At 36.9% G+C, this 144,179-nt stretch overlaps 6 protein-coding genes across 10 annotated transcripts; 4 read left to right on the top strand and 2 right to left on the bottom strand.

Moving 5' to 3' along the window:
• The first annotated feature begins 417 nt into the window (after positions 1-417).
• mgat1a (alpha-1,3-mannosyl-glycoprotein 2-beta-N-acetylglucosaminyltransferase a) lies at positions 418-5,315 on the top strand. Of its 3 annotated transcripts, none has more exons than XM_081370233.1 (3): positions 418-664; positions 1,996-2,936; positions 3,999-5,315. In XM_081370233.1, exons 2-3 carry the CDS (start codon positions 2,283-2,285, stop codon positions 4,695-4,697), a joined length of 1,353 nt encoding a protein of 450 aa, XP_081226359.1. In that variant the 5' UTR covers positions 418-664; positions 1,996-2,282; the 3' UTR covers positions 4,698-5,315. The 3 variants fall into 3 exon arrangements, with proteins under 3 accessions (XP_081226359.1, XP_081226361.1, XP_081226360.1); XM_081370235.1 differs by having other exon boundaries at positions 464-868; XM_081370234.1 differs by having other exon boundaries at positions 465-791.
• A 144-nt stretch (positions 5,316-5,459) lies between these two features.
• On the top strand, positions 5,460-14,910 carry sh3bp5la (SH3-binding domain protein 5-like, a). Its single transcript, XM_081371264.1, has 6 exons — positions 5,460-6,056; positions 6,628-6,690; positions 10,851-10,979; positions 11,110-11,268; positions 11,604-11,777; positions 13,360-14,910. Exons 1-6 carry the CDS (start codon positions 5,841-5,843, stop codon positions 13,918-13,920), a joined length of 1,302 nt encoding a protein of 433 aa, XP_081227390.1. The 5' UTR covers positions 5,460-5,840; the 3' UTR covers positions 13,921-14,910.
• A 12,310-nt stretch (positions 14,911-27,220) lies between these two features.
• On the top strand, positions 27,221-99,357 carry gabbr1a (gamma-aminobutyric acid (GABA) B receptor, 1a). Of its 2 annotated transcripts, XM_081369749.1 has the most exons (21): positions 27,221-27,344; positions 27,474-27,491; positions 35,845-36,005; positions 44,882-45,016; positions 47,580-47,750; positions 49,227-49,328; positions 50,252-50,317; positions 50,509-50,700; positions 50,803-51,048; positions 51,384-51,447; positions 53,898-53,975; positions 69,927-70,077; positions 71,922-72,054; positions 72,211-72,327; positions 75,011-75,118; positions 75,336-75,429; positions 77,315-77,442; positions 80,524-80,652; positions 81,896-82,039; positions 83,730-84,021; positions 97,883-99,357. In XM_081369749.1, exons 3-20 carry the CDS (start codon positions 35,880-35,882, stop codon positions 83,988-83,990), a joined length of 2,445 nt encoding a protein of 814 aa, XP_081225875.1. In that variant the 5' UTR covers positions 27,221-27,344; positions 27,474-27,491; positions 35,845-35,879; the 3' UTR covers positions 83,991-84,021; positions 97,883-99,357. The 2 variants fall into 2 exon arrangements, with proteins under 2 accessions (XP_081225875.1, XP_081225874.1); XM_081369748.1 differs by lacking the exons at positions 27,221-27,344; positions 27,474-27,491; positions 49,227-49,328 and having other exon boundaries at positions 34,818-36,005.
• Positions 92,191-94,516, bottom strand: tnfb (tumor necrosis factor b (TNF superfamily, member 2)). Its single transcript, XM_081370750.1, has 4 exons — positions 94,184-94,516; positions 94,008-94,068; positions 93,602-93,661; positions 92,191-93,103 (listed from the first exon to the last, which is right to left on the bottom strand). Exons 1-4 carry the CDS (start codon positions 94,424-94,426, stop codon positions 92,676-92,678), a joined length of 792 nt encoding a protein of 263 aa, XP_081226876.1. The 5' UTR covers positions 94,427-94,516; the 3' UTR covers positions 92,191-92,675.
• Positions 99,358-100,643: 1,286 nt separating the features above from the next.
• Positions 100,644-105,842, bottom strand: lta (lymphotoxin alpha (TNF superfamily, member 1)). Its single transcript, XM_081369747.1, has 6 exons — positions 105,749-105,842; positions 104,585-104,697; positions 103,974-104,016; positions 103,846-103,875; positions 103,582-103,629; positions 100,644-101,536 (listed from the first exon to the last, which is right to left on the bottom strand). Exons 2-6 carry the CDS (start codon positions 104,687-104,689, stop codon positions 101,169-101,171), a joined length of 594 nt encoding a protein of 197 aa, XP_081225873.1. The 5' UTR covers positions 104,690-104,697; positions 105,749-105,842; the 3' UTR covers positions 100,644-101,168.
• A 9,863-nt stretch (positions 105,843-115,705) lies between these two features.
• bag6 (BCL2 associated athanogene 6) lies at positions 115,706-138,955 on the top strand. 2 transcript variants are annotated; one of them, XM_081369866.1, is made up of 25 exons: positions 115,706-115,938; positions 116,462-116,550; positions 116,730-116,847; positions 116,953-117,197; positions 118,197-118,268; positions 120,513-120,635; positions 120,763-120,944; positions 124,402-124,531; positions 125,598-125,801; positions 126,018-126,231; positions 126,319-126,378; positions 128,102-128,421; positions 129,633-129,717; positions 130,111-130,421; positions 131,287-131,542; positions 132,519-132,688; positions 134,037-134,090; positions 134,781-134,883; positions 134,984-135,108; positions 135,691-135,825; positions 136,381-136,434; positions 136,576-136,740; positions 137,021-137,128; positions 137,251-137,397; positions 138,242-138,955. In XM_081369866.1, exons 1-25 carry the CDS (start codon positions 115,896-115,898, stop codon positions 138,335-138,337), a joined length of 3,609 nt encoding a protein of 1,202 aa, XP_081225992.1. In that variant the 5' UTR covers positions 115,706-115,895; the 3' UTR covers positions 138,338-138,955. The 2 variants fall into 2 exon arrangements, with proteins under 2 accessions (XP_081225992.1, XP_081225991.1); XM_081369865.1 differs by having other exon boundaries at positions 131,263-131,542.
• Positions 138,956-144,179: the final 5,224 nt, after the last annotated feature.

Below are 144,179 nucleotides of genomic sequence, written 5' to 3'. Positions count from 1 at the left end.
CCTTCAACAATGCTATTTTTTGTGTTCAAATACTATACTCTAGACAAAATGAATGTGGCTCAACAGAGGAGTTGCTTCTATTATGTTCTTGACTTTACAGGTCAACTCAATATCAGGTTTACAGTGACTGTGGGACGATTCCATGATTTACAAAAATTCACAAGTACCGATTTATGGCGGACACATATGCTTTTCTAATTGAGGAGGCCACCTGGTTGCTCTTGTAATAAGATCCTCAGTCACCAGAGACACTGCTAATAAATTTCGCAGGATCAGCATTAAAACCATGACGCCTTATACAGCCACGTATCTAGAGGTCGAAACCTTTTCTCTAACCTTTCACCTTTCATGCACACAAAGAAAATGCGTTTTATGTACACGTATCTCTTCATTAAGGTAAACACAGTAGAGGGAGGGACTTCCTAAAAATGACGCCACCCGGAAGTCAAGTCAAGAACTCTATTACATTCTTGAGCGAAGCTTGAAGGGTAAACGCGAAGGAAGTTTGCTGCGCTTCAAATGAAGGATTATTCAACGTCTAATCCACACCGGAGTCAAATAAATGACTTGGATTAGTTGAAATTGGACATAATCTTTGAAGCGACGGAAATATGAGCGTATGCAGACGGGAAACATGACAGAGTATGAGTGCGCGTTGACTCGTGTAAGTCAGATATGTTGGCGTTTTTACGCAACATTGTGTTGCTTAACTCATCTCTCATGGGTGATAAACAGGTTGGTTTAGTTACTGTTAGGCGGTTGTGGTTGAGGGAGTTCTGGGTGAGCTACAGGTGAGATTATTGATCGACGGACGAGCCTGCTTGATAATGTTGCGTTACCATATTTGCACATACTATACAATGAAAAGGTACATTTCGACATACATTTTCAACCAATAACAGTGACTAATTAAACAACAACAACTTTAATGCATTTTGAAACTGATCTTAGTATAACTAAAAGGTGCACTGTATAATAATCATGATAAACTCTCATAATGTAGTTTACAAATACATTAGGTTTAATTTAGCCTATATATGCTCTAACAAGTCACAGTTTATTTTCCATCATTTTCAATCACAACTTAACTATTTAAATATTTATTAAGTAGAAGTCAAATTAGTTGCAGTTAAATAACAGATTTTGAAGTACAAATATGTGATGTAGTCTCTCAATTAATATGAAATCATAGAACATAGTGTATAATAATTATACAAAATGTTTAAAATAGGATTACACTGCAGGACAACACTGTCACGGCTTCATATTAAATACTCTAATGCATGGATTATCAGAACAACACTGATCATTTTTAACACTGAATTTTTTTCTCATTTTCATTTAATTTAACTCGATGTAGTAAAAGAACCCAAAACCAAAGTAAAAACTACATAGACATCTTAAAACTCACTAAAACACTAATCACGAAAACTATGCGAAAATATATGAAAATAATACAAATTCAAAATATTATCTTAGTGATACTAAAATAACGTGTATCCCTTGTACAGGATATTGTTTCTGAGTGGAAGTAATTGCTGTATAAGGAAATTTGTAGAATATTCAAAATAAAAATTAAGTAAAAAAAAAAAAAAAAAAAAACGTGTACCACACGTCATTTGAGATTTCAGTGAATAGGCTAATGTGTGGAAGGTGAAAATGTACCACGCTGTAAATAAAAACTATGCTACACATAACTATAAAAAAAAGATAGACCACCTTGACTAAATTAAGTGTTTTGCATTAAATTAAACGTTTTTATGTACACAGAACAAATCCACTCAAACTGTGCACCAGTGAAATGCAAAAAAAGGGGACTTCTTTCCATTGTAATCTGTTGTTTGTAACATTCACACCTGTATGCAAAAGTGATTCAAATGAGAAAAATACTGAAGCTTTCTCAGCTGTTTGGTTGTAAAACTTGAATTTAATATACTGATTCTGAACAGTTGGATAAACATGACCTTTTCTCTGTTTATCTTGCTTATTTTACAGGCTCTGCTGAAAGTCACTGTGCCACTTTGGACCGTAATACCTATATCACAATCCTGAAACCTGGAATATGTCTTATTTTCACCTTCTGATAGTTTAATGTTACAAATTTCTTTTAATTTTGTGACAACTGACTGAAAAATATCATGCGAAGCATGTGAAAAAAATCCAAAGATCTACAAGACTCTTCTTGGCCATCCATCCATCAAACCTTCCTGTTCTACATGTCCGCTTTATATCTCCATCCATTTCTTCCTTCCTGAATCCTCTGTCCCATCACGCATCAGGCCATGCTCCCCAAGAGAAGTTCTCTTATCATTTTTGGTGCTTTTATATTTGTAGCTTGGAATGTCATTCTTATTTTTGTCTTCATGAGACGCCCTTCCAGTCAAGGGTCTCTGGACAGCCATGGGGAACCTGGTAACACTGGGGACGGAGCCGGAGGAGGCAAGTTCGCAAATATAATGAATGAGGTGATGCGCGTAGCTGACGCATTTGAAGCTGAACTTGAATCGCAGAGGAAGATCCTATTGCAAATCCAGAACCAGTGGTCAGTTTGGGAGGACAAAGGCGGTGTGACAGCTGCTAATCAAAATGTAGAACATTCATCTCCGGTGGTCATCCCTATTTTAGTCATTGCCTGTAATCGTGTGACAGTGAAACGCTGTCTCGACAAACTCATTGAGCACCGACCGTCGGCCGAGCTCTACCCAATCATAGTGAGCCAGGACTGCGGACACGCAGAAACATCTGATGTGATCGCCTCGTATGGCAGTCAGCTGACCCATATCAAACAGCCTGATCTTTCAGATATCTCAGTACCCGCACAGCATAAGAAGTTCCAGGGTTACTACAAAATCTCACGGCATTACCGTTGGGCGCTCAACCAGGTTTTCAACACCTTTTCGTACTCAACGGTTGTCCTTGTGGAGGATGATCTGGAGGTAACTTCCTTTTAATGCATGTTGTTTGTATAAAGTCTGTCATTAAAGGAACAGTTCATCCAAAATTCAAAGATGATACACAAGGGGATTTTTTTTTTAAGGCTAATACTTTTTTTTTTTTTAACCATGCAATTACAGCGAAAGGAGACTGAATTTTTCAAGCTTCAATAAAACTGTAAAAGCATAAAAAAGTATCTTGAGTAAATGATTGCTAAGACTCATGCGCTATATGTAAAATCTTGTGAAGTCATGTGTGTGCACAATTTATTTATGTAAGTTTATATATACCTCTAAGTCATATTCACACACACATATATGTATACATACTGTATATATACAGTAGTCAACATTTGAAGTGGCTCACCCGTTGACAAGAACGGGTATTGTTCAAAATTCATGTATAACTGAATGGTTTTGATTGGTTCTGAATGGTTTTCGTATAAATATGTGTGTGTGTATATATATGTTTTGAATATATATATATATATATATATATATATGTTTTGATTATATATATATATATATATGTGTATATATAATCAAAACATATATATATATATATATATATATATATATATATATAAAATCAAAACATATATATATATAATCAAAACATATATATATATATATATATATATATATATATATATATATATATATATATATATATATATATATATATATATATCAAAACATATATATACACACACACACACACACACACACATATTTATACGTATTCACTGAAAATGTTAATAGCTGTCCTATTAGTATCAGGAGGAGAAGTATCTAATAGTTTAATAGATTACTATCTAATAGAATCAGTTCACTGGAGGAGAAAATTTTCAGTGAATAATTAGCTAAATTTCCTCTTGATTCTGACACAAAGCCATTGGTTAACTACAGAAGACTTGGCATATACTTTTATAGATGCTTTTTGCATCCTTTTTTGAAGCTTGAAAGCTTCAGCACAATGTTCAGAGTGTCTCCTTTTGTGTATCATTTTGGGGGTGAATTCACATTTTATTTTGTTGATGGTTTGTTCGATCTTTTTTTCACCAGGTGGCCTCTGATTTTTTTGAGTACTTCAGATCGCTTCATCCAATTTTAAAATCAGACCCAACTCTGTGGTGCGTGTCTGCCTGGAACGACAATGGCAGGGAAGGATTTGTGGATCCTGGAAAAGCGAGCCTGTTGTACAGGACAGATTTTTTCCCAGGCTTGGGCTGGATGCTCACAAAGGACCTCTGGGCGGAGCTTGAGCCAAAATGGCCGGCCTCGTTTTGGGATGACTGGATGCGGCACCCCGATCAACGCAGAGACAGGTCCTGCATCAGGCCAGAAATTTCCAGAACTTTAACATTTGGCAGGAAGGGTGTGAGTTTGGGGCAGTTTTACGACAAGTACCTCCGCTTTATCAAGCTCAATACCGAATTTGTGCCTTTTACAAAAATGGACCTGTCTTATTTAGAAAAGAATAAATATGACGAGAGCTTTGAGAAGGAGGTTTACGGTGCTCCGGTTGTCACCGTGGAAGATTTGCTGAGTGGGAAACTGTCTGGGTCTGGTCCATTTCGGGTGCAGTATTCAAGTCCTGATCGTTTTAAAACATTGGCTCGCAGTCTTGGCATAATGGACGACCTGAAGTCAGGAGTCCCACGAGCTGGGTATAGAGGTGCAGTTAGTTTCCTTTTTCGTGGAAAGAGAGTCTATTTAGCTCCACCTGCTGGTTGGAGTCAATATGATCCAAGCTGGAGTTGAGGTGGGCTGTGCCTACATCACAATATTTCTTTTTTTTTAAGGTACGAAATACATGAAAATAATATAGCATGTTATCTGTTACCATCATTCCCTTCACAGCATTCATGAGAGTAATTGTCTTAAAATTCCATTGTGCTGCTTCATGATGGAAAAACTTCCAGAGGGGTTTCAGGACGAAGATAAGATGATACCAAAGACAATAACACGATTAATTGATCACTCAGACGGTTTCCTCAGGTTTCATTATTTGTGTATATAATGTCAACTAGGATTTACGTGAGAACTTTTAGTCGCTTCATTAAACTGACAGATTAGACTTAAATCTTATCCTGACCAGTTATACATTTATCACACAAAGTATATTTGTTTAGGAACTGAAAATGAGAGTAAAATATGATTAAAAAAGTAACACTTATTTTTTTAAAACTGTGAATACTGTTCTAAGTGCCTTTAAATATTGTATGTTTCGATTCACTTCTGTGTACTGTCTTTATTATTAAATCATGTGTATGGTTTATAGCATTGTGATTGGAAAATGTTGAGAAAAAACACATTATGTTTTGTGTTTTACTTATATACTGGGATTTTTGAGAGGACAATAAATGTTTTGTTAAAGTTAATCTAATGCCTCATTTTTTATAATAAATAAATAAATAAAAATGATTATTATTAGCCACACAAAAGACTCATTACATACGTAAATGCGCACCCACGCTATTACGTTACTCGCAGTTACATAACGTTGACTACAGTAGCCCATAAAGTCCTAAAAGGTTTGGTTTCGCGTTTTCTATTTACCTGACTTGAGTAGGCTATCTCTCATTTCGAATTATTGAATGGTGGAAGCAGTTCGGTGTTAGCCATGGGGTAAATTTGTGATAAATTAATGGACTTTAGGCGATTTTTGGTCATGTAATCTCCATATTACCTTTCATGGAACTTTTAAACTCGTCAATCCGGTTTATTTATTTCCTGATAGTCATTTGCATTAGCGAGAAAGCTAAACTACCATAGAAATGAAGAAAGGCAAAGACATTTAAAATATAGACAAGGCAAGTTACCTCTCTTTTTCGCTTTCGATCTGATAGTTTGCGCCTTGTTAATCGGCAACATTTGATCTCGGATATCTGAAGAGGCCTGTAAATGGATCCAGCGGCTTTGCGTGAAAGTCCTGCGGGTTCAGGAGCAACTTCAGTGGAGGAGAGAGGAGGAAATGAGGCGGAGGAGGAGGTGACTGAGGACGGCAGAGAAGCTGATGGGGAATCCGAGGAAACAGAGATGGAGAGGAAAGACTGCGAGAAATCAACATGTCCAGATGAAAACTCGCTCACCGAGGAGGAACTGGATCCCAGAATACAGGTAAACTGACATGTTAAAGTTCTGAAACAACACTGTTCATTGATGTTATTTAGCCTATTAATATTTTTTAAAACGCTTTGATCCAAAACCAAGCCGTCCACGAGCAAGCTATTAAATATCTTGTATCTCTTTAGCAAATTCTTAATTAATTAACAAATATATGTGCAACAGATTTGAAGTTCGTGTACGTTAAGTTATGAATGTATGTAAATAAAAAAATTCTTGACATTTCTGGTTCAATGTGCACTACAATCAAACAGTTAGACAAACATGTTTGTTCTTTATTATTACTATTTTCATTATTATGTCATAAAATCACCTGTTATATTATATATTCTTTATATTCCCTTTGCTTCCTAGATTCACCATCCCCACTTTGGGCATTATATAATAATAATAATAATGTTAGTTATTATAAAGTTTTACTAAATGTATTTTAATGAAGTTATTATAATCTCAAAAAATCTTTGGTTTCTGGGTCACCCTTATTTTGTATTGAACCACAAACCTTTAAGTCAACACTGAAGATTAACCGTTGTGCGTCTGTCATCTGCTGTGTTTGTGTGTCTAGGAGGAACTAGAGCGCCTGAATGAGGCCAGCGAGGAGATCAACAAGATGGAACTGGAACTCCAAGTATGTGGAAGTTCAGAATGCTTTTGGGGGAAAATGGTTCTTCTTACTTCAGAGACATTTGGAACGGTTTTGTGCTTTGAAAGGCATAGTTCACCCTGAAAAAAAAAAAAAAAGCTCATCATTTTGGCTACTCACCCTGATGTTGTTGTAATGCAGTATATTGTTGTTTTTCGGACAACAAAAGGAGAAAATTTACCGCTCGTTAGGGCTGCACGATTTGGGGAAAATGTCATATTGCGATAATAGAGGTCAATATTGCGATTGCGATATAATAAACAAATGGTTTCATGAGTCAACTTGCTTGGTTCTCAAGGAAAGTAAATGCACACACAGATTAGTGATAATCTGGCTAAAGAAAAAAGTTCTTTAGTCAAGAGCAGTGAGTGTTTTTCTTTGTTCCCTTTGTTCTTTGATTAACTTTAGCGACAGATATAATTAGTGGCTACTGTGTACTGTCCCTTTAAGACCAGCCGCTGCTGTCAGAGACGCGGATGATCTCACACGCGCCTCATTCTCTCACGAGTCACAACTCTTCACGTTCATCAGACTACTCTTATGTTATGAAGATACTCGACAAAAAGACATTTTGGCATAATTGTGTGTGTTATTGTTCGTTCAAGCTCGAAAGAGAACTGTATTCTGGCATGCTGTTTTGTGCGCACGCACGATATTAGCACGAGTCTTTCTGTGTGTCACAGTCAGGACATTCACAGGCAGCGCGTTCGTTTTTGGCATACATGTGTGTTGTTCGTTCTACCGCGAAAGAGAACTTGATACTGGCGGTCTGTGATCTATGGGTCGTGTGTGTGTGTGTGTGTGTGTGTGTGTGTGTGTGTGTGTGTGTGTGTCAGGAGGACATTCACTGACAGCGCGTTCTTTTTTATCTTATCGCGCATGAATGGTTTAAAAGCATTTGCATGAATAAGAGTGGGATCATAACACTAGCCAAAGGATGCCAAACATTAACAGATGCTGCGTTAATTGCGTTAACAGCGCTAATTTGTTTATTTAATATAAAATCGCAGCATTTTGCGTCATATAATCGCGTAGGCTTGACATCGCGATAGCGATACGATTAATCGTGCAGCACTACCGCTCGTGCTCATCCATATATCGACCAGGATTAAAGGAGAACTCCGGTCAATTTTAACATTGAGCTAATTTTTTTTGTACATTTGGAGTGCTGTCAATACAGAGAGCAACGACACAAATCGGTGTTGCCTACACCGTGTTATCCTAAAATTTGCACCCTGTTGACTTCAATGGGGCAAGTTTTAAACCTGCTTTTAGCCTCTTAACATCCTTGATGTGTCATTACAAGTGCACAGGTCATGTGAGTGATTCCTTCAGAGTGAACACGAGTGAATCTGACTGCAGTAGATGTGAAAGATATGTATAAAAATGATGTTATTTAAGCCAGCGGAAATACCTGTGTTTACATCCTGTTTTCGGTTGAAGTCCAAAGTAGTCGATTGCCGAGTTCACGCGTATAGGTTTAGTTACCTATGATCACGCGCGTCGTCAATCGACTACTTTGGACTTCAACCGATGTATCTTTCACATCTTTCACATCTACTGCAGTCAGATCCACTCGTGTTCACTCTGAAGGAATCACTCACATTTTCTGTGCACTTGTAATGACACATCAAGGATGTTAAAGCTCCAATATGTAGGAATTTTGTAATAAAATTTCCAAAAATAACTTGCACAGTGTGATATATTTCCTCCAGTTGTGTACTTACAATATCTGAAAAGTCTCCAAAGATTTTTTATTTCAGAGAAATTCCGATTTTAAATAACTGGCCGTCCCGGAAAAGAAATGTCGCGCCTCAGTGACGCAATATCCCTTTTTTCCGGTGTGGACCATGGGATATTCTACCACACCGGATTTTTTTTTTTTTTTTTTTTTTTTTTTTTAACAACAACTTTATTGAGTTTTTTTTTCTTATCACAATAAACAATAAAGACGTCTGACAAAGAATAAAAAAATAATAAAATAAAAAATATGACCCACCACACCGGAATATCGCAATAATCGCATGGTCAAATGCGGAAGTGGTGGTTAAAGCGTTATAGCCATAGACTGTATGGTTATAGCTGTTATGGATCACGAACTCTTTGGCGAGTATTGAAGTGCCAACAAAACGAAAGCGTCCATACTCGGATACACTCAGACTGTGTGACAAACGGAGGAATAAAACCCAGATAAATATCGGCAGGCGTTTTCGAGATGGAGAGAGAGCTGCGCGTCAATCTTGGACTTGACCGAGACTCTGGTCTCGCGAGTGTATTGATAGACAGGTAAGACATGCAACTGTCAATAATAGCACTTATAAACAAAGTTATATTGCTCTTTGTACTTTGGTAAGGTTTTTATCACGTGTGGTGACCGAGCTTATGGCAGTACAAATACAATCGGATATGATGTTAAAAAAATATATTTAGTCATTACTTGCAAATGTTCGTTCAAATTTACTTTTAGATATTGGTTTGAACACGTTACACAACACGGCATTAACCATAAAAACGTAAAACTGCACAACATTAACCAAACAAATCATTTGACAAATAGCTGTAAGTTGTAACGGGATAATATAGCATAACATTTCACGTTCCTTGCAGTTCATTAATTATGATGAAATAAAATAATACGATCAGACATACAGGTAATACAAAAACGAATAAATTACCTCATCCGTGATCATGATTCATTAATTCCATGTAGATATATCGCTAGATACATCTCCCATCGTCACCTCCTTCATAGCGTCATCAAGCTTCGCCTTTGTTATTGTTGAAACTGCGCCCTCTTGTGGTCAAATACCAAAGTCGCATACTGGAGCTTTAAGAGGCTAAAAGCAGGTTTAGTACTTGCCCCATTGAAGTCAACAGGGTGCAAATTTTAAAAATAGAATAACTCTGTGTAGGCAACACCAATTTGTGTCGTTGTTCTCTGTATTGACAGCACTCCAAATGTACAAAAAAATTTGCTCAATGTTAAAATTGACCGGAGTTCTCCTTTAAGGTTTAAAAAAACAAGCAAAAGTTTCACAGAATGGTCCCAGGCAGCAATGCAGTATATTCCTAGTGTTCTGGGGGTATACAATAGGGTTTGGCAAAAAACAAACCAAAATTGGAAGTATTATTGTTATTATTAATACATTATTATTAATTAATGAAAAATTATTAATGAAAATCCTGACTTTGGATGGTCTTCTGTGCACGGCTGCAAGTTCATGGGACTCTATTACTCGACCAAAAAAACAATCTGTGTACTTTCTTCAATGAGTTGATCATCTCCAGACCCAACTCTATTAGTCCAATGACAGAATGTGAACGTGAAGATGTGAACGCGATAACTTCTTGTTACGAAGAACAAAATGGATGTGGGTTGTTTTTCATGTCGTGTTTTTATTTATCTTGATTTCTCACAAATATGCTTTCTGGCCAAGTCAGAGTGAACTGCGGCACTAAAAGCTTGACACTTTTAATCAAGAATGAATACACTCAGTGTACATGATTATAATCTCAGGTTTTAGATAGACTTTACTCGGGATGCACTCGGCAACCTTTCTGCTACTAGCCTAGCTTGATTATTAAACATTAAGCAACACATAGTGTTATTTTAGTATCATTGAGATGCTATCATAGTTTTTATTAATATTCTGAGTTAGGTTTTATTTTTATATTTAGGTTTTATTTTTATATTTTGTTTTCATTTTAATGTTAAAGTTTTAATAATTTTAATGTGCCCCTTTAATTTGTTTATTTATATATATATATATATATATATATATATATATATTTATATATGTCTATGTAGTTTTTATTAATTTTATATCAGTTTTAGTACATCAAGATAAACTAAATGAAAATGGGAAATGTTGCCTTTGCAACTAGCTGAAATAAAGTTTTTAATTTTATTTTTATTTCAGTTAACATTTATTTTATTTCAAGTAATAAAAAAATAAATATTTTATGGTTTAATCTTAATTAGCCTACCTATAATAATAACCACCCTATATAAAGCAGATACGATTATGATTTTCCCTCTCTTGGATGCCAAACAAGATTAACTGTAACGATTGATCTTGCTTGATACACACGCTTTATTTATTATTAACTTGTTGTGAATGGTATGCGTCTATTTTTGTTGTCAGGAGTTTCGGTCCAGCCACAGGAGGATAATGAACGAATCTGTGCTTAAACTCAAGGCCAAAAGTTCAGAACTGGGGTCCTGCATCGAGAAGGCCAGGCCTTACTATGAGGCACGCAGGAAAGCAAAGGAGGTACCCAGGCACACACTCTCTGTTTAGCCTTCCGGAAAAGGCCTGTGTTCCAAGGGCTGTCCTCACAACCTTCACCTGATAAAATCCTATTGTCTCTTCAATACAATATGGTTGGTTTCACTCTTCTTAGGCCCAGCAGGAGACCCAGAAAGCCGCGCTCAGCTTTGAGAGAGCGGTGTCCATGCACTCGGCTGCTCGAGAGATGGTCCATGTGGCTGAACAGGGTCTCACTGCGGTCAAGACGCTGGATCCAACCTGGCAAGAGATGTTGAATCATGCTACCTCAAAGGTATGCCACTTTCCCTCAGCTTCTCTTATCAAGTGGTATCAAGCAGTTAAGTCTCTAACCTTGAACTTTGAGCATGTTTTCTTACTGAGTCGACTTGACAGAATCATGTATCATAACAGCATTCTGCATAATTTTGCAAGTACATACATACTATACATATGTATATGTATATATATATGTGTGTGTGTGGGTATATTTCATTGCACAAACAAAAGCCTGTTTATGTACATAACAACATGTAACAAATGCACAATTAACCCCCCATATGACCCATAGAATCTGCAAGTACAAAGAGAACAAGGTCCAGTTCAAAAAACTTTTTCTGGGGTGTCCAGGTGAACGAGGCGGAGGAGGAGCGCATGAAGAGTGAACGCGAGCACATGCGTGTCACCCAGCTGTGTCAGGAGGCCGAAGCCCGCGTGCAGGAGCTGCAGAAGTCGCTGAAGAGATCCATCATGAAGTCCAAGTCTTACTTCGAGCTTAAGGCTCAGTTCAATGACATTCTAGAGGTGTGTTGCGATCTCATTACAGTTGCACAGTGGGCTCCAGAAATATTGGCAGCCTTGGTAAATATGAGCAAAACTGACAGTGAAAACTTCTCCTCTTAGTTTTTCATTCAAGATATTCACAATAAATCTAAGCTTTAATTAAAGTCGAACAATTGTAAGAAAGAAATTCTTTTCCCCTGAAATATATGTACAATTAGCGGCACCCGATCATGCAATACTTTGTGCGACCTCTCTTTGCCCAGATGACAGCTATGGATCTTCATATTGAATCTTCATATTATTCAGGCTGATAAACATATGCAAGAGATCTGAGAGCATTCCTCCATACAGAATCTCTCCAGATCCTTCAGATTCAGAGGTCCATGCTCGTGGACTCTTTTCTTCAGCTCATCCAACAGGTTTTTTATGGGGTTTGAGTCAGGGGACTGCTATGTTCTACGATTTGTCCAGCTCAACAACCTTTTGTCACACATCATTACTGGTCTTTCCCACAGTGATGGATGACTATAGGAATTGTCCCTTCATATTTAGAGCCCAATGAAACAGGAAGTCATCATGACTTAACACTTATGTATTCCTGATCACTAAGTTGAACTTAAAAGTATTCCATATGAATGGGAATATAGTGGTAATTGTGGTATAAATATTTTGGAGAAAAAACATTTAATTTATCCCTCATTTATATTTTGTTTATATTAACTATAATTAAAGGTTAGATTTTTGTGAATAATTAGAATGAAAGATATAAGAGGAAAAATGGAAAAAACAAACACTCATATTTTGTCAGTTTTGCTCATATTTACCAAGGATGCCAATATTTGTGTTGCCCACTGTATAGTGTTGGTGTTGAAAAATATGGCCATGCCTACTAAAATTGAATGAATAGATTAACCAAAAATGAAAATCTGGTCATCATTTACTCGCCTTCATGTCCTTCCAAACCCATATTACTTCTTTTTTTTTTTATATATAATTTATTTATTTTTTTAATACATAAAAGCAGTCCATAAATGACTTTTTGCGCAATATTCCAAGACTCCTGAATCACTAAAATAGCTTTTTATTTAATTTTTCATTCTATTTTATTGTAATGTTATTCATATTTTTTGTCATTTCCCCCCCCCCCATTTTTAGTCATTTCGTTATGTGCTTTTGTCATTAAAAATATTGCTGTTTGGGTTTCAGTTATTTTAATTTCAGTTTTATTTATTATTTATTTCCAGTTAATAATTTTCAACTAAGCTTCAACTCAAACTTATTTCAGTTTATTGCCAAGGCAACTCTAACTCTTTTCATTTAGTTTCAGTTTTTAAGCTAATATTTATATTTAATTTTTATTTCAGCTTTATTTCAAATAACAATAGTTTTAGTTAATGATTATAACCCTCAAACAAGCAAACTATTTTTTTTACATTTTACATTTTTTTAACTCCTATTGTTGCCATAGCTCAACATGAAGGTGAGTAAATGATGACAATTTTTATTTAGATTAATATGGTCTATGGATGATTGATTAAGATGTACTATTCACCATTCACAGTTAAAGTGTGTGAACTGAACATAGTCAAAAATGTTTTTGTAGGAGCACAAGTCAAAAATTTTAGAGTTAGAGAATCATATTTCCAAAGCCAAGTTGAACTACTCCAACACCTTGCGCCACCTGGAGCAAATCAGCGAGGAGATTCATGCCCAGAGGGAGCAGGAGCGACCAAAGGACGGACCAATCAAATCGTGCGGTGGGCGGAGCCCTCCTGTAGGAGCAGAGGCAATCAGCAGCACGGGTACCGAAGGCGGAGCTTGTGGAGGCTACCCGAGACCAAGCGATTGGGTGGATGGGAAAGAAGGCGTGACTAATACCAGAGAGTGGGTGGAGATGCATCAAAACTCCAGGTGGGTGGACATGGGAAGAGCTGAGGTGACCAGATCTGGTTCAGACTCTCTTTCCATCGTCAGTTACCAAACCATCATCTCCGATCTTGGAAAGTATGACTCAGTCGAACACCTCGGGCATCTCAGCAGTAACGTCAGTCTCTCAGGGGAGGAGGGGGAGAGAGACGGGATGGAGAACGCTAAAAAATGTCCAAAAAATTTAGACATTTCAGAAGAGTTTCTCAAACAACACATGAGAAGTGTCAGTTTATGAGTGCATCCATGAATGATGTGTTCCTTACACGAGGAGCTTGTTTCTTGACTGACAGAGCAACTCTTAATTATTATTTATTGTTGAGCCTTTTTTATCAGTACTTGAGAAAGACAAAAGAGAATGATGATGATAATAATTATTATTATTTTAAATTATTTTTTTACCCAACCGTCACATGAGAAGTTTGTCCTCCTGTTTGAGTATCTCAAATAAAGTGGTAAATGACTGACAATATTTGCAAGGCTAGTAACCCTGCTAATCAACTTAAATATATTTTTTCATCCTATTAAGCACCTAATATTTTTCTATGCAAATGTATAAAACCTTATTATTATAGTCTCTATAGCTGACATAATGATAAAATGAGGCTTATCGGATTTTACTGACCGCTGATGAACTTTAGTTCACTTGCTGACATAATCACTCTTTAAAGGTAAAATGACATTAATCATAATGTTAGGCTCTAAAATGTCACTGATTATTTCTTTTTATTTGAATATATTAATCCCATGCTGACTTAGAAATAGTGGTTTACAAAAAGCGCTTTGTGCCCCAGCGACACACTGTACACTTTCCAATCAAATCCTATAGTTCTTAATGCACACATGAGGTTTGCTTTGTTCGTCTCATTTGCATTAGTGCACTCCGGCCTTTTTATCAGAAGAAACATTGATAATGACAGAAGTGCAGATTTTGTGAAGTTGGAGAAATGAAGTGATTTTTATTCTCAGTGCAGGGTTTGTAAAACACCCGCTGCTGATCATTTTGATGTTTTGCTGTTTAAGACAATCACTTTTCTACATTTCAGAATTTATTTTCAGTTAATGAATTTCAAGTGTCTTTAAATGCGTCTTTGTTCATTCAGTGTGCTTTATACATCTTGGCTATTTTGATATTATTATGTTTATATTATTGTATTTAACATGTTCTGTGTGAAGATGTGCACAGTGGTGATGTCTGATGGAACAATAAATGTATACGTATGAATTTATATTATTTTGGAGATTTTTTTTAGTTAGGTTTTAGTGTCTACTTTTTTTAAATGCAAGATGGAAATTGAGAAATTAAGATCATGTTGGTAGAATATATATACATACAGTACCTCTCAAAAGTCCGGAAACATTACAATTATCTAAACAATAAGAAAAAAACAACAAAAATTATCATATGTTCACTATGGCTGCATTTTTTTAATGAAAAATTCAGTAAAAACTGTAGTATTGCAAAATATTACAAATTACATTTTTTTTGAGTATACTGTATTTTGAAATGTAATTTATTTCTGTGATGTCAAAGCTGTATTTTCAGTATCATTAGTCCAGTCTTCAGTGTCACATGATCCTTCAGAAATCATTCTAATATGATGATTTGATGCTCAAGAAACATTTATTATTAATATCAATGTTGAAAACAGTAAGTGTGCTGCTTAATGTGTTTTGTGGAAATGGTGATACTTTGGTATCTTTGATGAATAGAAAGTTCAATGAGCAGCATTTATTTTTTAATAAATTTATTTATTAAAGCCTTTATTAAATAGAAAACTTGTTACATTATTTATATCTTTACTGTCACTTTTGATCAATTTAATGCATCCTTAAATGGATAAAAATAAATAAAAGTATCAATTTCTCTCCTTTTTTTAAAATCTTAACACAAATGTTTGAATGGTATCACAATTTCCACAAAAATATTAAGCAGCACAACTATTTTCAATAGTTTCTTGAGCATCAAATCATATTAGAATGATTTCTGAAGGATCATGTGACACTGAAGACTGGATTAATGATGCTGAAAATTCAGTTTTTATCACAGGAATAAATTACATTCAAATTAAAAAGTTATTTTAATTTGTAATATTTTACAGTACTACTGTATTTTCGATTAAATAAATGCAGCCTTGGTTAGCATAAGAGACATCTTTCAAAAACATTAAACTTTTTTTTATTGGTTTCAAACTTTTGACAGGTACTGTACAGTCTGGAGGGTTTAGGTTCAATTAAACAATCAAAATATGAGGAGTACATTATATTGGAATGAAGAATACACTAAACTTGGTCAAAATTATTTGGCAAGAAAGGCAAACTCCAGCATATAATTAAATATCAGTTTTATTGTATTATGCAAAAAAAAAAAAAGGAAAACAAAAAGCTCACAGGAAATAAAGCATACATTGACTACAGTGTAATCAGTTATTAATATTTAGTTGGTTCTCCCTTGTTTTTGATTACAGCAGTCATTGACTCCCTAAACTTAGCGCATGTGTCGTGATTAACTTCTCTACAATCCTCAAAGTTTTTCCCAATGTAAAGATTCTCTGATGGACCTGCATGACTCATCACAATTCAGGTTTATAATTTCACAAAAGGTTTAAGATCAGGGGACTGAGGAGGCCACTTAAAAACTTGATCACTTTCATTGCGAGCAACTTTTAGCCATTTCAATAATATCCTCCTTGGTTGCAGAGGACAGCTTCTTCCATCTAGCCATTTTCACAAAAAATATACAATTGAAATGTGAAACGTGTACATTAGTTTTACACATCTCAAAATGCATACAACATATTTTATATTTAATAAGTTACATTTTAAAAGTGTCTATATATATATATATATATACACACGCACACACACAGCACATTCTTGTTATCCAGGTGTTGTAAATTCAATTCAGGGTTCATCTGCCAGCAATGTCGTTCCTGATTTTAATAAACTGACACCATCAAAAGTGAAAGGGCAGAGAAGGTGCACAGTCCTCTCTGATATGAAAGTGAAGCACCAGCACCAGCAGATGACTGAAATAAGACTTTGACTGTAATTTATTCTCTCTGAAGTCATCCTTGCGCTCTTTCTCTGGCAACTTGTACCATCCTGTCAGTTCTTACACCGCATCTGCTTATATACCTTCCTGACTCCTGAGCTGTTTAGATGCTGATAAAGAAAGAGACGAAAATATTTCACAAGGTTCTGTTTCAAAATCCTTTTCCTTGCACTGGGCAATCTGATTATGACTCTTACCTTTTTACCTTTTCCTGCCTTTTTTAGAATTATAACATTTTATATATTTTCATAATTTATGTTTTGTTTACTGACATCTTAAAGTCTTTCTTTCTTAAGAGTGTACTTGGAACAAGAACATTTTTTTTACTTAAAAAAAAGTAAGTTCTTGTTCTGCCTTAATTTTTAAGTTTACTCAACTCAAAAAGTTGTCACTTAGTACAATTACACATTTCAAGTTGACTGAATTAAAAATTTTAAGGCAGCACGAATACCTATACTTTTTAAGTTGAAATGTTTATATTTTTTTACAGTGTAACAACTAACTGATTATTTTAATATGAGGAACAAGCTCATTCTGACATCACAACAGAATCAACAAAAACTGTCAAAATGGCAAACAGTTGCTTGTTGGTTTATAAAAAAAAAAAAAAAAAAAGTGTATCATAGCAGAAAATCTTCACTGAGAAGGTTATTTATTGGCATCTATGGTTCCATGTAGAACTTTTAACATTCATGGAACCTTTCTAGTGGAAATACGTTCTTCAAATTGTTCTTCATGAGGAAAAAATAACTGTTCACTAAGAGGTATTTTGGGGAACCAAAAATGTTTCTTCAATGGTAGCAACTACACTGAACAAAATTATAAACGCAACACTTGTTTCCCCCCCTTTTTTCATGAGCTGATCTAAAAAATCTAAGACTTTTTCTATGTACACAAAAGACCTATTTCTCTCAAATATTGTTCACAAATCTGTGTTAGTGAGCACTTTTCCTTTGCCGAGATAATCCATCCACCTCACAGGTGTGGCAAGATATCAAGATGCACATTTTAGAGTGGCCTTTTATTGTGGCCAGCCTAAGGCACACCTGTGCAATAATCATGCTGTCTAATCAGTATCTTGATATGCCACACCTGTGAGGTGGATGGATTATCTCGGCAAAGGAGAAGTGCTCACTAACACAGATTTAGACAGATTTGTGAACAATATTTGAGAGAAATAGGCCTTTTGTATACATAAGAAAAGTCTTAGATTTTTTAGATCAGCTCATGAAAAATGGGGGGGGGGGGGAACAAGTGTTGCGTTTATATTTTTGTTCAGTGTATGTGCAAACTCTCTCTTGGAACGTTTATTTTTCAGAGTGTATTAAGGTCTGTGTGCGTGGTGCTATTTATGTTTTATTGATGTGTTATATTATTATGCATTTTGTTCCAGGACATTTATCATAGAACACATGAGATTATATTAAACAATTTAAAACTTAAGAGAACAATTTGCATAGAACTAAAGTTAAACATTGTCTTATAGTTACTTGGTCATCTAAATAGGTCAATGAAGGCAGAGTTGACATTTTTAAGGTTAGTGGACATTTTTAGTTCATTCATTCATTTAACCTCATTCTGCTAACACCTCATTTTTTACAGTGAAGATCGTCTTGAAAATAGACTCTTTGGAAGGATTCATCTCTTCTCAATTATTAAAGAGCAAAGTATAAATAGACGTCTGTGCCCATAATGAATAGCTTAGAGGAACAGAAGACAATTCTGGAGGAAGGGAAAACTAATATAAAATGTATATCTAACTGTATGTCCATATGTGTTTGCACATATATATTCACTCTGCAAAGATTAGTAAACAAAGGGTTTAAATAAATATTGATGTTGTTTATTTAAATAGAGGCCAAATGTGACTTTAAGAATAAAATTGGGTGCTCTACAGAACAAAATAATGTTTTAATGTGTTTTTTAAACTTGGTCTTAAAGGGATAGTTCACCCAAAAATGAAAATTCTGTCATCATTTACTCAAGTTGTTCCAAACCTGTATGAATTTATTTCTTCTGCTGAATACAAAACAAGATATTGTTCTTTAACCAATCAGCTTATGGGTATTTTTTCTTCTTCCATATACTAAGGAAGTCAATGGGGTCAACTGTTTGGTAACCCATATTCTTCAAAAGATCTTCTTTTGTGTTTAGCAGAAGAATGAAACATACAGGTTTGAAACAACTTGAGGGTGAGTAAATGACAGAATTTTCATTTTTGGGTGAACTATCCCTTTAAGAACTATTTTATCTGTGTATATAAATATATGTAAATCAATCATTGGTGAAACTATTGTAATTAATTAATTGACACATAATAATTCAAATAATACGAAAGAGACAGACAATACAAAACGGTAAATAATTAATTTAAATGTATTTTAATTATCCACATAGCCTAATAACATTATAAAACGCAAAATAAAAAAACTAAAATATGTAAATATAAAATAAAGTATATAAAGAGAGACCGAGAGAGGAAAAGTAATACAAAATAGGGTATAAAAGTAGTTCTCAATTATATACACTGAGCACAGAAGATGCCTCGTGATGCAAGGATGAAATGACGTACGCTGCGTTCCCCCGTTACGTCACAAGTAAGTGAGATTGAGGAGGGAGTGGGAAAAAAAAAAGAAGGAAGGAGGAAGGATGAGCGCTGGGAAGATAATGTTACTCTATGTAGCCTGTGATTTACACCTGCGATGATCTAATGAAAAGCAATACAGACCCTTCTCTAAAAGCCATAAAGCAATCCGCAAATGTGATGCACAGATTCGCAAGATCAAAGCGACATCGCGCTTAGTGTGGATATTACATTTAAACTCTCACTGAACGGAAATTGCGTTTCTTTTCTTCGGGTCGGTCCTGCTGGAGCTGCACCGGGCCTTTACTGTGAGTAAAACACTTTAACATGATGTCTGCGCTTGTTTGAGTTTCGTTTGTGTTTCGCTTGTGTTTTATTTGAAGAAGTGGCTCGCGGCTGTTTGATATATTTTGTTTAACGAACCGAACTCTTAGTATGCTTTGCACGGGACACAAAACTTCACAAACGGTGCGCTTAAAGGTGTAGTAGACTAACTACAGTACGCTGACGACATTCGCAGCCATGTTAGTATGGAAACTTCAGGGAAGCATCATCACCTCACGACAACATATATTTTTAAACCAGAAAACGTCATATTATACAACACAACATTAGAATAATAAAGCAGCAGTGGTGAATCTTCATGGGGACCAGCTGAAAGGACTTGTCCTTGGTGCTGAAAATATCTCTCCTAACCTCTTAACAAACCCTTAACCGAGCCAATATCACATTCATGACACTGTCTCTCAGTCTTGTGGAGATGCATTTTTAATGTTTGATATCTGAAATATATCAGCAAAGGCTATTAGTGCAGTAGTAAAAATTATTATCCAATGTATAGACTAAAAGTCACAAAGAAGTAAAAGGGAGATTTATGTCAAAATAATTAAATAAATATAATATAGCAGAAAGATGATTAAATAGAAGAAGAGTAAATGACTTGAGCATGTGGGGTCAATCATATAAAAAACATTTGAGCATATTTTTTTAGGTTTTGTCAGAAAAAGAAAGAACATTCTTTATGTCAATACCAACAGCTGTTTCAAAACAAGAAATAATGTCTTGCTTTATATAATGTTTGGCAAGATTTGTTTATAATATTTAAAAATGAAAATAAGAAAAATGAAATGCTTTATTTATCAAATATAAATTCACCAGGAACATCTCACATTACCTGACATAACAGACGCTCGAACATTGAACAAGACAAAATGATAACTTATAATAATATAAACGATAATAAATAATGAATTTATGAACCAATGAAAAAGACTAAATGACTTAAATATAAAAAAACACCAACATTTGAGCGTATTTTGAAAGTTTTTGTCAAACAAAAAATAACGAATATTCATAATATAAATCTAAACAACTGTTTTAACATAAAAAACAAACCTCCATCCACATCCACTCCCTAGAAAACATCACATTCATGCAGCTGTCACAGTTTTATAAAGTCTTAATTCAATTTTAGCTGTTTAAGAGTATATTTAAAAGTGGTAGGTAAAACTACAGGTACAATTAATCAAAAAAGCCGAAAACCTATTTGTTCAACAGTGCAATGCAAACCAATCGTTGTTAGTGCGTCCTGTGCTTGTTTGGATTACTATAATCTCCGAACTCTGGATTTTCAAGTGTCGTGCTGCGCTGCCGTACAGAATTAATGAGGTGGAGTGCTGTAGAGACATGTTTAAAGTTTAACTGATCCCTCTGAACCTCACCTCCCTGAATCATCCCCTGTCTCTTTTCTATGAAGTCCCCAAAGCTCTCCATCCATCTCTATCCATCCATCTCTATCCATCCATCTCTATCCATCCATCTCTATCCATCCATCCATCCATCCATCCATCCATCCATCCATCCATCCATCCATCCATCCATAGTATCAATCTAGTTACATTGACCTCTGGGTTGAAGTGTATTCAATACAGAAGTCAATATTGATGAAAGCACTCTCTGTTCAATGCTTTGTCCTCTTGAAATGTCTTTATAAGTAGCTGTGTGTGTGTGTGTGTGTGTGTGTGTGTGTGTGTGTGTGTGTGTTTGTGTGTGTGTGTGTGTGTGTGTGTGTGTGTGTGTGTGTGTTAGACCTGTCTGCTTATGTTTGTGTTGCATGCTGTTGTTTGACCCACCCTGGATGTGCTTTTCCTCTCTAAGAGTGGTTGAGGGAAAGCTCATAAAATCTTTACAGTGTAGGGACGGCAAACTGCCTCCATGTTCCACGAATCCTCCTCCTCCTCCTCCTCCTCCTCCTCCTCCTCCTCCTCCATGACCGTGCGTGGTGTAATTAAATGAGACAGCAGGTTATTATTATGTTTAACACATCTTTATGCCAACAAGATCTTGTCATGCCACGAGCAGTTTTAATTTGGTTGAAATGAGTGTGAATTGTGACCTGCTGAAATCAAGCATATCATTAGTCATCTCTCTTTTTTTCTCTCTCTCTCATTCTTGTTCAGATGCAGTAATGGAGCAGCTATTATTTCTTGTAATTTTCTACTTGCTTCCTACTCTCATCTCGTCCATACATAATTCAACGACTGGAGGTAATGTGTGCGTGTGGACAATGTCTGGTCCGTGCATGTTGAATTTAACACCACAGAATGTCTAAAGTGACCCACCTCTGTTGCTTTGTGAGATTAGAGGGCGTTCTGTTTAGATTCTGGAAACTGCGTTTCATGGATTTCAAACAGCAATCTGCCCTCAGTCCTCGTGGGATCATGTTCTGCCGGAACTATAGATGGAAAAAATGGATTGCAATGTCAGGTCTCCTTTTCATTGCGAAAGCAATATGTAGCCTACACAATCTTGGTGAATCAAAGCAATTCAGTGTCATGTACAGTTCATCTCATAGGTTTACATCATGCCCCTTGCAAGGCCTATATATATATAGATTAGAATGTTAGATGGCTGTGATCTCATGTGAGTGACAGGTTGTCCCGCCTTCACGTCGAAAAACACATCATCAGAGAAGAGAAGAGATGTCACTGCAATGAGATGGGGAGTTATTTTGATTAAAGACTATGAGGACACATGAATATGAATAATAAAAAAAAATGTGCATGGATGAATCATTTGTAATAAATACTGCAATATTAAATATAATCAAATATTAAATATAACTAGCAAAATAATATAAAAGCAAAATACAAGTATTTTTGTTTTCTTAGTGACTTAAAGGAGAACTCTGGTCAATTTTAACGTGGAGCTCATTTTATTGTAAATTTGGAGTGCTGTCAGTACAGAGAACAACGACACGGTGTTGCCTACACCATGTTATCCTCTTTTTAAAATTTGCACCCTGTTGACTTCAATGGGGCAAGTTTTAAACCTGCTTTTAGCCTCTTAACATCCTTGATGTGTCATTACAAGTGCCCAGCCATGTGAGTGATTCCTTCAGAGTGAACACGGTGAATCTGACTGCAGTAGATGTGACTGACAGCACTCCAAATTTACAAAAAAAATTAGCTCAATGTTAAAATTGACCGGAGTTCTCCTTTAAAATAATTTAAAGTTTTGCACATTCACCGGAAATACTTCTACGTTTAAATATAAAGAGGACATAAAAATCACTAAGTTTGTATCACTGAGTTTGTCTGTGTTTGCTCGTTCCAGACAGACTATGGCTACATTCAGACTGTCAGTCCAAATCTGATTTTTGTGCATATTCGATTGAAACCTGATCAGATATAGCTAGTGTGATCGGCCAGATATCACATGAAATGCGTATTATAAATCATTTTCGAGCTACATTCATATGTGGTACGTAAAACGTAAACGTCAGACGTCTTTATAGGAGACATGCTGAAAGTTGCTGCAGTAACAATATAGCAAATTTACGTCTGTTAAGATGTCTGCTAAAGATCTGTTAATCTGGAAAGCATCTGCTGTATAAATGTAATTTGAATGTAATTTCATACTTACGACTGATCATGCCCACTTGCCGAGTCGCGTTCAGTCGGTGTTCACAGTCGGTGTTTAAAATCTGCTGCAGTTGATGGCAACAGTCTGTAAGTGTGTTCAATCTTAGAATGTTTCAGCTAGTCGTTAAGTGTGTCTCTGGCATTAGAAAAAGCAGTTTTAGATACATTCTAAATCTTAAACATCTTCTAAATGTCTATATGACATCTAATAGGAAACGTATTGCAGATGAGCAAACACTCTTGCAGATGTAAATGCAGACATCAAATAGACGTCTCCTAGATGTACTTGTCCTATCAGCGGTGTTGTTGCAAAGTGCCGGACGAGCAGGAAATGACAATATAATGCAGACATGTTTCGAAACCGGAGGAGACGACAGAGCAAACTAAAGGCATGAATTCCAGCCTCCTATGTTTCTGCTGCTGCCTCAGAAGACGCAGGAGTCCAGTCTGCGGCTACACATTTCCATGTTGTAAAATGTTGGACATGAGACATCTCTATTGCGAACCCCTCCATGTTGTGTTTTTTGTTGTTGTTTTTGGCGTATGCCTACACAACGCCATTGCCATAGAAACCAATGCAGATATTCTGGATAATGAAAGAGCAGCATGGACACACAAATCGGATCTGAACAGTTGCGATACACAGTGTGGACATCAATAATTTCAAATCAGATTCCAATAGGATACACAAATAATCAGATTTGACTGACAGTCTGAACATAGTCTTTCAGTCTGTGCATTAGTGGTGCATTGGGGATTATCAGTGATTCTTTCTGCAGGCTACATAGCTGCGCCATCAAGTCTTTATAAATGAGTCAATAAATCATTGATTAAAACTTTTAGTTTAACAATACTGATTCATTCAGGAATGAATCAAGCGACTGATGTTATGAGTGAGTCATTGAACCATTCATTCAATTGATTAGTTTTTGTTCCACACCAATTCATTCAGTTCTGTCATGACAACTCTCAGAGAGATAGCCATGGTAATGATAATGGTTATGGCAATGTTAATGTATTTGGGCTTTTCGGAATGGATCTGCTACGCTAAGATGGGGATGATTAGGAGACCATGATGATGGACAGAGGCCACTGGGCAAATTTGGTCAGGATGCCGGGGTTACACCCCTGGTCTTTTTCGAAGGACATCCTGGGATTTTTTATGACCACAGAGAGTCAGGACCTCGGTTTAAAGGCACACTATGCAGTTTCCGTTTTTCTCAAACAGCGACCCCTAGAGTCACTGTGGAGTACTTGTATTTAATGTTACTGTCGTAAATACCCCTCAAGCAGAGCCGTCTCTGCACTCTTCCGACCGCGTTTTCTTCGTCGACTCTGCCATGATTCACGTCTGAAATGCGTGCTAGTGTCTTCCATAGAGGCTGCTTCACATGATGTTGATGTATGTGACGTCGTGCCGTAAAGCGAGTCGTGATTCTCGCGAGATTTGGTGCGGTGCCACCTTTTAAACCTGCATTGCTGGTTTTGCCATCGGCGTCCCCCCCTGCTTTGCTATCGGGATGATTCGCCCTACTACGAGTTTGTTTACCATCGAAATGATTTCGAAGCTGTTATATTAAGGTACAAATCAAACATCTAATCTGAAGGACGGTGCTTTTTGACAGTGTAGTGTCCCTATCACTATACTGGGGTGTTAGGACAACACAGACCACAGGGTGAGCGCCCCCTGCTGGCCTCACTAACACCTCTTCCAGCAACAACCTGGTTTTCCCAGGAGGTCTCCCACCCAGGAACTAACCAGGCTCAACCCTTCAGTGGGCAACCACAACCAGTTTTGGGTTACAGAGTGATATGGCTACTGGCACTTTTTTAAGTGCTAAACATCTTAAATATTATCCAAAGGGTATGAGTACTGTATTTTGATAGACACAGTACCATTAAAATCCTTATAAGCCAACAGTGCATTGCAGTCTTGCAAGGGGACACAAATCTAATATATCAGATTTAAATTCACCAGTAACATGTCATTCTCTCTGTTCGTTTCATCCTCCCCCATCTCTCTTACTCTCTTTCAGGATGTGCAATCATTCGTCCCCCCAGAGACGGAGGGATACGCTACAGAGGACTGACTCAGGAACAGGTAAAAGTCTATGGCAGCACATTAAACTGGCAGCCATAAACATCAATGTCAGTTCTGATGGGACTTTGAACCTTAGCAACATCTAATTCAATCTACAAAACGTCTCTCTTTCTTTCTCTCTGTAGATCCGCAGTGTGCATATCTTGCCAGTAGACTATGAGATAGAATATATCTGTAGAGGAAGCAGAATTATTGTGGGGCCCAAGGTCCGAAAGTGCCTCCCAGATGGCACCTGGACTGACATGAACCATCTCAGCAGATGCTGTAAGTGCCCTTGCTGTCCTATTCTATTGAATAATATCTATATTTATTACACAGCTCTCTGAAATACTGGATTCTGATCGGTCAATAATAGCATTCTGAGGTCAAAAGCTTTTGTATAATGAACTAAACTCTATAATGACCAATTTCTCTTGCATTATTTCTCATATTGCTCCACAGTCTCTTTCTTGTCACATAACAAAATCAGTATGTCCATTTGTTAATTTATTTAGTAAGTATACATGTAGGATACTAATGGTTTTCCAATTTAATATGTTTAAAATGTAATTTATTACTTTGAAAGAAAAAAATGAATTTTCACCAGCCATAATGATCCTTCAAAAATCATTCTAATGTGCTCATTTGATGCTAACATAGACAGTATAAGAAGTGGACAGAGCCATCTCATTGGATCTCAATTGAGACAAGTGAAGCCCATTTTTAGCGATTTCTTAGCACTTCCTTTCCTGACGCGCAGACTCAAACCGAGCAAAGCGTTACACGGACCACGTGAGCAACCCGTCTATCTTCTAGTAGCTGTGCCAAGAGAAATCTGAATCATTCCCTTACGAATCTTGCAGAGACGGAGAGTGTGAGTAGGAATTGTCCATGAGCATGGAGCAGGAGCAACTTTTGCTAGGTATTCTGATTAATTATATTGTCATTTTGCCTCCACGTCCCCCCGATTGCCCGCGAGCTTCTCCTCCCGTCCATACGTTAATCTCTCTAATGTGCGACAGAGAGTTGCGTGGTTATGACTCAATCGTTAGCCTACTTTTACAAAAACTGCTTCTACGGGGCCATAACATAAGCTACAAGGTAATGGAGCATTTTATACATTGTCGTGTTTCTTTAGAAATAAATAATGGACAAATGGAGTCTTCAAACGCCTCAGATGTAAAGTTATTCGCTATCAAAGTGACGCCAAAATGAATGGGAGTCAATGGGATGCTAACTGCAGGTGAAGTTCTGCTACAAGATGGTGGCACGCGGCTGGCTTCAACTTCCGGTCGACTTCCTTCCCGCCTGGATGCTAACTGTCTTCCTCTTTCAATGTTGAAAAAGATTTTACTGCTTAATATTTTTGTGGAAACCATGACACACTGCCATTCAAAAGTTTAAGGTAAGTAAGAAAAAAAAGAAACACTTTTATTCACATTAAATGTGACATTTAAAAGTGACAAAGGCATTTATAATGTTACGAAAGATTTCTATTTCAAATAAATGCTGTTTTTTAAATTTTCTATTCATACCAAGAATCCTGAAAAAAATGTACGATTTCCACAAAAATATTAAGCAGTCAAAGCTGCAAAGTACCATTATTAAAATGTAGAACCAATATCAATTGAGCACCAAATCAGTATATTAGAATAATTTCTATGATATGTTATTCACTTAAAACAACTATAAAACAAATAGTATTTTATTTAAATGTACCGGTAATTGTCAATGTGTTGTGGTGGTAGTGGCATAACACCTTCACAACACAACACAATTACAAATGTGCTGAAAGGATGTCAGCATGTGCTAAAAGTGTTGCTAAAATTCTCAGTATTGGTTTGCCCGCGTTCCTGGATGTCTCTGGAGAACGGGAGGGCGACGCTGCAGCCCTCTGGACAACCAGTAGAGGGCACAGTTCTTCATTACAGCTGCCATGCTGGCTTCCTATTGGACGGTTTCAATATCTCTCACTGTACCAAACTGGGCAAATGGGACTCACCTAAACCACTCTGTGTCTGTGAGTATAGATATGATTTGAGTTAACTGTCAATTACACAAACTCAACTGTATGTGTTTTATTAATATGAATGATCTGTTTAACTTTATGTGGCTCTTGTTTTCCCCCCATGTATTTGTGCATCATCAGATGACAGTAACTATACAGGTAAGACACAAGATTATATTATTTCATTTCTCATATGTGAGGTCACTTTTATTATACTTTTATATAAATCCAAATTGCAGACCTCAATTCTCATTGAGTGAAAATCTAAATTGTAATGCTTTATTCACCCACAAGAGGGCTGTATTTTACCATCAGTTGTGTGAAATCCACAATGCATCATTAGAATCTCCATTATTATAGTGCTATTTGTGTATATGTGTAAAAAACATGCTTTGCTTTATAAATGTATCTAGTTTTACCATCCAGAACATTTTTGTTTCTATATCATTGCTAAATTAAATATTGTATGAGAGAACTGTTGTTTCATGTGGATGTAAGCCACTTTATGATCCTATTTATTTATAATTTGATCAACAACAAGATTTTCAGATAAAAATCATATGAATATATGTAAATATGCCTCTGTATCTTCACTAGTTCTTTTCAATTGGTTATACAGTATAACAAAGAGAGTTTTAACCCTCTGGTGCTCTTTGGTCACGTTTGGCTGAAAATTGTACTTTTTTTTTTTTTTTTTTTTTACTTCTTCGGATTGACACTTCGTGCTATGTGAACACACGCACAATTGTGGACTTGATTCGAAAAGGTAAAATGGTCCTAAAAAGTAGTCACACACAGAGTCGCACTCAAAAATTACCGCCCTAGAAATGAATGGGGGGCGGCGGGGGCTTTTTTGGGGCACAATCTACCAATCAGCAGGAAAAAAGCACACAGCAATGAAGGGGTTAATAAAAAAAAGAAAAGAAAATCAAATTGTATGGATTAATTAATTAATTATATTGTATTGTAAAATTGGTCAAAAAGTAGAAAAGGGATCTGCACTTAGGGCAAAGGCTCAACAGAGGCTCAATATTATACTTCAACAGAGGCCACAAAAAGACGGGCAAAAAGGTGCTATAAAGTGCGAAGGGTAAAATGTTTTCGAGTTCTACGCTTCATCAGGCCATATAATTGCAGATGCACACCTGCGTTCATTTAAAGTGCACATTATTGTTTGTGTGGTAAATCGTGTGAGCTTATTTCGTCCATTTGATTGAAAGACCTGAAAAAACCCATACATTTACATAGACCCCTCCCTCGAAGAAAGTGGTTGAAAGTGGACAAAAGAGGTTGATTAAAACATCAGGTGTCAACGGGAATGTTTCTTCCTCATCTACTTCTGATCTGATTGACCAAAAGCCATCTTAATAGTGTAAAAAGGGCATTTGATTGGTCAAAAATCTGTGTAGTCCAGGATATCATGAATATTTTTTATCTTTTCCCAGGAGAGAAAAAGTGTACCTTATTAGATATATCTATATGTATATATCTAAACTTCATGTTTAGTACACTAACATATACAGTGGAAGATAACACACATGATCTAAAAGATACAAATTCATTTTTACAACATAGGGTCTTGAAAAAGACAAATATTCCATGCATAGATGACTAACATTCTATTTATATGAGGACATATAAGTTTCATGCATAATAATAATAAAGAATAAGCAAAATGCTGTTTAAAATAGTTTTAGATGAATATAGAATGTAGTAGTAGGACTTTGTCAACTACCAGACTATAGAATCTCATTATAATTCTTCAGGCTGCCAGAATCTCTCAGCATTAATACAAGTGCCCCTCCAAGCAAGACTGTAGCACCCTCTCATTCATCCATCCCTCCCTTTAATTGCCTTCCATTCCTCTCAATCCCTCTGTCCATTCTTTCATTTCCCCTCGTTTCTTTCAGCTCTGCTGAGTTAGACTATCAAGCCACGCAAATGCGCTCTCTCTCTCTCTCTCTGTAAACTCACAGCGAGAGATCACCGCCTACTTAGTGCACTCTCAGCAGGCTGAAGATTAACACTTGGTCAAGTGTGTAGATATGTGTGTATGTCTGCCCTGTGTCTATATGAATGTATATGAGGTTAGGTGTGTATCTCAGCAAAGTGTGTGTGCATAAATTCATGCCTGTGCATGTGTATGGGGTGGTGATTACATTGCTCTTACCGTGCTCGTTGAAGGATAATTCAGCATAAAGGTGACCTTTTGTTTGCCAGCCCTCTATAAACTCACATACCCATAGACTAAACACGTAATACGCATGTGCACGGCGTCAGCATTTTCATCTGCATTGTTTATCCTTTTGATCTTTCATTCAAAAAATTCACAAAAATCTAACCTTTCATTGAAGTTAAAAATTGAAAGTGGGGGGTAAATCACATTATGAAATCAATGTTTTTCTCCAAAACACGCTGGCCATAATTGTTGGCACCCTGTTATTAAATACTTTTTGCAACCTCCTTTTGCCAAGATAACAGTTCTGAGTTTTCTTCTATAATGCCTGATGAGTTTGGACAACACCTGACAAGAGATCAGAGACCATTCCTCCATGCAGAATCTCTCCAGATCCTTCAGATTCCCAGATCCATGTTGGTGCTTCTTCTCTTCAGTTCACTCCACTCATCAGGCCAGGGAACTGTGACGGTCATGGCCGAAGCTTCATTTTGTGCTCAGTTACCCATTTTTGTGTTGATTTTGATGTTTGTTTTGGACCGTTGGCGGATGGAAGATCCAACCACGGCCCATTATAAGATTTCTAGCAGAGGCCGTCAGGTTTTGATTTTTTATCTGTTGATATTTGATAGAATCCACAATACCATGTATCTGAACAAGATGTCCAGGACCTCCAGCAAATAAATAGGCCCACAACATATAAGATCCAGCAGTGTATTTAACCATAGGCATGGGGTACTCTTCATCCCTGTTTGCACCAAACACATCTGGTGGGTTTGCTGCCAAAAAGCTATTTTTTTTGTTTCATCTGACCACAGAACCCTGTGCCGTTTGAAGTTCCAGTCGTGTCTGACCACTGAATATGCTGGAGTTTATTTTTTGAGGAGTGAGGAGCATTTTTCTTGAAAACCTCCCAAACAACATGTGGGGATGGAGGGGTTGTTTGATCATTTTTTTTAGGCTTTCTGACCCCAGGACTCAACTAATCTCTGCAATTCTCCATCTGTGATCCTTGGAGAGTCTTTGGCCACTCAAACTTTCCTCCTCACCGTGCATTAAGACAATATAGACACACGTCCTCTTCCTGGCAGATCCGTAACATCTTTAGTTGATTATAACTTCTTAATTATTGCCCTGATGGCCAAAATGGGGATTTTCAATTCTTTAGATATTTTCTTACATTGTGAAGGATGATTCAGGGAATTTGGCCTTTGTGCTTCCTCATATTTAAACTCCTGTGAAACAAGAAAGCATAGCTAGACAATTTCATGTTCCTAGTCACCCTGGTGTGCTAAAAAAGGTAAATATTAAAGGGGTCATATAATGCCATTTTTGTACAAGCTAATATGATTCTTTAGGGTTTAAATTAAAAGTTTGTAATATACTTTAATTAAAAATTCTCATTAGTATTGTAAGAAAACACTCATTTTACCTGGTCAAAAACAGCTCTGTTTTCAGCACGCCGTTTCAGTGCATGTGTCTTTAAATGATAATGAGCTTTGCTCACCCTGCCCCTCTGTTCTGTGCATACACCGTTTGAAATAATAACACAATATCCATAACACCTGGTTCATTATAAACGTGGGATTATGAATTATATTGAGAACGTCGTACATAGAAAACATGCTGTAATGTACCCTGAGTGTAAACCTTAGATGCATTCATCGTGAAGCCTGCAGCAAGGTTTGCAAATTTGCAAAGATTAATATAAATATTAATATAAAGGTTAATAAAACATTACACTCACTTCTGGAGGTTCAGCAGGAACACGTTGGTACCGATCCGTTTTTTCTCGTTTGTAAAGCTGTCTGATGTGAAATGATTCGCGCAAACATGAAAGCATGGACGATCGTGGGGAATCCCCGTGAGGGAATCCCCGCGTCAATCCTTTGGGCATATCCCTTCAAAAACAAAACTCGGCCACTGCATCTTCAACGGTTCGGATTTAGGAACATCAAAATGACTGCTGTGTTCCTTATTACACCGAAGAACAATCGCAGACGCCATTCTGCTCATAGACAGCGCTCCAGTGAGGGTATCATCAATGACGCGCGGACTATGATGACAGACAACTCGCTCACGAGCGAGGGCGGGTCTGTGTTGAAACTCTGCTGTCACTCACCAATCGTGGGAGGGGCGTCGATTTTGTGACGTCACAAAATCGAACGGCTTGATTTCAGAGAGGGTCAAACATGGATTTTTATCATTTTATGATGGTTGTGTACAGGCACTGCCAACACACATTTCAGTACAATCAACTTGTAAAAGTGCATGTACCATTATATGACCCCTTTAATGGGAATATACTTCAGAGATATTTTTCTCATAATAAATTCTAGGGGTGCCAACAAGTATGGCCAGCGTGTTTTGGAGAAAAACATTTATTTCATAATGTGATTTACCCCCCAATTTCAATTTTTTACTTCAATGAAAGGTTAGATTTTTGCGAATTTTTTTTAAGGAAAGATCAAAAGGATAAACAATGCAGATTTATTTTTTACAGCCATTTTTTATCATATTTATCAGGGGTGCCATCAATTTTGACCACCACTGTATCTATCTATCTATCTATCTATCTATATATATATATATATATATATATATATATATATATATATATATATATATATATATATATAAGAAATTTCCTTCAAGGTTTGCACCTAAGTTAATTACTAATGGTCTTTGCAACGGAAGTGAATCGATCAAAACTAACTTCAACTGGACAATAACTTTATTCTAAACTTTAATTTCTTATTATCACTGTAAAGCTGCTTTGAAACAGTCCATATTGTTAAAGGGTTAGTTCACCCAAAAATTCTGTCAGTAATTACGCGTAAGACTTTCGTTCATCTTCGGAACACAAATTAAGATATTTCTGATGAAATCTGAGTGCTGTCTCACTCCTCCACAGGCTTATGGACACTATAACTTGCTGGCCCAGAAAATGTATTAAAGACATTGTTAGTAATGACTACTTAACGCTTAAACACTACGTAAAAAGACTCGACGCCCAGAGAGAAGGAAATGAAAAGTGGAATAAAGTCGTTATTTTTGTTTGTTTTTGCGCACAAAAAGTATTCTCGTCGCTTTATAAACTTAAGGTTGAGCCACTGGAGTCTCTTGGACTATATTAACAATGTCTTTAATACATTTTCTGGGCCAGCAAGTTAAGGTGTCCATAAGCCTGTGGAGGAGTGATCCAGCTCTCAGATTTCATCAAAAATATCTTAATTTGTGTTCCGAAGATGAACGAAAGTCTTACGGGGTTGGAACAACATGAGGGTGAGGAACTACTGACAGAATTTTCATTTTTGGGTGAACTAACCCTTTAAAAGCGCTATATAAATGAAGGTGACTATAAACCCCTCTATAGGACGTGGTTACTTTATGAACAAGAACACAAAATATCATTCTGTTTTGTGTATAATTATTTTGTATAAATACATGTATGTATTTAAGAAATAGTTGCATGTATATACTGTTTACATATTTATACATAATTTTGTATTAAATATATACATGCATGTGTGTTTATATATACAAAATAATTGTACACACACACATGTAAACACAAACTTGTATTTATTTTTTATTATATAGATCATGATTAATCATTGCACAGCACTAATATTTAGTTATCACATAAACTAAAGGGTAATTATATATCCTCACAGGTGGCTCCTCCGGCCTTTCTTTTATTAAATAACAACTAAAGATCAGGGATGAATAATTAATGACTGACATATGGAGAGAGCAGATTCAAAGGGAGCTCCAAATGTCACTGGATATATCAGGTCCTGAAGTTCACAGTGGTTCATGTCATCAATTTCAGCTCTACTCTGTTGTTTTTAGAGTATTTAAAGTGAATAGAGGAATGCAGAGGACTGTGGCAACAAAAGTGACATACGTGCTATATAAGCAAATAATATAATATGCAAAAGCACAGATAAGATCAGATGGATGGATGGATGGATGATAGATAGATTACAAAAAGCTATTCAGTCAAGAGCAGTGAGTGATTTCCTTGTCTTTTGTTGTTTGATTAACATTAATAACACAACAGGGATATTAGGCTGATGTCACTTTAAGATATAACACATTGATTCGTTGAATACAATTATTTTGTGGTGAATTAAATACTACAGAAAAAACAAATATAAATTCTATCTTAAAAAAAGAAGTAAATTCTATACAAGTACCCAATTTAAGCTTGTATAAATTAAAGCGTAAATATCAACGTTAAAATACTAAGTAAAACCTACTCTCAACTTTCTGATACTGGTGTTTCCATCATGCACTGGGGTATGAATAATTAATAAGGTTGCATTTTCACTGTTTTCCAGGGCTGAATCCGGATCGCGCTCTATACCCTCAAATAGGGCATTATTTGAGGGGACAGCCATTTGTAGTAGTGTCTGAAACCATGGTGGACGTTATTGAGTGCACTCATTCTGTCCCACATTGCACTGCAATAACGAGTGTACAGCCGATGTACGCTCAACGGCTGTCTGAATTCGCTTACTGGTTTTCATTCACCTCTTCAAGTGAACCGTATTGGTGGACTAACGTAGGGAATAGTGATTGTTTAGGGGTTTAGGAGGCGATTTCAGATTCAGCCCAGCTTTATTTACACTGTTGTTATTAGGTTTAGTAAATTGCTGTTTTGTGACATCTGGAGTACAATTTCTACTCAAAAAGACACGTTCATACTGTGAATGATCCAATGAATGTTATCGTTGTTGTGTAGGCCTATTGTGTACTGTGTATCAAGTATTGAGGTCTCTGTGTTTTTCGGTGATACCATATTACTTATGTTGTCTACACATAGGCCTATCTATTATTCACTTATGTTTGCACTTTAAAAGCATGGCTTAATTCAGTGTTATGGTGTTTGAGTAAAATGTACTTGAAACAGAGTATTGCAAAGTGAACTTCAACTAAGTAGAATTTACCTGGCCAAGTTAGTTACTTATTTTCTTGGTTAATTTTACTCAACTTAGTTGAGTACATTTTACTTAATTCCATATGTGAAATTTACTTAAAAATATGCGTGCAAAAACTTGCAGTTTAGAAAGAGTGATCGTTTTGATAGATAGATAGATAGATAGATAGATAGATAGATAGATAGATAGATAGATAGATAGATAGATAGATAGATAGATAGATAGATAGATAGATAGATAGATAGATAGATAGATAGATAGATAGATCAACTGTATGACTTTTGATTCTGATTCAGAAGAGAGCGTTTACTTTAACCCCGCCCCCTCTGCTATACACCACTACAGTTCGTCTGTCAGTGGTTCAGTAACAGTTCTCTGCTGTCAGCTCTGAGTGCGGATCTCTGTGCGTTTGGTGGTCAATCTTTCCCCCTCTCCTGTCGGCGGATTAAAGGATTATGCCGCAGCACAGTTGCTATTTTTTTCTATATTTTGATCAGATGCCGGGATAATATGCTCGACAGCTTAAAACTTAATCAAGTGTTGTGAGAGGCGCGGTAAATAAAGCAACGCTAGAGGATTTGGGGAGCGCGTAATGTCGCTCAACGCCACCTGTTTTTCTCTCCTGTCGTGAACCATGAGCATTGCTGTACTACAAACACACCGTCTGTGACTGTGCAAGGGAAAGAGACAATAACTGCCCGATGGCGCATTTGTTTGTGCCCAACAATGAAAGCGTGATTTCTGTAGTTCGTGCTTTTACATGTTTGGAGAGTTGGTTTATGTTGGAGCGCTTTCTGTGACAGGACATCAGTGATTTGGTTTCGGAGTCTAAACTACGGAGAAGATTCTTAAAGATTAAAAACAAAAAGTCTCGGAAGACTTTAAAATATTCTGAAGGGTCTGGGGATTCTAAAAGATTCTGAATATTAAACAAGTGGTCTGAAGATTCCAAAGAGTCAAAAGATTCTGAAAGATTTTAAACGTGCGCAAGACTAAACTCAGAGAACGCGTTTCAAGAGGCGTTCAATAAATGACTGACACCAACGATGAAAATATATTACTAATGTAAACATATCAACCCCAACTAGTATATCCAGCAATTTCATGTTTTGACAAGGATTAACACATGCGTGTCTAAATATTACTTTGCGCTTAAAGCTGTTTTTGCGCTTTCCACACGCGGATCTGTTACTTTAAATTGGACACATCGCACGTGCTGACACTTTCGGCTTCGGATCCGAAGGCACAATTTAAGTTCAAAACGTATAAATATCGAATTGGATATTGATGGCATCCACGGAGGGGATCAGGACCTTGGGGAGAGTTTGGAGAAGCTTGGCTCTCCTTTACGCACTGCTAATCTTTCTCCCCTGGCCGTGTGCGGTTGCAGGCAAGAAGAAACTGTACATCGGAGCTCTGTTTCCCATGAGTGGAGGATGGCCCGGTGGTCAAGCGTGTCTCCCCGCAGCGCAGATGGCGTTAGACCTCGTGAACAACCGGAGCGACATTCTGCCGGACTACGAGCTGGAGCTCATTCATTACGACAGCATGGTAAGAACTGGTCAAAACTTTACGTTTACAATGTCCATATAACATATAAGTTTTCCTGATATTTACATATATTTAAATATTAAGTAGCCTATATGTTGTTCCATACTTTTGCTCATATAATCATATAATTGCATTCAAATTATATGATTACAAATATAATTTTAATCATATAATTGCATTCAAAATTGCAGTTGACATAGTTTGAAATAATCAGCATATATATATATATATATATATATATATATATATATATATATATAATTTATTTATATAAGTAATTATTATATCATTTTAAAAGAATGTTTTTTTTTTTTTTTTTTTTTTTTTGCAAATGGGTTTTGCTTTTAGATATAATTAATTTAAATGTACCTGTCCCAGCATATGTATTGGTAGATTTTTTGTTTTTGCATGACAATGAAATTGGCTTTACCACCATACACTTGCGAACATATTATACAATAGCATACAAGTAAGTTACTGAATACTTTCAGAAATATTCTAATATATTTCATGTCAAAATTAGATACAGTACTTATACTTCCAATCTCCTAATTTCCCAGTGTCATTTTAGCTAGTTTAATTGCATTTGATTAGAAATAGTGTTTTTCAACCATGTACAATGAATGAATATTTTTTCAAGGGTTTTTGCCGAGTACTTTAGGAACTAGAAACATCATTGCCCTGAGTGTGTTAATGTATTCAAATATTTCATGTTCAAGGACTGAAACATAGATAAGTACCAGATGTTAATTTAAGATGGCATGAAATTATCAGTGTTTAGCAGGTGCTTCGTTAATATTGTGGCACTGATTGTATCTTGAGATTCAGGAGTTGGTATCGAATTGACATTGCAGTTGTTGGTACATTAATATTTCACAACTCGCTGCACTTGGCTGTTATCAACAGCCTGCAAGGCTTCAGCTGCATCAAGTAATTTGGCTTCCTAAAAATACTCCTAAATTCATGCACCAAGAATGCTTATGTATGCCTTTAGCATTGCAGAGTTTTCAAAAAGAACACCCCCAAAATTGTATTCCTTAGTGCATTTTGTTTATTTTTTGTGCAATATGCATTAAAAGAAAATTTTTCTGACTTTTGTCAAAAGTTGGTTTCAGTTCTGTCAGCATCTGAAAGTGCATTTAAATATGTCATCAGTGCTGGTTTGATAGCTAAAATGACTGATAGTAAATATGTGCAAGAGTCTGCAATTGTGATGTATCTCTTATCACTGCCAATGAATACGTAGCACTTTCAGAAGTTCAAAGTGGGTTTTTAGTTTAGTTTTCTCAGAGTGGTTCTGAACACCCCATAGGTGAGGAAACGGTTAAAGAGTGTTCTAACTGGACAGAGATGTGTTGTACCATGGTTGTGATTGGTGAACCACACTCTGCATTGCAATCGCACTCAATATAGAGGAAAAATCAGGGAGAGGAGGGTTGGCATGGCAACAGCCACCAGTGAAACCACAGTTCAAACAAACTTGCATCCCTGTAGATCTCGTAAGGATAAGGAGGTTCTTCTACAGAGTCTTGTGTATCTGCAGCACCTGTCTGACCGCTCACAAATGAGAGGTTCTTACAGATGAATCATAACATTCTGTAAGGTTTCAAAATAGTCATCGTCTTCCCAGTTAGTTCACTAAACCTCCTACTGGCTTAAGAATCCGCATCCACCTGTGAATTCGTCGAATTTGACCCACATTGAAAAGCATTCAAAAGTCTTAGGAATTAATGATTTGGATACAGTGGGTGTATTAAAGATTTTTTTTCTGAATCCAAAATATATTATAAAAAATAAAAAATATATTCATTTAGTTACACATTTTGTGTGGAAAAGAGATAATTGCATTTGAAGGGCCATTTACACAACACCTTTTTGAACTAAAAAAACGAACTCTGTTTTGGCAATGTTTTATTTACACAATGAATTTTGGAGGCCTGTAAAACTTTTGAAAACAGGTTCTAAAGTGCAAAGTTTTGAAAACAATGCTCTCAAAACGTGAATTTGTGAAAACTGACGTTGCGCGTATTGTTCATTGCATAGTGTTTCTTTACAAAGTGACATCGCCACATACAGCGTTTTTAGTCATTTTCGCAGATCCATTTCAATGGGGATTCAACGTTTTGATAACGTTGTTGTCTCTATGCGAAAAAGGATTTTTTTTTCATTTTTTGGAACATATTTGTTGTGTAAATGTACACTTAAAGGTGCAGTAAGGCCCTGTGTCCTCCAAAGCGTTTTTTTCACATTCTGCTTGTTCAACGTCAACAAATGACAACAAGAAGCATAATAACGGAACAAAATTATTTAAAACAAGAGCCAGAGTAAATACGTTGTATCGATATTCCATATCATAGCAAGCAAAGCGTCTCAACTAAAAAAAGAAAAAAAAAACGCTGCTCTGCCAAACCGCTCTCAAGTGCCCACAGCTAGGCGTTTTCAGCTGGCTGATTTCTGACAAACGCTTCTGAGAAAGTGGATCGGACCAAGCAGCACAACACGCTTAGTCAATCAGCACTAGGGGGCGTGTCTACTCATGATGGTGAGGAGAGAAAGTGAGCCAATCAGCAGTAGGAAGCGTGTCCACTCATGATGGGGTAGGAGAGAGAGTGAGCCAATCAACAGTAGGGGGTGTGTCCACTCATGATGGGGTAGGAGAGTGAGCCAATCAGCAGTAGGGGACGTGTCCACTCATGATGGGGTAGGAGAGAGAGTGAGCCAATCAGCAGTAGGGGGCGTGTCCACTCATGATGGGGTAGGAGAGAGTGTGAGCCAATCACCAGTAGGGGCCGTGTCCACTCATGATGGGGGAGGAGAGAGAGTGAGCCAATCAGCAGTAGGGGGCGTGTCCACTCATGATGGGGGAGGAGAGAGAGTGAGCCAATCAGTAGTAGGGGGCGTGTCCACTCATGATGGGAGAGGAGAGAGAGAGTGAGCCAATCAGCAGTAGGGGGGCGTGTCCACTCATGATGGTGAGGAGAGAGAGAGTGAGCCAATCAGCAGTAGGAGCCGTGTCCACTCATGATGGTGAGGAGAGAGAGTGAGCCAATCACCAGTAGGAGCCGTGTCCACTCATGATGGGGGAGGAGAGAGTGTGAGCCAATCACCAGTAGGGGGCGTGTCCACTCATGATGGGGGAGGAGAGAGAGTGAGCAAGAGGGAAATTTGAAGAAAGACTGTAGAAAGAGAGATGGCTGAGAGACATTACAAAAGAGAAAAGGTCAGACGAATATCCCTGGAAAAAGAAGGGTTATGATCAGGCCAGAGCTTTAGGACCCGCGTTAATATTAGAAAAGCTTTCCAGCGCTGGAGCGACCGAAGCAGGAAGGCCTGAAAATGGATGCAGAGGTTGAGTTGTTTCTGATCTATACTTGTGTAGCATTGCCATGTTTCACAGAGTTTCAAGATATGCTGTTGTTGTAAGTAATGTTAGCTATAGGGACAGGATATTTTTGAGTGTCATTGTTTGTCTGGAGCTGCTGTGCTGCTGGTGACTAAAAACAAACTGTTGCTTATATATACTCTTGTGTACACTGCATGTTAATTTTCTGATCCTCCTTGTTGTTCGTTCGTCATCTTCGCTTTATTTTACATAAAGCATTATTTTGCTTTGCTTCAGCTATGACAAAGAGACATCCTCTCTTGCATGGTATGTTTGTACATTTGGGGGGCGGAGCAATGAATGGAGGTGTGTGTTTCTTTGGGTTGATTTCAAATATCAGCAGTGTTTAACAGTGATTCTCACAAATCGCTTACTGCACCTTTAAGGGCCTTTGTAAATATAACATATTTTTGGGTCAAATTTAAAAGGTCATAATTTTTTCTTTAAATATGGGTTCATATATAAAGAAAAAGATGGAGCCCTTTTTAAAAGAAATAAATAAAATAATTTTGTAAAAACGGTCACAAAACCTTTTATTTTTTATCTTTAAATGACATGTAATGATTGTATTAAAAAAAGGTGTTTTTTACCAACACAAAAAAAGACCGGAACAATAGAAAGACAATAGAAAGGTTAAATTGTTTTTCCATTTCTCATTCTTCAAAATAGCTGTAGTCGTCATATTACATAGGCCTATAATCCTTTAGCTAATACTTTTATCCAAAGTGACTTTCAAATGAGAAAAATCGCAACCAATTTATCATATGGAGCTAGCTATATTAGAAGTACTGCAATAATCATGATTTAATTCACCTTAATTCATGATTTAATGAAAATGATGTCTATAATTCCTGATATTATTAACGGCTTTCCAGAAATGTCACCATATTTGGCCCATGATGTATGAAGTCTCTGTTTTAATTTAGCATGCAGGTGAAAAAGTAGAAAAATGCAATATTCGGAATGGCAGAGTGTGACTTGGTATAAATGTCATGTGTTGGTATGCCGTGGAGATGGAAGAGCAGGTGTGAAGTGCTCAGACTTGTTGACATTTAAACCGGCAGATATTTTGAGCATTTCCTCTTGATTGGTGAGCACTTCATACCTGGATGAGATACTAATCAAAATTGCTTTTGGGTGTCAGAAATGTAATTACAAAGGGAGAAAATCAAATTTGATGTGGGTTTTGCATTTAATTATTGTTCAAAGAATCTCAGGCATGTTTAGGGCATTCGTTTAATCTCTCTCAAATAGCCAATTATCACGCAGAGCAATGTTTGCATAGAAACATGAAAGTCACCTCAAAATTCCAATTTCATTTGACATTTGATAAATATTTATTTCATAAATTAGTGTTATTGTAACCCCTGCCATGCTCTGGCTGCAGAACACAGATAATTTTTTTCTAATCCATTTTATTCCCCTTCCTTTTTTAAAATGGCACTTTTAGGAAATTATCCACAGGAGATTTGCGTTTTAATTAATTGAGACCAACTAGATTTGAACTTCTTATGAAGAAAATGTGAGTCATGCAAAACTTGCTGACATGATGCTACGGTGTTGTGGGTGGTTATTTGGTGGTCGCTAGGGTGCTGGGATTGGTTGCTAGGTGGTTGCTTATTGGCACAAGTCAAAAGGACCCACCGCCAAGTTTCTATGATATTTTAGATATGGCGTGGGTCCTTTCTTCAATTATCTTAATATATATATAATTTTTTTTTTTTTACATTTTATCATCTGCCAGGAAAAAATTGTAAGTCTGATCACTTAATAAAATCAAGTAATATCAAACCTCTCCCTAATATTTTGAGGTATCATTTACTTTATATCCATAATACAAACAGCATGGAATTACACAACAAATGCAGTACTTAGTGTTAGGGGTTTGTTTAGTATGAACAATAGTTATGCTTACATTAGCATACACTACTAATAATTACTGTTGTCACTATAATTAGAATGATAGAAAATTGCAAATTTTATGATACAAATTTCAAAACTGCATTTGGCTTTTCATTCATTGCTATGATACTGGTCACAAAGAAAGAGCTTTTCACAGGCGCTGATGCTACAAGTTGTGGTCCATCGAGTGTGTGTGTATGAGATATTTAAGATATTTACAGGGACCCCCTTGCACAGATACACTCACCCTCTCCAGACGGTTGCCATGGTTATATCAAAGCTCAGCCTGCAAACTTTGATCAATTATTAACCGTGATAGAGCGAGACCGAGGTAGAGAGAGAGAGATAGAGAGAGAGAGACTGATGCTCTGATGAGACACTTGTGTTTTCCCTGTTTTAATTGGCATCTGTTGTATCCAGATTGTAACGAGAAGGATTTCCATATCCGAATGCATGCTTTATTCATTCTCATCAGGGTTCAGGGATGCAGAATCACAGTTTAGAAACAACAAATCAACACTTGCAAGTTAATATAAGGCAGAACAGCAGATAAAGACTCATTCACAGTCTGAGTCACGGGAGGACGTGTTTTGCTCCGTTGGAATGAGACATTTAGCATTTGAATCTGTATAGTAAACAAAGTCGAAGCTACCGATCTGGCTTGCGCTGTATGCCATGATCTCTTTATTTTTATGCACACTCTGCTTGCCTTCACCAAATATCATGACTCCATCAAAAGACTTGTAAGTTTTATTTTATTAGTCTGATAGTTTTTGCCATGAAGAGAGCCACAGGTGCTGACATGGCATTACATAAAACTATACTAGACTATACTATACTCATTAGTCACATACATAATGGAAATTATTAGCAAGAAAGAATGAATGGGATGTTAAATTTTAACTGGGGTAAGAAACAGGATGCAGAATTGCAATTCAAATTTAAATCTAAGGAAGTAGATTTAAAATAAACTGGAATTCAGGTGAATTCATATAACTGTATGTTTTACTAGAATAGCAACGTTTGTCAGGAATGAATGAATGAACCCTTTTTTGAAAGTTTTTAAAAATTAGATAGATAGATAGATAGATGGATAGATGGATGGATGGATGGATGGATGGATGGATGGATGGATGGATGGATGGATGGATGGATAGATGGATGGATAGATGGATGGATAGATAGAAATAGACAGATAGATAGATAGATAGATAGATAGATAGATAGACAGACAGAAAGACATAAATATAGATAGATAGATAGATAGATAGATAGATAGATAGACAGACAGAAAGACATAAATATAGATAGATAGACAGACAGACAGACAGAGATAGATAGATAGATATATAGACAGACAGATATAGATAGATAGATAGATAGATAGATAGATAGATAGATAGATAGATAGACAGACAGAAAGACATAGATAGATAGATAGATAGATAGATAGACAGACAGACAGACAGACAGACAGACAGACAGACAGACAGACAGACAGACAGACAGATAGATAGATAGATAGATAGATAGATTTTAAGGTGCAAACTAAGTATCGCAAATAAAAAATTATAAATAAATCTCTGCAAAAACTTTCATTTTTACAATACTCTTTTGGAGTTATGTCACATCGGGTGATCAAATGTTCAGCCCACACTTACACACTTACTTCAGCCCACAGGAAATAAATAATAATAGTAATAATAAATACAGGAAATATGTTATGTAATTAGACAATCATGTAATAATCAAATAATACACATGTATAGTGCAAAGACCTCGATTGTGGGTATTGGGACAATCATGAAAGTGTATTCTCTTTCAGTACTGGCCTTTTATTTCATTAATAAAATATTATCTGCAAGTACAGTTTTTGAAAAATAAAAATACTTCAAGTGCACACTCAATTAAGTGCACTTCATTTTCACAATGGTTCCAGTGAGGCGTGGCCAAATCAATTCAAATTCCAAATTGTCAACTGAAAGGGAGCCAATTCAATTCTGAATTTTGCACTACCCTGCACCGTTATATCAGACCCAACAAAAACAAAATCTGTCATTGTTTCCAACTGTCCTGAGACCTGCATAACCTTCAGCCCCAGGGACTTTGAGAACACAGATGCCTCCCTCACGTCAATCGGCTCTCGATGGCTGCTTCTCCGAGCCCGTGGACTGAATAAAAATGCCTCAGCTCCCTGGAGATGCCAAGATAGACTGGAGCAGAGAAACCACATGCGGCTCTTTCAGAATTGTACTAGAATGATCCAACGATATCTGACAAAAATATTATTATTAGCTATTGCTTGTAGCTACCCAATTCCCCGATACCTTCCACTTCAAGGAGGAAGACTCGACTGTTGCATTTTCATTACTGCCAGTGCTCGGCACCACAACTGTATCTTTATCGAAATCTGTATAAAATGTTTTACTAATATTTCTTCATATTATACTGTATCAGTGTATTAACATAACAATTGTTACCTGCACTTTAATACCTCAGGTATTCTTACCGCACAGCTGCAAAAAATCACCTGCCACTTTGATTCCATCACTTGTACAGTATTATTATTATTATTGTATTGTAGACTACAAGTACGGTTGAGCTCTGTGTACGTTCGATGATCACTGTTTATATGTGAATAAAAGCCTGAATTAAATCTGTTTATCATATAAAGCCATCATGTCTCACTCTCTTGATTAAGAAGACTTGGATTAAACCGCTCAATTAAAATTACAGAAATCCCTCTGATTTCATGCAAATATCTTTATTTGTGTTTTGAAGATGAATAAAAGTCCCTAAACTCAACAACTACTAAACTATTAATAAGCAGTAATTTGAGGAGTTTATTGAGGCAAAAGTCGTAGTTAATAGTGAGAATTGGACCATAAACTAAAGTGTGACTGAAAAAACAGAGAGAAAGAAAGGCTGTTGTCTTCTCTTTTGCCAAAATAGGTAGGAAAACACCCATAATGCACTGCGCATGATGCCGTCCAAGGCCGCTCCCACCAGTCTGCTATGGATACACTTGACCAGAGTCAAATACCGCCTTGATTTAGTAGGAAATACTTCTTAGCAAACTTTTATTCACAATGGTGTCGACTTGTACTGTTCCCGGGTGCAGGAATTCAAAGAGTAAACTTTAGTGGGAGCGAGTTACTTTCGGTTTGGAATGACAGTAAACTCTCTCTAATCTAATCCTCTCCTGGAACCAAAGTGGTTCCTTTCTGACTGCCATTGTTTTTGAGGCCAGCACCATGCCATTTATTTCTAACTTGAACCGTTCATGATGCTCCTAATGAAGTGTTTCTGCTGATTGTTACCAAGGGCATCATTTCAGTGTGACTGCATCTGCTGCGTTCAAGCAGTCACCCCCTCATTTGTGAATCACGTCCTGTTGTATTTGACACAGTGAACTGCAGCACGAGAGGTGTTTGGTTACAGCTTCACTGCAGTCCAAGATCATTTTTCTGGGCAATGAGAGACCGTGTTTCTGTGCTGATTCCATTGAGGCTTTAACGATTATGACACGCTCAAATGAAGCGAACTTTTTCAACGACAGTAGACTAATTATGACTTTTCCTCTTTCCTTCAGTGTGATCCAGGAGAGGCCACTAAACTGCTGTATGACTTGCTGTACACAGAGCCCATAAAGATCGTCTTGATGCCGGGCTGCAGCTCCGTTTCTACGCTTGTGGCTGAGGCGGCGCGCATGTGGAACCTTATAGTGGTGTGTTTGCTATGTGTCTAAACTCTTTATATCTGTATTGTTGATCATCGGTTTCCCCATACACCTGGATTTCACTGTCGAACATTACAGAGGTTCATATTGGAAAGCTGGTTTATTGTCATTCCTGGTTAAACTAAACGGTAAAATGATAAAACAGTCGTTTTACAGCTTTAACTACAACTCGATTCGAGATTTGGATGAGCAAATGTGCCACACAAAACAAGGAGTTCTGTTATTTCTGGGTCAATGAACAAAAAGAATTTGGACTTGTGATCTCATTGGCTTTCTGTAGTTTGTTGACTCTCTTGAAAAAGCTGACAAATTAAAACTGTCAAAAGAGGCTCTCAAGGAAGTCAGAGAACCGAATGAGAGCATGAAAGTGAAAAAAGAGAATGAAAATACTCTAGATAAGCTTAGTAATTAATTTTTCCAATTATTCTTTTTCAATCATCTGGCATCCGCCGAGGTTTGCAGGAATTTGCAAAGTAATGTTCTCTACTCTGACTTTGTTCTCAAGTTTAATTGTGTGAAAAAGTTGAGTTTGCAGCATGCAATTTAGAAAAAGTTGGAAAAGTGAGTTATGAGTTTACTTTGAACAAATCAACTCTCCAAGGAAACCTTCTGAAAGATGTCAGTCCTCAGTGGGTTTGTACTCAAGTAGATTACGAAAGAGATTCTCTTGAAAAATGAGTAACTGTGTTTATATGTGACAGTTTAGACAAATTAATCCTTGTGAAAAAGAAGTACACCTTAGCATGCTTTTAAAACGAGAACTTATTACAGAAATAGTATACTTTAAAAGAATATACTTAAGCGCAAACTAAATGTAATGTTTTCTGCCATTTTAATGGATTTTGATTACGAATAAATTAATTTTATTTTATTTAAATAATAATAAAATATTAAATGCAATTAGCTGAATTTAGAGTGCTAGTACAATTTAAGTGCATAATGCAGCATTTTTGGTAAACTAAAATAGAATTTAATGTAATTTCTTTTGAATTTTATATGTCATGTATTTAAATATAATTGAAACATTCATTTTTAATGATAAAATTTGAATTTAGTACATTTAACCCTCTGGTGCTCTCTTGGAAAAAAAATTCGATTTGGTTTTATAGCATTTTTACTTCATCGGAAACATTCAAGGTTTTGGCTATTGCTACACACACACACACACGTGATTCGAAAAGGTTAATAGTCGTGAAAAAATAGTCACACTTTTTCTCCTTGCTGTCAAAAATGAATGCATTCGAAATGAATGGGAAACAAATTTCATAAAAATTCCATCAAGATTTGCACCAGAAACAGCTAATTTTTTTTATTTCAGTTTTAGAGTAAAACATGGTTTGGAAATTGGAAATTTAAATAGTATTTTTGTGCATTTTCCATAAAAATAAACTTACATTTCTATAACTTTTTTTTAAGTTAACTTTTTTAAATGTTTTTTTTAGGAATAATCTGCCAAGTGTCTTCTTTAATAAGAGACCAAACTTAAGTCTGTACTATAAAGCTTTCAAGATTTAAGACATTTTAAGTTTGAAATTTCATTTTCAGGTCTATGCTCAAAAAGTGGTTAACGGGTAAAAAAAATTATAATAACAACCGCATAAATTTAATTTAATAGCACAAAATCCCCTAGAAATACAAAATATTAAACTAAAGACCCGTGGTTTGAAATCGCTGGTGTTTCTAACGCCACAAACTACCTTGTAACCAATCGCGCCAACCAGTGGATCTCTGTGCTGGTGTGAGTGAGTGGAGGCAGGGCTAATTTGCATATTCATAGAATCACGTATACTAAATGACGCAAGGGTGGTTACATTCAAGCAATTTTAAGCTTATTTTAAAATAAAAATAAAAAACATTATCAAACAAAAATATAGTATATTAATTTCATTGAACTAAAAAAGGAGCACAAGAGGGTTCAAATATATTAACTTTAAATTCAATATTGAATAACACACTATAGTTAAAATAATAATTATGTGCTTTAATATTGTTAAACACATCAAATAAAGTTTACTACTTTAAAGCATGACAAAGCATTTAATTTATTTTAATAATAATTTGACATTATACAATTAAGTGGCCTTTTATTTCTTTAATGTTATTTTATCTGCAAGTACTTTTAAGATTTGTAGTACACATTCAATACAATAAAGCACGCTTCTTTTTCACAAGGGAATTTTTTTCATCAAGCAACCTGGTTTATTGCTTGAAATACAAAGATTTAGTTCTAAAAGGCTGAAGCATAAACTGGATATCGTTCCTCAGCTGTGCGTTTCTAAGTATTGACGCGTCAGCACTGGATGAAGAAACAGATTGGCTTGTTTATTCAGGTTTGCTCAAAGCTTCTGGCTTCCCTGGGTTGACATTTACCCTTCTTACAGTGTGTGCAAAAATCTTACTCATATTTTTGCTCAGCTTTTTCTTTGTGTTTTGTTCTTTTCAGGGGCATCAAATAAGGTCAACCATATAGCTGAGTAAATCTTTTCAATGTGCTCTCTCTATCCTTCTACCTTTTTACCTACTGTCTCTTTCTCTTGCTGTCTCTCTGAAGTTTTCATACGGCTCTAGTTCTCCAGCTTTATCCAACCGCCAGCGCTTTCCCACTTTCTTCCGTACGCACCCGTCAGCAACTCTGCATAATCCCACACGTGTGCGGCTCTTCCAGAAGTGGGGATGGACAAAGATCGCCACCATCCAGCAGACCACTGAAGTCTTTACCTCGGTCAGTGCTTGCAGATATTTCTCTCGTTTATCTTACTTGGTACAGTCATACTGTGGTTTTCCTATTGTTACTAGGTCTCAAGACTTTTTGGTCTTTGTGTACTGGTGCTTGTAGTGAAACCACAAAAGCAATTTACTGTTTTACTTTATTTAAGAACTCAGAAACTTCCTCCCCTGATAAGAAAGACGCAAAAATCCACTTAAGGTAACATTGAATGCCTCTTTGGTGTTCTGTGACTTGACATGCCTGTAAGGAGGAAGTAGAATAGACATGCCAGTGTAAATACCAAAGAATATTAATTGGTGAACACATGAAGAACTAATAATGAGGGTAAAGGTATAGTCAAGTCAATCTTCTTGGCTGTTTGTAGCACCTACCACTTTGCATATCCACAAATTAGAAAAGACCATCACATTCTTTATGGCATATTTCACCTTTGATTGTTTTGTAAACCTGTCAAAATGTAATACAGGCTTTGCAAAGAGGCTGAAAAAAAAATGCAATGAAATGTCACTAAGAGGATGGAAATGGAGAATGGTTATGATTATTAAATTATGACTGTATAGGCGCAAAAAAACTTCGATGAACGCTGTAAGTGGACCTCAGGGGAAAATTAAATGTTAAAAATGATATGACCCCTTTAAAAGAAGTAATTTCCCAGAAAAGTAGTTTCCTTTTCCTCTTAAAACTGTTAGCAGCTTAGCTGCTGCCCCTTTACTCTAAGGTTAATGTCTCAGAGTTAATGGCAAAGACCGTGGTTGATTATTCTCTCCTTAAGTGATGAAGGTCTTAAAGTCGTTTTTCTTCATGTTGGCTGCTAGGAATATTGACCAAGTCATAAATCTCTCATGCATTGATTCAGTAGGCTATTGAGCTAGTGTAATTCCGCCAGGCTAATGATCCCCCCCTCCATCTCTTCACCAGCTCATCTCTTTTTCTCATTTACTTTCTTCCCAATCCTTCTCTCCTGTTCACATCCTCTTTCTTTTGCCATTTCCTCCATTCATTGATGTTGGATATCTCAAGAGCACTTTTCCAAAAAAAGCTGCCTCATTATTTACATAGGTAACAGGCTTCTACAGTATAAGCCAGTGATTTCTTCATTGTTTTAACTCAAATTTTTTATTCCAATGAACTCAAAATTTTAAGGCAACCAGGTAACTTACTTTTTTAAGTCAAACCAACAATATTTATTTACAGTATATATATATATATATATATATATATATAGCCTATTGAGTGTTTTTTTCTTTCTGACTTTTCCGGACTGTTTTATTTTTACATTTCCTTTACTTTGTCATTTTTAACTTTGGTCTACGCTTTGACCATTCACCTTTTGTTCTTCTCTTTCATTTGCTCCTTGATCTTTTCATGTGCTCTCTTCCTGTCTGTCCTCTCTCTCCACGAACATCACTCCTCTCCTGTCACTCCCGCCGTCTCACCGCACTCTCTCTCTCTTTCTCTCTCTCTCTCCAGACTTTGGATGATCTGGAGGAGCGTGTGAAGGAGGCCGGCATCGAGATAAGCGTTAGACAGAGCTTCCTCACCGATCCCGCAGTGGCTGTCAAAAACCTGAAGGTGCTTTGATGAAAAATTCACCAGCCGCTCACTTCCTCTCCTCAGCCCGTGTCGGGAGCTAGCTAGCAGGCAGAGCACAATAAATCAACACTCTGAAGAATCGGTTTCCTTCGTCAGATCAAGTGACGGTTCAGATACTGTCTCGGTCGCTACTGTGGCATCTGTTATTGAATAGTTAGACAGCATTATTTATTGTAAAATTATATTGCATAAAATCTCGTGAGAATAGGACTGTCTTGTTAAATGCTTGACTTGTTTTGGCATATGTCTAGCCTTTTTAAAACCGGTCATCATTTTTGCAGTTCAGTTTGGTGATGCTTATGGTGCAGAAATGACACACTTCACCTTTAAATCATGTCACAAACAGAGTAAGTTAAAGCAATAAGTAACAAAAAGGTGTTCTTACCCATGGCAATATCACTGTAAAACACATATTCAAGTGGCTTATTGCTTTAATATAGAATTAAAGCCAAATAGAGCCAAAATTTTATCATTAATAATTCAGAATAAAAGCAGAATAAAAATAAAATGATAGTATAGTATCTGTAGACTGTTTGCAACATAGCAGCCATGACTGCAGCTCATATACAGTATATGTACTGTATATAAATGTACAAATCATGGTAAAGTCATTATACTGTAAATAATCATTCTTGCAGTTCGTTATCAGTTGCTATTTCCATCCAATCTGTGAATTTTATTTTTGCATAAAATCTAAATATAGTGCAAAAAAATGCTTGCTAAAAGCCTCTCTTCCATCCCATGTGTTCAAGAGAACAAAATTGCTTTTCCATGGAAAATAGTGAAAAATAGAATGGCAATAAATGCTTAAATACATTTTACATAGTTTCCATCCAGTGTTTTTATGCACTAAAGTGACACTTTACTATATGTCACATTGTTTGATGCATCTTTGTCTACAGCGTCAAGATGCTAGAATCATAGTTGGCCTCTTTTACGAGACTGAAGCCAGAAAGGTGTTTTGTGAGGTAAGTAACAACTACGATTCTTTTTACAAATACATCTGAGCTGTCAATTTATTTTAAATCAATTCAGCACAATTCAGTTCGATGCTTCTACTCAGCTTGAGTTAACTTACTGTGGCTTAACCGAGATTAAAATATTGAATACGATTATTGCTTAAGCGCAGACATTCGAAACATGGTGTCATCTTTGGCAGGTCTTCAAAGAAAAACTCTATGGTAAGAAGCATGTATGGTTCCTCATCGGCTGGTACGCAGACAACTGGTTTAAGATCAAAGATCCAGCCATCAATTGCACAGTGGAGAACATGACTGAAGCCGTGGAAGGGCACGTCACCACAGAAATCGTCATGCTAAACCCGGAGACCGTCCGTGGAGCCTCCAACCTGGTGAGTGGATTTTAAGATTTTGACTATGATGATGCCTATGTAAAACCAAACTCTAAGAAAATTTCAGGATGGGATCATTAATCCTTCTCAAATCTTCCACAGACATCCCAAGAGTTCCTGGTGCAGCTGATGTCACGTCTCGGGGGCAAAAACCCAGAAGAAACTGGCGGGTTTCAGGAAGCTCCGTTGGCGTATGATGCCATGTGGGCTCTCGCACTGGCCCTCAATAAAACGGTGGCCCCGCTGAGGGCCAAAGGCTGGGCACTGGAGGACTTCAACTACAACAACAAGGAAATCACTGCTGAAATATACAGAGCCCTCAACACCAGCTCGTTTGAAGGAGTGTCTGTGAGTTGATGAAAAGCAAAGGAGAAATAGCTGTCTAATAACAATGACATTAATAACACTCCAGACATTAATTTCTCAGACCTGTCAGAACACCTTTTTAAATTTTAACTTCACATTGGCAATCATAAGTCTCAGATGATTCCGTTTTTATAATGCATAAAATGAATCTGAGTTCAAACTCATTATAGAATGATTCAGCCTTTATTTTTCCACAGATTTTATAGGTTTTTTTCATGATGAATCACAAATGGATTTCTTTTATGATGATTTTGTATTGACATGGCTTTATCATAATGTCTTTGAACTATTTATATTCTTGCATATGTGTCTCGTAGGGTCACGTCGTGTTTGACGCTCAGGGTTCACGTATGGCCTGGACTCTCATTGAGCAGCTGCAAGGTACAAACAAAACAGAAAAACCCTAAAACTAATGTAGATGATGACACTAATGCACTTAATTACATTTTAAAGGGTCACATCCTTCATTTTTGTAGTATTGTATATTTGTCTGTTTTGATGACTGTTCACTTATGATGTTAGTCAAATGTACTTGCTTCGACTAACCAGTAAAAATACACTATTTGAGTATTTATTTATTTATTTTTTGTGAAAAACGTGCCAGTTTTTTAAAGACTAAGGGCCCTATCTTGCACCCAGCGCAATTGACTTTGTACACCGACGCATGTATCATTCCTATTTTGCACCCGCGCAAAGCGCGCTTTTCCCTCCACAGAAGCACGTCGCTAAACTAGGGAATGAACTTGCGCTCCCCAGGGCGGTTCAGGGCAAAAAAGGAGGCGTGTTCCGGCGCAAACGTTCCTTCATGCTATTTTGCAGGTTTAGAAAACAATTGCGCCACTAACCAGGAAAAAATATTTTAAAGTCAGTGGCGCGTTGCGCATGTTATTCATATGCTATTTTAAGGGCGCATGCTTGGCCGTAATCAATGTAGCGTGTGCACAACGCGCATACACTTTGATTCTCTCATCTACACAGAAGCAGCAGTTTTCATTTTTGCAAATCATACATTATTACGATAGATAGATATATAGATAGACAGATAGATAGACAGATAGATAGATAGATAGATAGATATAGATAGATAGATAGATAGATAGATAGATAGATAGATAGATAGATAGATATAGATAGATAGATAGATAGATAGATAGATAGATAGATAGATAGATAGATAGATAGATAGATAGATAGATAGATAGAAAATTTATTATAAATGCATACATCTAGCTTACACATTTACCCAAATTATCATACGCCTTTTTAACCGAAGTTAATTTGGGTGTGTTTCTCCGTCCCCAACGAGAGCGTTGCTCTCCTCGGCTGTGAACCGCTCCTGGTGCGCGCCTGGCAAATCCGCCGTTACAATAGGAATCCGCTTTAGAAAAAGCGCGTCTGCTCTTAAAGGGAATGTGAGATGACGCTCTGATTGGGTTATTTCATTTTACGCCCAAACCACACCTATGAATAATGAAGCTACTTCAGACCAACCCATTTTAGATTTGCGCCTGGCGCAAGAGTAATTTATCCCGCCGGGAAAATAGCAACAGCGCCAAGACCCGCCCACAAAGTTACTTGCGCTTTGCGCTTTGACACTTGCGTTTCAGATCGTTAAAATAGGGCCCTATAACTGTCACACCACTAATTCCCAATCAAGCAGTAGGGCTGTGCAAAAATATTTATACAGCTAACTATCGCAATACTTTCTTTCACGATAGTGTATCGATAGTCCAACTTCTAGTATTGATACTTTTGTTAAAATCATGTTAAAAGTTGACACCATTGTGACTAAAAGTTTGCTAAGAAGTATTTCCTACTAAAGCAAGGTGGTATTTGACTCTGGCCAAGCGTATCCATAGCAGACTGGTGGGAGTGGCCATGGATGGCAACATACCCAGTGCATTATGGGTGTTGAATTTTTCCTTCCTGTTTGGCAACAGCCTTTTTTCTCTGCTTTCTCTAGTCAGGTAGCTGTAAAAGTTCACAGGGCAAAAACTTGCTGCAGTTAAAGAAAAGCCCATCTATCTTACTTCCTCCTCATTACTTCACTGTGTCTGTGGTCGTATTTTAGTTGTTTAGTTTCAATGAATGGTCTGGACTGGTAAGAGAGTCTAACTTTTATGTTCTGAAAGTTTGTCTACATAGTACATCAAAGTCTTTGATTTCCGAAGTGCAAGAAGGGTTTTTCTACAATATGTTTCCTTTCAGACTAACTTTGATCAATGCAGTTGGGCTTGTTTTTTATCTTCGACCTATTGATGCAGCTTTAAGTCGACTACTTTTGCAGATTTGTTGAGTCAGGCCTCTTTTGAAGCTTTTTATTGCAGTGCTCGGTGAAAGCAGGTTTTGTTAATATGACCTTTGGTTGACACACTGTTAATTAGATGCTATATTTACACAGGAAAACTTTTAATTCAAGCCTTTAAAAATAACATTACTTTTTTCATTACGTCTACCCAGCTAACAAAATTATGTTCTAAGAACATTTTGATAATGTTCCCATTAAGTTATGGAAACATTATTTCTGAATGTTCTTAAAAAGTTCAAAACGTCCAAGTGAAAACAGTTCATGAACAATGTATAAATATATTTGTGCTAACATTTTGAAAATGTTATTAAAAACCAGAAAACTATTAACTAACATTTTATTAACATTTGTTATTAACTTTGAGAGAACCTTGCCAGAATGTTCCTGTTAGCTGGGTTAGTCTGTCCATTTCTAATGATGAGGGTCTCTTTGTTTTGGGAAGATGTCGGCATGAGAAGTGGTTTTATATTCACTTTTCTTTCAGACATTTGTCATTTTCATTTCAATTCCTTTTTTTCCTCAGGTGGGAGCTACAAGAAGATTGGGTACTATGACAGCACAAAAGGCAACCTGTCCTGGTATGGAAACGACAAATGGATTGGTAAGAGAAAACAGCCTTTTTTCTGCACGTCGAGACAGCTCTGTCCATTCCACTCCCGTCACCTTTCACAGCCGCACTCGGCCCGTCGAGATTGAGGCTTACCGGTATTGATTTCTGTTTGCTCAACAAATCCCTGTTGCACTCTTTAATACATCGCTAACAATTAGCTGTCCTTTCTGCTAGAGGAGGCCATACAGGCCCAGGGGAGCGAAGCCACATGCCGTTCACGGCTCGCGCTGACCTTTGTGCGGCTCTGTGAAGTTTCTCGATTGACAAACTGATATTGATGAAACCGATGTAAGGCGCAGAGCAGATCAAATGAAAATGTGTGATGATGGTCGCAGATAAATGGTAAAATAAAGCTTGTAGTAAACAGTGTGAAATTGAAAAACTTAAAGCAACAACATGGAACTTTTCCTCTGCGGTCGCCCTACAGGTTGGAAGCGGAATTGTCCATTACCGCTGTCGTAAAATGATTTACGGTTACTGTATATGAAGCATGCAGGTTTTTTTTCATATGGGCAATGATAATATTATTAATCTTCCCCCTTTCATAATTTATACATGTTTAGTAGACTAAACATTTTAACTCAAACATTTGCGATTTGCATGTCGATTGCAATGCTCAAATCTGAACGAGAATGATAGCGATAGCATCCTAACCATCTAAAACTACCATGTTAGTGTTTACTAGCTACCAGATTGATAATTCGCTCATCTACTAGCTGATTCATGAAGATAAATAAATGGAGGACCAGATAGTTTCCGTAATGTAGCCAGGCAGACAACAGATTAGAAAAACTAAAGATAGTATGCAAGCAATTTACAGTTACTTACTAGTTCAACAGCATGACGGCCAAGTCAGCATCGGTCTGGTAACTCTCCTCCTCCATAAGCTAACGCCAGCGAGCAAACGCTCGACCCATATTGATCCTCGTCCTGCCTTTCAGTTTATCACTCTCCCTTTTCCTCTTTCGACTCTACTCCGACAAAACCTTGGACTTCTTACGTTTCGCTGCTGCTTCAGCCATGACGAAAACAGACGTACGAAAACAAACGCGCTGGTTGGCCACATTTGAGGAAGTGGTGGGCAAAGTGACGTATGCCGTAAAGCAGTCGAATTTTGTAGTTCTTTTTGAGCGCTGGTTACTACCCGCACCCCAAAGTTACATAGTGCCAGTAAAAGCGATACAGACCCCGTCAGGCTCTGGCAGACGTCTCATTCAACCTATTGTAAGTCGATGTACTATCACAAGGGTCTTGGAAATATATTATGAAGGTTGAAAAGTTACATGTTGTTGCTTTAATTTAATCTTCTTGTGGAAAGGTAAACCAAGGTTTTGTCCAGACAGGCATCAAAAATCCAATATTTTGACGTCTTCCATTTATTTGTTTGTAGTCTGGTACAAAGACTCAAGGTATGACTTATTAGCATGGTTCACTGTGGCTCTAAAAAGCATATTTTTCCATTCACAGTCATTCAAAATAGCTGTGTATTCTAGCAAAAGATATATTTTTTGCAAGCAACATGTTTATGTGATTATTTCTTTATGATTATGATATGATTTAAAAAAACAAACTTGCTGAGTTATGCTCAGCAAGGCATTCATTCATTTGATCAAAGAATAAAACAGTAATATTGTGAAATATTATTACAACTGGGGTTAGTTCACCCAAAAATGAAAGTTCTGTAATCAATTTCTCACCCTCATGTCGTTCCAAACCCGTAAGACTTTTGTTCATCTTCGAAATGAAGAGATTTCTGTCCCTCCGTTGACAGTCCACGCAACTACAACTTTGATGCTTCAAAAAGATCATAAAACTAAACCATATAAATCGAGCGGTTTAGTCCAAATTTTCAGAATAGACATGATCACTTTATACAATGAACAGATTTAATGAAGCTTTTATTCACATATAAACATTCATCAACTCACACATCATTTGTGGTAAACGGAAGCTCAAGCATGCTTGCTTGACATGTGAGAACCAATGAGGTTCCTTCTTGTGTTACGCAGCACGTTTGAGCTTCAGCAAGAACCAATGAGGTTCATTCTTAAAAGCATGGTTGTAATAAAAGCTGCGTTATTTACTAACCCGATGCAAACTATATATAAATATGTTCTTAAAACGGAAATGTTTCAGTCTGAATGATTAGATTAGATTAAGTACTTTTTTCATCATTCGGGATGCAAGGTGAGTGTAACGTCACACAATGTGCAATGTCTACGGCTGTGAATGGATCCACTCATTTACACTCATCGTTTGCACTTAGTGTACTGAATGAGCAAACGGATGAGTGGTTTCACACTAGGCATATGCATGAATGTGTCAATAATACAGAAAGGCTTTTGACGCTTTCTGTCTCATGCACCTCATAAATTCATTTCAGTTTTCCCATCCATTTTGCCAGTCAGTCCTAAATATGCAGTGTGAACAAAGCAAAATAAATGCTTTACTTTTAAAAGCATCCCATCATGTGTAATATCACCGCACTAGAATAGCTTTGATAGAAAACTCACAGTTGTTGCTCAACTTGCTCATTTTCCTGCATGGATGCTATTCTAGTAAATCATTTACAAAACACCAAACAGTGCCTTCCCTATTACCCTACAAATTGGTTTTCTGCCAAGAGGTGGGAATTGAATTGCCACCACCAAAATCCTGTATTTTCTCTCCCAAGAGATACAGAGGCGATTATTTGCTGGATTTGCCCGGTCCTCTTCTGTGAGTCATTCTTGATTTAGGCTCTAATCAATCCTTCATGCCGTGATCCCATTGAGTGGATTCCACCAGCGTGACTGTAACAAAGCAGCACTGCCCTACATTAGACGAGTAATGACCTCACACTTCACCAGCGCTTGTTTTTTGAATGGCTACAAGATGAATATCAATGCTACAGGCAGAAGTTTTACTGCAAAGTCTGGAAAAGTGAAAGATTAGTAAAGACGGTGATGTCAGTTCAGTGACACAACATTGGAATTTACTGTATTTGACAGGATGATTACAGTGTTTCTAAATTGTGTTTTATTGTGTAATTGATTACAGAATTTTAATTTTTGGGTGAACTATGAACCAAGTTGAAATACATTAAAGGAGAACTCCGGTCAAATTCCGCAATTTTTTTTGTAAATTTGGAGTGCTGTCAGTACAGAGAACAACGACAAAAATAGGTGTTGCCTACACCATGTTATCCTCTTTTTTTTTTTTTTCAGCATTGAAGCATTTCAACATTCAACAAAAAATGTTTCTTGAGCTCTAAATCAGCATATTAGAATGATTTCTGAAGGATCATGTGACACTGAAGACTGGAGTAATAATGTAGAAAATTCAGTTTTACCATCACAGAAATAAATTACATTACAGAATTTTAATTAAATTTCACAATATTACTGTTTTTACTATATTTTATCACACACATGCAGCCTTAGCGAGCATAAGAGACTTTAAAAAAAACGTACCTACCCCAATCTTTTGAACGGTGGTGTTTGTGTGTGTGTGTGTGTGTGCGTGTATCCATTTGAAAAAAGAGAAAAGCCCTCCCAATCTGGTATGTCTTGCCCCAACTTCCAGTTTAAAAATGTCAACATGTGAAAGAAAACTGCTTTGACCAAGCCATTTTTGGGGATCTTGAGAAGCATTTGACTTAGAGCATCAGTTGCGCACATGGTTTTTACACTTCAGAGTCAGAGTTTCAAGCCTGGCCTCTGTCATGTCCTGATCCCATTCCTGTCAACACTCTTCTCTCTGCTAAAGGGCATAAATCCCTCCAAAAAAGCCATTTGACATAGTTTAAAATATTTTTCTTCCCCCAGTCAAAAATTTACATCCTTTTAAGCCAATCACGGCTATTTTCAGAAAAACTGAGTTATGACCTATTTAGTCACTTCTTCCGCTCTCCCCACTGAAAAAAGCAGAGCGTAGAGCTGGTGACATGGCTTGCCATTTCTTTGCCCTTGATAATAGCTGAAGCAGCAGATGTTCTTCCCAAATAACACGTAACCTCCTCGGGAATCCATTAGTGGGGATTCTCAAGCATTCATATATAGCAGGGCTATTCAATTAGATTCATTCGAGGGCCGCATTATCAAATCGAAAAGTTGAGGTGGGCCGGTGGGTTGGTTTGGGGGTTTATCTTATTTATTGAAACATAACAGTTTCAATAAATAAGTTAAAGTAACCCTAAAGACGTGTGGTATTTACTTGGAAATGTGGTACCCAACAGTATGCAAATATATAAAACCATAATAAATAAAAACTTGATAATTTACAGCTGTGTACAACTATTTTCCTTGGAACAAATAAATTATTTATACAAACTTATAGCTGTTGGTGAGAAATAATAATTATTTTATTTATAATTGTTATGCTTAAATGAAAATATTCTGACAGTGAGACTTGTTAACCACAGGCTCCCACTGTATAAAAAATGCCTAAACACAAGTTAAAAACTATACGCACCTTTACAAAGAAACTGACATAATTTCATAACAAGCGCTAAATAGCCTATATATTCCTCTACCCACCTAATAAAACTAATACAATATAAATTTATAAAACACTATATTTACTATTATAGGCCTACTATATAATATTATAGTATATATTTACTATATTTATTTATTACTACATAGTATTCAATATAAATATTGCACATTTCTGCCCAACCATGGTAAATTACTACAGTAAATGTGGTAAATGTTTGTAAGGGTGATTAGGGGATTTAAAGTCTTCTAATTTCGTTCATGCCACAGTGTTTCTCCTGCTTTCCTCATCAGTCTTGTTGGGAATGTTGAGGCTGTTTCATCCGATTTAATACTAATTAAATCATCGAGTGATTTGTGGTTTGTAACAGAAATGTTTCTGTCGAACTGAAACGCTTCCACTGGTTGTCGCAACGCTGTTTAATATTAGTGTGTCCGGGACCGGGAGTAAACGCAAATCCGCGCTGGGCCGTGTTTAAACAACTAGTGAAACAACTGAAAGCATCGCTATTTGTTGTAACTGTAGCCTACTGACCGAGAAACCGCTTCAGATGATTCAGTGACGGAGCGGTCCGAATGAATCCGAATAGTTTTAGACCGTTATGCAAGCGCGTTTAGAAAGAATCGAACCAAAAGAATGATTCATTCACGAATGATTGGTAGCCTATCGCTGGTTCAGTCGACATAAATTCGGGACAAATATAATAACTGCTGAAATATTCACACGTAAAACGTTTCTCAGGTCAATCGGATCGAAAAGAGGAGGAGGGAGGTTGGTGCCGTCGGGCCGCATGGAGATGATTGGCGGGCCGCATGTGGCCCGCGGGCCGCCAATTGAATAGCCCTGATCTATAGGGTTCTTAATTTTTATTAGCATAAAATTGTGGCCTTTAAAACATATAATACATGTAACCTCCGGTCTGAACTCAGGACTTGAGTTCTTATGATTTTTTGAACCATATGGCAGTGCCCTTGCTTTTCAACCATCTCTTGGTAGCACTTGACAACCACTTTAGTAAGACTTTCTCTTCCAAATTGCTGTGGAAACTGTTGTTAAGCCAGGTCTCCATAGCAACACCCTGTCCTGATTCTTAGATCAAGGACGACGGAAGGTTTACTGTGAGTATGCATCAACTGACGGACAGAGCTTTCTAACACTCTCTCTCACACACACACACACACACACACACACACACACACACACACACACACACACACACACACATTTATCTCTCACAGTATTGCTGCCACATTGCAGTAGCAAATGTCACTCTTGACTCGTCAGTGTTCTGACATTCTGAAAAGTATCAACAAACATCGTGTCACTTTGACAAACCAAAGGACCAGCTGTCTTTCACTGACACGTTTCCCTCACGGTCAGCTTTCCGTCCCTGGTAATGGTTGCCTCTGACAGAAAAAAACTTCCATTTGAACTATTGCTCATCGCTAGATTCCTGTCAGGTTATCAAAAAGCTTTACACACACAAGACAGCCATCCTCACTGTAATTATTGTTCCCACAGGAATCCTGTTTTTGGTTGTAATTATAGTGACAGACTGAACAGCAAGAGGCGTAAATGTATAATTATAGTCAGTTCCAGTGAAGAGTGATAACATTAGTGTGAGGAGTGATAACAATGTGTTTAAAAAGGCATTCACTATGGTACTGTGAACTCTTTAGTTACTTTAGATTTATTTATTAGGGCCCAAGCCCTGAAAGGGCGAAGGCCCTATTGTTTCCGTAAGGATTATTAGGGCCCAAGCCCTGAAAGGGCGAAGGCCCTATTGTTTCCGTAAGGATTATTTTTTTTTTTTTTCTTCATTATTTTTTTTTTTGCCTTTTTGCCACTTTTGGGGCCCTTAACATGCTCAAAAACTCTTGAAATTTTGCACACACGTCAGAACCTGCGGCCATCAGGGCCGGGCTGAAGCTGGTACTGGGGCGTGGCAGGGGGGCTCGACAGCGCCCCCTGGAATGGGGTCCGAAAACTTGGTCCATAAATCAAACACGCTTGCATGTAATTATATGAAACTCAGTACACATATAGATCTCATCGGGCCGAACAACTTTCGTGCTCTAAGTTTTACAAAAGCCCAACAGGAAGTCGGTTATTATACGTTGTTTGGAAAACGCATACAATGGAATGTGAAATACTCCTCCTAGGGATTTCATCCGATCGCCACCAAACTCGGTGAGAATAAAGTCAAGACATTGAGGATGAATTCTTGCGAACGGATTTTTGATATCTCGAACGGTTTGGCCGTGGCGAGGAAACAAATTTATGGCGAATAATGGGACACAGGAAGTGTGTTATAACTTCTGCATACATTAACTGATCTTGATGAAACTTCAGCAGTGTGTTCGTTGTAAGAGGCCGATCACATGGATGTGACTATTGTGAGTCAAAGTTATAGCGCCACCAACTGGCAGCAGGAAGTGTGTCACTTTCAAAATGCTTTGAAGTCACCCTCTTAATTTTACCCGATTTGCTTCAAACTTTCTGTGTATAATGTAAACACAGGGCAGATGTAGACCTGTGAAAGGATTATTGATATCTTAGATACTGTTGCCGTGGCAACGCATCAAGTTTTAATATTCTTTTCGGATGCGTTTGAGACTCTTAACATGCTTGAAATTGGATGAAACTCGACAGACACATAACACTTATTAGCCAGTAGACATGTGAAAAGTTTCAGAAACGGGCGTGGCAGGGGGGCTCAACAGCGCCCTCTTGAACAGGGTCTGAAAACTTGGTCCATATATCAAATACGCTTGCATGAATTAATATGAAACTCGGTACACATATAGATCTCGTCGGGCCGAACAACTTTCCCTCTGTCAAGTTTCACGCCAGCCCAACAGGAAGTCAGCTATTATGGGTTGTTTGGAAAACGCTTGCTGTGGAATGTGATGTACTCCTCCTAGAGAATTCATTCAATCACCTCCAAACTCAGTCAGCATGAAGTAAAGACATTGAGGATGCTAAATTGCGGACGGATTTTTGATATCTTGAACGGTTTGGCCGTGGTGAGGAAACGAATTTATGGCGAGAAAAGAGAGACACGAAGTGTTATAACTTCTGCATACATCAACTGATCTTGATGAAACTTCAGCAGTGTGTTCGTGGTAAGAGGCCGATCAGATGGATGTGACTATTGTGAGTCAAAGTTATAGCGCCACCAACTGGCAGCAGGAAGTGTGTCACTTTCAACATACTTTTGACAAAAGTGGGGGGGTTAGTTTTAAATACAGTAAAAAAAAAATGTTTTTATATTGTTCTCATCAAGCCGGACAACTTTCTAATTTACATTCATTAGCTCAGAGCAAAAGGAAGTCAGATATTTTGGTCTGAATGTGGATTTTTTTGCAAAATCAGCCTATGAATTTTTAGCCACTCCTCTTAAACTATTTATTTTATTCCCACCAAACTTTTTCAACATGATGAAAATACATTAAATATGCTAAATTGTGAACGGATAATAAATATCTCAAACGGTTTTGCTATGGCGAGGGATTAAAGTAATGTCCAAAAAGGAAAAACTAAAAGCCTCAAATTTTCTAAAAATGTAATTATATACCATTTATTTCTATATAAAAGTATACAAACATCACAACTAAACATTTTATTATTTTTTTTTCAATTTAAGAATGAATTTTAAGTTTAAAAACTGCCAGAATGGTTGTTTAGTCTAAACAATACATAAATAAAGTCAAACATAGTGCTATACTGCCCTCTTGTGTTCAAAATCAGGTAGGCCTATTATATCTATATAAAAATATACTAGGTATGTGACGGTGAGAATATTTTACCACCGGTTAACTGACGTGTGACACCGCTGGGGGCTTTTTAATCGCTAACTTAAAAACGAAAGTAAAATATGTTCGTCCGCACTGACATTTATATTGGTTGAGCGAGCGTTTCAAATGAATTCCTATGGAAGTAGGAATTAACTGAAAAACGTTCACTCTGTTCTGCTCGTTCCTCGCCGTGGACGCGCACCATTATGAATGCCCGTGCAGCCATGAGCATTTTAGTTTCATTTTAAAATTAGCGCCTTTCGGGGGGTGGATTGCTTGAAATTATTTTACAAAAGCACCATTTTGTGTTTTATTGCAACTGTACACAAATATAAGTTAACACTTTGCAGTTTGAATGTCGTCCTGTATAATGACGGAGTATGTTTTTATGTGTCTACTGTTCAATCGCGCCCACGCCACACACACACACACACACACACACACACGGTTTACTATCTTTGTGGGTACTCTCCATGGACTTAATGGTTTTTATACTGAACAAACTGTATATTCTATCTCCTCACACTAACCCTACCCCTAAACCTACCTATCCCATAAAACTTTCTGCATTTTTACATTTCCAAAAAAACTCATTCTGTATGATTTATAATCTTGTTTACCCATGGGGACTTCTATTTAGGTCCCCACTGTGACACGAGTCCCCATGAGTCTGTGTGCATTCAGGTTAAAGTCCCCACCGGGATAGAAAAACATGAACACACACACACACACACACTCCAGCATTACAATCTTGACATCACAGCCTGTTCATTATAGCCTTAATAAAATATAATAATAAAATAGTCAACCTAACATATAAAAATTACACTGCTCTAAATAGTCAGTAGTACAATTCGTACATTCACAGTAAGCACCGCTCGCTCCACTGTGATGTTTCCAAGCAAATTTTTGCGCATGTGAAGAGGATGATTTTTTCCATCAATATTGGAACACGAGTGAAGAACAAAGCCTATAATAAAGAATAGTTTAGCATCCAAATACATCGCAAATGTTGAAACATTTTGATTCTGATGAGAGGGTTACGTGAGCCCAACACTTCTTACTTTCATTTTTACTTTTACATTAAATTTAAAGGATTTGTTGTGGAATATTTTGAGTGTATCATAAAATCTGAATAATAAAAAAAATAATAATAATAATAATAAAAAAAAAAAAAATGAATGAATGAATGAATAAATAAATATATATATGTATGTATATATATATATATATATATATATATATATATGTATGTATGTATGTATATATATATATATATATATATATATATATATATGTATGTATGTATGTATGTATGTATGTATGTATGTATGTATATATATATATATATATATATATATATATATATATATATATATATGTATATATATATATATATATATATATATATATATATATATATATATATATATATATATATATATATATAGCTGCGAGCAGCGATGAAGGGCCAAAGCCGGCGGCACCGCCACCCTAAAGGCACCGGGGTTGCGGTGCCACCGGCTTGGGCCCGTAATCGCTGCTCGCAGCTATATTTTTTTTTTTTTTCTTTTTTTTCTTCATTATTTTTTTTTTTGCCTTTTTGCCACTTTTGGGGCCCTTAACATGCTCAAAAACTCTTGAAATTTTGCACACACGTCAGAACCTGCGGCCATCAGGGCCGGGCTGAAGCTGGTACTGGGGCGTGGCAGGGGGGCTCGACAGCGCCCCCTGGAATGGGGTCCGAAAACTTGGTCCATAAATCAAACACGCTTGCATGTAATAATATGAAACTCAGTACACATATAGATCTCATCGGGCCGAACAACTTTCGTGCTCTAAGTTTTACAAAAGCCCAACAGGAAGTCGGTTATTATACGTTGTTTGGAAAACGCATACAATGGAATGTGAAATACTCCTCCTAGGGATTTCATCCGATCGCCACCAAACTCGGTGAGAATAAAGTCAAGACATTGAGGATGAATTCTTGCGAACGGATTTTTGATATCTCGAACGGTTTGGCCGTGGCGAGGAAACGAATTTATGGCGAATAATGGGACACAGGAAGTGTGTTATAACTTCTGCATACATTAACTGATCTTGATGAAACTTCAGCAGTGTGTTCGTTGTAAGAGGCCGATCACATGGATGTGACTATTGTGAGTCAAAGTTATAGCGCCACCAACTGGCAGCAGGAAGTGTGTCACTTTCAAAATGCTTTGAAGTCACCCTCTTAATTTTACCCGATTTGCTTCAAACTTTATGTGTATAATGTAAACACAGGGCAGATGTAGACCTGTGAAAGGATTATTGATACCTTAGATACTGTTGCCGTGGCAACGCATCAAGTTTTAATATTCTTTTCGGATGCGTTTGAGACTCTTAACATGCTTGAAATTGGATGAAACTCGACAGACACATAACACGTATTAGCCAGTAGACATGTGAAAAGTTTCAGAAACGGGCGTGGCAGGGGGGCTCAACAGCGCCCTCTTGAACAGGGTCTGAAAACTTGGTCCATATATCAAACACGCTTGCATGAAGTAATATGAAACTCGGTACACATATAGATTTCGTCGGGCCGAACAACTTTCCTTCTGACAAGTTTCACGCCAGCCCAACAGGAAGTCAGCTATTATGGGTTGTTTGGAAAACGCTTGCTGTGGAATGTGATGTACTCCTCCTAGAGAATTCATTCAATCACCTCCAAACTCAGTCAGCATGAAGTAAAGACATTGAGGATGCTAAATTGCGGACGGATTTTTGATATCTTGAACGGTTTGGCCGTGGTGAGGAAACGAATTTATGGCGAGAAAAGAGAGACACGAAGTGTTATAACTTCTGCATACATCAACTGATCTTGATGAAACTTCAGCAGTGTGTTCGTGGTAAGAGGCCGATCAGATGGATGTGACTATTGTGAGTCAAAGTTATAGCGCCACCAACTGGCAGCAGGAAGTGTGTCACTTTCAACATGCTTTTGACAAAAGTGGGGGGGTTAGTTTTAAATACAGTAAAAAAAAAAAAAATTTATATTGTTCTCATCAAGCCGGACAACTTTCTAATTTACATTCATTAGCTCAGAGCAAAAGGAAGTCAGATATTTTGGTCTGAATGTGGATTTTTTTGCAAAATCAGCCTATGAATTTTTAGCCACTCCTCTTAAACTATTTATTTTATTCCCACCAAACTTTTTCAACATGATGAAAATACATTAAATATGCTAAATTGTGAACGGATTATAAATATCTCAAACGGTTTTGCTATGGCGAGGGATTAAAGTAATGTCCAAAAAGGAAAAACTAAAAGCCTCAAATTTTCTAAAAATGTAATTATATACCATTTATTTCTATATAAAAGTATACAAACATCACAACTAAACATTTTATTCTTTTTTTTTTCAATTTAAGAATGAATTTTAAGTTTAAAAACTGCCAGAATGGTTGTTTAGTCTAAACAATACATAAATAAAGTCAAACATAGTGCTATACTGCCCTCTTGTGTTCAAAATCAGGTAGGCCTATTATATCTATATATAAATATACTAGGTATGTGACGGTGAGAATATTTTACCACCGGTTAACTGACGTGTGACACCGCTGGGGGCTTTTTAATCGCTAACTTAAAAACTAAAGTAAAATATGTTCTTCCGCACTGACATTTATATTGGTTGAGCGAGCGTTTCAAATGAATTCCTATGGAAGTAGGAATTAACTGAAAAACGTTCACTCTGTTCTGCTCGTTCCTCGCCGTGGACGTGCACCGTTATGAATGCCCGTGCAGCCATGAGCATTTTAGTTTCATTTTAAAATTAGCGCCTTTCGGGGGGTGGATTGCTTGAAATTATTTTACAAAAGCACAATTTTGTGTTTTATTGCAACTGTACACAAATATAAGTTAACACTTTGCAGTTTGAATGTCGTCCTGTATAATGATGGAGTATGTTTTTATGTGTCTACTGTTCAATCGCGCCCACGCCACACACACACACACACACACACACACGGTTTACTATCTTTGTGGGTACTCTCCATGGACTTAATGGTTTTTATACTGTACAAACTGTATATTCTATCTCCTCACACTAACCCTACCCCTAAACCTACCTATCCCATAAAACTTTCTGCATTTTTACATTTCCAAAAAAACTCATTCTGTATGATTTATAATCTTGTTTACCCATGGGGACCTCTATTTAGGTCCCCACTGTGACACGAGTCCCCATGAGTCTGTGTGCATTCAGGTTAAAGTCCCCACCGGGATAGAAAAACATGAACACACACACACACACACACACACACACACACACACACACACTCCAGCATTACAATCTTGACATCGCAGCCTGTTCATTATAGCCTTAATAAAATATAATAATAAAATAGTCAACCTAACATATAAAAATTGTTCTGCTCGTTCCTCGCCGTGGACGTGCACCGTTATGAATGCCCGTGCAGCCATGAGCATTTTAGTTTCATTTTAAAATTAGCGCCTTTCGGGGGGTGGATTGCTTGAAATTATTTTACAAAAGCACAATTTTGTGTTTTATTGCAACTGTACACAAATATAAGTTAACACTTTGCAGTCTGAATGTCGTCCTGTATAATGATGGAGTATGTTTTTATGTGTCTACTGTTCAATCGCGCCCACGCCACACACACACACACACACACACACACGGTTTACTATCTTTGTGGGTACTCTCCATGGACTTAATGGTTTTTATACTGTACAAACTGTATATTCTATCTCCTCACACTAACCCTACCCCTAAACCTACCTATCCCATAAAACTTTCTGCATTTTTACATTTCCAAAAAAACTCATTCTGTATGATTTATAATCTTGTTTACCCATGGGTTTCCTCTATTTAGGTCCCCACTGTGACACGAGTCCCCATGAGTCTGTGTGCATTCAGGTTAAAGTCCCCACCGGGATAGAAAAACATGAACACACACACACACACACACACACACACACACACACACACACACACACACACACACACACACACACACTCCAGCATTACAATCTTGACATCGCAGCCTGTTCATTATAGCCTTAATAAAATATAATAATAAAATAGTCAACCTAACATATAAAAATTACACTGCTCTAAATAGTCAGTAGTACAATTCGTACATTCACAGTAAGCACCCCTCGCTCCACTGTGATGTTTCCAAGCAAATTTTTGCGCATGTGAAGAGGATGATTTTTTCCATCAATATTGGAACACGAGTGAAGAACAAAGCCTATAATAAAGAATAGTTTAGCATCCAAATACATCGCAAATGTTGAAACATTTTGATTCTGATGAGAGGGTTACGTGAGCCCAACACTGCTTACTTTCATTTTTACTTTTACATTAAATTTAAAGGATTTGTTGTGGAATATTTTGAGTGTATCATAAAATCTGAATAAAAAAATAATAATAATAATAAAAAAATAAAAAAATGAATGAATGAATGAATAAATAAATAAATATATATATGTATGTGTATATATATATATATATATATATATATATATATATATATATATATATATATATATATATATATATAGCTGCGAGCAGCGATAAAGGGCCAAAGCCGGCGGCACCGCCACCCTAAAGGCACCGGGGTTGCGGTGCCACCGGCTTGGGCCCGTAATCGCTGCTCGCAGCTATATTTATTTACTATTATCATTAACTACCATGGATCAAATGTAGGTGTTGTTCATGATGTTCTACTTGTTCATTTAAGAATTAGGGCTGACACAGTTTAGTTCACAACAGGTTAAGATGCAAATTGACAAGATTTATTTATATATTTAAAAAAACTCTCTCTCTCTCTCTCTCTCTCTCTCTCTCTGTATGTATGTGTATATATATATATATATATATATATATATATATATATATATATATATATATATATATATATATATATATATATATATATATATATATACTTTTTTAATTAATACTTTTATTCAGCAAAGATGCTATAAATTGATCAAAATTGACAGTAAATAAATGTAAAATCTACAAAAGATTTAAATTTGAGATAAATGCTGTTCTGTTTTCAACATTGATAATAATAAGAAATGTTTCTTGAGCAGCAAATCAGCATATTAGAATGATTTGTGAAGGAAATATATGAACATATTACAATAGAAAACAGTTATTTTAAATTGTAATAAGATTTCACAATATTTTCTGTATTTTTAATCAAATTAATGCAGCCTTGCTGAGCATAAGAGACTTCTTCAAAAACATTACCAAAAAATTCAAACTTCTGAACGGTAGTGTACTGTATGTTGAAATTCAACAAATTTCAAAGAAATTCATTGGAATTCAACACAGTCACACAATAGAGAATCATTTGTCCTACACAGGTTTGTGATAAAACATAAATAATTGCTGACTAATCAGTCATTTTGACTAAATTATAATGTATGTTTCTCTCAACTAATTTTTATGATTAAAATTTTGACATACAACAGCAGAAATGTCCATAATATTGTTTTCAGATAACTTATATAAAAGATAATGACATCAAAATTTTAATCTATCAATTTTACACTAATGTTTGACTGCTAAAAACGGTCTCGTCAGTATATTTATGCATTTACTTTATTTTGATGGTCCACTTTAGACATTCTACTAATATAAGTAAAGTAACTTTTTAACTACCTGTCAAATAACTCTCATTAGAGTATTAGCAGACTGTCTGCTTAATATCTGCTAACTCTTTATTTTGATGGTCCTCCAACAAACATTCTACTGACTATAAGTAACTACATGTCAACTTATTCTACTAACCCAACCCGAACCTAACAGTTTACTAATATGCTAATGAGAGTTAATGTTGAAATGTAGTTGCAAAGTTAGTAGAATGTCTAAAGTGGACCATCGAAATAGTGTTACCTCTTCCTTCAGTCTGTGCCCTGCTCTCTTCCACTTCTCTTTGTGTCATGTAAACCAAAGGTCTCATTTACAAGCCATTTACGATGTGTTCATACCAGGTGCCATCATTAAAAATCTCCCTTTTTTTTAAATTATTCTCATTTTGTAACACTTTTGTAAATAGAGACGAAACCCAAAGATTTTAGAACAAAAAAAGTAGAATTGTCATCTGGCACCCTGAGCCCTCACCCGCTCAGAATTAGAACAGCCTCCAGTCAGTTTTACACATTCCTTGTCCCTGGCATGTTTGCTCATTTAAATATTTTTAGTGTGTTTGTTTATTCTTTGAGATAGCAAAAAAGTGTAGTACTCCCAGCTCCATTTAACACATCTTTAAATCTGTTTCACAGAATTCTGCAGATTTCCCGCCAAAACGAACGCAAAAAGTGTGAAAGGAGTCAGATTCCATCTGGTCCTGCTAATGTGTGAACGTCGTGAGCTTCCTTTTCCCCTGAAACTTTCCAGACACTTGACGTGTCAAACCGACCCAGTGGCCCTATTTCACAGAAAACCGTCTGTCAAAAAATTAATATTCTCTCCTAGTCGTGTTTCTGAAGTTTGACAGCACAGACGTAGATAATGATTCTCTGAACCAACCCGGAGTACTGTCAATAAAGTCAATCTCTAAGTCTTTTTTCTGCATGCGTTTATGTTTCCAGTGTCACCATGCAGTGATCTTTACGCCATTCTGATTTTCCTGACTGGTTTCTCTCTTGACAGGCCTCGGCCCTCCGGCAGACCAGACCAAGGTGATTAAGGAGTTCCGTTATCTTTCCCAGAAGCTCTTTGTATCAGTGTCTGTCTTTGCCGGGCTGGGAATCATTCTAGGCATAGTTTGCCTCTCCTTCAACATATACAACAGTAGCGTCAGGTCAGTATCCTGTGTTCAAAAGAAATCCACATGACTTAAATTACTGACTCAGCTAATTTTTCTTATGATTTTAATTTTGCCATACACTAGCAAATATGCCCCTAACATTGTTTTCAGATAACTTTCTAAAAGATGATGACATCAAAATTTGAATCTATTGATTTTATATTGATGTTTGACTGCTAGAAAAGGTCTTGTCAGTATATTTATGCTTTGACAGTCTTCCTTCAGTCTCTGCCCTGCACTTTTCCTCTTTGATCTCCTGCCATGTAAACTAAATGTCTTGTTTACAAGCCATTTACAATGATGGCATCATTAAATGTCTCTGTTATATAGAAAATTATTCCCATTTTGCAACATTTTTGTTGTTAGAGATGAAAAACGAATGGCACCCTGAGCCCAAAATCTTAGAATTAACAGTAATTTTATGATTATTTTAATGTTTTTCAGTATGTCAATGTATTTCAGTATTTCTGTCAATGGCGAGGGAAAAGTTAATATACACTACCATTCAAAAGTTTGGGGTCAGTAAGATTTTTTTATGTTTTTAAAAGACATTCTGCTCACCAAGGCTACATTTATTTGATAAAAAAAACAATAAAAAAAAACAGTAATATTGTGAAATATTATGACAATTTAAAATGACTGTTTTCTATTTTAATATATTTTAAACTGTAATTTATTCCTGTGATCAAAGCTGAATTTTCAACATCATTACTCCAGTCTTCAGTGTTACATGATCCTTCAGAAATCATTCTAATATGATGATTTGATGCTCAAGAAACATTTATGATTATTATCAATGTTGAAAACAGTTATTTACATTTTTATTTCATGATGCTATGATGAATAGAAAGTTCAAAAGAACAGCATTTATCTGAAATCTAAAGCTTTTGTAACATTAAACACTACCCTTCAAAAGTTTGGGGTCAGTAAGAATTTTTATTTTATTTTTGGGGGAAATAAATAAAATAAATCAATACTTTTATTCATCGAGGATGAGTTGAACTGATCAAAAGTTACAGTAAAGACATTTATAATGTTAGAAAATATTCTATTTTAAATAAATGCTGTTCTTTTGAACTTTCTATTCATCAAAGTAGTTTGAAATTTTTTTTTACACAACTGTTTTCAACATTGATAATAATCATAAATGTTTCTTGAGCATCAAATCATCATATTAGAATATATTAGATCACAGGAATAAATTACAGTTTAAAATATTTTAAAATAGAAAACAGTCATTTTAAATTGTCATTATATTTAACAATATTACTGTTTTTTTTTTTTTTTTTTATCAAATAAATGCAGCCTTGGTGAGCAGAAGATACTTCTTTTAAATACATTAAAAAATCTTACTGACCCCAAACTTTTGAACGGTAGTGTATAAAAAAAATATATTTGCCAATAAAATACTTATATTAAAATATTTAAAAAAATACTTTATTAAAGATATGTTGTCTAAAAATTAATCAAGTAATGTTATCTTATTTTAAGGGTGAGATTTATATATTTTTATTGGAACAAAAATTAAGAATTTTTATTTTATTTTATTTTTCAGTGCAGTGCAACCTCATTACAAAGCGACATCACATTTTGGCTGGTTCACAAAACACAATTTCACACAATTGAAATGAAATTATCATGGATAAAAGTTTTAATAAAACCCATTTTGACCCGGGGAGGATAATCGATTTTTCATGATTTTATGAGTCCTTTAAATGCTCCCATGCCACTTACAAAATAATATTTCAGCCCCACATGAAATGTTTTGGATTTCTCATTTTGAAATGGTGTAATATATCTGTGGGCTGAGCTGTAGTCTGTTCTAACCCTCCTGATAGATACATTCAGAACTCTCAGCCCTATCTGAACAACATGACCGCGGTGGGATGCGTGCTGGCATTGGCAGCTGTCTTTCCTTTGGGCATCGATGGCCTCCATGTCCATAGATCACAGTTCCCTGTGGTGTGCCAGGTAGAGTCGTAAATGTTATAGTCACTTTTATATTGCCGTTTCCTCTCATTCAGCCTTGACCTTTGAGCACAGTGAAGATTTGTTGTAAAAAAAATGAATTGCTGCTTTGGAGCTAAGCTCCCAAATGAACTCTCTCTCTCTCTCATCCTCTCGTAGTTTCGCCTATGGCTGCTAGGACTTGGCTTCAGTTTAGCCTATGGCAGCATGTTCACCAAGATCTGGTGGGTTCACACGGTCTTCACCAAGAAAGATGAGAAAAAAGAGAAGAGGAAGGTAAAGCAGTCTTGAGTAGATACAAAAAATGCTTGCACAATAATTAAAATTAAGATTTCCCTTCTGCACACAGCTTCAAAATATTGTAATTTAATTATTGTATATATTTTTTAAATGATAAAATCGAATTCTATTTTTTTTACAATTAATTATTTATAACATATCAATAATATATAATAATTAAAATTACAAGGGCAGATACATTTTCAATATTTCCATATACAGATTATATTTATAAAAATGTTAACGTACAGTTGTGGTCAGAATTATTGCCACCCCTGGTAAATATGATCAAAGATGGCTGTAAAAATAAATCTGCATTGTTTATCCTTTTGATCTTTCATTCAAAAAATGAGCAAAAATCTAACCTTTCATTGAAGTAAAAGAATTGAAAGTGGGGGGAAAATCACAATGAAATAGCTGTAAGTATTGGATTTCACATAAATTACATTTTGTTTAATTAGTATGATCATTTTTCAGTAACCCCTTCATTATTTTCAGATGATTTTGCAGAATCTGCAGATGTAACGAGGAGCGTGCTTGCATTACGCAGCGCTTCCTAGTTCACTGTTATCTACTGCATATTAAAGAATCCCACACCGCTGACTCTACAGTGCTAGATGAAGCTTCCCAGCATGAAATGGAGAAGAACCTTCCCCCTCCTTTCGCTTACTCTTGCTGCGAGGAGTTCTGTCCGTTTCATCCTTACACAACACAAACACACTATTAGCATCTTGACACGTGTTCGCTCTGATCCTGTGTCCTAAAGCAATAAGACACGGCATTTGGGAAACCCTAAGACCTCATCAAAAGACAACCAGATTACCCCAACTATGCAGTATGGATGAATATGGATGAGCATTAAACTTCTTTTACGGAAATCCGACCTTCAGGGGGCTTTATTATTCAAGCGCTCTGCGCGACGAATCGAGATGACTTTCAACTCTCCCAATGTCCGTAATGGGGCAATTTGCCTAAGTGGTTCGACAGCACTTGAAGAAAGTTCGGCGCTCAGGCTGAATGTTGTAGAAATGGGGCTCTCGGGTCATTTGACGCCTTCACGGCGATTAAGGGAGAGAGAGAGAAAAGAAAGTGTGCTGCGAAGCTCGGTTCTATCCCGTTTTCCCAGGCTGACGGCCCAGAGGGAGCCTGCGGCCATATTTTAATGGATGGAATGGGAGCTGAAAATAACTCCACATTGTAACACATGACTTTCGTGATGTTTGCTGATGATTGGCATTCCGCTTTCCTGTTACCCACCATGCAGTGGAGTAAACACAATTGTTATGGTGTCAGAGCAATTCCATCATTTACCTTGACAAGAAAATAAACGTGTTATTCAGAACAGCACCTTGACGGCGCTGGTACTTTAAGAAGAGTTCCGCCGTTATTTACTCACCTTTCGTGTCATTCCAAACCCAAATGCTTTTGCTTTTTTTCCTGTGAAACTTAAAAGTAAAAGTTTTTGAAGAATCATTAGACAGCTTTTTTCATGCAATGACATGTAAGCTCCAAAAAGGACAAATACATCACCATTGCAAAATATGTCTGAATTTAACGTGATGGCTTAAAAAGACAAAAATTATGACAAAAAGAAGACAACTTCTATTGAGTTGTTCTCACAAGATGCACGCAGAAAATAAATACAGCACGATTAGTTTTGTTCAATTGACGAACAAATGACTCTTATTAGCAGATTCATGAGCGAATTACTCGTATGAGCTGGTTCTTTTAAGAAATTGCTCAGCATGACTCACAAACCCACAAGATAACGATCTGACAAATCAAACATGATACATTTTGCATGAATTTTTTGATGAATAGAACCATTTATTTGAAATCCAAATCTTTTGTAACATTATAAATGTATTTACTGTCACTTTTGATTAATTTAATGTATCCTTTCTGAATAAAAGTATTCATTTATTTAAAAAAATAAAAAGCATTGACCCAAACATTTTAATGGTAGTGTACTTTACTTGTAACTTACTTTGTAAAACTTAGGCATCATTACTTACTGTCAGTTTATATATTTGCAATGTGTAGTCTTGCCTTCTCTATATGTGACCCTGGACCACAAAACCATGGGTCACAATTTTGAAATTGAGATTTATACATCATATGAAGGCTGAATAAATAAGCTTTCCATTGATGAATGGTTTGTTAGGATATGTCAATATGTGGCCGAGATACAACTATTGGAAATCTAAGGGGGGAAAAAAATTTAAACATTGAGAAAATCGCCTTTAAAGTTGTTCATTTATGTTCGCAATTGTGCTGCATTCCCTCACAAAAATAAATGTTTTATATATTTCCGGTAGGAAATGTACAAAATATCTTCATGGAACATGATCTTTACTTAATATCCTAATGATTTTCGGCATAAAAGAAAAATTGAAAATTTTGACCCATACAATGTATTGTTGGCTATTGCCACAAATAAACCCGTGCGACTTTATGACTGGTTTTGTGATCCAGGGTCACATATGAGATGCATAAAGATTTATCAAAACTTGTTCATTTTGTGTTCCACAGAAAAAAGTAGTATACAGAGTCTTCAATGTCTATAACTTCTGTGACCTTGCTTTTATTTCCCCATTTATAGCAGTTGCTTGTCACTGTCTTGATGGTTTGTGACTGTGCACCATTGACTAACGATTATGTTCTTGTTAATTCGCCACAGCACTTGGAGCCGTGGAAGCTATATGTGACCGTTGCAGTTCTGCTGGCTATTGATGTTATCTCTCTGCTTATCTGGCAGATCATGGACCCACTGCACATAACCGTGGAGGTATGGTGACACTTTATTTATTTTTTTTATTCTTGTTGTTACTTTGATTTTTATGATGTGTTTCCTCTGAGATGCCTTGGAAATTTCTGCAGAGCAAGCGCCTGGAAGTAGGTGTTAATGGTGAAGGATTGTAGTGCGGTGCTCTGCTGCATTGACCTCAATCTCTGTCCTTTAAAGTGCTCTCTCTCTCGCTCTCTTGTTTTCTCGCTCTAAGCAGAAGTTCACTAAAGAGGCTCCTAAAGAAGATCTGGATGTGTTGATTCAGCCTCTTCTCGAGCACTGCAGTTCAGAGAAGATGAATACGTGGCTTGGTACGTATCCAGAATTCACTCACCGTGTCCAGTGCTCTCTCTCAGTGACTCTTTTTAGTGGTGTTTGCTAAGGATTTTTCATTTAAACCCCTAATGCTGAATATTCAACTTTTTTGCATGATTTTTTTCCCTTAAAATCACCCTGTGGGCTTTGCATTTAACATCCCTTGTCTAGAACATATATATATATATATATATATATATATATATATATATATATATATATATATATATATATATATATATATATATATATATATATATATATATATATAATTTAATTTAATTATCTATATGGTTGCTTCTTACTCTACACTGTTACAATCTATCTCCGAAATTTAAATTAATAATTTGTTATGCTCAAGATATTTTTTCCACCAGTTCATTTTGTATTCCTCTCACTATTTCACAACTCATTCTTCCCCCTCTCTCTCTCTCTCTCTCTCTCTCTCTCTCTCTCTCTCTCTCTCTCTCTCTCTCTCTCTCTCTCTATCTCTATCTCTATCTCTCTATCTCTTTTTTCTCATACTTTTCCTCTTGCTCTGACTTCCTATCAGAGCGCTGCAGTGTAAAATTAAATTTTGTGGGTCAGTGCCCAGGTCTGGATCTCATAGCCTGACTCTCTCACACTGTACAGGAAGATAATATTACAGAGAGAAAAAAGAAAACCTTCCCTGAACTCAAAACGAGATTAAACTCTAATGTGACTTATTAGTCCCTCTCTTCTCTCTCACTTCCTTTTCCATTCTTCCTGTTTTTATTTATTTGTTTTTGTATTTTCATTTCTTTCACAACTTTTTTTAAATATGGACATAAAGACTGGACAGAGATTATCCATCTTCAGATAGTCTTCAAGGGTGAATCTATCATCTCATGTCACAATTTTGGAAAAATCTTGCACTAATTTCATGACATTTGAGCACATTTTCATAACGGTTTTTAAAAAGTCTCTTATGCTCTCCAAGCCTACATTTATTTAATCAAGAATACAGTAAAAATAGTAATATTGTGAAATATACAGTATGTAAGAATTTTCTATTTGAATAAATTTGAAAGTGTAATTTATTCCTGTGATGATAAAGCTGAATTTTCAGCATCATTACTCTAGTCTTCAGTGTCACATGATCCTTCAGAAATCATTCTAATATGCTGATTTACGTAAGGGATAATGTAGAGCGAGGCGGTTGTTATAGCGAATACAACTCCGACAGGCTGATCAGGACCCCGACGCGTCGGGGTTGTATTCGCTATAACAACCGCCTCACTCTACATTATCCTGCTTATTACATGGCTACCTACCAAATAAATCAATAATTTGACACAACATATTGATTTAAAAAGGAGTTTATTGATTTAAAAACGATTGTATTGCTTCTGCTAAAGAAAATAGTCCGTTCCGTCTCTACGGTTGGAGTCGCTGCGGCTATTTTTCATGGCAACGGTGTGTTATACTTCGCAGCGGTCTGTTATCAAGAAATAACAGACCGCATTCTACATTAGAATTCAACCAAGCCATGTAATAAAGCACAATAAACAGAAAACTGTTGTTTTGAATAGTAAACTTTTTAATGGTGGTGAGGATGGTGTCAAATGTGCTCATCCACCTCACCATTTTACTGCCAAAACTCCTTTACAGTCAAGTGTTTTTCAAATTTGCCTCAGTTTGAAATAATCATTAAAAATAACTGGTTCAAATGAATAGATTACAGTAGGTTCACTATTTTTGAGTTATTCTGCCTACTTAGTTTTTGTGTGTGTGTGTGTGTTACTGGACTCAAAACCATCACATATACCTCAGGTATCACAGAAATAGCATGAGCCCAGAGCTTAAACCAGCCTCCGAGCTTTAAGAGCACTCACTATAAGTAATGCCTGCTCTCTTCAGGTGTGGTGTACGGCTACAAGGGACTACTGCTGCTGCTGGGCATCTTTCTGGCCTACGAGACCAAGTCCATTTCCACCGAGAAGATTAATGACCATAGAGCGGTCGGCATGGCCATCTACAATGTATCTGTAAGTCTGACTGCTGGCTATTTCTATTTTCACAGCATATGATGTCCTCACAGTGGAGCCTAACCGTAGCTGACAGCTGGGCGAAACACCTGAGATTGTTTCATCTAATATATAGCTACATATATGGTGTTGCAAGAATAATGTGCCCTTCCAGCCAAAACTATTTAACTATTATATCTTCCCCATGCGTTTTACTTTTAACAGTCACGATATGTGACTCCTTTATAAATGTTTGACAAAAAGACTAAGTTAATTCATTGAAACTGCTAATGAGCAGTGGTGGAAACTGTCACCCAGGGCGGTAGCATTATCGTTTTGATGCTTGCCGAGTCGCCCGTCTCCTTGAAAATGAATTGAGAACCAGCAGGTGACTCCCCCTCTCACTTCATATGCTATTTTATTATATTATGAGAAATGGTTTTCTCATGAAGTATGTCTCTTTACTTGCTAGATGACAAAAATGAAGGATGATAGTGATGTACAGTACAGTACAGGTCACGTTAATCAAATCACAAAATAATATGCGCACTAATAGCTAATATTTATACACTACCGTTCAAAAGTTTGGGGTCAGAAATTAATACTTTTATTCAGCAAGGATGCATTATATTGATTAAACTGAAAAGTGAAAGCAAAGACATTATAGTCTTATAATATAATATAATATATAATGTAATATAGTCTTTTTCATATGGAAAAAATACAAAAGGGATTTACAACGCAATTGTGAGATAAATATCACTATTGCGAGTTATAAAGTGAGAAGACTTTTTTCAGATTCCCCCCCCCCCCCTCAGAATTGGACTTTATATCTCACAATTGCAAGAAAAAAAGTCAGAATTGTGAGATAAAAAGTAGCAGAAACAAGCTTTCATATTTTGTTACTCCTTCAGGATTCGACCTTTATCACTATTAGCGAATCTCGCACCATTGTAAACAGGCAGCAGTTCGACATCAAAGATGTCAAGATACTTATTGTCTTTAATTCTTCATTTATAGCTAATGAGTTATTTTATGTTATTCTATTAGGTTGAAAAGTATAAATAGAATTGATTTATAGGCTACTACAATATATTTATACTAAATATTTATATGTGTGTATTAAAATGATCTATAAGCTAACATTAAATACTAACTGTGAAAACAAAAGAATAGCTATTGACGTAATGCTAACTTTAAGTGTATTTATTTTTATCAACATCAACACGTCTCCTTGTGTTCGAGCCTTTTTTAGCACATTCTTTGAATGAAGCGTTGATTACTGTGGTTTTGTGCTTCGCTCTGAATTGCCCAACTGCTTGAAAACAGTTTGATTCCGGCAATAACTCCAAGTGCTTCGCCGGATGATTTGCATAATTGCACCCATTTGCTCAAACTCAGACTAAAACATCTTAATGAGGAAACAAGTAACACTTCACTAGGAACGCTTTACGTCAGTCCTTCTCCTTTACAAAAGATCAGATTGAGTCCCAGAACTGCACCATGTTTCTGCTGTGTGTCGGGAATAACATGCTTCGATAGGTAGAATGGCCCCGAATAGCTCATATCGCGCCGGTGCTGTTGAGGTCAGAGAGGAAATAGACTTTAGTGGTGTTCTGGACGGTGTTTTGACTCCAGACAGTCGTGACAATCGGTTCACTGCTCACAGTAATCTGTGTGTAGAGTCGTTGAAGGTACCAGCTATTTTTCTGCACTGTTCACCAGACATGACATCTCCAGTGATCGTATAAGATCCGCTGCAAGTGTTTTGACAAAATGACCTCTCTCTTTTTTTCATCAACAGTTCTCTCTTTCTTTTTTCTTTCATCTGCTTTATTTATCTATTCACTATCTTTATCTCATCAGTTTCTCCGTTCTCATTCATGGCACTGTTTCTACTCTGCATTTAAAATTTTTGTTAGTTGATTTACGCCCTCTAGTGGCAGTGAGAGTTTGGTACATAAAGGTCTTGTTTAGACAGCAAAAAATATTTGTTTCCCCCTGACATAACCTCAAATTCATTTAGTTTTTTTCTCAGCAAATGACAGAAAATGAGTCCTTAAAGGGATAATTCACCCCAAACTTAATATTTTGTCATTTACTCGCCCTCAAGTTGTTCCAAATATGAGTTTCTGTCTTCTTTTGAACACAAAAGAAGATATTTAAACAAGGTTGGTGAACAGACAGTTGACGGCACCCATTGACTTCCATAGTATATATTTTTTCTACTATGGAAGTCAATGGGGTCCACCAACATTCTTCAAAATATCTGCTTTTGTGTTCAACAGAATAATGAAACTCATACAGGTTTGGAACAACTTAAAGGGATAGTTCGGCCAAAAATTATATTTAACCCATGATTTACTCACCCTCAAGCCGTTCGAGATGTATATGTCAATCTTTGTTCAGACGAACACATTTTCAGTTATTTTAGAAAACGTCTTAGATCTTTCAGTGGTTATAATGTGTAGCGGTCGACGTGCGTTCACGGAGATGGATGCTGGCGTATGACGTAGGACATAGCGTAGGAAGCGTCGTGACGTAGAACGAACGTGACAGCGCAGACAGAGAGCAGAGCAAAACAAAACTCTACGTTCGTTCTACGTCACAGCGCTTCCTACGCTACGTCCTACGTCATACGCCAGCATCCATCTCCGTGAACGCGTGTCGACCGCTACCGGAAGCCAGTTATTTTCGTTTATAAAGTTTTAAATATGTATATTTTTACAACAAAACCGCACGGATTATTCGTTTCGTTTATCCCCCTGGATCCGGATGGATTACTTTTGTGAAGGATGCATGCACATTTTGGGACTTGAAGGAGGTGGACCCCATAATTTCACATTATAACCACTGAAAGATCTAAGACATTTTCTAAAATAACTGAATTAATGTGTTCGTCTGAAAAAAGATTGACATATGGATCTCAAACGGCTTGAGGGTGAGTAAATCATGGGTTAAATATCATTTTTGGGCCGAACTATCCCTTTAAGGGTGAGAAAAATCATTTTTGGGTGAACTATCCCTTTAAGATCTGATTTAAAAACCTAATCATTTATATCTTTACATGATTAATGATATTCTGTCTGTTTCTGTCTCCAGGTGCTGTGCATGATTACTGCTCCAGTGACCATGATCCTCTCCTCTCAGCAGGACGCTTCATTTGCGTTCGCCTCTCTGGCCATCATTTTCTCAGTTTACATCACACTCGTGGTGCTCTTCGTGCCCAAGGTCTATGCACTTCAATAATCCCCTGCTTTATATCACTTCCACATTTATGCTGGTTCATCCTTATGGTAGACAGCGATTTCTCATTGTGTCTGATTTCGGTTCTGTCCCTTAACACGGTTTCGTTTTTTGTCACTGCATAAGTGCATTAGGTTAAGCTATGTTTCGTTTTGAACACACACTCAAAAAAAAAAAAATCTCTTTGGTTGAACATGATTCAATCGTGGACAGTGGTTCCACGTGACTGAATTAAGTTATTTGAAACACGATTGATTCAAGTTATTAGGTTAACTTGTTTCGTTTTTAACAAAATTATGTTTTACAAGACATCTTGGAGAATGCTCAGTATATTATGCATTCTTTTTACACAGCGCTCAGGGATGCTTGATTCTGACTGGTTTTTAGTTTGATTCTATAATTTAGTATTATACTATTATAATTCTTATTAATACATTTAATTAGCTATATATATATATATAAACATTTTTATATTAGCCTGTTGTTTAGGTTTAAATGATTATCATTTCAGTTTTAGTTTTTATTTATTTCCAGTAAGTAATTTTAAATGTGCTTTTTGTTGTTTTTATTATTTCCTATAAAATGCTACTTTTTAGGTTTAATTTTTAATAATATTTCATATTTATTATTTATTTCCAGTTAATAATTTTTAAACGTGCTTTTGTCAATTTTATTAGTTAATTATTATTAATGTTAATATTAATGTTTAGGTTTAATTTAATTTAATTTATTTTCAGTTTTAGTTTTATTTTAGTTTTAGTTTTTGTGTTTTTTAGTTAATAATTTTAGTACTTCATCTTATTCCAGATAGTTGCCAAAAACATTTATAGCTTTTTATTTTTTCATGTAATATTTATATTTAAATTTAATTTCAGCTTCAATTCAATTATTAAAAAAAATGGGGTTTTTGTGTGTGTGTGGTAATAATAGCCCTGCTTTGTGGCCTTGTTCTTCTCACATCAGTTAACATTTTTTAATTCAAATCAGTATTTCCTGTCTATTTATTTATTAGATATAAGTAACCATGTAATAATGTACAGAAAACAGATCTTTTTCGCTAAGTTGATTCATGTTGTGACTGGCTGGCTGTAAATGATCCCTTACTTATTACCCGTCCTCTCCTGCACAATATCACCCATATGAACTATTGGTTTCAGTGATACTGTATTTCATAAATTCAGTGTTCGTTTCCATGCAGTGTCTCAGATTATTGCGGTCGTTTCTGCAGATCCGGCGTCTGATCACTCGTGGCGAGTGGCAGTCGGAGCAGCAGGACACGCTGAAAACCGGGTCGTCCACCAACAACAATGACGAGGAGAAGTCACGACAGCTGGAGCGCGAGAACAGGGAACTCCAGAAGATCATTCAAGAGGCACGTGCTTCTTTTCTCTCTCTCCATCCGTCACTTCCTCTTCTCCTCGAGTGCACACAGCTTGCCTCTTCTTAATTAACACCATAATAAATGAACGAATGAACACACCAGAAATCCGTAGGGTAGAATCAATTATTGAAATGATATCATACACGTCCTTGTCTTTGACCTTCTGAGCACATGATTGTGCTATCACAAGGCCAGAATATGCTTTTATATGTTAATATACAAATGAACTTTAGAAAATTATTAATAAAATAAGAATAATACATAATAAAATTTTGGATTTTATATATATATATATATATATATATATATATATATATATATATATATATATATATATATATATATATATATATATACACTCACCTAAAGGATTATTAGGAACACCTGTTCAATTTCTCATTAATGCAATTATCTAATCAACCAATCACATGGCAGTTGCTTCAATGCATTTAGGGGTGTGGTCCTGGTCAAGACAATCTCCTGAACTCCAAACTGAATGTCAGAATGAGAAAGAAAGGTGATTTAAGCAATTTTGAGCGTGGCATGGTTGTTGGTGCCAGACGGGCCGGTCTGAGTATTTCACAATCTGCTCAGTTACTGGGATTTTCACGCACAACCATTTCTAGGGTTTACAAAGAATGTTGTGAAAAGGGAAAAACATCCAGTATGTGGCAGTCCTGTGGGCGAAAATGCCTTGTTGATGCTAGAGGTCAGAGGAGAATGGGCCGACTGATTCAAGCTGATAGAAGAGCAACTTTGACTGAAATAACCACTCGCTACAACCGAGGTATGCAGCAAAGCATTTGTGAAGCCACAACACGCACAACCTTGAGGCGGATGGGCTACAACAGCAGAAGACCCCACCGGGTACCACTCATCTCCACTACAAATAGGAAAAAGAGGCTACAATTTGCACGAGCTCACCAAAATTGGACAGTTGAAGACTGGAAAAATGTTGTCTGGTCTGATGAGTCTCGATTTCTGTTGAGACATTCAGATGGTAGAGTCAGAATTTGGCGTAAACAGAATGAGAACATGGATCCATCATGCCTTGTTACCACTGTGCAGGCTGGTGGTGTAATGGTGTGGGGGATGTTTTCTTGGCACACTTTAGGCCCCTTAGTGCCAATTGGGCATCGTTTAAATGCCACGGCCTACCTGAGCATTGTTTCTGACCATTGTTTCTGGCCATGTCCATCCCTTTATGACCACCATGTACCCATCCTCTGATGGCTACTTCCAGCAGGATAATGCACCATGTCACAAAGCTCGAATCATTTCAAATTGGTTTCTTGAACACGACAATGAGTTCACTGTACTAAAATGGCCCCCACAGTCACCAGATCTCAACCCAATAGAGCATCTTTGGGATGTGGTGGAACGGGAGCTTCGTGCCCTGGATGTGCATCCCACAAATCTCCATCAACTGCAAGATGCTATCCTATCAATATGGGCCAACATTTCTAAAGAATGCTTTCAGCACCTTGTTGAATCAATGCCACATAGAATTAAGGCAGTTCTGAAGGCGAAAGGGGGTCAAACACAGTATTAGTATGGTGTTCCTAATAATCCTTTAGGTGAGTGTGTATATCTATATACTTCAAGTTTCAAATGTGGCACATTCAAAGTCAAGATAGGTTTTTGATTTGATTGGTAAATAATACTTTTTTTTTTTGTACAGAAGGAAGAAAGAGTGACGGAGCTGCGGAGTCAACTGGCAGAACGTCAGGCCTTGCGTTCTCGCAGGCGCACATCCGTCCAGAATCAGAACCAGAACCACAGCGTCCCGTCCTCTCAGGCTGAACCTCCCAGCTACTCCACCCCAACGGACAAACAATCCCTGCCTCCGTCCTTCTCCAACTCTTCCAACCTCTACCAGGGCGAGGGCAAACTGAGCCGGAACAACTGCCACAACAGCCGTCTGCCCCTGCTGTACAAATGAGTCCGGGATGCTGGAACCTCAAGAAGGCAATGTAAAGTTGTATCTAGAAACTGGTTGTTTATGTACTTTATTTTGAAGCTGGTGCGCTTTTAGATTTCTGACATTCCTGAACCTGACTTCTTTGTTTACTTTTGATAACTCCCTATATCTCAAAACAATTTATTTAAAAAAAAATTCTCTGTATTTAATATGAATTCACGTTCTGCTCCAACTACACTACTTTTCAAAAGTTTGGGGTTGCTAAGATTTCTGCTAAGTCTCTTGTGCTCACCGAGACTGCATTTATTTGATCACTAATACTGTAAAACAGTGGTGATATGAAATATTATTACAATTAAAAATAACTTTTCTATTTTAATATACTTTAAAATGTAATTTATTCCTGTGATTGCAAAGGTGAATTTTTAGCATTATTACTTCAATCTTCAGTCACATGATCTGAGATGTTTTCTTTGTTTTTTCAGAAAAGAAAAAAAATCTTATAGACCCTAAACATTTGAATGATAGCGTGTATGGAAACTAATTTCTGTTGCACAGTCAACAAGTGCAATGCTTTTATCCACCAAAAAGCAATGATGTCAGAAAATAACTCCACTTTTCTTGTCCATAAATCAAACCTTATATGATTCTGGATTCAGTTCAAGTCAAGCGTAATTGACAGCATGTGTTGTTTTGTTAATTAGCATAAAACATTATTTTATATAGGCTTGTCCCTCATTTTCTTAAAAAAAAAAAAAGGGTTACGGGGAGTCACATACAATGGAAGTAAATGGGAACAATTTTTGGACTGTTTTTGAAGAAATGTGAAGCTTGTAATTCTATAAAAAAACATTTTTGTCATTTTGTTCGAGAGTTTCAGGGTTTATGGGGTTGCTTTGTCATGGTGACAACTGTAAAGCACAGTACAATTTTACACAGAAAAGGTTCGTTAGCAATTTTATCACACTAAAATTGTTTTATTCACCCTATTCATCCATCCATTCTCCAAACTGCTTTTCCTCTGTCTGGTCATGGGAAATTTATCCTATTTATTTTATAAATGCATGTTATAGATCTTATTGTGAACAATTAATACGTGTACATGTCTTATTGTTAAAAATGTTTTTTACCTTGTAATACTTCCGGACCTTCCGGTAAAATATGCAGGACGTATGCAGGATTTTAGATGTTGTCAGCTTAAACTCCGCCTCTACAAGCTTAAACTCCGCCTCTACAAGCTTAAACTCCACCTCTACAAGCTTAAACTCCACCTCTACAAGCTTAAACTCCGCCTCTACAAGCTTAAACTCCACCTCTACAAGCTTAAACTCCAATTCTACAAGCTTAAACTCCACCTCTACAAGCTTAAACTCCGCCTCTACAAGCTTAAACTCCACCTCTACAAGCTTAAACTCCACCTCTACAAGCTTAAACTCCGCCTCTACAAGCTTAAACTCCACCTCTACAAGCTTAAACTCCGCCTCTACAAGCTTAAACTCCGCCTCTACAAGCTTAAACTCCACCTCTACAAGCTTAAACTCCACCTCTACAAGCTTAAACTCCGCCTCTACAAGCTTAAACTCCACCTCTACAAGCTTAAACTCCAATTCTACAAGCTTAAACTCCACCTCTACAAGCTTAAACTCCGCCTCTACAAGCTTAAACTCCACCTCTACAAGCTTAAACTCCGCCTCTACAAGCTTAAACTCCACCTCTACAAGCTTAAACTCCGCCTCTACATTTAGTCCTGTCGTTTTGGATAAAAGCGTCTGCTAAATGACTAAATGTTAATGTACAAGCTCTGCCTCCACTTTCGAGTGCAACGCACATCTCAAAATCCAATCAACAACCGAGCATACAACCAAGTCCCCGCCCTATAATATTTCTTTTTCGAGAATCCATTACACAATAGAGAAGAAACGATCTGTCGCTACTTCCATTTCATCGCCCCATTCACTTCCATTGTAAATGCCTCAATGTAACCCAGATATTTTCTTTTGTTTTTTAAAGAAAAATGGGGACAAATGGATTTATTTGCAGTAATGGACATTGTCAATTGTGCTTAACTTGTACTGAACCTGTGATATTCTTGAGAAGAGCCTAACACTGCTAACGTAAAGGCCGAATGCTAGAGGTTCTGGTAGGAGCAGGAGTGAAGACGAGTCGAGAGTTACTTAAAACACGTTTGTGATCTGTCATTATTATGCCCTTGACCGTAGCACTTAAACCGGAGTTCTTCAAGGGGAACTGACTGTTTTTGCAATTGGACTGGCGCAAATCCCTTTGGATAAAGGCGTCTTTTAAGCACTAGGACAGGGGTGTTTAGGAAGGATTGTGTGGGTGCCTGAGCCAGAACCGGTCAAACGTTTCTTTGAGTTATTTTGTTGAGTGACAGCGAAGGAAGAAGAGCATGTCTCCGTGCTTCGCTTAGCATTTGAAGAGACTGTCACTTTAATGAGACAGACCATGCGTTGCGGCAACAGACGGTATCAGATGAATTGCTCTCACTCATCCAGTTCACAAAGAAAATGAGACAAGGCTTTAGTCGAACCTGTGATTTACTCACTCCTAAAGGGATTTGACCCGAGTCTGGTCGATACTCTATTTTCCTCCTATGCTTTCTCTCCTCTAATCCCTAAGGCCGTGTGCCAGGGTGCTTTAATGGCTTTTCTGTCCTTGTCTCAACCTCTCCTGCGCCTGTTTTTTAGTAGAAGTGGAGAGGAATGAAATGGAAAAGAAAGAAATAAGTTTGTTTTGGCCTTCTTACAGTCGTATGAAGGTATGAGCATCATTTTGTTTTCCCTCGTATTAGCACACAGTCACAAATGATCCCTATCAAATCATCGCTAATGGCTTTTTTTTTGTTTGTCAAATTATCCATGAAGTTTGTGATTTGTGTTGCGTCACAGTTTGAGTGAAAAATAAGCACAGGCCTATGAACAGCTTCTGTAGCTTTTGCACTTTCGGGCCAAATTTATCACACATCTCACATCTAACATTATTTAAAAATATATTTTTTTCTGTGAGCACTCTGTTAAGATTATTGTTCTGTGAAATATTTATTTATTTATTTATTTTATTGTTTATATATGTCTTCAATTGTTTGATTTTTTTTATAATTTATTGATAATTAAAAAATTAATTTAAAAATATATATTTTTAAACTTTTAAATAACTTACCAATATGTGTAACAGTGGGCAAATGAGTGCTCTTCACAGTTGTCTCTGTCCAGATAAAAGATTTCTTATTTCAAATTCAAGACCATTACTTGGTCTGTGCAATATTTATTTATTTGTTTGTTTGTTTGTTGTCTTAAGTTAATTCGTTATTTAAATATTTCTTAATTTACAAAAAAAATCCATTTATTGATAGTTAAAAAAATTATTTTGTGCCTCTTATTAGTAACAAATGAGTATCTTCACCATTGTTCATGTGCATTGTAAGGGATGCAACCACTTTTTTTTACAATTTTAAGATGATATTAATGACCATTCTGTGACGTATAAATGCAAATGTTATGCTTGAAAGCTTTCCCAATTATTTATCACCTCATAAACACTGTCATCGTGGCAGTAATCATAAAAACTATAACCATACTTAGATCTATAAAATTTTATTGACTCTTCTCTTGTATTTTTTTTTAGTACTAGTTGAGTCAATGCTTCAAATTTTGTACTTGTGGAAAATCTCTATGTATATTTGGATTTATTGCAATATTACATTGATTATTATTTCCTATAGTAAGACAATCACGTAATACAATATTCGGGGATGTTCATTACAGACAGAGTTATGCATTACTGCATGTTTCATTTACTTGTATGAAAAGTACTCATCTATAAACTAACATATAACAAGCAATGATTCACAGTTGGTGACTGGACAGATAGACATAATTTGTTTCCTCTATATCAGCATTCTGGTAATGTAGCTCAGGGTGTGTGACTATATACTGTAACACTTGACACACGTAAAGGTAAAGGTACAATCTATAATTACTGAAACAGTGCCTTTTGAACAGATGGGAGGGGTTCTTTGTAAACATCTGTGTGGAGTCACCACTGACGTACATGGGATGGTTGTTATTATTCGGAAGCCTTCTCCTCTAAAGGCCCTGCTGTTGCAGCAGTTATGGATTTCCCTTAAGCTTTCTGTCACGTGTGTGCACTGTACCACAAGGAATTTTTTTTTTTTATACTTTCAAGTGTCTAAAAATAATGTAATTCCCTTGTAATTTTTCAACTGACAAAAACTATGTATGTTAAGCTTTAGAAAGTTTCTCTAAATATGCAAACTTTCTGGATGTCAACATTCAATAAACTCATTTTGCACTGAGAGGGCAGCCAGAATTGTTCATGGTGGAGCAATAGTCTCAAGATCTAATGCAAGACATGTAAAACCCTAGGCTTGAACCCCACAAAGGAAGTCAAAACAAACGATCATGAGGGTATTTAAAAGTACTTGTACCAGCTGGAGTGAATTTCCTTGTGGGAAATGCTCCGACGTGTAGCGCAGCTGCGCTTCAAGCAACCTGAGTTTGAGTCCCAGCTCGGGTATCTCTCCTGATCCTGTCCCTCTCTTTCTTTCTCTCTCCCACAGTGGTACACTCCCCACTGGTACAGAGAACTGACAGGAAGGAAAGTGACCTCAACCCTACCCCACCCATTGTCCACAACAATATTTCAAGGCCCCCCTCACTCACAATGTCAACCAGATACAATCATTTAGAGCTTGGCATAACTAAGAGGATGTATTTTCATTATAAAAATAACCAAATAATAAGAAGCATGGATTTCACAGGACGTTTCAGAGTGGTATAATTGTTTTTTCAAATTTTCTTATACATTTTAGATGCTATGTTATACAGCATTTAATCATGATATTTGTTGGAAATCTATGGTAATACCAACAGTAATTGATCACAAAACCAAGTTTAATTTTCCTAAGGGGTGATGAACAGTCTTACAAAAGCAATAGCTTACAAAAGCTACAGTAGACACTATATCAACACTAATGTTGGCTAGCAGGTGAGCGGAGGCAAAGCTTTGCCATTTGTTTACATCATAGCAACATAAAACTTATGACTGGAACTGTTAATAGAAAACGCAACTACAAATAATAAGACACACTTACAAGTTGTAATCTACAAACAACAGATTGTCCAGACAAAGTGGGAACTGCTCCATTTCAGGAGAAGGTTTAGTGCGTAGCCTGCATTGTGGTTCTGGAAGCTGTTCTTCATAAAATGTGCAGCACACAAAAAAACGTTGGGTTTATAATGTTCAGGAGCAGTGTTTAAAATCAATTTTAACCACTCTTAAGTTTGTCAGCCTTAGGAAGATCAAACAAATGAGTTTTGGAAAAGGGGTGGATAAAACAGTGTGTCTGCGTTTTCCGTTTTATTTGAATGAGAAAATTGGGACTTCAATCATAAAGTCTGAAAAAACACGTTGTAGTCCAAATGAGGCGTTCCTTGTAGTTCTTGGAAAGTGAATTCTGTTAAATAAAATATCTCCCTTTGGAGTGGACTTTGAGCTTTGTAACTTTTCAGATCTTTTTTATGCTTAAACAGTATCATTACACACTAACTAAGGCCTTGTCCACACAGACACAGATATTTTTATAACCGTGACTTTTTTTACGCGGTTCAGCCGTTCGTCCACACAGAAACGCAGTATCAGGTCACTGAAACCGAACATTTTTGAAAACCCCTGCCAGGGTGACAGAAACGCCGGTTGCAGTGTTGTCGTGTAGACAGTAAAACCGGGGTTTTTGCTTCTGATTCAGGCTTCTGATTGGCCAACGTGGCTTTACGATTAGGGTTATATCGCCGCCTGCTGGTGTGGCATGCTCTTGACAGCGCTTTATAGTGTGTTTTTGCGTTTTCATGTAGGCGGAGATTTCTTTTAAACCAAGCATGTGTTGACGGGATTTTTTTTTAAAACGCAGGAGGAAAAACTCCTAGCCTGGCTAACGTCAGACCTCTTCTCATTGAGACGTGGTCTGGGAACCACATGTTAATTTTCTCGTATTTGAGGCGTGGTTTACGAATGCCCAGAGCCATTTATTGGGCGCTATGAATGTCTATCAAATGCGCCTGCGCGTAGCTCATAGCCAATCGTTTCAATTATACCAGATGACGCATGTAAAGCGACATAAATTCGACGAGGAAGAAGACGAAATAAACTTGCGTTCTAAACTGCTTAGAACACTATCTAAGGCTGCATCGAAAGGTAACTTCTCGTCTGATGCCATGTTGGATCCATAGATATAAACAAACTGCTTCGGTGTGTCGCATAGACGTCGTCATCGTCTTGCTGCTCTCTCCCCGTTCTGTGATTGGTTCCCTTTTTGAGGGGAAAATCTGGTCCATGGTGTCCAGACTGCCTAGCAGTGTGAATAAAATAGCGCTGTGCGCAAGGCAGAATGGGGAAACCCAGGCTAAAAAACTCCGGTTATAAAAATACCCGTGTCCGTGTGGACTAGGCCTAGAGTTGAAAAAGTGGAAAAGCATAATAGGATCCTTTTAAAATGGTGCGTGCAAACACGATCAGTGTAAACTTTTCCTTCGTCGATGCAGAGACCAGAAGACGTTGGGATATCTTTCAAGCAGAAGTTTTCTTTATTTAGAACATGTTGTGTGTCGCTGTAGTCGTCCAAGTCTAACTAGGGGGACTTTACATTGTAGTTTATATACCTTTCAAGGGGGAGGGATTTACATAGAGGTGGCATGTAAATGAAGTACAGGAGTCAGTCTGATCTCATCAGCATAACAGTGTCATTCAAATGCATAGATGCTGACAGTATCACCCATACCTTCACATTATCATAGCTTAAAGGGTTAGTTCACCCAAAAATGAAAATTCTGTCAGTAATTACTCACCCTCATGTTGTTCCAACCGCGTAAGACCTTCGTTCATCTTCGGAACACAAATTAAGATATTTTTGATGAAATCTGAGCCATGTCTCACTCCTCCATAGGCTGCTATGTGACCGAAACTTGCTGGCCCAGAAAAGTTATTAAAGAGATCGTTAATATAGTCCAAGTAACTCCAGTGGCTCAATCCTAAGTATATCAAGCGACGAGAAAACTTTTTGTGCGCAAAAACAAACAAAAATAACGACTTTATTCCACTATTCATTTCCTTCTCTCTGGGCGTCGTAGTGTTTCTGCGCTGCGCGTCTGTGTTGCACGTCATCACGCATCACACACATGACCGGCGTCGGCCAATAGTGAGCCTACGTGGTGACGTGTAACACAGACGCGCAGCGCAAAAACACTACGCAAACCAACTAGAGGTCCAGAGAGAAGGAAATGAATAGTGGAATAAAGTCGTTATTTTTGTTTGTTTTTGCGCACAAAAAGTATTCTCGTCGCTTGATAAACTTAAGATTGAGCCACTGGAGTCACTTGGACTATATTAACGATCTCTTTAATAACTTTTCTGGGCCAGCAAGTTTCGGTCACATAGCAGCCTATGGAGGAGTGAGACATGGCTCAGATTTCATCAAAAATATCTTAATTTGTGTTCCGAAGATGAACGAAGGTCTTACGCGGTTGGAACAACATGAGGGTGAGTAATTACTGACAGAATTTTCATTTTTGGGTGAACTAACCCTTTAAGTTGGGACAATGACACTGTTCAGGAGGTGCATAAAGACAAAAGGTTAATGTTAGACACCTGGGTTGCTTGACTTAATCTTCTTTGAATCTCATCATCTATGCCTCAAAATGAAAAGCACAGTGTACAGAACTTTCTCAGTTTATATACTATTGTAATTTGGAACCTAGATGTAACATTTTAGAAATTTGTAATACAACACTAGTTACTTTAGCTGTAAAGGGCAACAAACCTATTTCATTTGGATTTTAAACAGTAGTTTTGGGTGTTTTGGAAAGCACTCCCTGGAATTCACAGGGACATTGTAGCTTTAAAGTTGTGAGATCTCCTCCCTTCACGAGAGTAACGCAGTGATGCAATCCTGTTAATTCCGTGCTCTGGGCTTTTGTTCTAATCACACCTGGGAGAAAAGCAGCAAACGTTTATGAGGGAAAGAAGCAGTGACCTCATTTTTGACAAACAAAAGGAAGTCAGACTTTAGGAAGATAAAGAACCACAAGTTATGTACTGGAATCCAAAAATCCCCCATTGTGTTCATATGACCAGTCACAAGCTGCTTCTTCTTTTTGAGTGCTGTTAGGAACGAGACAAGTGTATTGCAGTAATACTTCTTGTTTATTCACTGTTAGAATCACAGATGTGTGTCAACAAACAATCTCAATACATTAATTTTCCAAATAATAGCATATAAAATCATTAATAAATAGATAAATAGGACAATAAAATACATTAAACACACTCAAAAGTTATAAATAATTATATGTATAGCACAAAAAACATTGTTCCTTACAATTTCTACAACGAAATAAGTAAGATAATAAACATCATGATATTAGCTTAAAATAAGTTTACGAGGTGTAGTGCCCTTGTTATATTGCTCATGACTGAGTACATAGTATTCAGTGCATGGCTCTCACTGCATCTAGTGTGTTTTAGAACCAAAACGTTACGTCATGATGCAATAAGGACTTTCAGAATTAGTCAAATTACTTTAAAACAAATGCCCTGAGAACATACTTTCAGAGTTTTAACATAAAACACTTGTCTTTGTACCAGTGTCACTTGACTCATGTGGCTAATAAATCACAGCGCAAACACTCCAAAGAAGGTTTTGGCATATTCTTCCTCGACGTCCGCCACATGGGTGGTTTTGGTTGACAACGTATCGCCCTCATTAAGCTGGAAGACGGCACCGAGGTAGATGGTGCTGTAGACGGTCTTCCCGTCCTCGTTTGACTGGCAGACGGAGTGGGCCGAGTTCTGCAGGGGCATCAGACTGCCCACTGCGTCCGTATAACGCAAGATGCTGTGGCTGAGGAAGTTCAGAGGCGCGTTATCTTCGTCCATGTTGCAGTTAATGGCATAGGACACCTGGCTGTACACAAAGTAAAGGCCATCGGCAGGGATGTGAATCTTGTTGTCGGCCAGCTTAAGGCCGCCCTGTTCAAACGACTGATCCACGCCGCTGACCCATTTCAGTACATCCGACTTTCCGTCATGATAACGCTGACCTGGGAATGGAGAAGATAAATGTGTGAGAAGGTGGCACTTAGAATGCATCAAAATGGTAAAAACAGCATTCAAATGCTTCCCTATGAGATCTAACTGTGTTTAATATATAATCTTAAAACTTGAGAAGGTAGTAGTGAAGTGGGCCTGTTTCAGGTTTCTTGGGTGTTTGGGTTAATGATTGAGGTCTATCTTTAGTAGAGCATGCAATAAAGTAATCATACACTTTATTGGAGTGTCCCCACCTCTTGCCGGCCGCCCACCGCAAATTAAATATGTGTGAGGAAGCTTTATACTACTGCATTTAGATTACTTCCCACTACACTAGGAAATCCACATTAGCTAATGTTTGATAAAACATTCAGTCTTGTTGCCACTGGCAGTATCTGATAAGATGATCTTGACTAAGAATACTCAGCTCATTCTCTTGAAATGAGATGACCCATGACGTATATGACACCGGAGCACAGAGAAAGTCAAAGACACAGTTTGAGACTCACCATGTAAATGAATGGCTGCCTTTGTGTTCTCGGAGATCTGCTTCAGCATTATTCCTTGCTCTGTGGAAAAGAGGATTGGTGTGAGTTTCATAGTCTTGAGTCTACCAACAGAAGCCAATTAATGTGTAAAATAATTTAGCATAACCAGAAAAGCAAAACATTGAGTTTGATGTGAAAAGAACAACATTTAATTGCAAAACTGTTTTTACATTTTGGCAAATAGGTGGGTAACTTGTATAAATTCGTTCAATTTGTATGTTTTTGTAGGGATTACGAGTATGTGATTTCACATCGTACGAATTCATACAAAATCGCCACCTCGTAAAATAGTTACGATCAGGATGAAAAAGACAGATTTAGCTTTTAAAAGTGCAAACAGAGATGGAATGCTAGGAATGTTGTTTACCTGATGTCGTCGTGCTGATTTGTTTTTCTGGAAAGGTCTGAAGTTCTGTTTGGTTTGGTTTCTGTGAAAGACACGGCAAATGTTGCATATTAGTGACTCGCTTGAAATGTGAAATTAGGTCACACTGTTATGTACTTGAATAATGACTATCGTCCCACACTGAAGTTTCATCTTACCGTCGTATGCCAGGCGAAGAAAAGAGCAGCGGTGGCGCAGAGGCCGATAAAAGCGATTGCGGCGACTGTCTTCCATATCCAGCTTCTGGAGGACTTCACTGGTACAGGTGCCACCGTTGTCTGATAAACTCCCCCTGCACTGGCTTCCAGATCTATTGTTGTTTCGTATTTCACCATGCTGTTAGTTCTCGGAGATCTGTTCCTTTTTGTGTGAGTTTTTGAAATGAAGTTACCTGCTTGCATCCGACTTTATATACACTAAATGGGAAACTCCAGTGATGTCAGTGTGCAACCAGCTTGAGGAACAGAGGTTGGTTTGAAAAGGGAAAGAACACCCTCCCTCTGCTCTCAAACACCGACGTTCCACCCACACACTAACCTCGAAATGCAGCACTGACACACACCCTCACACTCGGCATGCTACATAGTGAGAAATATTACGTCCGGTTAACGCTTTCAATAAATTATTATAATTACATTAAAATTCTGCTTTTGTTCATTGTTTTGTTCACTTTATAAGTTCAATTCATCTTTTATTGCACTTATATTACGCTTAACAGACCATTAGTTAACTTAATGTAGCCTACTTTTTTAATTAGAAGCAACATGTATTTTTTTTTTCATATGTGGATTCATTACTGATCTGTTAAGCAATATATGATGTTCATTAATGGTTTTTTAAAGAAAGGTAAGCATTTCTGATTGTTTAACATTTTATTAATGTACATACAGGATTAGATTAGTAAATAAGCAATTTCATAATCCCTTCTCTGACCTCACAGTGAAAGCTGACAAACCAGATCCATGTGATTAATGTCAATATGCCACAGGCGCTTTCAGTTTCAGCCTGGTGTTGTAATAAGAGCCTGTCCAACACGGCCAACTACACACAGATGACTTAGTTCCTATTGGGAGATTCCAACCCTGAAAATCTTCTGGCCTTTACAGTCTTGTTTTTGATTTCTCTCTCCTTTTCATTCTCTTTATCTCATGCTCACTTTCTGTGCCAAAAACAGGTTTGTTACTGAAGGGGAAGTCTATTGATACATTTCTTTGTTAATTTAGCAGTTAAAAAAGCTGATGCAAGAGACAGTCCTAATAAACATGAGCCATTTCGCAATATAGCCTACATATTGTGAAACCCCATGAAACATAATGTGTTAGGCTACTATTTTTATTCTTCATTTTTTCTTAACATGCCACAACATTCCCCAAAAGAAAAAGGAAACACTGCACTGATTAAATTAGCAGTTGCTAGAAAATGCCAACGGCATCTTAAAAATAACCTCACAGCTGAAGTAAAAATCCTGATAATTGTGCGGCAATTGTAAATTTTGGATTTCTGGTGCAGCTGGAAAGAACTTTGCATGGGATAATGGGTAGACAAGACCTTAGTTGGAGTTTGAAATATTGAGTTTCGAGCACATGAATCACCAAATTAAGTCATATTTACAAGTGGGGAACTCTGAATTCTAAGCTAATGATACATGTGATGTAAAGGGGGGTGTTGATTTAAAGCATGGCGAAAACAATGATCTATCATAGGCCAACAATAGGCTATCTATAATGTATAATTCAATTTACCTTTATTTGTATAGCGCTTTTCACAATTCATAGCTATCGTTTCAAAGCAGCTTTATGGAAAATACATGCATCTATATTACAATGTGATCTGTTATCAGAGGTGAGTGGTGACTGTCCAAGTATTTCATGTACTTAGGGCTATACAAATCAAAGATAGCAGTGTATTAATTAACGACAGAAACAATGTGCTCACTGAAGTAATTACAAGTTGGGAACAGTGGTTACAATATATGGAAAATATAGATAATTGAGCAAAAAGCAAGTCTGTAGCGAAATGGTGTAAAGAAGTTTTAGTTTAGCCTAGGCTACTTCAGTGGTAGCCTATAGGATCTGTTTTTTTTTTTTTGCTGACAACCGAGTTGTCATTAAACTTTCAGGCTATGTTAAAAATTTGGGATTGACAACAATATTTTATGACATTAGGCCCATGTGACACTCAAGCCAGTGCTCACAAACAACTTAGTATTCGAATCGCAAATTCGATGTCGACGTAATTTTTCTTCTCGTGCTAGCCTGAAAATCACCTGGCAAAGATGTCGACCTCCCTAACACAGAAAAGTCTCACATTTGACAAGAAAAGAACGCGATCGCGGCGCGAGCTCACCCATAAACCGACAGTGACATTTATAGCCTACCTGAGTGTAACAGACACATCACAAAACAAAGTGGACAACAAAGACTGGATCTAAAAACTCATATGTCCGACTAGGGTTACCGAGACATACATGAAAACAAGCGACAGACAACTACGGTAGTTGTCCGGTACAGTTCCTCTGCACACCGTCCATCACAATGTAGGCTATAATACAGTGAGTGATGATGATTGAGAAATGTAGGCTAAATTTGATACTTAGGCTCACATTAACATACAAAAAAAAAACGTATCTATGGATAATCAGGTAACCTAGGTTGCTTTGTCACGTAAATGTTGAAATATTATCAATATAAAAATTATTGTAATTAAAAATCATTAAAGATTCCACAGCAAAAGCAATTTTAGAATTAAACTAAGAGGCTTAGGCATGTAGGCTAGATTGTGTACAGCAGGTTTTTAAGCAAACTTTTTAATGATGTTGATAATTTAGTGTGAACGAATATTTTGAAATGAAAAGTTGAAAATATGACCTCTATTAATCAACATTTATTTTATTAATAATGTGCTAAATGAGACATCTTATCTCTCTTTATATTTATAATGGATCAGTGGTTTTAATTCATTATTTTGCATGCCTGCAACATAAAGAATATACAACAGGGGCCTATAGTGTATTAACGTGGTTTATGCTGTCTTGCTGTCGCAAATTATCTGTGCATCAGTGCTATTATAGTCCTATCGCATACCCTTTCCTCTAATCACTCAGAAAGGAAATGAAGTATAACGCCACAGCATAGCTTCATATCACTTCATGCTTTTCCCTTTCCGCAAAAGCTTGTCAAACACTAAAGAAAGTGTGTTAACTCATTCCTCTCTTACTCATAGTTTCTTATTTATTTGTGCAGTGTGAGTCATCCCTTTAAAGCTGCTCAAAGTTATGAAATTATTGCTACGTAAATAACTTGCATATACATGAACTACAGGGAGGATTACTGCCATGATTGCACCATATGGCTCACACACTGCTCCATGTAGTAATTCCTCATTCTGTTATTGCCTAATTAAGAAAATGTAATGGAAACTGTTTGCACATTACTGTATGTCCTCCTCACTTTCATTCAGGATCTGACTCTCGGGCCTTGTTTGTGGTTTCTGCTGTAATGGTGCATTGCGTGTAAACATGAAGAGTTAAGGTCCTGTTCCGTAGCTGTAGGGGCGACATGACATTTACATGCGGTGATTTTGTCTATATGTAGGCACTGAAAGTTTGTCCCTGCATAAATGTAAAATACCTTTAACATTTTTATTTAGCATCCATGTTCAAGATAGCAACAACCCTTCTGGAGTTTTCTGATATAAACAAAGTGTTATGTAAATGACATCAGGGAGTGGAGAAATGACAACTGGTTATATTTAGGAGTTTAGCAGCTTTGACTGTAAAGGAATAGTTTACTCAATGATGCAAATCTGTCAGCATTGACTCTATCTTTACATATTTGGCGTTCTTTATGTCTTTCTAGGCCTATAAGGAGATGATGGATGAATCTTCACACTGTTCTGAATGGTCATGAAAAATGACTTAAAAGCGCCATAAAATGACTCTATACAACTTGTGCGCTATATTCAAGTCTTGTAAAGAAAGTAAGTAAGTTTTCATTATTTATTCACACTCATGTCATTCCAAACCCTAAGTAGCTCATTCATATTCAAAAATAAATATTAAGATAGTTTTCTGGTCCTACATTGAAGGTTAATTTCACCTAAAATTTAAAGCTTTAAAAAGATCGAAAAGACACCATAAAAGTAATCAATACACAGGTTATGACAATATGTGTTTTTACATTGCTTTAACTCATCAAAAGAAGTTATAAGTAACCTTTTTTTAAAGGCTACGTTATACAAGATTGATTTTTTTTAAAAGTCGGTTTAAGTAATTTAAGTTGAAATGACACTCTTAAAAATCTAAGGCAGCAACTTTTTTTTTTTACAGTGTACTCTTTGTGAGAAGAAGCCATGTTTTAGATTTATTTTTTATCTTTTAAAACAAAAATACATGCGGCTGTGTAAATCCTGGTTTGCTCTAAAATGTTCGATGTCATCATACATGCATGGATTCACATGCACGGTAATTCTGTGACCATAGCTCTCTGTTGAAACCTTTAGAAAGCACCACATTCAGAGAGCACCTGTGATGTAACATCAAAGGGCAGAACTTTGAGAGGGGGAAGTGTGGGAAAGCCCCTTTATTTTAGGTCAGATTAATGTGGTTATGCAGTGGTATGTCTGGGTTGATCATTCTGTAAGGATTCCCTCCTTCCACATTTATGACCCCTCTCTCCATTTTCCGTTTTCTCTTTTCCCCATAATGCTCCACGGGGGAAGGGATATGTGACGTAGAGCATTGTTAGTTTCACAGCTCCCTCTGCAAATGGGTTAACACCTTTACCACAAAGAAGAAAAGCACCATTCGCAGAGTAGCAGTAGTTTCTAACCTATAACTCTCCATGCCACTATCATCATCACCTGAAACCTTGCTTGTGTTGCCATGTGACACATAAATGTGCTGGACATGCATGGGAGGAAATTTTCAGAGCGGATTTGCCGATGTATGTTATGAGTACACCAATTCAGTAACTATGAGGTTTTGAATCAAAAGTCCATCTGCGCTATAATGTGTATTTTCTCTACAAGTGGTTTTGCTTGTTGTTTTCAAATATCTAACCCTTTTCACATTTTGTGAAATTAGTCATCCAAAGTGAAATTCCAAAATGCATTTAATGACCTGTATCTTTTTTTCCTTTATGGCTTGTTTGTACTGAAATTTCAAATAAATAACCCCACTCAGAGAAATATATAGGCTACTGGAGTAGCCTCAAACATGTGAAGGTATGGTATATTGTTTAATGCATGCATGAGTGCAAAAAACCACAAGCTAACAGGAAATGGTTGATGGTGCACAAACAGACATTCACAAATAAAGGTTAAGTGTATGCCGACAAACTGTTCTTCCAGTCCTACGTACGTGCTAAAGCAAGTTTTAACTTACAGGTAAAGTTTGCATTTTTCATTTTTAGAAATCAAAATCTGGTTTTAATAACACAAAGTTAAATAGTGCTAACGTATCGAAAATGTGCAAGGGGCTGGTTCATCACATGACACAAGGGAAGCATTGTTTACGAAAGTAAAGATTTGGAAAAAAAATGCGTTGCTTGAACATTTTCAGTGATACTGAATCTGATGACTTTGGAGTGGTCAGTCTCATGAAAGAAGAACAGAAAAACCTAGCCGAAAATATAATGTTCGTTTAAAAATGGCATGATTTGCTTCCTCAAAAGAGTTTCCACATCTAATAGAAAGAGAGGAAGTAGGCCTAAATAAACTAAGCCTTAGTAAACATCAGGGTCTACAACAAAGGCTAATTAAATCTTTCTTAAATGTTGCAGTGTTCGTGTGGTACAATATGAGTTGCTTTATTGATAGCAAAACCATTTGTCAGAAGCATTTAAGGCTTAAAAAATGTTAATTAATTTGTGCAATTAGTTTTTTCCTTAATAATATACCAAAATGAAGCAACCGAACGCTGTCGTCACATGCTCTTGCCTACATCATACAACTCATCCTTACCTCACTGCAGTTTGTCAACCACCATATAACATGAGTGAAGACACAAAGGTGAGATGACTTTTCAGTGTGGGCAGAGGAATAAACTAAAAAAAGAGGATTTATAGATGTGGGGAATTCAGAATTGTGACTCATAGCTCATGAAATTAGCTGTCAGTGTCTCTTGCGGTTACAGTTTGTCAGCGGGGATAGACTTTAGGAAATATATTCGACTTCGTACAGTAGACTATTACTCCATCAAGACTGGATACTTAAAATGTCGGAATTGTTTCAGTAGACTATAATCGAAAAACCAAAACTAGACGGCGTGCTAAACATTGATCTTGACATACCGTTCTCCCTGACCTTTACATTAAATTAGGTAGTTCTGCAAAGTGGGGAAGCTTCCTCATGCCTTCAGCCTTCAAGATAAGTCGCACACGTAGGCCTATTGCTACGCAATCGAAACACAATGCTTGTATCTGCGGCGAAAGTGAAGTGGGTTTAAGTTTCAGTGGTTTGCTTTCAAAAGACCAACAGGAAGGCAACGTTCAGAGCCGTTCCTGTGATGACTGACTCCCTCATGTGGCTGTCTGTAGTAAAATGAGCCAGAGGTTATACAAAAACTGTTGCGCTGTTGCTCACGGTTGAGTCTGAATTCAATTCAAGCAGGGATATGTATGTTGCACTGAATCAACTTTTATTTTGAAATAGCTTACAGGTAGGACAACGGTAGTACACAAATAAATTATTAAAAAAACCGAGTTCATTTCAAATTGTCACTTTGACTACTGTTCATCATGCATATGTATTAAATTAACAAATTACTAGACATTTTGAAGACTATTTACAGCACTTTACTTCAAAAAAAAGAAATTAAATACAATTAAAATAAAATACACAAATAACCAATAAACCATTTGCAATAAATCTCAAAATATTTGAACAATTACTCTAAAATATGTCATATAATATAAAAATAAATCTTTGCATTTTAACACATACAAAGAAGAAAATATTCCCTTTGAAACCCATAATGGGCTTGAGAACTATCCAGCCATCTTTTATTATTTACTTTTGTAAATATAAATACAGATGGTTTTGATTCTTCAGGTGAAATACCTGACTTACAAACAATCAGAAACTGAATTGTGGGTCTTGTAATTCTTTAAGGAACAGGAATAGAATCTGAGAGATTTAGACGTATTATTTGTTATACAGCAAGATTTCCCAGTAAGTATGCGATGCTTCAATCGATAGGCGCAGGGAATCGGGTTTTATATCCAGGCTGATGCTCTCTCCGTTTGTCAGCTTGACCAGCCGGGTCAGTGTCAATGTTCCTGGTTCATAGCGAATAACCTCGCTCAGTTTTCTGAGTTGTGTAGCAGGACCTTTGTTTCTGAGCAAAATAACTCTCGCCTCCTTCTCCATTTGATGTAGGCCTATGGGTTTTTCGAAGATAACCTGGGCGTGGATATAGTAAAAACCGCTGGTTTTAATTTGGACAGTGTTGTTATTTAAGTGGAGGGAGCTGCTCTCACATGAATCACTGCATATCCAGGTTTCATTCTTGTCTGAGGAAGAGAATGGAAATATTAGTTTGCAGTCTGAAAACCTTTCCCAATTATTAACACTTTATTCTGTGCTTTTGGGAGGAACACAATGCCTAAATTCATATAATGATTCAAAACTCCTTGAAAGACTATTTTGTGGTGGTGTATTTAATAAAACAGGAAGTTGGATACTAACTAAACTATCTTTTCTTCAAACAAAATTGTATCTTTTTTTAACAATTCTTATGTTATATATATATATATATATACATATATATATATATATATACATATATATATATTAGGGGTGTAACGATACCCTCATGTCATGATTCAATATACATATCACGATACTGAACTCACGATACAATATTATTGCGATACTCCAAGACATATGGTAAAAGGTTAACAAAAATGTATTGTTGATTAAAATTCTAAATTTGATATTACATTGTGGGGGTAAATGGATAGGTGCGATAAAATATATAACTATACACAGGTATATCATGATTCTGAAGCTGAAAATACAGAATTATTTTAGACGAATATGCCTTGCACTGTCACTGACTAGATAAAATAATGTTGGCCACTTTTTACTGGTAACATCAGACATTTGGCATTATCAGGACCCACAAATACTCACCCATTGCATTATTATACATTATATTTAACATTATATATAGTAGTTTTATGTAGTACTGACGTTAAAACTGAGAACTAGAATTTTTTCCTCACACAGAAATTTTATTTTGGATGAACTATAATCAAAACATATTGTCACTATCCACGATATATATTGTTGCATTTTTTATTGCGATATATTGTGACACAATATATTGTTACACCGCTAATATATATATATATACAGTATATATATATATATATATATATATATATATATATATATATATATATATATATATATATACAGCGCTTGACTGTGGCGAGTGGTTTTCCAAAGTTACTAGCCACTCAGCATTTTCACTGGTCACAATTTTGACATTGATACCATGGGGGAAAACTGCTACATAGATATTTTTAATATTATCTGATAATTTGGCAGCAGGGTATATTGCTGTCACTTTAAGACCCGATGCACGGGTCCATTATACTAATACACATACGTTTTCTGTCTCAACTGTTACTTTCACTTAAAACATAACTGACTGTGTTGAATGAATACTCGTCAAGACTACATTATTACATTATTTTGCATGTATTTCACTGTTAAAGCGCAATAAGCAGCAAAAAAATAACTCAATTTAGTTACATTATATGCTCTTCACGCTCTTATTCATGCAAATTTTATTTTAAAAATATAAAAAGTTGCTACCAGGCTCATTGCTATTAAATTCTAACACAAATACATTGAAGAGTATAATTTAATTAATTTAATTGCTCTTATCATTTTCTTGTGTAAATGTTCCATTTGTGGGGGTCGGAGCTGCCGTTCATCCCACATATATATGATAACACACTTCACACAGGACGTGAAGTGAGGTCAGGGAAGGAGAGCCTTTTAAAGGAACGTTTCGACCTCCTTCCTCGTACATAGAGCCGTGCACATTTAGACTAGTTAAATTTCCACTGATTCACAACGCCTCTGCGATAAACATTCAGCGTCACCTCAGAAGTGTCATTGTGGTGACTGAATCTGGTTCAGCGAGGCAACAGTCACACGAATGAGATGAGAGTGCTTAAAAAAAAAGGTACGACCTCCTACTCAAATGGGTGAAGGTGAACTTCCAGATGACCTCAAGTTCCCTCACAGAAAACGACAAGTTTATTTACGAGCTTATTTACAGGTGTGATGTGTAGTTGAATGTGGTAACTTGACTTAAATCACTTTTAGGCCACAAAAGATTCTTTAAAAGCAGAGAACCACATGTCCAACTTCCTCAATGCAGTAGAGAAACCAAGAAACATAGTGACAAAACCAAAAGTCCCACTATCTCTTTTTTTCATGATACAGAGAGAAGTGAGAGATGCAGAAAAAGTGCAAAAAGGGGGAAACGGGAAAGAGAAAAAGTGTGAAGAGGTCCACAGGAAGAAGGATGTTCTCTTACCTCTGATGAGAGTGATATGGTCGTTTAAAGACGGAATGTAACGGTATCCTGAAAGTGCAACTTGATTATTTTCACTTTACAAATAAAAAAACTAAAACTATTATTTAAAGAGATACAAATTTCCCCAAATAGGAATATTTCCCAGAATGAAAGATAGCTTTAAAAAAAAAAAAAAACGTTAAGACTATTGACACACTTTTCAGACTTTTCTTTTCACATTGGCAAGGCTATCACTGTTCACAATAAAAGTTTCTCATTTCTCACCTCTCTGTTGGTCATGTTTGGTGTTGTTTTCTGTAAAAGAATATTAGATTGTTACTTTCATGACGAAGGTGTGCAATTTTCCTTTGAATAAAATGTACTTGTGGCGGAAAACAGATTAATAAACAAACCTGTTGAATTGGGCTCTTCATTTACTGTCTTTTTTGTTCCAGACTGAAAAAAAAAAAAAAAATATATAAAAATGTTAATCTCAAAATGACAATCCAACCTCTCATGAAAATGTTACTATTTTACGTGGTGGCTATTTTGTATGAATTCGTACAGTGTGAATTGTTCGATTTTTCGAAAAAAGTAAACATAAAGGTCCACCCCTAAACCAGACCACTACTGGGACATAAGCAGATCGTACAAAAAAAAACGAATTAGATTCTAGGAATTTGATGAGAATTAGCCAGCAATTCATCAAAACGTAAAATGTGTTGAGACTGTGTTGGAAAATGAACAAACAACCGAGAAGTATCAGATACTATTGCAGTAAAACTTAAGTGTGCCATTTTTTGGTATACAATACTGTACTATAAAAACGTGACTTTCAAAACTTTGCTCTGTTTATTTGAGCAGCCCAACCAATAACATTTGCTCAACCTATAGCATAAGGCTGGGGTCGGACCATTGGATATACCAATGCCAGACAGGAGAATATGCTTGAAAACAGGCTACACTAAAGTTTTTCTACATGATAAGAGGCAGTGTGGTTTGAGGCAATCACAGGTCACTTTACCTTTTCGCTTATTCCAAGATATACCGTCATTATCAAAAGAGCTGAAGACATCAGGCAGCACCAGCCAACCAAGAGGCGGAACCTGGGGTTATTTGTGCCAGTCATCTCTGTGACTAGCAGAGCCCAAGAAAAAGGAATCAAATGAATCAGTGAAACCAAAGATATATTCACTGTGAATCAATTAGGAGAAACCTGATGCGTGACCTAAATGTATGGACTTGATCTATGTACAGCTTAAGAAAGCACAACATCATGTGGTGAGCAAATCTATTTAAACCTGCAGGGATTGTACAGTATATGAATATTTGCATACAAACCTATTAATGCTTTTACTTACAGGCCTCAGACCATCTAATCTCCCTCCTCACCGGCTTCTAGTTTTGCATGTGTGTCTGTCTAAAAGAGCAGTGGTTTGTCTCTAAGGTGAATTCCCATGTTGCCCGCAAAGATACCCAGTCCTCATACCCAGGTGGGTTGAACGTAACCCACCGAGTGTTCAGAAGTTTGAAGTTGGACTTTTTTTTTTCTGTATACATTGAATTGAACACATTATCTTCCAAAGGAAATGTTTTACTACTGATGTGACATTTCGATTTGGTGCCAGAATCCATTAGTTCTTGCAAGGAAAGTCATTGTGTGTTTTCTGTCAATGTGTGAGTTTCTAAAGAGTTTTCCTAAGAGTTTCCCATTATTGTTCCCCTCAGCTTTCTTAGAACCAGTCAGCAATACAAAATGAACCTTCATTTACCCGACTGACATAATCAGTCTAGTCTAAAAATAGTGTCATACTGTGTGATAAACCTATTTTTAAAAGGAGACTCCTTGAAGCCTGTAGATGGCCAATGTGTTCAAGAATATAACCAAACATTTAGGCTTAGGAGGATAAAAAGTAACATTTTAAGAATTGGTAATTGGAAATTGCATCAACTTCTAAACTGAATGATATGATTTACGCATCCCCTATGGTGGTTCTAGCCCTAAATGTGTTGTTAAACTCTATAAAGATAGACTAAATGGCTAAATTCAAAGCCCCAATGGAAATTAATTGTTCAATTAAAATATGCTGTAAGGAATATAAAGAATGACACTCAAATGGCAATATTCACTAAGAAATACCATACCAATACCAATGTATGAGATTATGAGAGAGATTGCTTCACTCACCTTAGTGTGTGCTGTAGTGTGAAATGTGACTGTGAGATTGAATGAGCATCTCATCTAGACATGGTCTGTCCCACAGGGTTTCCCCTTTTTTTATGCTCTCATGTTTAAACCCTGGACCTTCTCTCTCTCTCTCTCTCTCTCTCTCTCTCTCTCTTCCTCTGTTTCTTTCGGTAGCAGCTGTGGTTGGAAACATAAGAGAAGGTGGATGGTCAGAACCTCACAACTAGACAGAAATTAAGTATGCTTATGCTTATAGAAACTAAGTTGCTAAAAGTGATTGGACATATACATCGGCTTCAGTGAAAATAAATCAAATACATTTTTTTAATTTCTGCCCATTTGTCGTAACAGGCGCAGATTTCAGCGGCAACACAACAGAGATGATATAATGATAACTGACATGTGTCTGCCCGTTTAGGCAAATACACGTCAGTCCTAAAACACTTTCTCTTCAGCTCTACCAGACTTCTGAAAAAGAGGAAAAGGCGGTTTGCCTAAGGCGATATTAGGGGTTATGATGTGTATGCATGATTGTGGTTTTTCATCCGGGGGAGGAGGGGGGGGTGTGGCTACCATGTTTATACTGAAGTTGTTGTTTTTTCACCTATATCCACTGCATTTCTTCTTTTCTTCTCTTGGATGTGTTGGGACATCCCCCATTTAGATGCTTGTACTTTCCTATGAAGACATGCATACCACACACTCCCACACAGAAGCCCACACAAAGACAAACACACTTGTACGGTCACTGTCTCTTTATTGCGAATAGTGAAGTGAACAACCCTGGTGTAACATCAACAAACACATTCCTAGAATATTTGTGAAGGAATTCTTCAGATAATATCAAAATAATTAAAGTAGAAAAATAGCAATGTCTCTAATAGGATGAGCCATATTTGATGCAGTAGTAACTACGGGTGTAACGATTCCCTCATGTCACGATTCGATACATATCACGATACCGAACTCACGATACGATATTACTGCGATACTCCAAGACATGTAGTAAAAGGTTAACAAAACATGTACTGTTGATTAAAATGCTATATTTGATATTACATTGTGGGTGTAAATGAATAGGCTTGGATGATTCTGAAGCTGAAAATACAGAATTATTTCAGACGAAAATGCTTGCACTCTGTCACTGACTAGATATATTTAAAATAATGTTGGCCACTTTTTACTGGTAACATCAGACATTTGGCATTATCAGGACCCACAAATATTCCATTGCATTATTATACATTATATTCAACATTATATATAGTAGTTTAATGTAGTACTGACACTAAGACTCTGATAACTTTTTTTTTTCTCACACAGTAATTTTTATTTTGGGTGAACTATAGCCTACACAATACAGATTGTCACTATCCACGATACAAATTGTTGCATTTTTTGCATTATGATATATTGTTACACCTCTATATCCAACATCCTTCTGAAAGTGATTCCAACAATTATCGATCACGCCATTAAGGGACTTTTACATCAGTGGTGTGTGGTGGTGTTTTTAAATGAGGAGGTGAAGTCCTCACTTTTTTTATGTATCAAATGTAAATGTATGTCCCTGTTACACTTAATTTTCTTGGTTAAATAAACATTTCATAAAAAGAGAGACCAAATACAACTCTATTTTGTATTTTTACACTTTATTAAAACCAACTATAAATTTAATCAAGTTAGTATTTGTACGCATTTTTACATTTATTCCAAAATAATAACTAAAGGCTGTAACAATTTAAACAATATGTATTATTTGTGAACTAATGGTCAGCTTTTCTTTTTAATAGTCAACTTATTTTCAGCGGTCATCAAGCTGAAAATCAAGCACTGTTGACAGACACAGACATGAAGATGTACCTTTAATTTCCCCAAGCTGATTGCTCACTAAAAACCACCACAGTTATCATGTTTCATGTTTTCAAGTTTGATTTTGATGTGACAAAGCAGTGATATCTAAGTGGCTGAGTTGTTTTTTACTTTTTTATTAGTCTTCCCATTAAAGGGTTAGTTCACCCAAAAATTTAAATTCTGTCAGTAATTACTTAGCCTGGTAATACCAAACTCTGCTACTTCGCTTTGCTTCGTAGACAGAGTCTGGAATGGCATAATTGAAAGCGTTTTCTTTCTGGCAGGGGGCGGGGGTGGGGGGCTTGTCTGAAGTTTAAAATCATTGGTTACCCGTAAGCCAATCATATAACGTTTGGTTATGGCGTGTGTTATGTGCAGGCTCAGCCGTTTCTAACTTCCACTGTAAACACATGTATGATGCGAAAACAAAACCATCGAGCGAAATACCGGAGTGAACATGGCTGTGAACGACTTTTGCAGATTATGTGAAGTAAATCTACGCATCCATGGTACAATCAGCGTCTACGTCACGTCTCTCAGCCCGCCCTCTGTTCGTTGATTGGCCGGCTATTTTCAGGCCGGAGGACAACGGAAAGACAGGGCGCTATCTCAGACTGAGTACAGAAGCGAACTGAAATCGAGCGGAAGTACGAAGTCTGATCTAGTCAGGCTAGTAATTACTAGTAATTACAGTAATTACCCTCATGTCTTCTGGGTTGTACGTCAGAACGTAGGCTCACTATTGGCCGACGCTGGTCATGTGTGTGATGCGTGTGATGCTGGCCAATAGTGAGCCTACTTTCTGACATACAACCCAGAAGCACTGCGCTGTTACACTACGTGAACTTACTCAGAGCCCCACACAGAAGAAAATGAATAGTTGAATAAAGTCGTTATTTTTGAGTGTGTTTTTTGTGCACAAAAAGTATTCTCGTCGCTTGATAAACTTAAGGTTGAGCTATTTTAACAATGTCTTTACTAACTTTTCTGGGATGGCAGATATTGATTACATAGAAGGCTATAGGAGTGAGCCAACTCTCAGATTTCATCAAAAATGTCTTAATTTGTGTTCCGAAGATGAACGAAAGTCTTACGGGGTTGGAACAACATGAGGGTGAGTAACTACTGAACTAACCCTTTAAAACCATCATTCTCCCAAGAACGCGCATGAAAATAAGAGGCGGGGTTTATCGCATGAACCAATCATATCAAATCACAACAGATCCTATCCAATCATAGCGCAAAGGAGGCCACTGAAAGCCTCCCGCTGTAACTTCACCTGCGGGTGACGCTGTTGGACAGTGGTACTTTATAAAAACGATCTTTTACACTTTTTAATGTCACATAATGTAATATTTGCGTTGTTTTATTTTTGTAATATCGATTATTTCGCCAGAAACGCCCCTGGTTCACATCAAGGACGATACTGTAAAGCTAATAATCACTCTAAATTCTACGAGAATAGCGAAGTCCACACCACAGTTATCACGATAACGTCACAGAGGAGCGATATTGTTGGAATACCTTTCAGAATAGTTTGAACAGCTTATGATTGATAATCAGAATGTTATTGTTCTTTTGTGTGAATGATAATTATCATTACAGTTATCGTTCTTGATGTGAACGGGCTTTGTCGTTATAGTTGTGGTGGTGTGGTTATTCTTGAACGGTTAGAATGTTTTTAAAACTTCCTGTATAGTTATCGATATCGGCTAGTTATATTTATCGTCCGTGGCATGAACAAGCCTTAAACCTGCAAAATAGTGTGTGACAGGATGTTCTGACGCTTGGGGTAGGAATCAGAAGAATAGGCGTATTGTTAGAAATGCCCTGTTTAACCTACTATAGGTTTTAAAAGTGATAGTGTAAAATAAAAGTGTTAATATGATATTATCAAAGCTATGCTAACTAATACTAAATACTGGTAAAAGACAACCAGCTAACAAACACTGTCTCGTTTTGTCAAAACAACTATAGGCTACTTTTGTGAAATGACTTGGTTCTTAAATATCAATTACCATATTCATTATGGTACTATAATGTATTTAAAAAATACAAGGTATTCTTGTTGTAGAATAGATTATATGGACAACCATTCCAGTTACTGGGCTACTGAAATTGTAGCACAACTATACACGTGTCACAGCATTTAGTACAGATACGATAGAGAAAAGTTTGAAAGTGTAACCTCCATTCCTTTTCTAATTAATGAAGGTGGGGACTCATATCTTAATGAGGGAAACTTAAGCAGATCTTTGCTGGAGATAAGATCAGATGCAGAGATATAAATAGAAGGTCAATAACAGTTTGTAGGCGGATACTCTTCAGTGGGAAACTCTCATTTGTGCTCTTGGTACTTTTTTCAGGTCAGTCTTCTTTGCTTGTTTTGCGAGAGTCTCTCTGTTTTCATTTGTAGGGGAGGGGGAAAAGACACATTCAGATGTGTGTGTTTAGAACAGGTGAAGGAATCGAAAGAGAGAAGAAGTGAGAGAGAAAGGAGGAGAGATTATGATCAGATTTTGGGAGAATATGAGGCACATTCTCTTCAGTATTCCATTTGAGATACTGGTTTGGTGACATTATTTATGAGGTTAGCCACAATGATTATGAAATGCCCTGTGCTTTCCCCACCGTTGTATTTTGCAGCTGGTACAAACAGATCATCTATAGAGCCAAACAAGATAAAACTGGATATGAAAGTAAACTGTCCAGTTGACTGTAGTTGACTGCAGTTGCCTATATAGACAGGTATTCATTTTAAAACACTATGCATCATACACTTGCCGACTTGCGGAAAAACTACGCTAAATGACTGAGGATTACACAAATAAAGACTGAAAGTCTTTATGACCACTACAAACTCACACAGAAAAATGCACCTCATTCCTAGGTGACGCGTGACAAATGAAAACAATGTGTTCTAAAATCGGCTCAAAATATTAAACTTGTTTTATATTCTCCGACTGGACGAAATCATAGTCTGAAGCTAACAGAGTCTGTGCGCATTACATACATGCAATTTTCTGCCAAAGCACCCAACTCGGATTGCCAAAAATCTGAAGATTGGCTTTGACTTTCAGAAAATCATCCAGACTGCAAATCCGGGACAAAATTTTAAGAAGGTGCTGAAAAGGAACCCCTAAAGTGACTCATTTGTTGCTTTCCACATAGCCATCATTTCCACAGACGGCAAAATACTGTTCTGTGATCTCACAATTAATTACAATACAGTTTGACATGTTTCTAAGCTAACAAAACACAAAAGAATGGGACAAATAATTTATTTTAATTGAAATAAAATATTTTATTGACACTTTACGGTATTGAACGAAATGTATGTGTATAATCAACATTTCTCTTTCTAAGTCTGCCATCTTAGATTTATATAACAGGTCAAAACCTATAAATATCAAGGACTTTTACAATGTCCCAAGCCTGGAAAAGGCTTTCCTGGGACAGGTGTTCTAACAAAGTCGCAAAGGTCATGAAAAAAGTCTATATATTTACATTTTTGTGGTTTTGGAGCTTGTGTACAATAAAACTCTCCTGAAAGACTTAGTCAAGACTGATTTGTGAGTAAACCATTGTTTTGAGTCACTTATTTTTAATAAATCATTCAAATCAACTCACAAATTGGTCTGACTGATTTCTAAGCAAATCAGTATTGAAATTATTTCCAAAAATTCTTACCCAGTAATCAGAAATAGCTGGAAAGGTCATGGAAATTGGTTCAAGTGTGTGGGAACAATTGAAATGAAAACTGGAATAATTTGCTCACTGCACTTTCATCGATATTCAGACTCAAAGGCACCTATGTTTGTTTGTGGACTAACTAATTTACATGTTTAGGTTATTTGTTTTATGGAATAAACAGCCCATTGTGTCACAATTTCCAACTTTTCCAGCATCCATCTTCCTCTCAAGCTGACTTCTTTCCATAGTTGGTTTCTGGTGAGGCCATTTCAACATGGGTTACACCTTATTTTGATGGGCTCCTTTAGACTTTTTTTTACTAGAAGTACAATTTAACCTTTGTCATCTCATATTAGAGTACTAGTTGAGTATTAGTAGACTGTTAGGGGTATAGGGTTAGGGTTAGTGGAATAAGTTGGCATGTAGTTGCAAAGATACTTATATTTAAGTTAATATAATATTTGTTGGGGGACCATCACAATAAAGAGTTTGCCGATATTAAGCAGACAGTCTGCTAATACTCTTATGAGAGCTAGTTGATATGTAGGTGTAACGTTACTTAGAGTCAATAGAATGTTTAAAGGTGTCAAGGTCTGCGTGTATAAACAGCACGAAGACGAAGGCGATTCAAAATAACAGTCCTTTAATGACAACATTGAACAAAGAATGATGGAGAACACAGGGTATAAATACATGTAGCTAACAAAAGGAACTAATGAGCTAACTGATGGACAACAGGTGACTATAATAACTAAAATCAAACACACAGGAAAACTAAGGGTACGTTTACACGACAACGATATGCTTAAACCGAGAAGTTTTCCCTTTGAGTTTACCACGTACAGACAACACCATTGTCAAAACAATCCCCCCATTCACACGGATCAGCGGAAACGACTAAAATCACTGTATTCTGCTGCCAGACCATTAGATGGTGATAAAACACTATAGATTGGACACGTAATACGCATGTGTCGTCGTTTTCAGAGATTTGCGTTTTTGTCGTTTACACAGAGACTGTTTTCAAAAACTTGCACTTTGAAACCCGTTCAAGAGCAAAAGTTTCAGACGGGACCGAAGGTGCTGCAGGCAAATCGACACCTGACCAAGGCGAAACCTGTGGGACAAGGGAGCCCGGTGGAGTCGTAAGGTTGAGGGTTTCTGGTGGAGCTGAGGGAGGAGCCAAGGCAGAGACAATGCGTCGATAGACCGCGCGCAGTGAAGTGTTGGGTTCAGAGGCTGGAGACTGAGCCAGGGGATCCTCTGGACTAGGCAGAGCTGATGTGCTGATGGCCTGAAGGACTGAAGCAGAGCCACATAGTTCAGTGCAGGAGATGAAGAGGGATTGTAGGGGCTGTTAGAGGAGGTGGGAGAGGGAGGCTGGAAGGGATTACCGGAGATTCAGGACTAGGCGGAACCAGCGGGAAAACAGGAAGTTCAGGGCTGGATGGAACCAGCTGGGTCTGGAGAAACAGAGGAATATCCACAAACACCTCTAACAGTCCGAAAAATGTTCCAGCAAACATAGCAAACTTGCGGGCGGAGCTTTCCTCCCAGCCATCGAACTCCACTAACATTTCCTCAGTAGCACACGATGTAGCGGGCTCTCACGTCTGGTCAGACACACCTTCTGGTTCAGGCTTCAGGCTGACGACTCCTTCCGTCCGGTGTTCAAGTTTGGGCTCGTCAGTTGCGGCAGGCTGAAGTCCACGGTCTGCTGTCGGCTCTTGTTCAATCTCCATGGTGGTGGATGTCTGATCTCTAGATGTGGAGTGGGGCTGGTGTGGTCCTCAGCCGGGCCGATGGTGAATGGTGAGTTGTTGCTCACCAGCACCCACTCCACGAATGCGGCAAAGATTTCTCAGGGACCATCCGCTGGAATGCGTGCCTTGGACCGCTTGCTCAGGCCGGGGTAGTAAAATTAAAAGAGTGAGCGGTCCTTGTAGTGCATCTAGCATGCAAAATGGAGGAAGTCCCATGTGTGTTCTTCCAGCAGAAGGTCTCCCTGCTTGAGGCAGAGAAGCTGGACGCGGGTAGGTCCAAAGTGCAAAAATGAAAATCAAAAAGGGAAAAAACACAGCAAAAATTAAACTGTATTGGTCCATTCTTCTGTCATGGTTTGTGTGTGTGTAAATAGCACAAAGACGAAGGTGATTAAAAATAACAGTCTTTTAATGACAACACTCAGGAGAATAGAAAGATATTCAAACTACACACAACATAACATGAACAAGAATGGACAGAACACAGGGTATAAATACATGGAGCTAACAAAAGGAACTAATGAACTAATTGATGGGCAACAGGTGACTATAATAACTAAATCAAACACACAGGAAAACAACGTCAGGGGAAACACAATATAACATAACTATGACAAAAGGGGACCATCAAAATTGAGTTTTAACTCAACGTGTTCTACAACAAGTGTTTGTATATTGCTGTAGTAAATATGAATACATAATTAATAAATATGAATATATAATTAGATTTATATTATATTAAATATCAATTATATTTTTAAAGCAGTCAGTCTCATGAAAAGACATCATGTGCAACAAGCAGAAGCCTTACGTGTGAATTCTCATTTGTCACACTGCAGTCTGATTGATGTAGATGTGGGCTGAACACAGATAATCACAGATCTACTTGCCACCGATGGTCTCTGCGATTAACTTAGCTCACAATGCTTTTGAAAAACACCCTGGACAGTGGAGATTTCTGCAGCTGCTGGTAACCTGTGGGAGTGAGAAATTGCTTCATAACTGTCACCTGACTGATTTTGGTAAAAAAAAAAAAAAAAAAAAAATGCTGCAATGTTTCCACTTACAGAACCTCTGCATCTTAAAACCACATGTTTTCCCCCCAGTAAATAGAGATTGACCCTCATATTAAATAGGGTAATATATTTGAATAAACATATATATTTCTTGCAATGTAGCAAACTTCAGCTGAAACAGTGCAAGCAGACAGTCCAGGGGTCTCATTTATAAAACATACATATGATCAGATCCTAATTCCATGAATTTCATCCTGTTGTTACACATGAAGAAATCAAGATTTATAAAGACAGAAAATGACATGAAAATATTTTGCAGAAATGTTGCTCATCACGTTGTTGGAATTGAGAATTGCAGTAAAATGTGGACGATCCAGCTGAATTTCATTTTTTTACCCCCAGAGAGCTATGCACATTTTTATTCGATATACAATTCAAACAATTTGAAGCTTTCTTTACATCAGATGCTGCAATGATTTCTTGTCACATCTAAATAAATGTGTAAGGGTGTTCAATTATAATTATGTGTTTTCCTGAAGTAATGGGGGCATGCTATAATCTATGGAATATGAAGTACAGCTAAACATTTTCAACATTTCTTACATTGAGAAAGTATCACAAGCGCTCAGATGCCAGTGCCAGCGTTAACAGCACTGTGCACCATCAGTTTTTTCCCCCTGCATATGCCATAGCCTACATTGATATATATATATATCTATCATGCTTGAACGAGTCTTTACATCGGTTGACGCCTCTGCACTGTTCCACAGGGGCACTTCCCCTTCTCTCGCTCCCAATTTGGCTCACCTTTTTTCCATTTTCCATTGCCCCCTCAATGTATTTATTAATATGCTGCATCACTGTTTTTCTCTTTGCATTGCATGACCAATCAGTGTTTTTGATCAGAACTACAGAAATGGAGCTTATAAATATTAGTGGAAATAAACCTGACTTTTAATTTCTATGTCAATTAAACAGCTATTTAATTAAAATTCGACCTGTGCAATCTTAACTATCAATGGTGGTTTGTTCATTTTCATTAAATAATCATTAAAGACTTAAGACTATTTCAAATATTTGTTGTATTTGCTCTGTAATCTATGGATCTAAGTGTTGACATTACAGTGCTATCCACCATGCTGATCACACATTTCCTTCAAGCACATTGTTGTAGTGTAAGAAAACTGATGACTGTGTTGAAAGCAAAGAAATATCGAATGACTGTCTCTTTCCAACCAGAAAAGAAATGCATAACATAATTGGAAATTGTGGTCTTTGACTGTTCCACAGAGAGACAGACCACTACTGAAGGTGAAATGCATAGACTGTAGCCTAAGGTGAAATGCACATCACTGAATGGCACACTAATACACATTTACTGTGCATTGTCTATGGATGTCAATTCAAATAAAAATTTATGCACAACCAAATGCAAACTGAACAAATAAGAAATGTGAAACCCATTAAGAGTTTTGTGTCTCTTTTCTAAATCTCATGGTGAAATAGAGCATTGATTTTATGAAAATGTAGGCTACATCAACGTTTTGTTTGATAATGGTGACATTTCAGTGTCTTACCTTAGCGATTTTGTTAAATGTGCATTAGAAGTGAGGGTTGTTCTCTCGTCCTTTAGAGTAGAAGTTGATGTGGCCGCCGTGACGTCATCGAATACTTCCTCGAGCTTGTCGCGCGACACCGGTTAGCATGGTAGCGCGAGGCTGTTAGCTTCGCTACATCAATAATGTTTTAACTTGTCGGGTTTTATACCAGCAAGCACAAAATACAACCACACTGTTAGTAAACCAATAAAGTTTAACCTATATGCAAAACAACGAATTTCCATCAGGAATAACCGCGTCTCGAGGTAGGAAAAACATTGGCGAGCTAACATGTTCGCGCAGCTCAAAGCGCACTTTAATTTGTCTGATTATTACTAATTGTTGTTTAGTTTTATCACGGACAGCCAGTCGAAATTGGTGAATAAGCTATGTATTTTTAATAAATGGATAAATGCTATGTTAAAAATGCTGTCTGAACACTTGTTTGATTTTTATTTAGCACCAAGTGACTGTTAGCAGGTTGTTAGTAACGTTAGCAGGTGTTTTGGACTTTAAAAATAATCTTTTCAGTTTATAGTTTAATTGCTTCTTACGGTCTTAAAAACATATGTTTCTAAGAATAAGCTTCTTGTTAAAGCAAGACATTTCTGGAAGGCTGGGGTGTGTTTGACAGTTGTGTAGCAGTATCAGTTGTGGCCTTTATGAACATAACACTGCTTTCCTTGTGACATTGATACCGTCTAACGTTAGTTTATTATAGAATTGTATGTATTCAGTGGAATCAGGTATTTTTTGTACAATTTTTTTTTACTTTCTTGCATAATGCAGACAGAATGGAAGAACAAGCAAGCAGTAACATAGAAGTGACTGTGAAAACCCTGGACTCCCTGAGCAGGAGTTACACAGTTCAGGCACAGGTGAGCTGGATTTTCTTTATTATTATGCTCATTGTCACGTGTCCTTTATGCTGGTGACTGAACATTATGCTGTCCACCACAATTTAAGGTGAAGAACGAGTTATGTGACCGCAGACTAAGACAGTAGTCCATTGCCTATTGTCTTTTAAAAAATGACAGCTTCTCGTTTCACTACGTAGATGACCGTGAAAGAGTTCAAGGAGCACATATCCCCCTCTGTTGGAATTCCTGTTGACAAACAAAGACTCATTTACCAGGGCAGAGTACTTCAAGATGAGAAAACCCTAACAGAGTACAGTGAGTTGATTTGCATAAAAACAGTAAATCGTACAAATGAATAATATCCCCATTGCAGCCTTGTGACTTTTCCTGTACTGTTTCTGTTCATCCATCTCTGTCTAGATGTGGACGGAAAGGTCATTCACCTCGTAGAGCGCGCCCCACCGCAGACCACCCAACAGGGCTCCGGCTCAGGTGGCGTACCAGGGTCTTCTGGGGTGACACAGGGAGGAAATCAGAACCCAAATTCAACCAATAGCTCCCAAGGGACCCCTCTTGGGCCTACGCATGACCGCAATGCTAACAGCTACGTTATGCTGGGTACTTTTAATGTTCCGGTTAACATTATGGACCCTCAGCAGATTCAGGTAGAGGCGTTTTTATGTTCAGGTGACTTAAAGTAACAACATGTAACTTTTCAACCTTCATAATATATTTCCAAGACCCTTGTGATAGTACATCGACTTACAATAGGTTGAATGAGACGTCTGCCAGAGCCTGACGGGGTCTGTATCGCTTTTACTGGCACTATGTAACTTCGGGGTGCGGGTAGTAACCAGCGCTCAAAAAGAACTACAAAATTCGACTGCTTTACGGCATACGTCACTTCGCCCACCACTTCCTCAAATGTGGCCAACCAGCGCGTTTGTTTTCGTACGTCTGTTTTCGTCATGGCTGAAGCAGCAGCGAAACGTAAGAAGTCCAAGGTTTTGTCGGAGTAGAGTCGGAAGAGGAAAAGGGAGAGTGATAAACTGAAAGGCAGGACGGGGATCAATATTGGTCGAGCGTTTGCTCGCTGGCGTTAGCTTATGGAGGAGGAGAGTTACCAGACCGATGCTGACTTGGCCGTCATGCTGTTGAACTAGTAAGTAACTGTAAATTGCTTGCATACTATCTTTAGTTTTTCTAATCTGTTGTCTGCCTGGCTACGTTACGGAAACTATCTGGTCCTCCATTTATCTTCATGAATCAGCTAGTAGATGAGCGAATTATCAATCTGGTAGCTAGTAAACACTAACATGGTAGTTTTAGATGGTTAGGATGCTATCGCTATCATTCTCGTTCAGATTTGAGCATTGCAATCGACATGCAAATCGCAAATGTTTGAGTTAAAATGTTTAGTCTACTAAACATGTATAAATTATGAAAGGGGGAAGATTAATAATATTATCATTGCCCATATGAAAAAAACCTGCATGCTTCATATACAGTAACCGTAAATCATTTTACGACAGCGGTAATGGACAATTCCGCTTCCAACCTGTAGGGCGACCGCAGAGGAAAAGTTCCATGTTGTTGCTTTAATATGACTGTATTGCTATATATATATATTTGTACTTTTTAATGAATGTATTCTCTTTCCTCAGATGTCGATTCAGCAGATGATGACAGGCCTGGGAGACACTGCTAGGAATCCACGAGTCAATACCAGCACTGGGGTGAGTACCATTGTGAACTGAAGATTTTCTTTTTTTTCAAATACATTTATAATTTTATTTATCTCAAGGAGAGTAAAATATTTTACAGAAGAGTTCTGTTTGAAATAAATGCAGTTCTTTTCAGCTTTCTGTTCAGCAAAGAAAATCATTTTTTTTTCACTGTTTTCACAAAAATATTAAGCAAAACAACTGTTTTCAACATTGATAATTAGAAATGTTTCTTGGCCACCAAATCATCATATTAGAATGATTTCTTCAGGATCATGTGATGCTGAAGACTGGAGTAATGATGCTGAAAATTACTGCTTTGCCATCATAGAAATAAATTACATTTTAAATTGCCTGTATTATGCTATTTTAAAGGTTCCTCATTTTGTTTTGGAGGCCTCCTACTACAGGTTTACATGCATCCAAGGTCAAAAAACACTTTAATTTTCTCATAATATACATTGCATATCATACCATTTCTCAAAAGCTCTGTTCACACCTGGTATTAAGAGATGTTTTCGTCAATCCAATCCCAAGTAGATGACTCAATACAGGTGTTAACGTGGTCTAAAACCTTTAGAGCTTGTCCACTTTTCAACCTCTGCTAGTTGAAAATGCATTCAGCCCGACTGCTTTCAAAGTGTAGATGCTCATGTGGTCGAATGCCCTCAAACAACCACAAAAAACCACCTACTCTCCGCCTCCTGACCTAATTATGCATAAACATTATGGAAAGCACGCTAGCCAGACAGGATTGACGTCTTTGACGGCTGAAGACCCAAGTGAAGACGAAAAATGTACCAAGCACAATGTTCTCTAACCATTCCTGATTTCTAACTCAGACACACCGCGTTCGCCCTGGTCTTGCGGCTGTCAGAGCAGAAACTCTCTGCTGGGAAAACTGCTGCTCTCTGTATGTTTTACCGTTGTCTCCGATCGCGTTCACATGTAAATTGCGTGAGCTTATTTTGTCCATTAGGTCTGAAAGATCTGAAAAAGCACATCAATTTATAGACCGCTTCCCTCGAAGAAATCAGGGCAGACGTGGTTGAAAGTGGACAATAGAGATGGATTAAAACACCAGGTGTAAACAGGAATGTCTCCCTCATGAACTTGTGATCCGTTCGACCAAAAAGCATCTTAATAAGAGGGCCAAAGAATTTGAAAACGGTTAGTTCAAAGATTCAGTCTCTCTAAACCTTTCCTTTCCAAGAGCCTACTCTGCTCTGATCGGTCAGACGGCCCAGTCTATTGTGATTGGTCTACGTCTTACAGTGCGTGTTGGAAACAAAACAGCTACTTCCAAATTGGATGTTATCTCTGGAGGCTTTCTCAGTGTTTGTATACACAGTGATACGATCAGGAGCGATGGTGTTGGTTTTTCTGTATCAATTCCATTGCGAGTCCTCATCCTTTTGAAGTCCATGCAAAGTGGATTCACAATGCTGAAAACAACACGAACCAAACTCTTCTAGGCCTCAGTGAGTACTGTGTTTGAGGGGAGGGTCAGAGTTGTTCGCGGGCAGCCAATTAAGACCATGGACTGACATCATGCAAATTTGTTACTTGTTGATTTTGAGAAAATGACTTGCTGATCAACAGTGAGTGCAATAGGGGGCAAAACCAGTAACCTTTTCACCCACCTCCACTTCCATCATCATGCGAATTTCGCCTCTATACAGAGAGTATGTTGCAGTTCATTTGCTGAAACGGGAAATGTTGCATTAACCTGTTAACTACTGATGCCTTTCAGTGTTTTGTTATATTTACATCCCTTGAGGCTTTTAGTCCAAAAGCGTGCTCATTTGGATAAAAACTTACGGATTATCATGTTTACATAAAATATCTTTAGAGAGGAATATTTTTGGAGATTTTATAATGAGATTTTGGAGTAAAATATGCTGTTATGCTTGTCATATATATATATATATATATATATATATATATATATATATATATATATATATATATATATATATATATATATATGTATATATATATGTATATATGACAAGCATAACAGCATATTTTACTCCAAAATCTCATTTTTAATTTGATTTCATCACAAATTTAATTTGTTTGTATGTATGTATATATATATATATATACAAACAAATTAAATTTGTCTTTGAAAATAAAAAGAGAACAAGAAATGTTTTCCTCAAAGACAAATGTAGCAATTTAAACAGATTTTCTTATGCAAATTTTTATTTTATTTTATTCAGTACATATATTTATACTTTTTCTTTCTTCCAGACCAATGGCTCTGTGAACGTTCAGATAGATTTGGACCAGTCATTGCAAAGTGAGCCCAGACTGCGGCTGCTATTGGCTGAGAACTTGCTGAGAGACACCAGTGCTGTGATCCAAAGACTGGAGGTAAGCGATTTCGTTGAGAATTATCTTGCTTGGCTAAGTGCATACCCTGGTATCAGGATGAATAAATGTGCATGCACATTTCTTATTGATTCTTTAATTATTCCTTAATCTCTGTCTGTATTAATAGGGGCAGCCCACGGATGCCTCCTCTTCCCAGGAGGACTCTGCACCTCCACCCACCTCCTCCTCTTCCACTCCATCTCCGTCTGCACAGCCCATGGATACTTCTCCTCCTCCGTCCAGTACCCCACCATCCTCCTCCTCCTCCACCCAGACTGAGGGAGCTCCAGCTCCTCCAGCAGGCCTCAGGTAGGACCTGTTTATTCATAATCATAATCTAATTATTTTGCTTAATATAATAAAATTGTATTGTTAAAATTAAATTAAATGTGTTTTTTTTTTTACTATTTTATAATGCCTTAATGGTGTTTTTTGTTGTTATTGTAATTTTTCAAGCTTGATCACTGTTGTTTTGTGTAAAAGAGCTGAATGTGTTTGTAAATTGCACAAGTTTGGAATGTATGAGCACAATTTTCCTTTTCGTATGAAGCAATGAACTATTCGTTTTTTTGTTTTGCTTTTTTGTTCTTATTTAACCATGGTTTTAATTAAATTGTGAAGTCAATTTATATCAAGAAGTTAAAATAAGTACTAACTATCTTGTATATATCCGTCATGATGTCTCTTTGTCATTGTTTTAGTCATCGGTTATTCACACTTGATGTTATTTTAACAGATTGGGGCATTTTAGGGGTGTGATTTTAATAGGTCTGAGAATGTCCACTTGGATGGTTGAATATTAGTTTACTCTAAATCATGTGGTTAAGGTTTATAGTTGCTCAAACTTCCACCTACCCTGTCATTGATTTAATATGACATCTGGTGATTTTTTAATAAAAACATCTGGTGATTTCTAAAGTGTTTTTTTGGAAGAGTTGAAAATGAACTTTTCACCCCTGTTATAAATAAGAAAACTCAATTAGAATTAAGTGTACAGTTCTATTTTTTGATCTCAAAACATCTTTTCCTAAAACTATGAGTATGTGCAAAAATTTCCCCATTTAAATTACCAGTGAATTGACACATGAAAGATTGATTTTGTGTCTTACTGAGGAATGACTAACAAATTTGGGGGGGAAAAGAAATGTGAGTTTCCGCCTTTCAGTTTCTTAAACACCTGAAAACAGTGTTGCTTTTGTCTCATTTTACCTTTTGGTTTGGCCTAATAATGAAATTTGTAGGAAATGTACAGACACTTTAAAATCAACCGCCTACAACATGAGAAAACAGAGGAAGTTCTTTAATCCGGGAGACAAAGTTTCAGTAGTGAACGAGTAGGCATGACTTCAGTCTACCTAGACATTGTTGACATTTGACATCAGGTTAAGAAATGTGAGTTTTGTCTCTTTGATTTACCTCACTGAATTAGGAAACTAACATCTTGCTGAGCTGTAAATAGTTCTATTTATATGATAATTATATGTAGCCTACCATTGAAAATTGTATGGTCAGTAAGATTTTTAAAATGTTTTTGAATGAAGTCTCTTATGCTCACCATTTATTTAATTAGAAATACAGTAAAATAGTAATATTATGAAATATTATTTCAGTTTAAAACGGTTTTCTATTTTTAATATACCATATTTTAAAATGTTATTTATTCCTGTGATGCAAAGCTGAGTCACATGCTCCTTCAGAAATCATTCTAATATACCAATTTGCTGCTTAAAAAAACATTTCTTATTATTATCAATGTTGAAAACAGTTGTGCTGCTTAAAGTCCCCCTGTAGTCAATCATTTTATCCCTTAACTCATCTTTGATCACCAAAAGTACATATTTAAACTTTTTTTTTGGAAAAAACAATTCTTCATGCATTCAATAGCTTGAATGTAACTCTACATCCTTGCCTCATTTAATATACGCAGTGCTATGAATATGTAAATTAGCCCCGCCTCCACTCACTCACGCCAGCTAAGAGATCCACTCGTTGACGATCACGCGTTGACGTGATTGGTTACAAGGTAGTTTGTGACGCCAGAAACACCAGCGATCCTTAAAATACTATGTGTAAATAGCATTACTGTACATGTTGCCCCTTTAATGTCTTATCTTTTATTTTTTGTATTTGAAATTTAGGAAACGTTAATTAGATACAGTATTATTTCTTAATGAGTCAGTGGCTATATATAAGCTTAAAGGCCCGTTCACACCAAGCACGATAACGATAAAGATAACGATAAAGATAACTATATATGTGTCCACACCAACGACCGATAACTGTCTTTTTATTCTAAGCACGCGCGCGCCCGGATGATCCAGATCCATTTTAAATGCGCGAGACCTTTAAATTAGAATGGGTTCCGATTGGCTGTCAGTGTTTTATCGTTCGACAGCTGGAAAAAAAAATCGTTCTGAAAGTGATCCCAACGATATCGTTCCTCATATCTTTATCGTTATAGTTGTGGTGTGAACTCTGTTATTCTTTAATATGGAGAACGATTTTTAGAATTATATCTTTATCGTTATCTTTATAGTTATCGTCCTTGGTGTGAACGGGAAATTTCATGAATGTTTGGCTCTTGCTGATGTCCTCTTTCACCATGTCCAGGATGTCTTGAAACTGATATTGATTCATACAGAAGTGTGAATAAAATTTGTCTTCAAAAGACGACAATTCTCTAATCAGAGTGACGGATTTTCCCAACTCCTCTTTTTCTTTTGATGTTTTTGTGTAACGTAAAGTAGCAGCTGGTCATCTATTTTCGCTATTTTGTTTTTGAAACAGCATCGCCCTTAGAATAAAAATACTGTTATCATTCATTGGTGTGGTAATGCTAATATAGTTTATCGTTATAGTTCTCTTTCTAGTTATCTAGTTGCTGTGAATGGGCCTTAACTGGAACTTGTCACAGCACTTGCATATTGATGCCCTTTTGTTGGTTTAACTGCTTCTGTTCTCCGCATTTGTAAATCACTTTGGATAAAAGCCTTTGTTAAATGATTAAATGGAAATGTAAACTGGAGCTTACCATTAAATGACAATGAAATACCCTTAAATAAGTTTTTCCCCAATTAGGCTGTAAAAGTCCCTTTTATTTTTTTATCATCGTATATTAATTTTTATTTATTACCTGGTTCCCTAATATGTCACCGTTTTCTCCCTAGGTAAAATATTAACAATTGTTTTATTGTTCAGTTGAGACGTTGACTCTAAGGCACGTGATCAGTCTTGTTTTATCAAAAAACTGTTCAGTTCATATAATACAATACAATAACACCACACAGATGAGTCATTTTCTCAGTTTCATGCGCAATTAATCAGCGCAGATGATTAAAACCAACTGTGGGAGTTTATCTACATAAATATGTCTTTGCTAAACCACTGTAAAGTGATGCTCCCACTACTTCTGTTACTTCTGTATCCTACTAACCAGTTTTAAAAGTCAAACAAACCACCATTCTTACCTCTTGTGACTTGCTTTTTGAGTGTAAAACTAAAGGTTATGTTTAGTATAAGCCGCCTTGTTTAGTTGACTAAGCATAGTCTGTTTTGTTTGATTTATTCACTAAACACTTATCAATTTACTCTACTGCACTTACACAGTGATATATAAACAGAGTAGCAGCTTGTGTGAGCCTGTGTGTTTTCCTTCGGTATCACAAGCTAATTAAATCCATTAGTGATGCCCTGACTGTCAGTGTTTTAAACCAAAGCATATTGCATTTAGAGTCACTGATTTATGATGATACGGTCTTCCCATCAGCCACCCAAGCCCAGCCGAGATGGTGGAGATGTTAACAGAGCTGAGGAGAGTGGAGGAGAGACTTCAGCCCTTCATTCAGAGAGCTCACCTCATTCTAGAGGCGGCCACAACTGCAGACTACAACAACAACGTAAGAAGCCCACTCCTCATAAATGTTGTCCTCTCGGATAACCTTAGCCAGACACCATGTTTACTTCAATGTGAATGCAAATGAATTTGGAATTGAAGATCAGTTATCCAGCCAACAGAACATTAAAAAAATCATTTTTTTACAATTTCAGTGGACAAAAACATCAAAAATGAGCTGTAAAAATTTACTTGAAGTCATATATCAGTATTTAGCGATTATTTCACTCTTGTGATATTAGCTTAGATCTTCTATCAGTATTTGTATTTTATATGTGCATTAATATAGGTTTCTACTGTTCAGTAAATGGAGAGGTCTAAATAAGTGCAAACTTTGAAAGTGATATTTTTAGCACATTTTATTATATTAGGTATCATAATCCTGGTTAAAAATATATATCAGTACAAATCATACATTTCAAATCAGCATATCAGAATGATTTCTGAAGGATCATGTGATACTGAGGACTGGAGTAATGATGCTGAAAATTCAGCTTTGATATCAGGAATACATTTCATAATTTTAATATATTTATTACATACAATTGTTATTATATTTCACAATATAAGTGATGTTTTTTCCTGTATTTTCAATCACATAAAAGCAGCCTTGGTGAAGAGACTTTGGTTAGGTTACACATTATTTTAAGGTGTCCTTGTTACAGTGTAATAGTGAGTTATATTACCGTAATTAACTACATATACTTAAGGTTAGGGTTAGTTGCGTGTAATTATGCATAATTTATAGTTTTTACCATAGTAACTACTTGTAACGTATAACAAGGACACTGTAAAATAAAGTGTTACTGAAAAAAAAAACTGAAAAGACTGAAAAAGACTCCAAACTTTTGTATGGTATAGTAGTATATAGTGGAAATCATCTAAATAAGCAAAATTTAAACTAAATCAACATGTGATACATTTTTTTGTTGGTCTTTTATAGATCGTAAAGGAATGTAATTAAATAGTTTGTTTTGTTAATTTAATATTAGGTTGGTTAATTGGGCTTTAAGCATGATCTCTTTGAATGGGTAAAAGAGCTAAATATTTATATTTTTTTTGAAAAACAGATCCAAGAGAGGGATGAGGACCAACGCATTCTCAACCTGGTGGGGGAGGCCCTCCGTCTCCTGGGAAACGCCCTGGTCGCCCTGAGTGACTTGCGGTGTAACCTCCTAAGCAACCCTCCTCGACACCTGCATGTTATCCGCCCCATGTCCCACTACACCTCCTCTGTTCTGACTCCAGCAGGCGTGCATCACCTCCCCATGCAGGTAAAGATATGTGACTCGTGCAGTGGGAAACGTGCATAACACTGAAAGTGAAAGTTTTGTAGAGCACTTCATAAATGAGTACTGAGGTGTTTTTGGAAGACGTACATTTTCCAAAGTTTCAGGAAGTACTGAGACCACAGGATCTATAATCGTAATTTGTTGAAGTAGACCTAGTTAAAACAAGTTAGTTAACATTTAAATTAACATTGCCTGCAGTTGAATCTGGGAACAACTGTGACCATGTCAGCCAATGGCAGACCAGCAGCTGATGGTCAACCTCAGTCAACTGGCCAATCAGATCAGCAAGGCCAGGGACCAACCAGTCAGCCTGGTCCAGCCAATCAGCAGGGTGGACAGCCAGGGCCCAGAGTCATCCGGATCAGTCACCAAACCATGGAGCCTGTAGCGATGATGCAGATGAACATTGATGGTGGGTTTCATTTGTGTGTGTGTTGGATGGAGGGGTGTAATTGAATGAATTAAATGAGTTTAATTGGAGTTGTTTCATATTTTTCAGACTCTGGAAACAACCCACAGGCTAATGGACAACCAAACGCTGCTGGCACTGGACAGCCTGGTTAGTCCTTAGATTATCTGAATTTCATCCTCTGAGAGACACTTTATCTATGAATAGTTTTTTGATTCTTCTTTGAATATAAAGTCCAAAAGAAACAGTATTTATTGGAAATAACTGTAACAAGTTTTTCTTTCTATCAATTTATTTTAGTGCATCCTTGTTGAATAAAAGGATTCATTTCTTTAAAAAAAAAAGAAAAGCAAACAACAAAAAAACCTTACTGAACCCAAACTTTTGAATGGTTTATATATGTGAGGGCAGTCGATATGGACAATAAAACACCTATAATGATTTTTTGATCAATATTATGTTTTTGAAACGGTTTAACACACAGAGTTATCTGTATACATTTTTTTGATAGCTGTCTTTATCAAAGATCATTGCAGGCACCATATCTTTGCATAAATTATACGTGAAGTCATTTCTTTATGCCTTTTTTTTTTGAATATTTGTATATTCACTCTGAGGGGGCTGGTGAAAAATCTAGCTTTCTGCGGTTCAGAAAGCTTGCATGCTTACATCGTGATTTTATTACAATTTCCATTAATCGCAGAGCCCAGTTTCAGTTTGTGTGTCTATGTATTTATGTGTGTCTGTGTTTGTATGCAGGGCTTGACATTAACTTTTTTTCTCAACAGCCACTGTGGCTAGTGGTTTTCCAAAGTTAAAAAGGAAAAACTGCCATATAGATATTTTTAATATTATCTTATAATTTGGCAGCAGGTATATTATTAGGCTGCTGTCACTTTAAGACCCGATGCACAAATCCATTATACTGTTACACGTGCATTTCCGGTTACACTTTACAATAAGGTAAGGTATTAACTAACATGAACTGACAATGAGCAATACATTTTTTACCGTATTTATTTATCTTTGTTAATGTTAGTTAATAAAAATTCAGCTGTTCATGTTAGTTCACAGTGCATTAACTAATGTTAATAAATACAACCTTTGATTTAAATCATTTATTAGTAAATGTTGAAATTAATATTAACTAAGATTAATAAATGCTGTAGATGTATTGTTCATTCTTAGTTCATGTTAACTAATGAACCTATATTGTAAAGAGTTTCCGCATTTCCTTTCTCAAGTGTTTACGTTCACTTAAAACATCCCCGCCAGGACCTCCATTTTGACATTATTTTGTGTGTATTTGACTGTTTAAGCACAATAAGCAGCAAAAAAGAACTCAATTTAGTTCTGAGAACTACTTTATGTGCTTACACTTTGGATGAAATTCAAGCCCTGTAACAGCAACCATATTCATCCGGAGCAAATGAAACAAGTGAGTGAGGGGAGGCGGGTTTGTGTGTCAACTCCTAGAGAGATCATGAGAGCGCGAGAAAGCACAGCTAGTCTCGTGCATCTATTCTGGAAAATTAGTATTGGAAGCGTTTCAGATATTTTAGTATCGATGTGTATCGAAAAATCTATATTTTTGACAACACCACATTGCACTTAGTTTATTATTTCACATGCCTTTTTAAAAGACTACAACTGAAAAATCGATATATTACATATAATCCAACCTGCCAAATTGGCTAGAAGGAGGGACTGCGTCACACGCCACTGCTGCAATCTGGGTGTTAATGTTAAAACAAAATGTATGTATTCATGTATTTAAACAAAATAATTATATAATCATAAAAAAATATTTTTTGAGTGATCTGCACTAACATGAGCATGTTTTATATGATACACATATGTTTGCATGTTGCAGGTGCTCCCCCTACTGTTCAGATTCCTGGTCTACCTCCAGAATTCATGCAAGCCATTATGCATCAAGTCACTCAGCAAGCCATGGCCATGGCAAACGCTTCCTCTACTGGCCAGCAAGGGCAACAGACCACCCCACCTACAGCAAACGTTGGCTCTGGCTCTACACCGCCCCCCATGCCCCCTTACCCACCCCAGGCCAGAGTGGTTTTCACCAGGCCATCTTTTCCTCACAGGATGGCCAGCCCCACTTTCACCACAAGGGGGGCCACTATCAACCTCAGAGCAGCTGTTCCACCGATGATGGGCCAACAGCCTGGACAGGTGAATGTAATTCCCATGATATTTCTAGAACATAGCAGTGTAAATCCCGCATAGGGCAGTTCATGGAATTTGAATTATAAGGTAATTTTCCATTGAGTCTTAAGTATATAATAACTAATAATAACCAATTAAAAATGAAGTGGTTAAAAAAATCTATAGATTAAAATTAATATCAAATCTACAAGTATTTTTTTACTTTTTAAATATATTTTTATTAAATGGTTAAAATATATTCTAAATAGAGAGGCAACTACAACAAGCGATATTAAGCCATTCACATGTTGTGTGAAAATGAGTTTGAGACTGAGCTATACATTGCTGCAAAAATGTATTTCAACTTAACATTTATAAAAGAATCCTGATAAAATGTATCATGGTTTCACCTTCAGCATAGATAATAAGAAGAAATGTATCTTGAGAATCAAATCATCATATTAGAATGATTTCTGATGGATCATGTGAGTAATGATGCTGAAAATTCAGCTTTGATATCACAGGAATAAATTACATTTTAAAATCTATTAAAATATAAAACAATTTAATTTTTTTTCACAATGTTACTGTTTTTACTGTAGTTTTAATCAAATGAAAGCAACCTTGGTGAGCATAAGAGACTTCTTTCAAAACATTTGAAACGAGTGTTTCAGACAGGCCTTTAGAAGACACCTGTCATTTCACAATGTTCTACATGTATTCCTCTGCATGCTTGTATGTTGTTTTAAATTGAGTTTTGAATCATTTTAAATTTTGTAATGGACTCGTCCCTTTTGTAATGGACTCGTTGTAAAAATACGCATCCCGACTGCCTACATATTTCTACCAAAATTTCTTCTAAAATCTTCTGGTATAGATTTCTCTTATAGCAAACTGTGGTGGTAATTTCATTTAGTCAAGTTATATTTCAAATTAATTAGTAGTACAGTCAATTACAACTAATTATATTACAATATAGTACATTTATATGTATCGTTAAATATAGTAAACATAACATTTATATATTATTTTAAACATGGTGGTTATGAGTTCCATAACTTTAAAATACGTTTTGCGTAATACTCACTATTTCCATGCGATGCCCTGCAGCTGGAGTTGCGGTTGGCTAAATGCGGATGCGATTGTCCATTATGATCAATTCTTATAGTAGTTCTGGCTTGGCCTTGGACTTGTTCATTGTGTGTTAGTTGTATAAGGATGTGTGTGTTTCACCTCAGGCTGGACAGTTCCCTCCCACCGCTCTAAATCAGATGATCGGTGGACTGGTCGGGCAGCTTCTGACAGGCGCCACTGGGGAGATGGGTACATTTGCATAATACTTGCTCTTGCAATAATACTTGCCCTGGTTTTTGTTAAAGGTATAGCGGAGGATCTTTCCGAATTTTAGATAAGACCCGCCCTCTCCACTTTTTGAAAAGTTTGATTGATTCACCAGAATGATTGACAATTAGGAGGACCAATAGTATATCACCTCCACCCGGAAGTAAAAAATCCTCCGCTATACCAATAAAGTCAATAACATAATGAGCTTAGAGTTCTTTAATAACTGACAAGTGAATAAGCTCAATTGAGGTCACGGTCCTCTTGATGTGGCTGATTTTCTTCGAAGACTGAAGACATTTTATGAAATACAAAAGAAAAAGGCTTTTGTTTAGGGCATTGCATAATATATCTTGCTGTTCTTTGTATCCATAGCCAGCCAAACTGCCTCATCCTCCTCACATACATTCACCTTCTCCACGTCCGCTTCCACAAGCACACCATCCACCACCACGACCTCCACCAGTGGCTCTGGGCCCACACAGTCCAGTAGTACCAGTACCAGCACTCCCCAACCTGGATCTGCACAGTCAACCCCTCAGGAAAATCCTTTAGGGGGAAACCTGGAGCAGTTGTTGGGGTCTCTACTGGGAGGAGCTGTTGCCGCAGGCGGCCAGGGCCCTTCTATAACAGTCACCATGCCTGGGGTCCCTACCTTCATCCAGGGTGTCACAGACTTCATGCAGGTGAATAGCCCCCTTTGGCTTTATAGACTTTTTTCCCATCTTTATAATTCTTAGTCTTTGAAACCCTAACCCATTACAAGCAACAGTACACCCATGAAAACAAAGTAGGTTTATAAAATAACTGCACATTATTGGAGGAAACACGCATTGCGATATTTAGTTTTCTGTGATGCATATTGTGATGGGTAAAAATTTGGTAATATATTTGGTAATGTTTAATATTTATTTATTACTATTTGGTAATAATTAATCTTTCTAGAATGATTGGGGTGATTTTGTAGTGCAAATTAGTTTTTTGTTTTGTTTTTTATTAAAAAGAGGATTTTTTGTTTCTTTCTCTGAAGACTTATTTTTCATTGTGAACCATCCTTTTGTGGCTAAACGATTTGTGGAAAAATTGAAAAGTGTGGGTATTATTCACACATCAGTATTTTAATATGAGAAGTTGTGTTGCATACTCAGTTAGGAAAGGCCTGATCTTCCTGATGTTGTGCAGTGCAAACCGGCATGATTGAGTTGTCTTTGTAAGATTAAAACTTTTCTTTACTCTGAAACTTGCATCACTTATATTTATTTATGATTTGATAATCGCCTAATTGCCATATCAATTTTATTCTGAATATCATGCAGCCCTACCAAAACTGCCAAAGACTGAGGACACGAACCAGTTATCTTGGTCAATAAATCTTGAGGCTCTTATTTGCTGTTTTTGGTTCTCCACTCCTGTTCACTTTAATTGTGTGAAAAAGAGTGTCCAAAATGCTGTTTCTGCCATTTTCTCTCTGGTTCTTGTAATGCATGCTGGTGTGTATAAGACAATTTTATGCATCTCTGTCATCAGGCTTCCCAAACACTTTTCTCTCAGCCTCCCGCGGGACAGCCTCCCACCACGACACCCACCGCTCCTACAGCCCCACCAAACTCAGCTGCCGCTTCTGGGGCCGCCGCAGCCGGTGAAGGTCTGAACCCTGAGCTCTTCACTGGGATAGTGCAGGGCGTCCTGTCCACAATGATGGGCTCTCTGGGTACCCCTCAAAATGAAACCGAGAGCATCGCTCAGTTCATCCAGAGACTCTCCCAGACTAGTAACATCTTCTCCCCTGGTACTGGAGATGCTATGGGTAAGCTTCTTGGGGATGATTAATTTTTATTTTAGTTTATTTTCATTTTGTGCAGGCTGGTTATGTGTTATTGTTAATGTTATTAACGAAATCTATGACGAAAGATGTTCGTTGATGACCCTTTTTTCCATGACTAAGATGAGACGATGACGCAACTACATTGAACGATATCTGTGACCATATCAACCTGCAATATCGTTGATGAAATAAGACAAAACTAAAATGTAGTTAAAAAATTAAAACTTGACAAATTACTCTGTTTTTATCGAATAAAAGAGGAGACAGAACATTAAAGACTGTATTTATAGAGCTTTCGTGCTTACAATGGGTAGATTTCAAGAATTTAAATCCCCCAATCAGAGCTTAAAAGAACACGGTTTCTACCCGGTGTTTTTCATGAAATTTGCAATCTGGCAACCATGTGCACACGCTCTCTCTACGCTGTGGAAGCAGCGTGGATGATCTAAAAACACCAACAAACAAGTAAGCTGCAATCTCCATTTGAGATTTTCTATTTAAATGAAAGTGTCATTCAGTCGTGTGTGTGTTCACGAGCCCCGCTTGCACTGTTTTCTGTGACTAAATCTGCGATCAAACCTAAATAAATCAGGAAACTAGATTAGGTAAAATATACTATACGTAGGGGTTGACATTCTCTTGATTTGTGCTTATAGGTGAAAGTACAATAATTCTAATGAAATATAAAAATACATTTCCATTTATTATAATTGATTAAATTTTTAGCAAAATAATCAGGATTAGCAATTTAAAATGTGACGATAGTGAAAAGTTTTCATGGACTAAAATTAGACTAAAATGCTCAGACATTTAGTCGACTAAAACTTGATTAAACAAAAACAGGACAAGGTTGACTATGATAAAAACCTAAAAGTAAATTTGACAGGAAAAGTACATCTGACACAAACTAAGACTAAATAAAAAATATCTGTAAAAATTAACACTAGTGTGTGTTTAGGTTTCTTCGGCGATCTTCTGGCTTTGGTGTGTCAGAACTTCTCTATGGTGGACATGGTGTTGTTGCTCCACGGGCAGCACCAGCCTCTGGGCCGTATCCAGCCCCAACTCGCCCAGTTCTTCATTGAGCATTTTCTGCAAGGCCGTGAGCCCACAGAGGCCAACATCACTGTAAGTTGTATTTTGGCAGTGTCAAGCTGCCCTGATTCAGTGATTCCCAACTGGTCTTAGAATTCCCCCTAAACCTGCCCATTTTGTATGCCTGCTTAAAGGGATAGTTCGGCGTCGACCGTTGCCGGAAGCAAGATATTTTCATTTAGAAAGTTTTAAATATGTATATTTTTATAACAAAACCGCAAGGATTACCCTCAGAAGGCCTTCGTTTATCCCCCTGGATCCGGATGGATTACTTTTGTGAAGGATGCATGCACATTTTGGGACTTGAAGGAGGTGGACCCCATAACTTCACATTATAACCACTGAAAGATCTAAGACATTTTCTAAAATAACTGAAAATGTGTTCGTCTGAAAAATGATTGACATATGCATCTCGAACGGCTTGAGGGTGAGAAAATCATGGGTTAAATATCATTTTTGGCCGAACTATCCCTTTAATCAAACACACTGGATTTGACTCATAAGATAAGATCATCAGTAGAGACTCCAAAACCTGGGAGGAAATGGGTTTGTTAAGGGAAACAACCAAAATGTTGAGTGGCAACAGTCCAAAATATTTACAGTGGCTACCACACAAAAAATAACCATGCTAAAAACATAACGACTCCTTTGGAGTTTCCTAATCAAACATCCTGAATATCTCATGGTTTTACTTTGACTAAAGTTAAATGCAAACCAGGAAGCCACTTTAGTTTGCTTTGGAAACGGTTTTTCATTTTACCTTGTCTGTTTTTACAAGATACTATGATGGATAATATGACTTCAACACAAACACACAGTCATGGAACGTGACTACTGTTTTTAACATATGCTGTCCAGACAAGATGCTATCACAGACAGCCTTCAGAGATTGTACACAGAACATTGTTTATCTTTAGGCATGCATGCAATTTGCCTCCATAGAATTGTGCCATCCATACACTTCCCAGTCAAACTTGCATTTTGAAATTGTTTAAATATTTTAATGGAGGTGAATGTAAATGTTTTGCTATTATTTTTATATAAATAATAACTATAATTCTTGAGAAATGTTTAAACGTGCAGTTACATTAAAGAGAATGCAGAAGTGAAAAATGTATTTGCAGGCTAAAAATTCACACAAATATCCGTATGAAACTATCTCTAGTTGTTTGTGACCCAAACATGTCAAAATTATTTGTAAACTGTCTCTGGAAATCCAGTGTCACACCGTCTCTTACGTTATACTCTTATCTGTAGTTGATCAGTTTATATATATTAATATCCTCTCCTGGTCACTGTTTTTGCTTTCTCTTGTCTGATTCTTCAATTTCCCCCTCTTTACTTACTTCATCTTTTTTATTCTCTCTTTCTGTTTTTATAGGCAGCTGCTGACAACTTAATCGCTGAACTTGAGGAATACATCACAGAAAGTTTTGTAAGAAACTCTGGATCCATTCTTGACACTTTAAAAGCCAGCTATCAAAAGCATCTGTGACGGTCCATTACATTGAAAATAAATTTCATAGATCCCTCAGTTTTGTAACAAGCACAAATGTTGTTAAAGTGGAAGTCTGTTTACCTGTGAAAAATCTACCTATACACTACCGTTCAAAAGTTTGAGATCAGTAACTGACTCATGTATTGACAGTGTTTTTTTTTTATATTTGGAAGAAATTAATACTTTAATTCAGCAAGGAATTGAACATTCTATTCATCAAAGAATTCTGAAAATAAGATGTCATGGTTTCCACAAAAAAAGTGAGCTGCACATTTATGATAATACATGTTTTCTTAGAACCAAATCAGCATGTTAAAATGAATTCTGAAGAATCATGTGACTGAATTCTCAAGAATCATGTGACTGAAGACTAGTAGTGTCGGTATTACGTCGGTACCACATAACTCGGATAACACATTTGTATGGAGGAATGTACAAGTTGAATTTTAAACTGAGCCTAGACTTCCATTGCGAGTGAATTACTGCAAACACAGTGTGTGCTTTTTGCAAACTTAGATGAAGTTTGTCTGTGCAAATTGAAAGCATAGAAAAATGTCGCTTATCTTAAAGGAAATGAAAACAAGTTTTGCATATTTGAGGTGTTTACTTCTTGTCCATCCCATCTAGTCAACCGTCGCAGTCCGTGATGGGGTGGATATTACCCAGACGAACCGGGCTTTTCTCAGACAGCAACTTTCAGGAATCGCCACCCACATTCTGCATTGCACCGGTATGTCCAAACGAGAGGCATCGTGAGATGAGATCGATCTCTTTTTAGATTCATAAAGGCATGCATACATTTTGAATACTGTGAATGTTTTTTTTCCCAGATCAAACATTTGGACCCCGGCTCCTGCAGCTGTGTAACCGTGCTCTCTTTGAGTGTCTGGCCCTCAACCTCTACTGTCTGAATGGAGAACAAAGTGCTCTTACCTCAGTCATCAACCACCGCATTGTTAGTACCCAAAACAAATAATATCTTGATTCCTACACCCCCTCCGTCTTGTTAAATCTTTTATTGTTCATCCTACGACCTTTTCGCTGTGTAATGAAAATTGCGGAGGAGACATTTCCATGTTGGCGGAGGCTTATGTTTATGCAGGAAACTTGAATTATTGGCATTTGCGTTTATGCTGGAAACTGTTTTGATAAAGGCGTTAGGGGATAAAGGCGTTAGGGGTTAGACACATGAGATGGAGTTTTGCAGTCATGGAAGACCTGAAAATATTAGTTATCAAAATAGCTATTCAAATAAATTGCTTTAAATAGTTATTAAAATGTAATGAACTTCTAATAAATAAAAATACAATTATTTTTCAGGCCTGGAAAGGGAATTTACTAAACTATTTTTCTATTCTATTTATCTTTTTGCTTTTTTTTTTAAATATTTAATTGGTTAGAAATTGCTCTTTGTGGAAATTGCTCTCAGCAGATTCAGCGGTCAAACTGTGTTTTGGTTGTATGTGAAATGTTAGTTATGGGAGTGCAGGTACTTTGAATGAATCCATAACGTGAGTTTGCATGTCTCCTCTCTCAGAGGACGATGTCAGCTGAAGTAAACCCTAGCCTGGTGAACTGGTTAACCAGTATGATGACAATGAGGCTGCAAGTGATACTGGAGCACATTCCCATCACAGAGGAACAGATCACCCATTACGTCATCCACACACAGGTTTGATTCCACATGTCCCCTTGGCATATTTCCAGATCAAATGCTGCCAGTTGTGATGGTTGGTTAATGTACTTGATGTTTGTTGCACAAAGGAGTTTTTCAAAGTTGAGGTGATAAAAAAATCTATAAAGCATTGTTTTAGGCTTCTGGAGTAACTAATGCAACCTTTGATGGTGTGATTGGTGGTGGTTGAGGAGTCTCCCCCCTTCCATATTATAAAGCACTATATAAATGTAACATTGTTATTATTATAAAAAGACTTCAGTAGTTAATGTTGACATAGTATAGGCTATGATAGTAATAGCCGTTTACAGTAATAGAATTATGCATTTCTGACAACACTATCAACTGCTAAATGAATTTGGAGCAGTCAGGTGGTACAGAGGTCACGGCGTGCAAGTTGTAGAGTTTACAAGTTGAAATTGTGAGTTTTGTGTGCATTTCAGAATCTTGCGATTGTGGTAATTCAGACATGGTGTGAACATGGAAGTTACGTTGGTTTCAAATAGCGTTTCACATTGACTTTGAGAATTCATATGTACATCTCTCTTACAGAATGAAGAATCGGTAGAGAGGCCCACACAGGATCCTGAGCCTCAGAACGTAGAGGTACATAAATATAGAAAGATGGTTTGAAGCTGATGAACAGATTTAGGTTGAAATGCAACTCATTGGATGTTGAAGACTTAACATGTACATACTTGGCCCTGGGTGTGGTCTTACCTGTGTCCTCTCCCATACATGGTTCAGATGGGGGACAGTCTCTCTCCAACACCTGCTACTACAGCAGAAGAAGCTCTGGCCTCCTCCCAGGAAGCTGGAGCAGTGGGAGTTCCAGCTAGGGAAAGTGAGGGAGCTGTTGGAGGAGAGGACGCAGAAAGAGATGCTGAAGCCTGGGCAGCTGCGTTGCCTCCTGTGAGATATTTCCACACATCTAGTATCTTAAATTGAAATCAATCAGGATTCAACAACAGAATACCTCTCCTTTGTTATCGTTTACCCTATCATTTGATTAAAAATAAGTTTTCCATTTTGTTGTGGGTATTAAATGAGCACCTTTGATCGTGAGCTCATTCCTTCAAAGGTGTCTGACAGCATCTTTGTGTACCACTTGTTAGCATCTTGCTGTTCAGATCACGGAACCTGTGAGATTGAATCTTGTGAGTGTGGGCTTGATGAGCTGTATTGTTTGCAGGAGTGGGTTCCCATTATCAGACAAGATCAGATCAGTCAGAGGAAGATCAAGGCCCAGCCTCCTCTCTCTGACGCATATCTATATGGAATGCCAGCAAAGCGCAGGAAGGTAAACATTCAGGTTCATGCAGTTACATGTTAACAATGAGATCATACGTCCGTAATATTTCACCCTTGCCCTTACTGAAGCATCACAATAAACAAAGGGTTTTCTTATTGTGTCTCTCCTAGATGGTAAAGAGTGACGGGCCCAAACTGTCACTCTCTGAGGCAGTGAGTCAAGCCGCCAAATCAGCCGGTGTAACGCCCGTCACAGCTTCCGACGCTCTACAGGTGGATTTAGATAAACCAGAGCTTCAGGACGCTTACAGTGAACAGGTACCTTGTGTAGAAATAGATTTTCCTATTGTAGCAAATTAGCTCAAAAGGGAAATATGAATAATTCATTATAACTTGTTACAATTAATTATAAATATTTGGATCAGTTAATCATATTAACTTGATGTGGCTAAATTAATATTACTATAAATGAATCTGTTCGTCCAGCACACATTCAGTATTGTTTATTCTAAGAAAGGTTATTTTTCATGGCCACAGAAAAATAATTATTTCTTAGCATGTACAGCACTTAGAGTGTGCAACAAGATCAGGAATCGTTCAAGTGACATTAATCTTCAGGCAGAATCATAATCAGGGAATTCATATGTATTGTGCACAAAAATCTAGTTCAGTTCAAAGCTTTCATACTGTATATTTTTAATGCTTGTATGCATTAAATTAGGAATGTACAGTTGGACAACATCTATAACTGAAATACTGGTTCCCTTTGAAAAAATACTTTTTTATTAAATACCTTTTATTTATTTATTAAATACCATTGATTATCGAAGCTTACATTTGCCATTACTCCAGTCTTCAGCTGATCTATCAGAAATCACCTAAAATACTGAATTAGTGCTCAAGAAACATTTCCTGTTCGTATCAATGTCGAGCTGCAAACCATGAACTTTTTCTGGATTCTTTGATGAATAGAAAGTTCAAAAGAACAGCATTTATTTGAAATGGAAATCTTTTGAAACATAATAAATGTCTTTACATTCACGGTTGATCGATTTAATGTTTCTTTGATGAATAAAAGGTTGTTGTTGTTTTTTTAAATGTACTGACCCTGAAATACGACTATATGACAAAACCCACTGATATAATCTCTTCTTTTTATCAGCTGAAAGACGACATCAAGAAACGAGTAAAGGAGGACCCAGATTACAATTCCAGACGGTTTCCTAACACGCATCAAGTCTTTTCTCCGGACTCATAACTTTTGTACCCAGCTTACACGTGTTCACCTCAGCCCAGTTCCTTACGTGGGGCGTATGTTTTATTTGCACAGTTATGTGTTGACAGATGACTTCACTCCCGTTTCTATCTATACCTTTTTATTGTATGTGTTGATCATGCTTGGCTGGTGGTGTTGCGTGCAGTCCACGCACACTTAACATCTGCTAAGTGTCTCTTCTTTGTCAACACGGGCACATGTGTGTAAAGAGCCTGCCTGTGTGATATATCAGAGCTGTTGTTTTTAATGATTCGGTCCGATAAATAACAGTATTGGAACTGAATCCAGAGGAAATACGTGATAACAAAAGGACAGAACCGAACATGTAGAAAGCTACATTCTTGCAATGATGCTGTTGTTTAAAGCCTTGTTGATTATATAGCATTATGCCTTGCCTTTCAGTTCTCCCATGACTCTGCTATGGCTTTATCAGTTCTCCCATGAGACTCTGCTATGGCTTTATCAGATCTCCCATGACTCTGCTATGGCTTTATCTATGGTACACTGCAAAAAATAAGAAGTACTATGTAATTGGGAACCATGAATGTAAAATGCTTGAGATTAAACAATTTTGCACCAGTTTAGTGCATATTATGTGATATATGGTCTTTGGGCTTTTCGATTTTTTTTTTTTTTTTTTTTTTACTTTACAGACTCAAAATACATTTTAAAGGCTGCTTTAAAATGGGCAAAGTTGGGTTTTGAGGTACTCCATTTAGTTTGATGAATATGAAATTTTCCTAATAATAGAAACAAATCAATAACATACATTTTTCTTTTAGAAAAGTCAAATTCATTTGTATGCACGTGAAGTGGGAGAACACGAGCGCAAAACCTCACAACACTGTCAGTGATTGGTTGGAACACTATTTATTTTGGTTTTGAGTGGTTGGTGAAACCAATTGTTTTTGTGTGCAGATCTCAGAGCCTGCTTATGGGGCGGGCAGCTGGCAGATCGTAAGGAAAGATTAGATGTGATAATTTATGTTTGGGCCTTTTTTGGGCCTGAAATCACTGATAAAAAAAAAATAATAATAATCATTCAAAGTTTAACTTTATCATCATATAATTAAAATATACTGAAACAAAAATATTCTTTAGAATGTTTGGATAATCTTCAAAACACAAATTTAGATATTTTTAATGAAACCTCAGTTCCTTTCCCTCTATTAAAAGTCCAGGTAGTCAAAAACTTCCAAAAAGGTTATAAATACGTGAAACAAATCCATAAAAATCAAGCAATTTAGTCCTAGTCTTCTAAACAAGAATGGTGATAGACACACATAGGACACAGCATATTTGGTTAACACAGAAACTCAAACACTGATGCATGAGCTTCTGTATTTACCATATTTGATGTGTGTAGATCATTGTTTAAATGGGAATGGACTGTCAATTCATATGTTAAATGGAATATGAATGGTTTCTAATATAAAATCATATACCCTCAGAATTGTAATGAGCTGTATAGCTAGCTAGGTATACTTACACAAACAATACCTTGTAAATATTTTGAATGAGTAGACATAACAACATACCAATTATGTATGTTATCTGGTCACTCCCACTGTTGATGCTTCCTGTTGGAAGTCAGTGAACTTGCCTGCCATGCCTGGCACTGGTAGTCGGGCTACTGGTAATGGGGGAATTACATTTTAACTAGTTTGTCTGTTGTCTTAAAGGGAGGCCTTCACTAATGAGCGTCTGTCCTTCTGGCTTCTAGGACCTGAAGTCCAGGAGAAAACACAGGTAGGTGCATTCTTGTATTGCTTTGTTGAGAAGCCTTCCATGACATATTGTGAAGGAACAAGCTGACAGGCCATTTGCATTAAACTCTTGGTATACTTTGACTTACAAATACTCAAATGTAGATGTAAGAGAATTGGAGCAGATTCTAAAAAAAATCATTCAGATTTGATCTTTTCTCATAACCAAAATACAGACTAGAGTTATATAGAGTTGAGTGCATTTCTTACATCTGTGAAACTGATATAAAAAAATTGGGGAGGAAATGTTAATTGAGTAAGAACAGGAAACAGTATGTGAACAGTATACTAGGACTTGCAATCATTTTTCATACATTTTATTTTAAATAAAAGTAATAATTCAAGTAATTAATGTTTCGATTTGTTTTTATTTTTTGTGAGCAAAGAATTGACAAGGTAAGGTTATTCATATATATGAATACGATGATCAAATTGTACTTATTTGATCTGAGAAATCTATATACAGTTGCAAGAAAAAGTATGTGAACCCCTTGCAGAAAATGTGAATAATTTTAACAAAATAAGAGCGCATTCAAAATGCATGTTTTTTATGTTGTAATTTATTTTAAATGACCCCGTTCAAAAGTTTATGTACCCTTGATTCTTAATACTGTGTCTGATTACCTTGGTGATTTTTGTTTTGTGATGGTTAGTGAGTCCCTTGCTTGTCCTGAGCAGTTGGATGTAAGACTGGATAAACTGGAAGAAAGGACTACTCTCTGAGAAAACAATGGAAATTGACATTTTAACTCTCTTGCTATATTACCATCCCCATTCGAGACACGATCACACTTGAGTTGATCACCTCCCAATTTACACATCATTCCCTTCACCCATCCCTACCTGAATGATCCAAAGTTTTTACTTTTAAATTCAGCTAAAATTCCCTCTTGAGTACTTACCAAATATATATAGCCTATATATATATATATATATATATATATATATATTTTTTTTTTTTATATATATAAATTTATATATTTTGCAAGGTGGACTGCATATGTATGTTTATGTTATCAAAGAATCCAGTTCTTCAGGTTTTGTAAAACACTTCTGCAATTTACAAAATATTTTGTGTTGCATTGTTTTAGGTACACCAACCCATTCATTTATGAAACTGATCCAAAGAGACCACGTCAGAATGACAGACATTGATGACGAGCAGCGAATTTTAAGGATTCTTTCATGGAATGTAAACAGCTTCAACCGCAAACGAAATGAGGTTCTTCGTCATTTAAGTCTTCTAAAGGCTGATGTAGTCTTTCTCCAAGAAACTCATGTGGGTCCAGATAGAATCTACTCAACTGGGAGTATCAAAATTCAAGATTTAGAATGTGATTACAACATGGCGGCATTCACCGTATTTAAAGGAAGTTCCCGAGGGGTGGCCGTCCTGTTCAAAAAGAACCTCGGATGTGGTGGTTTCAATGTCAATGGCGACGGAAAGGGAAGATTCATAATTATCTCATGTCAAATATGGGGGCATGATTTTGTATTCATCAATGTGTATAACTCAAATGATGAAAAAATTAGGTTTACGGAGTTCACACAAATTGCAACCCACATCCCGTCGTCGGCGTACCTGGTGGTCGGTGGGGATTTCAACACAGTCATGGACGCCGAACTTGATAAAACATCAAATTTACGAAACCGAAGTCACCGAAAGTCTTCCGATGCTCTCCAAAATTTTTTGGAAACCTTAAGCTTAGTGGATGTCTGGCGGTGTCTTTACCCAGAGGTAAAAAGCTTTACGTATTTTGATGGGAAAGGTCAGTCAAAACTAGACTACTACTTTTTGCAAAGTCACAATTTATCAAGCGTAACTGCTTGTAACATTCACGAGAGGCCAATGTACTCGGATAAAGAAGTACATTTCTGATCACGCCCCATTGTCCATTCAAATTCAGACAAGTGGACCAAAATGGCAGTTTGATTCTTGTCTTCTTGAAGATAAAGCCTGTATGGAACAACTCAAAAGCACAATAAAGAAAATTTCACAAATAAATACCAGAAAGAAAGAATACCTGTGGCCAGGAGTGAAGGTCAGGCTTATATGTGAGGCAATAGTTTTACAAAGAAGCCTAAAACCATCAAGATGTTCAGATACGACTGAATTTCCTCGAGAGGTTGAACACATGGACCAAGGAGGTAGATATTTTCTCTCATTTTAAGATGTAAAATGAATTAATAGTTTTAACATCATTTTTTTTTTTTTAGGGCGTCCAAGTTCAGAATCATCCACAGAGGTTCTTCAAACACCAAATACTTCATCTGAGAGGCTTCTGAACTTCTTGAATCATTTACACCAAACTGAGAGATTTGATGACGTAAAATCCATCCTCATCACCGTTCTAAACGAATCAGTTTCGAGAAAAGAGATTCTGGTTGCTATACTGTCCCTGCCTCAGTCTGAAAGTCTATCAGCAGATGGGCTTACAGTGCATTTTTATAAGCATTATGCTTGTAAAATTACTGACCTCTTACAAGCATTTTTCAATCAAATCTTCGACCTAAAGCCAATTAAACCTGCAGTTTTTGAATCACTCAACTATGACGAATACGATCACACCTACAGCTATGATATTCACTATCACTGCAGTCCGATGAATATAATTAATGTGGATTATAAAATTCTGGCTTTAATTCTGGCAGCGAGGTTGAATGGCGTTATTAAACACATTTTAAGTCCAGGTCAAAGCAAACAACACAGTTCTGTTCAGCACTGCATCAGTGCTCAAATCCCAGTGCTAATTATTTCATTAAAACTAGATCCAGGTGCACTGAAGTGGCCGTATTTGTTTAACAGCTTAAAGTCCGTGAATCTACCTGACAGATTTAGATCCGTGTTGAAGCTGTTGTTGATGACAGATCACAGATCACAAGGTCTGAGGGTGGGATGTCCGCTGACTCCTTTACTAGTAAGCATCTGCCTTCTTCCTCTGATCAACTCCATTAACTGCGAGAACAGGTTTTTGGGACCTAAAGTCCAAGGAGAAACCCTAAAGTCAGTCATTGAAAAAGACACCGCTCTTGTGATTCTTCCTGATTCTAAAGAGGGTTTGGATAGTTTTGAAAAGATGCTCAACGGTTTTATTGAGACGTCAGGCTTTGTCATAGATGAACAATACTCTCAGGTTTTCATAGCAGGTCCTTCGGGCCTCAGTTTAAGCAAAGACAAACTTAAGTTTTTTAAGAGTACGGATGATGATGATGATACACAAGAGGAAATGATTGTTGAACCGTCATAAAAATGGTGTAAAAGGAGGTTCATAATGATTAAATACGGGTTATGCACAACAAACGTCCGTATTCTGTAAAACAGGTCGCATCGCTTCAGCTCAGGTCTTTTGTATGCGCTTCGTTAAATATAGAGCTGTATTTTTTATTTTTCTTCTTATGAACATTTTGATATTTAAATTGAATAAAACAGCAACAATAAAAATAGGCTTAACTATCTAGGTTAACTCATTACCTTCAAAAAGTCCATAGATTTTACCTCTAATACTGTTAACACTTTCTCTGTGGAAGTAATGAGACCTGTGGCCAGTTACATAAACTGCTTAGACTTAGTCTTAAAATCTAGTCATCTCATTTTTTTTTCTTCAAGACTGGTCCTAACTTTTTATAGCCAGTTACATAAAAAGGTAGATCATTCTAATTTGAATTGGGAGAGTGAGACCGAATTCACAGTATTCTGAAGTGTGCATGATGAACACTTTACTATCTCATGAGGCCACGGGAAAGGATTTATGAATGGCTGTGAAGCAACGCAACTGACGCTAGTAGGTCACATGATCATGACAATGGCGAATGTAGTACATCCGGATTACATTCATACTATATAGAACACACTTTTTTAAGTTCGTATTCAAATTAAGTACCTACTCAAAGAGAATATGCGATTTTGGATAATGTGTGATAACTCTGATAACAGATAACTCTGTGCCGATGATTTCAAGTAGGCTTTTATACTCATTCAATCTATTTATCATGGCGGCGGACACTTTACTCCCATTGGTTGGCAACCTATTGTGCAGAGCCATTGGCAAGGTACCTCA

This window comes from Scardinius erythrophthalmus (genome assembly GCF_964197995.2).
Source record: "Scardinius erythrophthalmus genome assembly, chromosome: 7".
Classification (NCBI taxonomy): Eukaryota; Metazoa; Chordata; class Actinopteri; order Cypriniformes; family Leuciscidae; genus Scardinius; species Scardinius erythrophthalmus.
Note: the sequence above shows the minus strand (reverse complement) of the source record. Positions and strands in the feature narration are given on the sequence as shown.

Bases quoted from the DNA above. Each gene is read 5' to 3' on its own strand.
- mgat1a (XM_081370233.1), top strand. From the start codon at position 2,283: ATGCTCCCCAAGAGAAGTTCTCTTATCATTTTTGGTGCTTTTATATTT. The intron at 2,937-3,998 runs GTAACTTCCTTT...TTTTTTCACCAG, and splicing joins TTGTGGAGGATGATCTGGAG to GTGGCCTCTGATTTTTTTGA.
- sh3bp5la (XM_081371264.1), top strand. From the start codon at position 5,841: ATGGATCCAGCGGCTTTGCGTGAAAGTCCTGCGGGTTCAGGAGCAACT. The intron at 10,980-11,109 runs GTACCCAGGCAC...CACTCTTCTTAG, and splicing joins CACGCAGGAAAGCAAAGGAG to GCCCAGCAGGAGACCCAGAA. The intron at 11,269-11,603 runs GTATGCCACTTT...TGGGGTGTCCAG, and splicing joins TGAATCATGCTACCTCAAAG to GTGAACGAGGCGGAGGAGGA.
- gabbr1a (XM_081369748.1), top strand. From the start codon at position 35,742: ATGGCATCCACGGAGGGGATCAGGACCTTGGGGAGAGTTTGGAGAAGC. The intron at 36,006-44,881 runs GTAAGAACTGGT...TCTTTCCTTCAG, and splicing joins TCATTCATTACGACAGCATG to TGTGATCCAGGAGAGGCCAC. The intron at 72,055-72,210 runs GTAGAGTCGTAA...ATCCTCTCGTAG, and splicing joins AGTTCCCTGTGGTGTGCCAG to TTTCGCCTATGGCTGCTAGG.
- tnfb (XM_081370750.1), bottom strand. From the start codon at position 94,426: ATGCAAGCAGGTAACTTCATTTCAAAAACTCACACAAAAAGGAACAGA. The intron at 93,662-94,007 runs GTAAACAACATT...TCTTTTCCACAG, and splicing joins AATCAGCACGACGACATCAG to AGCAAGGAATAATGCTGAAG. The intron at 93,104-93,601 runs GTGAGTCTCAAA...CTCCATTCCCAG, and splicing joins GGCAGCCATTCATTTACATG to GTCAGCGTTATCATGACGGA.
- lta (XM_081369747.1), bottom strand. From the start codon at position 104,689: ATGACTGGCACAAATAACCCCAGGTTCCGCCTCTTGGTTGGCTGGTGC. The intron at 103,630-103,845 runs GTGAGAAATGAG...TTGCACTTTCAG, and splicing joins CAAACATGACCAACAGAGAG to GATACCGTTACATTCCGTCT. The intron at 101,537-103,581 runs GTAAGAGAACAT...TCTCTTCCTCAG, and splicing joins CCATATCACTCTCATCAGAG to ACAAGAATGAAACCTGGATA.
- bag6 (XM_081369865.1), top strand. From the start codon at position 115,896: ATGCAAAACAACGAATTTCCATCAGGAATAACCGCGTCTCGAG. The intron at 130,422-131,262 runs GTGAATAGCCCC...CTCTGTCATCAG, and splicing joins GTGTCACAGACTTCATGCAG to GCTTCCCAAACACTTTTCTC. The intron at 137,129-137,250 runs GTAAACATTCAG...TGTCTCTCCTAG, and splicing joins TGCCAGCAAAGCGCAGGAAG to ATGGTAAAGAGTGACGGGCC.